At 41.7% G+C, this 144,179-nt stretch overlaps 2 protein-coding genes, 2 long non-coding RNA genes and 2 pseudogenes across 9 annotated transcripts; 3 read left to right on the plus strand and 3 right to left on the minus strand.

Moving 5' to 3' along the window:
• The first annotated feature begins 16,409 nt into the window (after positions 1–16,409).
• On the plus strand, positions 16,410–77,618 carry RHOBTB3 (Rho related BTB domain containing 3). The gene is made up of 12 exons (XM_023212184.3): positions 16,410–17,038; positions 17,213–17,438; positions 22,265–22,451; positions 33,147–33,301; positions 37,030–37,141; positions 39,392–39,757; positions 47,548–47,660; positions 50,251–50,371; positions 62,735–62,908; positions 66,217–66,383; positions 71,236–71,332; positions 75,578–77,618. Coding segments are annotated over exons 1-12 (1,836 nt in total). The 5' UTR covers positions 16,410–17,036; the 3' UTR covers positions 75,694–77,618.
• On the minus strand, positions 61,146–72,831 carry LOC111542644. The gene is made up of 3 exons (XR_002731621.2): positions 70,540–72,831; positions 66,214–66,365; positions 61,146–63,781 (listed from the first exon to the last, which is right to left on the minus strand). It is a non-coding gene; the product is annotated as an uncharacterized LOC111542644 (long non-coding RNA).
• Positions 77,619–85,596: 7,978 nt separating the features above from the next.
• GLRX (glutaredoxin) lies at positions 85,597–101,796 on the minus strand. Of its 5 annotated transcripts, none has more exons than XM_031935436.1 (3): positions 101,252–101,664; positions 95,478–95,597; positions 85,597–85,659 (listed from the first exon to the last, which is right to left on the minus strand). In XM_031935436.1, the coding sequence occupies exons 1-2, from the start codon at positions 101,456–101,458 to the stop codon at positions 95,484–95,486; spliced, it is 321 nt and encodes a 106-aa protein (XP_031791296.1). In that variant the 5' UTR covers positions 101,459–101,664; the 3' UTR covers positions 85,597–85,659; positions 95,478–95,483. The 5 variants fall into 5 exon arrangements, with proteins under 5 accessions (XP_031791296.1, XP_023067956.1, XP_023067955.1 ...); XM_023212188.1 differs by lacking the exon at positions 85,597–85,659 and adding an exon at positions 92,807–93,763; XM_023212187.1 differs by lacking the exon at positions 85,597–85,659 and adding an exon at positions 92,807–93,916.
• Positions 101,797–111,803: 10,007 nt separating this feature from the next.
• Positions 111,804–112,950, minus strand: LOC111542630 (annotated as a pseudogene).
• A 9,208-nt stretch (positions 112,951–122,158) lies between these two features.
• On the plus strand, positions 122,159–134,964 carry LOC111542646. Its single transcript, XR_002731623.1, has 4 exons — positions 122,159–122,413; positions 126,747–126,849; positions 128,957–129,136; positions 132,796–134,964. It is a non-coding gene; the product is annotated as an uncharacterized LOC111542646 (long non-coding RNA).
• A 206-nt stretch (positions 134,965–135,170) lies between these two features.
• On the plus strand, positions 135,171–139,752 carry LOC111542645 (annotated as a pseudogene). The gene is made up of 2 exons (XR_002731622.1): positions 135,171–136,111; positions 137,924–139,752. The product of XR_002731622.1 is annotated as a putative uncharacterized protein encoded by LINC01554 (transcript).
• Positions 139,753–144,179: the final 4,427 nt, after the last annotated feature.

A 144,179-nucleotide genomic window follows, 5' to 3' on the forward strand; every position in this document is an offset into this window, starting at 1 on the left:
AGGCTGAGGCAGGAGAATTGGATGAACCCGGGAGGTAGAGGTTGCAGAGAGCTGAGATCGCACCACTGCACTCCAGCCTGGGCAACAGAGCAAGGCTCCATCTCAAAAAAATAGAAATGTGGCCTTTGTTTGGTGTGACAGTTAATTTTATGTGTCAGCTTGGCTGGTGATATGGTTTGGCTGTGTCCCCACCCAAATCTCACCTTGAATTGTAGCTCCCATAATCCCCATGTGTCACGGGAGGGACCTGGTGGAAGGTAATTGACTCATGGGGGCAGGTTTTTCCTGGGCTGTTCTCATGATAGTGAATGAGTCTCATGAGATCTGATGGTTTTATAAAGGGCAGTTCCCCTGCATATGTTCTCTTGTCTGCTGTCATGTAAGACGTGCCTTTGCTCCTCCTTGCCTTCTGCCATGATTGTGAGCCTCCCCAGCCATGTGAAACTGTGAGTCCATTAAACATCTTTTTCTTTATACATTACATAGTCTCAGGTATGTCTTTATTAGCAGTCTAAGAACAGACTAATACAATAAATTGGTACTAGTAGAGCAGGGTGCTGCTGTAAAGATACATGAAAATGTGGAAGCGACTTTGGAACTGGGTAACAAGCAGAGGTTGAAACAGTTTGGAGGGCTCAGAAGAAGACAGGAAGATGTGGGGAAGTTTAGCACTTCCAAGAAACTTGTTGAATGGCTTTGACCAAAATGCTGATAATGATATGGACAATAAAGTTCAGGCTGAGGTGGTCTCAGATGGAGATGAGGAACTTGTTGGGAACTGGAGTAAAGGTCACTCTTGCTATGCAGAGACTGACAGCATTTTGCCTCTGCCCTAGAGATCTGTGGAACTTTGAACTTGAGAGAGATGATTTAGGGTATCTGGCAAAAGAAATGTCTAAGCAGCAAAGTGTTCAAGAGGAAGCAGAGCATAAGAGTTTGAAAAATTTGCAGTCTAACAATGCGACAGAAAAGAAAAACCCATTTTCTGGGGAGAAATTCAAGCCAGCTGCAGAAAATTGCATAAGTAAGGAGGAGTCAAATGTTAATCTGGTGATTAACAAAGACAACAGGCAAAATGTCTCCAGGGCATGTCAGAGACCTTGCAGCATCCCCTCCCATCACAGGCGCAAGGACTAGAAGAGAAAAATGGTTTCCCGGGCCAGGCCCAGGGCCCCGCTGCTGTGTGCAGCCTAGGGACTTGGTGCCCTGCATCCCAGCTGCTCCAGCTGTGGCTAAAAGGGGCCAAAGCTCAGGCTGTGGCTTAGAGTGTGCAAGCCCCAACCCCTGGCAGCTTCCATGTGCTGTTGAGCCTTCAGGTGCACAGAAGACAAGAATTGAGGTTTGGGAACCTCTACCTAGATTTCAGAGGATGTATGGAAATGCCTAGATGTCCAGACAAAAGTTTACTGCAGGGGCAGAGTACTCATGGAGAACCTCTGCTAGGGCAGTGCAGAGGGAAATGTGGGGTGGGAGCCCCCACACAGAGTCCCCACTGGAGCACTGCCTAGTGGAGGTGTGAGAAGAGGGCTGCCATCCTCCAAACCCCAGAATGGTAGATTCACCGACAGCTTGCACTGTGCACCTGGAAAAGCCACAGACACTCAATACCAGCCCATGAAAGCAGCCAGGAGGGGAGGTTATACCCTGCAAAGCCACATGGGCAGAGCCATGGGGGCCCACCTCTTGCATCAGTGTGACCTGCATGTGAGACATGGAGTCAAAAGAGATGATTTTAGAGGTTTAAGATTTGACTGCCCCATGGGATTTAGGACTTGCATGGAGTCGGTAGCCCCTTCATTTTGGCCAATTTCTCCCATTTGGAATAGTATATTTACCCAATGTCTGTACCCCCATTGTATCTAGGAAGCAACTAACTTGCTTTTGATTTTACAGACTGCTAGGTGGAAGGTACTTGCCTTATCTCAGATGAGACTTTGGACTGGTGGACTTTTGAGTTAATGCTAAAATGAGTGAAGACTTTGGGGAACTGTTGGGAAGGCATGATTGGTGCTGAAATGCGAGGACATGAGATTTGGGAGGTGCCAGGGGTGGAATGATATGATTTGGCTGTGTCCCCGCGAAAATTTCATCTTGAATTGCAGCTCCCATAATCCCTACGTGTCATGAGAGGGACCCAGTGGGAGGTAATTGAATCATGGGGGTGAGTTTTTCCCATGCTGTTCTCATGATAGTGAATAAGTCTCATGAGATCTGATGGTTTTATAAAGGGCAATTCTCCTGCACACGTTCTCTTGCCTGCCACCATGTAAGACGTGCCTTTGCTCCTCCTTCACCTTCTGCCATGATCGTGAGTCCATTAAACCTCTTTCCTTTATAAATTATGCAGTCTCAGGTATGTCTTTATTAGCAGTGTGAGAACAGACTAATATGGCTGGGTCATGGGGTCCATATACTTGGTTGCTTCTGTGAAGGTATTTTTTGGATGAGATTGACATTTAAATTGCTGGACTTTGAATAAAGCAGATTACCCTCTGTAATGTGGATGGGACTTATCAAATCACTTGAAGGCCTTAATAGAAAAAAGATTGTCCTCCCTCAACCAAGAAGGATTTCAGCCGGCAGACTGCCTTTGAACTCAAACTGCAACTTTTCCCTAGGTCTCCAGCCTGCCAGCCTACCCTGTAGATTGTGGATTTATTTGAGTCTCCACAATTGCATGAGCCAATTCCTTAAAATAAATATCTCTCTCTCTCTCTCTCAATATATAGATATGTGTGTGTATATGTGTGCACATGTGTGTGGGTACACACATTATATACATATATGTATATGTTTGTATATACAAACACACACAACACACACATATATATACAAACATCATGTTGGTTCTATTACTCCAGATAACTAATACAGTTGGTGACAAAGGAGACTCTGCAGGGGAGGAGCCAGGGGAAGGAAATATCCTGTCTCATTCTGCTCCCTCTGATCTCTGCATTGACTAAACCTAACTAGAAGCCAGAGGCCAAAGGAATCTGTTGATATACAAGCTAGCTTCCCAGTGGATGGAGCAGGATGGAGAAGGGGAGGAATGGGCCTAGAGGGACAAAGAAAGGGTTAAACCCATAAAGAAAAGGTGAGGAATCACTATAATAAAATTCAGGATGGTGGTTATCTCTAGAAGGGTGAGAAGATCAATTTAGAAGGGACATATAGGATGGGGTTATTTCCTTGATCTAAATGACAGTTAACCGGGTATTTGTTTTATAGTTATTCATTAAACTATACATTTATGTTTTATACCTTTTGTATATTTTGTAACTTAAAAGTTTAAAGAAGAAAACAATACTGAGCAATTAAGAACTTATAAAATATTTGAATTCTAAGTGGTAAATAATTTTCCAGGTGAGCAATTTTGTAGCATTTAAAACCAGTTTGCTTTAAACACTAGAAAATATGTTATAGACCATTATACAAGTCATAACAAGTGAAAAAGTTAAATAACCCTGAACTAAAAGATACTTCCTCTCTTTTTTTTTCTTTAAAAAAAATGTTGCTTCTAGCCATATGGGGAAGAAAGAATAATAGCTAGAGACTTGCGTATGTTTAAACCCTAACAGCGAAGAGCAGTAGAGAGATAAAAGTTGAAGACGGGGAGAAGAAAAGGGAAATAGATGCCATGCAGTCCCTCCAAGTTAAAAGGTCTACACACAGCACTATCAGAGGGATCAGCCTGAGATCAGATAACGCATTCTTATTGCATTTTGACTGGAGGAAAAAGTAAAGGATGGATGTGGCTACATGCACATTTGTTAGCTAATTGTGGGAAGCTGAGGGAAGTTCCCCAGTTGATGCCTCCATTTTCTCTGTGACAGAAAACATGAGACTGAGGGAAGAGATATCAAAGTTACAGACAGGGGAAAGTGAGAAGACTTGAATCACTTTGGAGAGCCAGGCAATACCAAATGCTCAATTGAAGTTGGAGGCCATGAATTTATAGTGCCATCAATATGCACTATTTTGAGATTTTCTACAGCAATATTTTACAACCCAGATATGGGTATTGAAAAATCACACACTAAGGTTGATCCAGGGTTGGGGTTTTAGACTGAAAAACAATAGAAAGGAGCTATGAGAACAGAGACAAGAGATGCAGCATGAAATCTCAGTTGGATAGGGAAGAAAACGAAGACAGAAGAGGACTAGCAGAGAGGAAGAAAGCAGGAGGATCAAGAGTTAGCAGGTCCCAGGAGAGCAAAAGCAGGGAGCAACTGGATGATGGAAACAGGGTAGAAGGCTGCTTGTCCAAGTTGTTGGATAACTGAATGTGTTGTTTTAGATGTGGAGCTGTTGCAGGCAGTGATATTATCTAGGGTCTGGCCATGGTAAGGAGGTATAAAGTGGAAGGGAGGTGAAGGTCATCATGGAAAAAGAGGCTGAGATGTTGAAAAGGAGTTCATGAGGCCATTGAGATCATAAAGGACCATGAACATATCTGGGGTCGAGAGAAAGACAGAGGCTAGATACTGAGCATTAAATGAACAATGTGTGTGTTGAGGGGAATGAGGTTAGGTGGTTGACTGGGAGGTTGCCAAATGACAGCAACAGGAGAGAAAGATGGGAGTATAGTAAATGTCTTCCTTGAATCTCAGAACAGAAGTGCTTCAGGAGGATGAAAGAGTAATTAATTGGCTCTTCCTCTCTACCCAGATTGGAATTCCAGAAGGTGAACTAGAAAGACTCGACAGGAAGTAAAGCATGGGTAAACCTAGATGGGTAAACCTAGATGGCCAAGATAAGTTACAGCTGGGCCTGTAATAAGGCTATCAGGGAATAGGGCAAGTTAGGTTAAACTGGCTATAAAATTTTCAAGAATTCACTTTAGTAATACCCTGATATTGGGTAGTGAGCAGTATTGGTCTAGCTCTGGAGATTCCAAGTTTATACATCACTACTTGATATGAGAATCTAATAGTAAAACACATATATGCATTACATGCAATTATTTGCATACCTGTTCAGTTATAAGATTTCTTTGAAGAACCATATTCAGAGACTGGCTTTGTGACTGTGGCTCTTGGATGATCTTTGTAGTTAATGCCATCATGCAGAAAGGTCACCAGTCTTTCCTAAATGGCTAAACCTGCCAATCAGAAGAGAAAATTTTAGAAAATTGGTGAAGGCGTAAATTGGCTTAACGCAGTTTGCTCTGGAAATGGTATCTCTCTGTGATAACTCGGTGTTGGTATAGTTCTAATAGAAGTGTTTATAGACACAAAACATCCTTGGGATAAAATGTACAGGTCATTTTGATCCAGGTGCTTAAAAAATGTCTGTTGAACTGAAAAGATAATGATAATGATGGGCTTCCCATGTAGACTTTCCTATAAGGGAAGACAGTATTTGCTACCTATTATAAGTTTCTACCCCTTTAAGAATCGAGAGTCCCGTTACAAATGAGCAAATAAGTATTCTAGTTTACACATTGGCCTCTTGTGCTTTGGATTGGGACAAACCTAGTCCCCTGAGTGTGATCAACCCTGGGCACCTTGACAAAATAAAGTTTGTGGACTTGCAAAACTGAAGAATGAGCCTTGGACAATGTGACTTAACATGCAATGTCATCCTGAGGCCAGCCTGAGCAGCCCAGCTGGCCTCTCCCCATGACATTTCTAGCTCAGTTGTTTAGAATAGTGACTCTATTTAGATCAATTTCACTTCCTGCAATAAAAATCTTTGAGATCATGATGGGGATCATTAGCAAAACATTGTTGTAATCATAGTTAATGCAAAAGGACTGAGGAATTTATATTAGATCATAGTGAGTTAATAAAATGCACTGGCTAAAAATGTCTCCTAATTCTAGAGTCTAGCATGGAGAGTTACTAATAGTGTACAATTTGTGGCTGTTTGTGGGTGGTGGCCTAGTAACAGACTGTTCCATTTCAAGGCTACAGCTAGTGAGTACTAAAATGCTTGTGCTGAAACAAAACAAAGCAAACTCAACTCTGCTTTTTTTTTTTTGCCTGTTTTGTTTTGTTTGTATTACATTATACTTCACTGCTGCTTATATTATACCAGGGCTGCACATTTCTGAGTGTCTCATTCTTTTTATTCATAGATAGACTCATAGACTTTTCCTATGATTCTGAAGAGTTAGACATAATGATCAGTAAAAACAGATTTTGCCAATATGACAAACATTCTAGTAACAATGACTGATTATTCTTCTGTTTCTGTTCACCTACAAAAAGAATTGTGCACTAATTTGTTCAACAAAATGTCATTTGTTGCCATGTTTTACTGAAGAAAAGGATTTTCTGGCTCCTTAGAATTGAAGAGGTTCTTCTTATGATTTGTCAATTTCTATGGTGGTAAACCAAAGTATATAAAAGAAAAGTCAGTCTAAACATGGCACATCCCTTAATTTTACCCGGTGGTTAAGTAATCCTTATTTTTATATTAAATCAATAGGGATACAATATGACTTAAAGGCAAAAAAACTCTGGGAAGACTTTGAAGAAATCAGGGCCTGCACTGCACTATTTACGTTGCAGCCTGAATGAGAGTTTAGGGATGGGAATAGTGGAGGCTTTGCTCAGGTATCTCTAACTTAGTGGAGAAGTTTGAAGAGATCTGCTTGCCACTGAGATTAGTCCAGAAGGACCTTTGCTTGGCTATCCATACTTATCACATCACTGAGAAAGGTCTAAATGCCTTTTAATGCAGTTGGAGAGTGCCCTTGTCCTACCCAGGTCCTAGAACTGGAGGGAGCTGGTAACACAAGAACATGTTGAAGATGAACATTGAAAACACTCCTTCATTAGCAGAAACAGAATGGGCCTTGTCGGAGTTGTGACAGTTACTGATGGGGCAAGGGATTTGGATCTGGCTAAATATAGCCAGGGGAAAGAAACTAGTAGTGTAACGGGAAAGATGGTAATGATTACACGAGTGCATATGTTTTAATTTGAAGGTAAAAGAGGAGAGAATATCAATCAGAGATATTACTGAAGTCCCAGCTTAATATTTTAAGGAGCTCTAAAGAGGAATATCTGATTCTACCTGAGAGACAGCATTTAAAAAAAAAAAGGAACATGAAGATCAAAATAAGTAAGAATGTGTCCAAGGGAATCTCAGGAAAGGGTAAATGAGCAGGAAAATAAAAAAGTGAAAAAATGTCTGTAAGATAAGCCAAAATTGTTAAATGTTTCAGCTAGGTGATCTATTAGAATGCCAAAAGGACTATTCATGAGGGGTAGAACTGCCAACCTAATATATAATGGCATTAGCAGGACTTTTCTCAAACAAAGAAAAATCTCTAAGAAAATTTTAATTACTATTAACTGTAAAATCAAATTTTTAACTGCAGACAGGATTATAGAGTGAGAACTGAAAAGTTATAAACAAGTTGAGAAAAATGAGGACCAAATGTATTGTGTGAGGGCAGACGAAGTCAGGGGAAATGATCTCTGACAGCTTCTGAATAAAAAAGGAGAACATTTCAAAGCATTTCAAAGCCAGCTGGGATAGTACCCAATGGATGGCCATAGCAGAGATGCATGTAAACAACACAGCAAGCAAAGGGAGTGCAGGAGATGGGGAAGGCTTTTAGTACAGTTAAAACATGAGCCAAATTATAGCAATACTGAACAAAATCTATTTTTTAACATATTAGAGTTCATTGAAAAGAAGACATACCAGCAAAGTATTATATCACTTAACTCTAACATACTGTATTTCTGTATGACTACAAATGGAAAACTTCAAAAAAATTATGCATAACTACATAATACACAATCAATGGTGCTTGATAATACTTGTATTTATTTATATACATCCCTGGGGGTGGTATTTTATAATTTAAAAGAGTTTTTTTTTTTTTTTTTTGAGATGGAGTCTTGCTCTGTCACCCAGGCTGCAGTTCAGTGGCACGATCTCAGCTCACTGCAACCTCTACCTCCCGGGTTCAAGCGATTCTCCTGCCTCAGCCTCCCAAGCAAGTGGGACTACAGACTCCCGCCACCACGCCCGGCTAATTTTTGTATTTTCAGTAGAGGTGGGGTTTCACCTTGTTGGCCAGGCTGGTCTTGAACTCCTGTTGATCTTCCCGCCTCGGCTTCCCAAAGTGCTGGGATTATAGGAGTGAGCCAATGTGCCCGGCCTAAAAGAGTCTTATCACTTTTCAAGAGCTAAATAACAGAGCAGGAATATTAAAGGCCAGATTACCAGATTTCTTTGGAGTTCAACCCTTTGAAAAATGCTAGTAGAAACAGGGAGTTCTGATTCAAAGAAACGTATGTTCTGCTATTTTTAAGTAATATTTTAACTATAAAACCAAACAGTTGTTTTAAAAACATCACTGAGCACAATGATAGAGGTGGGCAGATAACCGAAGTTCAAACAAAGAAGAGTTTAGGATAGCTGGATTTCACACGTACATAACATTCTAGATCAGGGCTTTCCTGGTCCATACTGGAAGAAGAAGAATTGTCTTGGGCCACACATAAAATACACTAACACGAATGATAGCTGATGAACTTAAAAAAAAAAAAAAAAAAAAAAAAGATAGCCAAAAAAAAAAAAAACTCATACTGTTTTAAGAAAGTTTAAAAATTTGTGTTGGGCCACATTCAAAGCCATCCTGGGCCACATGTGGCCCTTAGGCCGCAGGTTGGACAAGCTTGTTCTAGATTCTCACTTTGACTTCTCCAAACACAACTGAGATTACAGCCTCGCAATTTAAAAGAAATCGACAATTTAGAAGAAGACTGTAGGCTCCTTCTCTGGGAAGAATGACCCAGGGAATAAAATAAGTAAAGTCAACTTTGCTGAAGACTGACTAAATGGTCATTGGTCTTGGTGAATTACTTTGCTTAGGTTACTCTCATGAAGTACATGCAAACTCTTGTTGTTGTTGTTGTTGTTTAAAAAAAGCTAATCTTGAATTTTATAAATGTTGTGTAAATTTGCACACTTTATCTCTCATTAGATTAGTTAAACAATACAAATACATTTTTCACGGAGCTGATTTCTAGGCAAACGGGTCTGCAGTTTATCTGTGTTGCTTTTCCCTATCTCTCCTTTACTTCCTGTCTTGCAGCCTCCCTTACCACAGTAGCCAGCCCCAGTGCTGTGTTCTGCATCCTGGCAGGCCCAGCTTCACTGTGGTGTCTCTAAGCTTGTCCTCCAGAGCACAGCTCAAAGCACCAGCCAAGAGTCTCCGAACTTTTTTGACCGAGCACCCCATCAGAAAAAAATGTGAGCACACTCCCAAGGGCTATAAATTACGTGCATATATTACTATGAATACAATAAAACACAAACAGAAAATTTTTAATAGATGAGATAAAGATCAAATCAATCGTAGTTTAGTGTATTAATTGTCATACATTATTTGATAATGATACATACATTATGAAATTTTCCTCTCAAAAGTTATTGTGAATAAAGCTTTACAGGGAGAAGGACAACTGAATATGTCTCATTTTAAAATCTTGGTTTACATTTTATGACACAGCAATACAGTTATCTGGTTTTATGTTCAGTTTATTTAAAGGCTCTCTGAAAAGAACTTAAAAAGATCTGTGGAATTTATCAGTGAAGAACTGCTTCATGATTCTCATTTTTCAGTCCCATTATGCAAAGGTTTTAGTTGATATTTGATGAATATATTTCCTGCTTGCAAAACGTTACTCATCTGTTTCTGAAACTAATCAGAAGTGTAATACATTTTTACATGTTTAACACATAGTTTCAGAACTGATTGAAATTATATTTGGAAAACGTTTAGGGAGTTAGAAAATTCTATAATATGGAAGAGTTTTTATAGGTTACATGCCTCGTTTTCAATCACAAGCATTACATAACGAAGGCAGTAGTTTCAAACACTGGGTAAGGGCACAGACCCTGGGGCCAATTGTCTGAATTGGAATCCCAGCTCCTCTGCTCCCTACTTGGGTAGCTGGGATTACTTGCCTCAGCCTCCCAAGTAGCTGGGACTACAGGCCCCCGCCACCATGCCCAACTAATTTTTGTAATTTTAGTAGAGATGGGATTTCAACATGTTGGCCAGGCTGGTTTCAATCACCTGACCACAGGTGATCCACAAGTTTCTTGCCTCTTTTTTCATGTGGTCACGTTTCTTAACCTCTTTGTGCCCGATTTTCTCTCCAGTAAATTAGGATAATAATAGAACCTACTCCATAAGGTGGCTGTGAGAATTAAATGGGTCAATATTTGCAAAGCACTTAATGTAATGCCTGGTACATGATAAGTATACTTAAGTGTATAAAGAATTATGGAGCTGGGCATGGTGGCATGCACCTGTAGTCCCAGCTACTTGGGAGGCTGAGATGGGAGAATCAATTGAGTCTAGCCTGGTCAACAAAGTGAAACCCCATGTCTTAAAAAACAAAATTATGTGTAGAACCCTGGACATACACATGCCATGTGACCTAGCATACCCACAAATATACTACATTTTGAAGCAAAAGTGATCCTAGCAGCTTTGTTTATAATAGGCAGAAACTGGAAATAGCCCACGAGTCTATCTACAATGGGATGGATAAATAAATGGTGGCATGTATTTGTATTGGATGCTATTCAGCAATGAAAAGGAGAAAAACAAACCACAGCTACATCAACACCATTGAATCTTACAAATGATGATGAATAAAAGAATCAAGGCACAAATACATATAGTGTGATCCCACTTAGAAAGAGCTCAAAAGGAAGCCAAACCAAAATATCTGTTTAGGAATGCACATAGAGGTAGTAAAAGTCTAATGAAAAATGAATAATCATTACAAAAGCCAGGCTTATTATAATCTCTGAGGGAAAGAAGAAGAGGGCTGTAGCTGAAGAGGGGCGCCATGCGTGCACACACACACAAGCACACGCCTTTGCGTGAGCACTGAGACTGGTCTCATTTTTGACCTGAGAGATTTTAGGAATGTTTATTTTATAATTATTCATTAAATCATGTGCATAGCTTTTCTGCATTTTTCTTTATGTGTGTTGTATTGCACAACAAAAACTTTTTCAAGCTGCTATAAAATTCTTGTTTCTACAAAATTAACTACTTGTATAACCTCTTACAGTGTTGTGTATTCTGGCTCCAGCTTCTTTGTTAGAATGAATTGCATAGGAGATATTCTGTGAATGAATTTTATGTGGTTGCTCTCATTGTAATGTTAGCTTGGAATTCTTCTTTTCTATTCTTTTTTTTTTTTTTTTTTAATGTTTAGTCAAAACAACTAATCCATCAGTGGTTACATGTAAAGAAGTTTTGCATAAAACACAGTTTTTATTTTTAAACAGTCAATTATTATTTACAATATTGTCAAAAGATGTAGAAGAGAAAATATGTCTTCTCTACTACAGCTTTTCTTTAGTAGATCACAAAAAAAGTTATTTCAAAATGTATTTCATTTATTGGAACATAATGTAGTAAATACTAAACTGAAACAGAATTTCTCAAATACCATAAAGTGGAACATATTAAAAACATCTGTGCTTTCAGTTTAACCTTATAGTAAACTTCCCACATTGTTTAACTTGTTCAGATACTTATGACTGGATGTTTAGCAAAACTTCATGTGAATATTCTCAAGGTATTTGCTAACAAAGGAATGCAGTTGTTTTTTTCCATTTGTGTTCTATGTATTATTTTAGATATTTTTCTCTTGGCAAGAAGAAAACTATTTCCCCAAGAGTGTGCTGCTTTTTGACTTTCATTTTTAAGAAAGCTCAGAAGAAACTTTGTAGCATTTATTCTTGGTGACTTTTCTTGAAAGTATTGACTTGTACATAGTACACTACTTAAACATGCTAGAAACTTTATTGAGTTTGCCTTCAATACTTTGATGTTTAGTTTTTAAGTTGCTAGCTAATTGTAATCAGTTTAGAATATCATTATCTATTAACTATAATATGCACTTAGGGTGAAATCAATGTTACCAAGAATGGCTGTAAATACATACTTAAAACAGTGTGTTTTATAATCCATTATTATGGTCAACTTCTTGGCAAATCTGATTAGTCATTGGTTTTTTACCTTGCAATGTGGCTCCCAAAGAGTGTCAGAAACATCAGCTTGGTTGGGTGTTTTTTGTTTCTTCTTGCATTTTTCACACTGTCTCCCTTGGTTCCTGTTGTAACAGTAGTTTACTTAAATATCATTCATAAGTCTCCTTAGAAACAGAAACTGCAACATGTGGCAGTATGTTGAAAGTGAACATACAGCCCTCCCGCTACCCCTCACTGTGCATCCTATTGCTGCCATGCCCCCAACACTCCTTGTGTCTGACCACTTACTGGTCAGCCTGGGGTACCAGCAACAATCCTGACATTAACTAGTAGTAAAGCTTAATTTTTTTCTCCCCCCCCCCCTTTTTTTTTTCGGTAGAAAAACAACGGGTGTGATTAGAAGTTTATTCTGGAATTTCAGGGATCGTCTTCTGTACCCCACCTTGAAGACTCTGGCTCTAGATAAGTAGTCTTAAAAAATTGTGTTGGTTTTTAACCTTAGAAAACCCATCTTTTTAATGAAAATGAATATGAAACTTTTTTTAAAAAAGATAGCAATAAGACCGCCCTGATTGACTTTAAGATGAAGTGTCAGAGTTCAGATCTCACTGCTTACTCTTTTTCTGCCACCTCCTCAAGCTGATTTGAAGATTCTTCTATGGAAACCTAGTTTTCCTTGAAACATAGTTGGAAAAAATCTTCTGCCAAGCCTAGATCTCTAGGCCTGCCCTCACCAATGCTTACTTCCTCTCCAGCTGTTAAGGAACCAACACGTTTTTCAAAAACCGGTATATGAATATTCACAAATTGGGGACTAGTAATAGCCCACCCAATTACTTTACATGTCCTCACTGTACCTTATGCTACATCTTATTTAGGGATAAGAACATCTAATATAGTAAATATGAAATGGTGGCATTTCAGCCACTAAAATAGGAAAAAAATATTGTTTGGGTTGGAAGCCCTTCCTGTGTGTTCCCCAGTGACCTTGAGGTTGGAGGGCATGTGATATCTGTTCTGTTAACACTGGTAAAATAAAATTTTTTTAAATGTGCTAATGAGAGAAACTACAAATACATAAAACAAATAAAAATTTGAAATAAAAGGGAAATAACTTTAAAGAAGTGGTCATAAGAAAATTATGAAAAGATCTTTAAGATACCAGGAAACGGACCATCTGTGATATTCCTTTAGCCAAGATAAATAACACTTGCTGCTGTAATAATTGACCTCAAAATGTCTGGCTCAACTCACTGAAGATCTATTTATCACTCAAATCACAGTACAATGCATGCTGTGAGGAGGCTCTGCTCTAACTAGTCATTCAAGGACTGGTTCCACACTGCAGTCCCAATAGCTTCAAACACCTGGCTTCAAGGTTGACCTGACTTCATGTGGTTGAGACAGGAAAATAAAAGAGAATGGAGAGACACAATTCTCTACTGCTCAGCAGGGATCATATTCCGTTGATGAGAACTAATCATGTGGCCCTACCTATATGCACAAAATTTGAGAAATGTCATTTAGCTGTCTTAGAAGAGAAAACAGGTTTGGTGAGTATGTAGCCAGGCTTTGTACTAGATACTCAATTTGTAGCTTGAGTATCACCAGGTATGACTCCAGAAATCTCTTGGGAAGCCTCCACCACTCTTTTTTCTGCCTGCTTTAATATAGAACTCTTCATGCTAGCACTAACTTCATCTCTTGCTATTCCTAGGACGAGCCATGATCTTCCATTTCTTTATACATTTGCATGTGATATCTGTCCAGTTCTTTCAAATACTCCTTCCCTTCTAACCTCCTCTTCCTCCAAAGCTAACAAACTCTTTATCTTTTAAGACCTAAGACAATGTTTACTTCCTTTATGAACTTCTATCTGACACAGAAAGCACAGATCTCTTCCTAACATTCACTGAACTTATCTTTTACTTTGTACCTATCTCTTTTACTGACTGCTTAGGCCTGTGTCATAATCACTTAAGGAACTAGAATGTTTTCAAAAGGATTGAGTGTGCTAATATTCACAAACTAATTAATATGTCAGAGGCGTTTGAACCAGAGCGACTCCATCTTGAGTAGGGGCTGGGTACACCAAGGCTGAAACCTACTGGGCTGCATTCCTAGGAGGTTAGGCATTCTTAGCCACAGGATGAGTAAGAAGGTCAGCACAAGATACAGGTCACAAAGACCTTGCTGATAAAACAGAATGTGGTAAAGAAGCCGGCCAAAACCCACCAAAATCAAGATGGTGGTGACAGGGACCTCTGGTCAACCTCACTGCTCATTATATGCTAATTATAATGCGCTAGCATGCTAAAAGACACTCCACCAGCACAATGACAGTTTACAAATGTCATGGCAACGTCAGGAAGTTACCCTATATGGTCTAAAAAGTGGAGGAACTCTCAGTTCTGGGAATTGCCCACCCTTTCCAGAAAAACTCATGAATAATCCACCCCTTGTTTAGCATATAATCAAGAAATAACTATAAGTATACTCAGCTGAGCAGCCCATGACACTGCTCTGCCTACGGAGTAGCCATTATTTTATTCCTTTATTTTCTTAATCAACTTGCTTTCACTTTATGGACTCCCTGAATTCTTCACTGGAGGTCCAAGAACTCTCTTTTGGAGTCGGGATTGGGACCCCTTTCTGGTAACAAATTGCCTTAGCTTCTTAAGGTCAATGACCAAGTCTTATGTATCCTGGGATCTCCCATGCCTACCCAGCACAGGCTTGGCTCACATATTCAGTAACTAAGGAAAAAATGAATACTTTCTCCCTTTCTGACACTTACCAGTTGTCAGCAACTTTGGTGTCTTTTTTTGTTTCATTTTTGTATTAATATTTTTATATTGTCATAAAATATAACAATATTTACCACATTAATCATGTTCTAGTGTTTAGTGAATCATGTTCTAGTGTTCAGTCCTATAGTTCAGTATAGTATGAACTATAGATGCACCTCATGCAACAGATATCTATAACTTTTTCTTCCTGCAAACCTGAAACACTATACCTGTTGAACAACGACCCCTTTTCCCCTCTCCCCAGCCCCTGGTAACCATTATTCTACTTTCTGTTTCTAAGAGTTTGACTACTTTAGATGCCTCCTATAAATGGAATCACTTTTTGTGATTTGCAACTGGCTGATTCCACTTAGCACAAGGTTCTCAAGGTTCATCCATGTTGTAGTTTATGAAGGAATTTTCTGCTTTTTTAAAGAAAGGCTAATCGTCCATTACATGTGTATACCACATTTTCTTTATCCATTCATCCATTCTAGTGTCTTTGTTTTTGACTTATGGGTTTCTGGAAGAGACTGATGAGAAAATATATTTTCCATTAACCCAAAAGAAAAAGTGATCCTGCATGCTGGAATTTTTAAGGATGGTTTAGGTTCTGGAGACTAAAAGAGAAATCATAGAAAATGCAAAGGGAAATTAGATTTAAAAAAATTAGTGACCACATAAAGAATGTCTCCTATTATATCTTCTCTGAGCACGAGAAACTACTAAACTACTTTCAACTGAGCAATAAGGGCCCATAATAAAAAGCTGTTACCCTAGTTTTTTTACTACCGTACTCAATACCCCCTCTTTTATACCCTCAAAATAGCTCAGTTGAGAAAATAAACAGTCCAATTTTACAGAAGGGAAAAATAAATAGATAAAAGGATAAGCAAGAACTCTTTTCAACACGGAGTAAGGTACTGGTTAGAATTTTAATACTGTATGGAGGAGTCTAACCCCAGAGTAATCCCTGGCCCATTTTGGTGTTAGTAAGTGGATCCCAGTGTTCGTTTGTACTGAGGTAGTTTGAAGCACGTTAGGGATATTCATAGCCTTTACTTCAGTGCATTATTATGAAAGAATCTAAAGTATCTTTGCATTTACATGATTATGTTTTCAGTTGGTCTGCGGAGCTATTATTAAATATGTGTCCATAATGTGTACAGAAAAATCTCCAAGTAAACTGGCATTTAACTCACCAACACATTAAACCCCCATACATAACTTCCTTTGAAAACGATCACACTAAAAATCCCAGCATTTAAAATCCTGAAGTTTTCGCTAAAATACGCTAAATATAGCTCGAAATAGTAAATAATCCCCCCAAGGCGATATTAGCAAATTAATTGGTGTGTGAACAAAGAACCCTTTCTGCAGCGGCATGAATGTTGCCTTTATTTTTTCTCACAAGTATGATTTTAGAAAACAGCTGTAGTGCATGTTGACAAATGACAAAGCGGCAGTCGTGGTAAAGCACTTTCGGTCAAAGCCAAGAGGGGGGGAAATCCGGTTGCTGGGGCGGCACTCGTGCTGGAATCCCTAGCTTCCCTAACCTCCTTTTTCCAGTCCGGAGTGAGCGGGGGCCCCATCGCCCCACCCCCCTTTCCTGGCTCTGGTTACGGCCTTGCGAGTTGAACAAACTTGCTGCAGGCGGATTGGCGGTTGGGAGCTCTCGGGCTGGGGCGTTGTATTTATTAATTTATATTCCGCGGCGCCCCGCGCGGGCCACTCCTTTGTGTCCGGCCGCCGCCACGGGAGCTCCGGGGCCTCGGCGGGGAGCGCGTTCCCCGTGTCCGCCTGACTCCCGGGGCCAGCACGTGCTGAGCCCGGTCCGCCGAGGGGGCGGAGGCCCCGATCTCCCCGACCCCCCTTCTCTGCCTAGGGGAGGAGGAGGAGCAGCGGCAGCAGCAGCAGGAGGCGATAGCTGCCAGCCGAGGAGGCGCGGCGGAGAGGGGACTGCGGTCAGCTGCGTCCACTCGGAGCTGCGCTGCGGTCCCGCGCCCGGCGATGTTCCCGGGCAGTCCCTGAGTAGCAGCAGTTTGCCCCCCGCCCGCTAGCCCGCCCTGGTGTCCGGCTCGCTCGCTGGCTGGCGCGGCCCCGGCCCCGCTCTGCGTCGGCCCCGCCGCGGTGGAGGCGCAAGAGAGGGACGCGGCCGGGGATGAGCGGATTGCGGGTGAACTCGCCGCCCGGGGGCCCCGCGAGGCCGTAAGCCGCTGCTTTTCTCCGAGTCACCGCCCTGCCCTTGGATTTGAGATCATGTACGTACCGCCGCCGTCCTGCCATTGTCTCTCTCCAGCGCGTGCCGTGCTCCCCAGGGACGGGGGCTGGTGCCCATCCTCGCCGCGCGCTGTCCCCCGCACTTCCTGTTCCGAGGAGAGACCCGCGCGCTGACCGTGCTTCCCTTCTCCCCTCGCCCCTCTCTGTCCGTGCAGGTCCATCCACATCGTGGCGCTGGGGAACGAGGGGGACGCGTTCCACCAGGACAACCGGCCGTCGGGGCTCATCCGCACTTACCTGGGGAGAAGCCCTCTGGTCTCGGGGGACGAGAGCAGCTTGTTGCTGAATGCGGCCAGCACGGTCGCGCGTCCGGTGTTCACCGAGTATCAGGCCAGTGCGTTTGGGAATGTCAAGCTGGTGGTCCACGACTGTCCCGTCTGGGTAAGGAACAGCAGCTGCTCCACGCCGAGGCTGAAGAAGCTTTTCTTTCCTTTTTTTCCCCCTCCCCCTTCTGCCCACTTCCGTGAGTGTGGAGTGTCCGCGTTACATGGGTCAAATTTTTAAACATTTTTGAGAAAATCTTTGGTCCTTTGTTTCACTGGGCAGGGGACAGCCCCGTCAGAGAACACTCTTAGGAAGATAGAAGGCCCCAGTGGGAATGTGGAGCACTTACTGGTACACTTCACAACTGTGGGTTGTCCCTTGGTAGGCAGCTGACAGTTGAATGTGCCAACTCCAAGGGACGGGGTCACTAAGTTTCACCAGCAGAAAGCAGTGTTTTTTTATGCCTACCCTATTGGTGATAGTGTAATATTGGTGTTCTAAAAATACAGCCTTCTCAAAGCTCAGCACAGGCAAAAATACTTTTCACTGGGACAGTTCAGAAATAGTTCCTCTGGAAAGCGGAGGAAAAGACAGGGACTGGGAGTTAATTTTAAATGACTCATTTATAGCACTATTGATCTCTGAAAACTTTTAATTTTAATAATGCAAATACTCTTTATGTATTAGCCATTTGTCTTAGTGACTCATAAATCAGAGATAATATTACTAATGTTGCTTGGAAAACTTTTTAAAAATTAAAATTTGTAATAATGGAACAAAATTGTAGTGAAGTGGATAAATTGTAGCCCGATTCTTGAGTGTTTGATTAAGGGAGAAAGGAATTTACTTTCTGACACATACAAGTATTTTCAGTATACAATAACATTATGTTTGAATGTTTTCCTTTAGTCTTATTTGAAAATCTCTGATTCTTTACTGATATTGGAGTTACGTATGTTTCAGCTAAGTTTACATTTAGTAACAGAAGAAAGTTTAGTGCCTGAAAAAATACGAATTGTCATTGTGTGAGATTTCACATTTAAACAGCAATATTAAAAAACTGAATCAGGGCTATAGGAAACTATCATGCCTTTCTAAAAAATGTGTAGAGTGTACTTGGAAAAATTTTTTATGCAAAATTCCATGTAACAGAAAGAAAAGATCACTTGCTTGTGTAAGTTTTCAGTTAAAGAAGAAAGTTATGTTAATTTGGTAAAATAAAAAACAGGCCTTTTCAATTAAGAGATGCTATTAAAACCCTAGTTATGATAGTGATGACGCTGTTCATAAGAAGTATTGATGGAGAGCTTACTGACCAGAGTCTATGCAGGCAAATGAAACACTTCTTTTACTTGGACTCTTTCGTGGTGAAAGATCTTACAGCCTAAAAACATAACGGTTCAACATGCAGTTGAACAAATGTTTGGTGAATAGAGTAAACGTAGGAAAAATAAAATTAGCTGCATTAGGATGTTAGGATTGCTTTCCCTGTATTTAATTTGAGCTGTTAACACTTTCCTGTTTATATTGTTAATTTCACAAACAGCAATGCTTGTGATCCCATACACTTTGTCTAGTAAAATGAAATCTTCCAAATGGAGAAAATAAGCCTCTATAGTACGGATTTTTCCCATATGCTGGTTGTTATGGTTTATTTTGCTAATCACTTTTTGTTTGGTTAGACTCTGGCCCTATTTAAGGCCCCAAGTTTGTAACCCGGTACAATTTGCTGGGTTATAATGATCTTCAGATATGAGATTCCATTTCTAGAGTTGCTCTTTATAAGGTGCTTTTCTTCACTTGGTGGTAAGTAAAGCCCATCAGAGATACTAAAGCTGATTGCATTAATCAACTGTTACTTGACATATTACGGAATCAGAATATTACATATGGCAGAGCAGGTAAAGCATGGCCTTTGATATCAAAAGGATCTGATTTCAGATTCTCACATTGCCATTTCAGCTCTGCGTGTCCTTGTTAAATCACTTACCTTCTCAGCTTTATTTCCCTATCTATAAAATAATCTGCCTCCTAGAGCTGTGCTGAGAAGTGAATGAGAAACTAGCACGCATCAAGTTCTAAGTATAGAGGCTGACATTTAGTAGCTGCTCTATAAGTGGTAGCTAATATAAGAATAAAGTGTTTGTTATAACTTTAGTATAGTTATGTATCACTTGTATTAATACTAAGCAAAAGTAAGATTTTCACAGGTCATTCAAGATGTGTACACCTACAGTACCAGTACACTGGGGCAGCGATGTTCATTCTTCATACATGCAGCCCCACATTCAAGTAAAATAAAATAGTTTCACTGTAGAAATTTGGATTTTTTTTTTAAAGATGAGTTCAATTCTCCAAATATGGCTCCAAGCCTTGTGTTGCATAACCCACTAGAGGAAATCCTGGAACTGATTTACAAGGGGTGGGAGAATTTGATTTCCTTCATAATTCTAGAAATCTTTGGAGTATTTTCTCTTTGACATAGTTTGAGAAGAGATGTGTTGTTGCCTTGAAGTTTAAATGAGATATCTGTGTTTCTCTTCCCTAATTCTCGTCTATAGATCCTTAGCCTTGCCCTGGATCCTTGCCTTAAATACTTGGAACTTTTAAAACAAATGTGCTGCAGATTCATTAGACGTAGCACATTATTTAGTGTGTCTTTCTCTCTTTCCCATCCATTTTTTTGGTGTGGTACATTATTTCATTTCATGTTTCTATATCTTTTACTATTTGTTAAAAATATTCCACAAAAAGCAGTGAGGTAGTTCAATAGATTTACAGTTTTCTTTGCAGGGTTTGAAGCTCTGCTTTGGATTACAAATAAAAGTATTTATAGTCTTCACATCCTCAATCCCACAGAGTTAAAGGTGCCCGGACCCATTTTTTCATAACGTTTTCCCTTAAAGATCCTCCTCTTCCCCGGATACTTCTCCAGTAACTCTGGAATTCTGAACTATTTGGAATTCGAAAAGCAGCTACTTTTGATTTATTCTCTCAGAGTTAAATGGCTGCTTAATATTGGCCCCACTTTTGTTTAGCTTTTTTTCTCGTTTGTCTTCGTTGTTATACTTACGCACTCTGTTATACTTGTATACGTTGAACTTCAACGCTATAACAGAGGCATTTGGAACTGAATAGGCTGTGTGGTTTGGGATTTGGCAGTTTGAGAGTTCTGCTGGGAAGCTTTCCCATTTTCTTGCACTGTGTCCCACTTCCCTTCTCCCCCCTTACACCCTCTACCAAGTTCAAGCCTTGCCTTTGTTGTTTATAGTCCATAGTTTGCCTTTTTTTTTTTTTTTGGTTCTTTTACCTTCCTTCAAAAATACTGTACGCATCCCAGTTTTGATAGGGTATTCATGACAAAAAATTCTGCAGTTCTTGTTACTCTGAGTGTACTTGTGGGAAATGAGTGGCTGGGAGGGTATGGGGAACTGGGGGAGGCACTGATGAGAAGAAGCTTTCTCTGCAGAAGGGCATTGCTGTGTGATACTCCTCCAGAATGTTCCATTGTAGGATAAAAGCTCTGTCATGTAGACCTTGGTTGGCTGATTCAAACACTGTTAACCCTGTTTTAGATTCATTATTTCAAAGTTTGAACTTTCTGAGCTCAACAGATTTTGGACCTGTTAGTCACACCTAGCTATTTTCTTAATCTAGCTTTATTACATCCTAGAAGTATGTACCAAAGGCCACATAAAAGGACAAATGATTAATAGTTAACTAGAATGTGAGAAGAAAACTACTTGTACTTATTTGGTAGTGGAATTAAGATACCTAAAGATATTTTCCTTACATCACTATTCATACAAAAACTTTGAAAAATTATATTTAAAATACCAACCCAGGCCAGGCGTGGTGGCTCATGCCTGTAATCCTACCACTTTGGGAGATCAAAGTGGGCAGATTGCCTGAGCTCAGAAGTTCGAGACCAGCCTGAGCATCATGGTTGAAACCCCATCTCTGCTAAAGTACAAAAAATTAGCTGGAATAGTGGTGCACACCTGTAGTCCCAGCTACTCGGGAGGCTGAGGCACAGGAATTGCTTGAACCTGGGAGGCGGAGGCTGCAGTGAGCCAAGATCACGTCATTGAACTCCATCCTGGGCAACAGAGTGTAAGACCCTGTCTCAAAAAAAAAAAAGAAAAAAAAAATCAAAACATTACATTTTTAAGGAATAGTGTTTGTAGTAAATTACTTATGGCCCCAGTTCTAAATAAATATAAATGTTATTAGCTGTAGCACAAAAGTAAATATTTCAGAACTAGAAGGGTTTATCCTGAATTTTTAATTTATGTAAGCAAAATACATGAATTGAAAATATATTCCTTAGCATGTGAACACCTTGTAATACACAGTATTTCTTTTTTATAAAGGAATTTCTCTCTCACCGGACATTCATACTCTATGTATACAGTACTGTCCAAAGGATGGATGAAGTTGAAAAGTATAGATGAATTTTGAAAATACGAATAAAGTATACAGAACTTCACAGAATTTAAAATGTATTGCAGTTCAAAATACTGAAAATCCTGCCTTGTCTAACTGGGTCACAGGAAAACCTTTGAGGCTTCGTTACTCATACTGTTGCTCTTCCATCTAATGCCATAATGTTATACTTTTGAATTTATGAGGTGATAAAAATGTAGTGTAATTTTAAAACAAAGGGCTTATTTTTAAGTGCAAATAGTAAAAGAGGTTGCTTATTTCATCTGACTCTCAAGAATTCTCAGGTTCTCCTGTTTAACCATTACATAAGTGTGCAGGCTACACGAGTAAGTAAACATTTTTAAAAAGAAGGTTGGCAGACTGCAACACTTTTAATTTTATGTAGTTACTTATTTTAAAATAATTTTTTATGAATTCCAAAAATTAATGTCATAAATTATTTCAGCATTGATTGGAAGATAAGTAGACTAAAGATTGCTATTTGCATTTTGGTTTAGGACATATTTGACAGTGATTGGTACACTTCTCGAAATCTGATTGGGGGCGCTGACATCATTGTGATCAAATACAACGTTAATGACAAGTTTTCATTCCATGAAGTAAAGGATAATTATATTCCAGTGATAAAAAGAGCATTAAATTCAGTTCCAGTAATTATTGCTGCTGTTGGTACCAGACAAAATGGTAAGTATTTAATATTCTCTTTTATAGTGAGCATGCAGATATTGTATATTTTAAATAGTGCTAACTTTATTAATGAATAATAGGGTTTGTTTTTGAAAACCAAAGTGACTTTGGTTCAATGCCAGCTGCTATCACTTCATCATTTGATACGATAAAAAGGCAACAAAGGAGAGGATTATGAACTGCTGTGATTCCACTGGGTGCAAATCCGTCTTCTAAATGGCTCTTCTACAGTAGTGATGGAAGTCAGCAATTGTGTTATTTTGACATATGAGAGGTATTAGGCTGATGCTGAGCCCTAGAAAACTCTTTTTGATGGTCTGAAGGTCTACCCAATTGGGAAGGATAGATTGTTCACATGAAAATGTGGACTTGGGAGCAGGATTTTTAGGTAGATAATAATGAGTGAGCTGGAAACACTGACAGTGCTGCCTAAGAGAAAGGATTGCTTATTCCATGACTGGTAGATTCACTGGGTTTGGGCTACTTCAGCCATTACTGCTGTGCATATTATTGTCAGATACCTTCGGGCCAACTCAGGATTCAGTTTGATTTGGTGGTATTTTACAGATCTTCTTAGTGGAATTTCCTTAGTGAAGCTATTTTAAAATTTTTACTTTTACACATTATTCTAAAAACTTTTAAATTGAGAAATTGCAAAGTAAAGGACATAAAATTTGGTCATCTTAGAGTGCAGCTAAATGCATTTTTACCTATGTATACAGCCGCGCAACCCACACAGATCAAGGCATGGAACATTTGCAGCACTTGAGAACGCTCCCTCATGCCCTTCTCAGTTAATAACTCTCTTCCTCAGAGGTAACTGCTATTCTGACTTCTAACAACATAGATTAGTTTTACCTATTTCTGAACTTGATACCAATGAAATTATACCGTATGTGGTGGTGTCTTAGGTCAGGCTAATTTCAGTTGGCATAATACTTTTGAGATTTGTCCATGTTGTGTTTATCTGTAGTTCGTTCTTTTTATTACTGTATATTATTCCATTGTATGAATATGCCATAATGTATTTATCTATTCTTTTGAGGATGCTTAGGTGGTTACCCAGGAGTGGGATTGTTGGGTCAGAGGGCGGGTATATATTTAGCATGAGTAGATACAAATAAGGCAGGCATGACCCACCCATGACCTCATATCCTCTCTATTTCCTTATCTTTCTTTTTATTTCTGGTCATGATTCATAAAAGAGGTATCCACACTTCCCGAGTCCATTTCCTATTCATTCTTCAGTCCACTACAGTCTGACTTTGACTTTCACAAGTGCACCAAGTTTGTTCTCACTCAGGGTCTCCAGTTGCTGTGGTCTGAATGTGTTCCCCCAAGTTCATGTGATGGACACAGTGTTGGGCAGTGGGACTTTAGGAGGTAATTAGGGCAAGAGATCTCTGCCCTCGTAAATGGATTGATGCTATTATCTCTAGAGTGGGTTCATTATCACGGGAGTGGGCTCCTGATAAAAGGATGAGTTTGGCCCCCTTCTGCCCTCTGTCTTGTGAGCTCTCTTGTACTTCTGCCTTCCACCATGGGACGATGCTGCAGGAAGGCCTCACCAGATGCTGGCACCTTGATGTTGGACATCTCAGCCTCCAGAACTGTGAGAAATAAATTTTTTTTTTTTAGAAATTACCCAGTCTGTGGTGTTCCATTTTAGCAGCACAAAATGAACTAAGACACCATTTATATCCTTGTTAGCCAAATTTAATACACTTTAATAACAATTATCTCTTATTGAAGAGATAAGAGATAATAATAGTTATCTCTTATTGAAATTATTGAAACATACTTCTCCCTCCATTTAATAAAGCTACTGTTTCTTTCCTGGTTCTTCTAACTCTCTGTCTCCTTTACCTTTCTCCCATCTCCCACACACACAGCGGCACCAACATATCGTGGAATTGCTTCTCAGGGTTCCATCCTTTGACTTCACCTGTTCTTACTCTTCAACCAAACCATTAACCTGCTAATCTGTTACCCTGGCTTCTCCTATATAAACACTGATGACTGTTCAGTCTGTCTCTCTGGCTTTAGTCTCACGCCTGACACGTATCTCCATAGACATCATTTTCCTCTGGCCAAATTCCCTGTCTTGGAGAATGGTGCCAATCCTATCCATTCACCCAAACAAGAATCATCCTAGACCCAGCCCAATTCCCCATATCCAGTTGATTAAGAACCCCTTTTGCTTTTATATTTTAAATAAATCTCAAACTCATTACTTTCTTTTCATCTCCGTTGGATTTCACATTCTAGTCATTTAATTATTTGTCATGGTGGCCTTCTTTTTGGTCTCTTTAAGGGATGGTTTCAGATTTTGTAGGGCCTCAAACTTATACAATTTGGGAGGTCCTTTGTAAGGAAAAAACCCCACAAAATAACAGATACATATATGTACAAAAGTAAATATTTAGAATGATAAGTGAAAGCACAGCAAATTACAACTAAAAAAGCTGTTAAATACGATAAACATTTTTAAATACATGTATATATTTTTGAGATAGGGTCTCGCTCTGTTGCCCAGGCTGGAGTACAGTGGCATGATCGTAGCTCACTGCAGCCTCGGCCTCCTGAGCTCGAATGATCCCCTCACCTCAGCCTCCTGAGTAGCAGGGACTATAGGCACATGCCACCATACCTGGCCGATTTTTTTGTAGTGACAGATTTCTGCCATGTTGCTCAGGCTAGTCTCCGTCTCCTAGGCTCAAGCCATCTGCCCCCCTCAGCCTCCCAAAGTGCTGGGGTTACAGGCATGAGCCATCACATCTGGCAACACAACTTTTTAACAGCCTGATACTTCTTCAACTTTTCTTATATTTTTTGGGTGACCATAGTCTTTGGTCATCTCTTCATATGATAACCACTGATAGGTTATGGCTGTGTCCCCACACAAATCTCACACTGAATTGTCATAATCCCTATGTGTCATGGGAGGGACCTGGTGGGAGGTAGTTGAATCATGGGAGCAGGTTTTTCCCGTGCTGTTCTTGTGATAGTTAATAAGTCTTGTGAGATCTGATGGTTTTATAAAAGGGCAGTTCTGCTCATGCTCTTTTGCCTGCTGCCATGTAAGATGTGACTTTGCTCCTCCTTCACCTTCCACCATGATCGTGAGACCTCCCTAGCCATGTGGAACTATGAGTCCGTTAAACCTCCTTTTCTTTATAAATTACCCAGTCTCCAGTATGTCTTTACTAGCAGCATGAGAACGGACTAATACAACCACTTTGTGATATTTTCTATGTAGAGAAGAGAATGATAATCAGTTTTTCTTTCTGCATATTTCTTCTCTTTCCACATCTTTCTGGTCCTGGGCACCAGAGTTTGTGTTGTATTCCTATTTCAGCTCAGGATTCTTGTCATAATACCAAGTAAGTGTGCCCTGTGGGTGGCAGAAACATTTCTGAAAGTCATACATGTATTAGGATAGTTATCACTCAACTATACATGGACGTGACTATAAATCACAAATAGCTAACTAAGCCTAAAGTTAAATTCCCCTTAGCAGCATCCCCAAAATGCCCATAGTTATTCCAGAGCTGCCTGATACAAGATGAAGTGATCTGGAGTGGAAAGAGACAGTAGTCTTGACTAAATATCTTATTTTGCAAATTTTACAAAAGAATATGACCATGTGAAGATATATTGCTTAGGTTCTTCCTGGGGCTTGGAAAGGATCCATAAGAAAAGAGCCTTGAAGCTTGAGCTTCATCAGCTTCATGGTAAATTGGCCTCTGGTGTGCTATTCCTGGTTTGTCTCTTTCTGAAATAAATTCTCTCAGAATAGTCATCCTAGAATACAAGTGAGATCATGGCGCTCAATGCTTGGGATTCTTTAGGAACTTTCTTCTTTGCCTCTTATTTTGCAAAATTTCAAACCTAAGAAAGTTGACAAGAATGAGACATTGAACCCTAGATTTTATAAGCAAGCGCACGCACACTCAAACACACACACACACACACAATTTTTGGCTGAACTATTTGAGAGTAAATTGTAAACGTTATGAGATTTCTTTATTCGTATTTACTTTAGCATATATTATCTCATCATCAATCAAGAAATCTAACATACTATTATATTTTTACTATTATTTAAGATATAATCCATATTTACATTTCCCCAGTTGTTTCTTTATAATGTGCGTTAGAGCTAGGGTTTATTGTTGTTGTTGTTTAACCAATCCAGGATGCAGTTAAAAATTACACATTGCATTTAGTTGTTACATGTCTCTATTCTCTTTTTTTTCTTTCTTTCTTTCTTTTTTTTTTTAGAGACAAGATCTTGCTATGTTGCCTAGGCTGGTCTGGAACTCCGGCTTAAGCAATTCCCCTGCCGCAGACTCCCAAGTAGCTAGGATTATCGGCATGCATTACCACATCTGCCTTCTAATCTCTTTTAATTTGGAGCAGTACTCCCAATGGATTTTGGCGGGGAGGGACCGTGTCTTTTGTAACGTTAACATTTTTAATGAACCCAGGCCCTTTAGTTTCATAATTCCTTTATTTATGATAAATGTGCTTGGAAAATAGTGATGTTTCTATCATTCCTCCTACACTGATACTCTTCTGTAAATGGAGCTTTCCTTTTTCTGTGCTCCCAAATTTTTCTCTTAGAATTACCATGATTCACAGATTTGTATTTTAAATTCAGTATTTTATAATCTGTTCTGATTATTCTTTCAGATGCTCGCATTGTTCCATATTTGCCTAGAGGTAGTCATTTCAAGCTACCTCTAACCAGTTTTTAGCCCCTTCCTTATTTTCTGGCACAAGATATTCAACTCTCAGACTTCGCCTCTCCCAGTCCTAGAATCAGCCATTTCTTTAGGGAATTCTGGTTCCTTCTAGGGGGCAATGATATTTAGAAACCAAGGTCTGGACTCTTAGATGCTCATGACTTTAGGTGTCTTTACTTCTAAGCCCTTTAATTGGCTAGAGCCAGGGATTATACCTTTTCTTTAAATTATGGGCACCGATACCCTTATTTCAGTTCAGTATTTGTATCTCATTTCAATAACTTTTGCTTATAAAATTGTTACCTGAAATACAAGATCCTTCATGATGTAGCCTCTGACTGTTTCTAGAATCTTGCAAGGCACAATTCCCTGTCTTTTGTAACAGTCACACTGAACTGCTTGAAAAACTTTATGTTTTTATTTAGGTCTAGGAAAGTCTTTGTGACTTCAGATATTACCATCCCTCCATTTTCTCTATTCTCTTCTTTTGGGACTCTTGTTAGACTGATGTTGAAATTTCTGGATCTCTTCTCTGTTTCTTTTATCTTTCTTTTATATTTCTTATTGCTTTATTTCTTTGTGTTGCATTATGGTAGATTTCCTTGGCCTTTTCTTCTGGTTCACACGTTAGTTCTGCTGGGTCTGTTCTGCTATTCTGCCTTATTACATTTTTTGTTTCAAAAGCTTTCCATACAAGATCTGTAATGGCTCTTTCATAATTTCTTGTTCCAGTCTTAAGGATGCAAACTTTTGCTTAAAAAAACTCTCAGGGTAATTAATGATACTTAATAATTTGATTTTGATTTGTCTATTAAGTTTGGTTTTAAGACAGCATTGTAAGTCATTCTGCTTGATGAGATTTTATTTTATGGTATGGATGCTTCTTAAACATTGGGTAATTCTTAATTTGCCTACCTTTGCAGTTGACTTTCCTTGTTGGATTGATGCCTTCCTCTTTCTCTGCCCAAGTGCTGTCTGGGGATGGGGGTGTAAGTAGGAAAACACCCAGGATCAACAGGCTTGGCTGCTTCCATGGGGGTTCTCCCACTCATCCCCAGTCATTTGCCTTTGGGCCTCCTCCTCCGTCTTGCTCCCTGCATTGTTGAGCAGAGAGCCCTATGGATGTGACTGCAGTGTGAACCTGTACTCGGAGCTTCAGGAGGCCTCTTTTGTCCTGTGCTGCCTGCCTTCATTCTCTCAGGCACTGCTAGTTTCTGAGCTGATGAGGTTTCCCCTCTAGTTTTTGAATGTTGCTGTCTATTCAGTCCTTCCTGCTTCCCTCTCTCTCTTTCTCCTTCCCTCCCTTCCTTCTTTCCTCCCCTCTTCCCTCCTTCCCTCTGTTCTTCCCCTCCCCCCCATTTTCTTTTTTTTTTTTTGAGACAGAGTGTCACTCTGTCGCCCAAACTGGAGTGCGGTGGCATGATCTTAGCTCACTGCAACCTCCACCTCTCAGGTTCAAGTGATTCTCCTGCCTCAGCCTCCTAAGTAACTGCAATTATAGGTATGAACCACCATGCCTGGGTAATTTCTGTATTTTTAGTAGAGATGGAGTTTCATCATATTGGCCAGGCTGGTCTCAAACTCCTGACCTCAAGTTATCCACCTACCTCAGCCTCCCAAAGTGCTGGGATTACAGGCATGAGACAATGCATCTATCCTCTCTCCCCCTTCTTTCTTTCCTTTCTTCCTCCCTTATTCCTTTCCCCCCTCCCTCTCTCCTTCTTTCTTCTCTCCCTCCTCCCCCCTTTATTTCATCATCTCTGTGATTTGGCAGGGAGGGGAGATCACAGTGTGAGCTTAGCTTTCCATCTTGAAACTGAAAATGAATGTTTTCCTTTCTTCTCACACCCCGTCCTCTGTATATGCTGTATTCTTAACTGTAGTGCCCCTCTACACAGCCCCTGTCATATCAGCATAGCGAATTCACACTTACCTTTTAAATCATTACACTTTCTGTGAAGCCTTCCCTAATCCCCCCCAGACAGTTAACTTTCTCTCCTCTGTTCTGTGGTGGCTTTGGACACCTTTATTTCAGTGCTTATTATGCTATATTATAACTGTTTGCAGTCATGTCTATCTTGTCTCAGTTGACTGTGAGTTTTTTTATCATTTCATTTTTATATCCTTGGTACTTGATGTGTGGTAGGTGCTCACTAAACGTTTATTCAGTGAGTGAATGGTTTTATGGATGATCTAAGTAAGCGAAAAAATCAGTTTCACTAACAAGATGAAATTAATTTGCCATACAAGATGTAATTATAAAGTAATTACAAAGCTAAATCTAGCTATTCAACTCAAGGACCTTTATTGGCTTCCCCCTATCCGTCCCTTGGAATACATGAAGCTGTGCTGGGTACTCTCCTTATAATTCCCTTGCAATTCTTTTTACCTTTTTGTTTGTTTGTTTTTTGTTTTAAATAGAGATGGGGCTGGCCATGGTGACTCATACCTGCAGTCCCAGCACTTTGGGAGGCTGAGGTGGGAGGATCACTTGCGATCAAGAGTTCAAGACCAGCCTGGGCAACATGGTGAAACCCCATCTCTAGTAAAAATATGAAAATTAGCCAAGTGTGGTGATGCACACCAGTAGTTCCAGCTGCTAGGTAGACTGAGGTGGGAGGATCACTTGAGCCAGAGATCATACCACTGCACTCCAGCCTGGGGACAGAGTGAGACCCTGTCTCAAAATAAATAAATAAATACATAAAAATTTAAAAAAATAAAAAAATGGAGATGGGATTTCACAATGTCGACCAAGCTGGCCCCCAACTCCTGAGCTCAAGGGATCCTTCTACCTCAGCCTCCCAAGTAACTGGAATTAAGCACATGCCATCATGCTCAGCTTCTTGAAATTCTTTTTAAAATTAAAAAGAATTCAGCAAATATAGTCCAGTCTCATTTCTTTCGTTTGTTACCCATGTTTTTGACAACCTTGACCCTATGGATATCTTCATCATATTTGGCTCAGAATAAATTTTCAGCTTGTACGAAATATTGTGTCTATCTTGAGAAGAGATTTTTTTTTTTCAGAATGTGCTTAGAATGTATGCATTGCTTTAAGCTCTCAAAGACAGTCATCCTTTCAGTTATTTTTGAAACTCCAGTAGAGCCTGGTCCTTTACTAGGCTAGAATTTTTAAAAAGAATTTCTAAAACTTCTAAGCAGTGGCAGTGTTATAAGAATTAACTTACAGGTTCTCAAAGCCACTACTGTTCAAAGAGATGTTACCCATTTGGATGTCAGAGTTACATTGTGCTTGCTTTAAAAAAAAATAGCATTTTATGATAACATCTTAAGCATGTAAGGGAAAAAAAAACTATAATGTTAGCTAGAAGTGTAGCACTGATTAAGTCACATGACCATGCGGCACCACAGTTTAAAATTAGTTTGGTTCCTCTGCTTGTTTCTGATTAAATGGTTAATGTAAATTAATTTAATTCAGAATTGGTTCTCCTGCTATAACCAATACAAGTCAGACTTCTACTTGGAATCTTAGATCGTATAGCTGCTTGATATTGAAGAATATAGGAATGGTTCAAAAGAGAACCACAAAGTAACTATTTAGAAACAAAAGCCTCTCTAGAAGGTTTTAAGAAGTAAGATTTTAGAATCCAGATAAAGGGTAAGTAGCTAAGTTTCAACACAGTTACAGCATAATATGGTGTAGAATGACTAGACATTTTTTTCCTTTCTGGTGAGTGAACGAAAACAAATGTCTTCAGTGACGTAGAAGAGTTACAGGGCACTTTCTAGGAACCTGTGTAGGTAAGTTGCTTACCACCATGCACAGTGGAAAACCTACCCCACTAGCATAAACCTAAAATTAGTTGTATTTTCTCCCTCAAATCAAGATTGTTAAAAATTATTTTACGTTGTGTTCACTTCATTTTTCCACTTGAAACACTCCTGTCTCTGCTTGATTTCTGTCCAGAAATAAAGTTTAATAAGATGATCTGCCTACCCACTCCATTCCATCAACATAAGGAGACCTTTGTAGATATAAGAAGGCCTCTGTTTTCAGAAAACCAAAGGCACTGTTTACAAAGGCTTTGTAAAGAATGTTAAACACCAACATACTATTTTTCAAGATAGGCTAAATTCTGTATGAAAACTTTATTTGCTCCAAACTTAAAATGATCTTAGAAAAAGTAAAAGTAAAATCTCAAATTAGAATTTATGGCATAATTTAGAGAACTCAAGTTTAACATTTAAATCACTGTATCTTTGGAATCAGTAATTCTTTACTAAAAGTATATCTTTATTTTTTCTTTTGGTGTCACTTTTATTTTCAGGTGAAGCAAGTAGCAGTGTTATGATTGTTTATCTCTAACCCACAAAGAGACTTGGAAAAGTCACATAACCTCTCTGAGCCTCAGTTTCTTCCTCTGCAAAATGAGAATATGAATATATGGCTTCTGAGCTCCAAAATGCTTTCAATGAAGCTAAAATTATCTAAGTCATGTGTGTCTGTATGCATGTGTGTGTGCATGTTTATGTGCATTCTTACATACACGGTATGCATATACACTAAATATAATTCGCATATACCCAATATTTACATATATCTGCTCCATCTGTGTGCAGTTCATTCATAGGGAAGTTGCTGCATATGTGATGGGGAGTTGCTCAAATGTCCTTTCAGGGCCAATGTACTTACTGCCTCAGTTATTGGGGCTTGTTGGCTGCTGGTGGTGCACACGTGAGCCCCTTTCCATGCATTAGTCTGTGCCGATGGGAGCTGCCATGCCCAAGTTATGCCTGCTTCAGGGGTTTAGTCCTTGTCTGATTACTGGTCGATTTAGGGATAGGGTACAGCTCAGCTACCTCCTTTCCCCAAATGAGGAACAACTCCAAAAGACCATCTAAGCTCCAGAGCCTCCTGTAGGATCAGCTTTGGTCCCTGTTCCAACAGGACTGCAATTCCAATTTTCCCTCTACCCAGTCTTGCATTCCTCACCCCCGAGAAGGGTTATTCCCAGGATCACTTGCCAATTAACCTTCTCCACACCACTCTTCATCTTAGAGTCTTCCTCCCCACGGGAAGCCAATCTACTACAACATGCATTTCTGGAAATGAATTTACTCGCTTTTGATCTGGCAGCCATTTTGAATGGTGACACATCTGATGTTGTGGTCACGATACATAACAAATCTGGCTGGCAAATATGGAGTTAAACACATATTTTTAGCCTTACTAGGAATGTTCTTAATAGATAGATTGTTCTCCCACCTTCCTAGCCATAGATGTATACATGATGCAACTGTGAATCTTGGGACATTTCATTTTTTGAGTTAATACTTTTTATTCCTTCAGTTTTTAATCTTAAAGGAAAAGATAAAGAATGATTGAAGTTGAATGCTTTAGAGTTTAATGATGAAAATGTCTGAATTAATAGGAATGTACTTCATATGAAGTTTACAAAGAGAGTGACAATTTTGTTGCCTGGAAAATCAGGTCAGATTGAAGGTTCTGTTACAATAGAAGTATAAGGTTTACTCAAACTTCGTAAATAGATTTAAAGTTTATTATATTAAAAAAGCAAATCCACTGTTTCCCAGGTCTCCATGGCAATCAAGTTGTTACATTTATCTTCTTTTCTACTGGCCTAGAAATATTGATATTCAGGATGTCAAGGTTGTGTAAAAAGAAGCAGGCCCACGAGTACTGGTTATTTGTTAATATCCATTCACCTGCTTTTAAATTCTTCTATTTTCTAAAATGCTATTTATTATTCTTGCAGTGAATGCTTGTTTATTTAGGGACCTTCCTATGGTCATTGACACTTTTTATTCAGGGTTTAGTGGGTAGTGGATATACTGAAGGCTTTTGAACTGTGGCTGTGGTGTGAGCTCTTAGTTTGTTGTTTAATGTTCAGATTGTCTGTGTACCATTTTTTTTCCTGTTTAATTCCAAAACTCTTGGTTTCAAAATTCGTTTTCTCAGAAGAATTACCTTGTACATGCCCACTGTGTACCTCAGACAGAGGGAGCTGTGTTAGTACAACTGAAGGGATCCAACTTGCGAAAGAACTAGGAGCGACCTATCTTGAACTCCACAGCCTTGATGACTTCTACATAGGAAAGTATTTTGGAGGAGTGGTAAGTGGAAATTCCTATTAAGTATAAAGTTATTTGTCAGGTTGGCTCATTAGGTATTTTCTAGAACATCAGTTAGAACTTCAGATTTAAAAGCATGGTTTGTCTTACTTAACCTGGAGAAATAAAATGAGAGTGAGTGGCAGAGGTTTTATCAGAATAAAATTATAATTTTATTTTTCTCTCCAAATGAAACCTTTTCTATTATCTAATATGGTATTTTGGAATTTTTCATTTGGTGATCTTTAGTAATCTTTGTTGTATGTATCAAAAGCGTGTTTACTTACCCAAACCTGTGATGCCAGTTTTAATAGTCATCTTTATACAGCTGAATGAGCCTGGCCGCCAAAGCCAGCAGGCCCTGAAAGTTCTCTTTCATTTCCATCTACTAGTTGAAAAAAATAATTTTTCTTCCTCTGTGTGTGCTTTGGCAAAATTTTATATACTCCTAATTTTGTTGTAGCTCAAACAGATTCAGAGGAGCTACTTACACAAATAGCTACTTGTTGGATATGTGAGAGCAAGTCTGCTTGCTTGGTTGCAGTGACGCATATTGGGTTCTGCAGTCATTTTGATACTGATCTTAACACACAGCACTTCCCATATAGTATTAGGACTGTAACGTCCTTGGAGAATACTGTGGAGCTGTATCATTTAAGAATTTGCTGACATAGAAACTACATTTCCAAACCTCTAAGAAGCAACTCCTCTCAACAGACAAATCTGACATACATGGATGAGAAGTTAAAAGCAAAGAAAACCTACTTTACGCAGGAGCACTTTGGCATCCCTCATCGGTTGCCTAGCTCTTCACCATGTACTCTTTCCAATATGCCCCAGTAGTCATTATGTAAATTCATGTTGAAATGTTGAGGTTCCACAGATGACTACAGAAGTGTCATTTGTGTAAATGGGTAAAATAAAGACCAAATATAAATGCTGCTAATTTCCATCAAATATAAATGGCTTTTATTTACCCAATAATATAAAGAAACATTAATATTACAATGTTAAGGAAGATATACTCACAATATTGATATTATCGATGACTGTGAGAAACTTTTGTTGCATTCATTTATAGTGATGAGCAGTGAGTAGAAAGGTGGATAAGAGAGATTTAATCTTCCTGTCAAGCAGATTATATTCTAGTGGCTTTTAAAAAATCTTAATTTGGCGAAGAATGGTACATTTCCTAAAATACCTGGGGAGCTGGAGAGCAAAACGATGGTTTGGTTTTGCTTGTTGTGAAGGTTCATTTGTCAGATAGTTTCATGCATTAGATTTGGTTTATTTGTTGAGGGGAGGCCGTTCCCATGGAAGCCACAGGACTCCTTGCTCCCTGTTCCAGGATCCTGAACCTGAAATTCCCAGGATCACTCTTTCCACCTTCCCACTCCCATTTTCTCTCCTCTCTTTCTCTTCCTCTGGCTCCTTTTTTCTCTTTCTTCCTAATATCTAATGTTGCAATTAGGGTTAGAGGTATGATGAGGATTGATGTGGCCAAGGTTGGGAGAAAGACATGGCAGTTTCGTTTTTCCTTAACTTAAGACCTGATGAGAATATGGAAACAAGATCAGAATGATCTCTCTTTATATGCTTTACTTTCTAGTAAAGTACAACTGGGATCTCAAGTGTAAAATAGAATGGCATTGGCAAGCATATGGATGGAGATGATAATGTTAGAATAAAAGGAGCATTGAAAATCTGCATTTAAGGGTCAAGATTGAAGAGCTCTGCAGTACTACCCTTAGACCTAGGCCAGAGAGAAAGCCGCCTGCCTTCCAGCTTTAGAGAGCTCCATCTGTCCGTCCTCCAGTTGCACCCTTGCCCACAGGGTACAAGTCAGTGGAGCCAAGGGTTGTGCCCACCTGGAGCTGGTGGACTTCATTCCTTTCTAGACCTGTGCTGTCCAGTATGGCAGCCACTGGCTACATGTGGCTATTTATATTTAAGTGAATTGAAATAAAATACAACCAAGTAAAATTCAGTTCTTCAAGCATATGAACCATATTTTAGGTACTCTATGGCTACATGTGGCTAGTGGCTACTGTATTATATAATGCATATATTACAGAACATTTCCATCCACACAGAAGGGTCTGTGGAGTAGTGCTAGGACTATGCTCCCAAACCCAGTACCCCAGAATTCTCTGGCCACTGGTCTTAGGCCTGTTTCGACCTGTGCAGGCCATTTTCCTGGGACAGTCCTCCTGATGGTGGACCACATGGCTGGTATATGCACCCCTAGGCCTGGCCGGTGACCCAGTGGTGAGTCTTTATAGGGAATGGGGGAGGGGGCGGTAGACAGAGCTTGGATGTCCACTTCTGTGCACAGAGCTCTTTAAAGCATGAGTTAGAGCAGGAGGTGAGAAGAGAATGGGTGGTCTTAGGGCTCAGGAATTAGGGACCAGTTCTCCCTTTGCTGTATGAACCTCTGAAGAATCTGAGAATTTAAATATAAATCTTGTCTGCAAGGCTTTTGTGATGATGTATTTGTCAAAGCAGAAGTATAGAATATCTTATATATATTACGGTTTGTTTTCTTTATTTACAGCATTTAAATATTTAGGTATGTGGTGGGTGGGCCTCCTTTTGGACTTTTGTCCCAGGCCTTGCAAACTAGGGCACAGGCCTGAAGCTATGTAAATGCACCTGAGTGAGATTTTTAATTTGTAAAGGACAGATTTTAAAGAAATTTGTTCAAGAGAAGAAAGTGAGGTTTCCTGCTCATGGGAACGTCTGTAGACACAGAGGCAGATCTGTTCCTGCTTTGAATTTCACTAATATTAACTGTGGTGGTTGCCCACTGAGAAAATTATTAGTAGCGTCACAATTGTAGAGATTGACTTTCTTGAGTATTCCAAAGAGTAGCTGCGTGGGATGGCATGCGCTTATAATCCCAGTGACTTGGAAGGCTGAGGCGGAAGGATCCCTTGAGTCCAGGAATTTGAGTCTAGCTTGAGCAACATAGCGATACTCCATTTCTAAAATTAAAATATATATATAACTTAAAAAAGAGAACCAACCAATTCCTTCTTTTAAGAAAAAAAGAACTTAGATTCAGGGGCATATGTTTGTTATATAGGTAAATTGTGTGTCACATGGGTTTGGTGTTCAGATTATTCCACCAACTAGGTAATAAGCATAGTACATGGTAGGTAGTTTTCTGATCCTAACCCTCCTCCCACCACCCTCTCAAGTAGGCTCTGGTGTCTGCTCGTCACTTCTTTGTATCCATAGGTACTCAATGTTTAGCTGCCACTTACAAGTGAGAACATGTGGTATTTGGTTTCTTGTTCCTGTTAGTTCGTTTAGGATAATGGCCTCTGGCTCCATCCATTTTGCTGCAAAGGACATCGTTTCATTCTTTTTATGTCTGCGTAGTATTCCATCGTGTGTATGCACCATGTTTTCTTTATCCAGTCTATCGTTGATGGACATTTAGGTTGATTCTTTGTCTTTGCTGCTGTGAATAGTGCATGTGTCTTTGTGGCAGAATGATTAATAACTCCTTCTTGAGTGGATAGTTTATTTATGTTCAGAGAAGGCACAATCTGCTCCACTAGATTCATTTTTTTAAATAAAAAAATTGTTTATGTGTGTTTGCTAATGCATACATATACATGGTACTGACATTTAAAACGTTTGACAGTTGTGACTTCGGATACAAATTTTCATGTTGGATATATAGTTTTGTTGGATCTTCAATTAAAATTTGATTCCTGTTTTAGTTGGAGTATTTTATGATTCAAGCCTTAAATCAGAAGACAAGTGAAAAAATGAAGAAAAGAAAAATGAGCAACTCGTTTCATGGAATTAGACCACCTCAACTTGAACAACCAGGTGCATTTCTTAGCCAATGTGTAGACATTCATTGGACATTCATTACAGATCCTTTCTCACAGGTCTTAGAGCAATTGTTCTCAAACTTGAGCATGCTCAGAGCTTACCTGACATTCTGATTCAGTCAACCTTGGATAGGGCCTAGAATCTACATTAATCAACTTCCCAGATGATGCAGAAGCAGATTGGTACTTGAATCACATTTTGAGAAATACTGCTTTAAAAAATGAGCCTATAGATTCTAAAAATAATATGTGTCGTGGGTGGAGAGCTGTTCTAGATTAAGGTCTAATGCTAAATAACTACTAAATGCAATGCATGAACCTTGATTGGATACTGGTTCAATAAAAATATCTAGAAGATGCTCCTGCAACATGGGTTAATTTTAATACAGACTGGAAATTAGATTATATCATGTAATTACTGTTAGTTTTCTTATGTATCATAATGGTATTGTGATGAATAGGAGAATGTTCCCATTACCAGGAGATGAAGGTGAAAGTATTTTAGAGCCGAAGCATCCTGATGACTGCAACTTTTAAATATTTCAGCTGTATAGCTGTGTGTGTGTGTTTGCATGTGTGTGTCTTTCTGTCTTTCTAGAGATAAGGGGAAAATAAAATGTTAATAATTGCAAAATCCAGGTGATGGATATATGTGAGGGGTATATGTGTGTTCATTGCATCATTCTTTCAACTTTTTTGAATGTTTGAAAGTATTTTTAATACAAAGTTCAGGGCAAGTAAACTTAAAAATAAATTATATCAACTGTTATCAGAATTTTCTGCATGATTTTGTAATAGAAATAGTAACGTAGCACTTTATTGGATCAATATCCTTTGGAATTTAAGAGACCCCATCTCTTTAAAAAAGTGCAGATGTATAGACCACATATAAATCTAAATGATACACATTTGGCTTTGAATTTCCTGGTGTGCAAAGGGAAAGGGGAGACATGGTCTATTAGGTTGCAAACCCTTGGGCATTAAATCCTTTCTGGATTAGAAAATGAGTGGGAAATGACCAGATAAATAATGTAGATAGTTCTTAGTTCTCATTAATCAAGAAGACAAAACATATTACATCCTGGGAGAAAGCAAAACATTACATGTCATTTAGCTCTAAAAGAAATATCTGGGCCCAGGCGTGGTGGCTCATGCCTATAATCCCAGCACTTTGGGAGGCCAAAGTGGGCAGATCAGCAGGGGTCAGGAGTTCCAGACCAACCTGGCCAACATGGTGAAACCCTGTTTCTACTAAAAATACAAAAATTAGCCGGGCGTGATGGTGACGCCTGTAGTCCCAGCTACTCGGGAGGCTGAGGCAGGAGAACTGCGTGAACTGGGGAGGCAGAGGTTACAGTGAGCCGAGATCATACCACTGCACTCCAGTGAGACTCTGTCTCAAAAAAAAAACAAAAAAGAAATCTCTTGTGTGGGTCTTCATGTGGGGGCACTAAGTGATATAGGCAGATATTTTACAGTTAGGGTCGGTGGAGAGGGCCTGGAGTGTAGGTATTCTGAGTTGATTGAGGGCTCATCTCTCTTTGTTGGTGATCAAACTAGTAGACTGAAGGTTATCCTCTATTAGAAATTAGGGAGCTGGGTCAGCACTTTTGCTGAAGCATTTTACTAGAAGGAAAAGTACTAGTTTTGGAATCCAAATAAAGGGGTCAAAATGTTTTCCAACAATAGCGTTCAAGACAGTGAGCCTTGACTTTGAGAAGTTGCAGAATTTTAACAGCTCAGCCCTCTACCTCTGCTTCTGGTCCCAAGAGGAAAAGGACTTCAGATGTGAGGTTGGGTTCTTTGGAACTTATTCAGTACTCTGAACTTTTAAAGTCAGGTAGAAGTAAAGAGTGATGACTATGAGATACTCAAGTTCGGTATTTGGTGGTTTGTTTTATTTTGGGACACACAAGTAAGAAGAAATGTTATTTTATTGCTCCGTATGTCATTAGTAGGTTTTTCATTTGCTCTATAAAATGTAAATAAACATAGTATTTGTGTGTCTGTGTTATAAAATTCTGTAGTTCCTGAATAATTAGTTTATATGTGTTTATGAATTAGGTTAAGCTGTACAAATTTGCTGTTTTTGTGCATCAAAGAATGGTTAAATATTGGCTATTTCTTATGGTTTAACCTAATAATCTTTTAAAATATTATACAATTGTATTTAAAGTAAACATGAGATTATTGGGTCTGTAAACCTGAAAGGAGTTTATTATTTTTATTTTCTTTTTCAAAACAGAAAAAATGCCTGTCTTAAAGGCTGAAGCGTCACATTATAACTCTGACTTAAATAACTTGCTGTTCTGCTGCCAGTGTGTGGATGTGGTATTTTACAACCCCGATTTAAAGGAAGTTGTAGAGGCCCACAAGATCGTTCTCTGCGCTGTAAGCCATGTTTTCATGCTGCTTTTCAATGTGAAGAGTCCCACTGACATTCAAGATTCCAGTATCATCCGAACTACCCAGGATCTCTTTGCTATAAACAGAGATACTGCATTTCCAGGTGCTAGCCAGGAATCTTCAGGCAACCCACCATTACGAGTCATTGTTAAAGACGCCCTCTTCTGTTCTTGTTTATCCGACATCCTTCGCTTCATTTATTCAGGTATCTTGTCAAGTGGTTCTGGTTACTTACAATCTCATAAGCTTTGGAAATGACAGGTGCCTGTGGTGCTCAAGGATACTGGTTAGTTTTACAGTGATCTTTTCCTACCATCTGGGATGAAGATTATACATGAAATATTATTTGCTTTATATATAGGAATTGGTCCAAGCTTTCTGTTTTCCTTACAAATGTACTTGCCTCATCTTTTTCCTATCAATTTCATAAGATTTTATTGTGGTAAAATACGTAGAACATAAATTTTGCTATCTTAACCATTTTTAAGCACACAGTTCAGTGGAATTAAACACATTCATAATGTTGTGTAACTATCGGCACCATCCGTGTCCCTAGTTCTTTTCATCCTATAAAACTAAACTCTCTACCCATGAAACAGTGATTCCCCATTCCACCCTCTTTCCTGCCACTGACAGCCACCATTCTACTTTCTGTCTCTGTGATTTTAACTCTCCTAAGTGCCTCATGTAAGTGGAATCATACGGTATTTGTCATTTTGTGATTGACTTATTTTACTTAGCATAATGTCTTAAAGGTTAATCCAAGTTGTGGTGTGTATCAGGATTTTCTTCCTTTTGAGGTCGATAATACTCTGTGGTACATATAGACCACATTTTGTTTGCCCATTCATTCATCCATGGACACGTGGATTGCTTCAGCTGTTGCTGTGATTGTGAATAATGCTACTGTGAACATAGTGTACAAATATCTCTTTTGAGACTGCTTTTATTTTTTGTTTGCATATATACGCAGAAGTGGAGTTGCTGGATCCCATGGTAATTCTGTTTTTGATTTTTTACAGAACTGTCACACTGTTTTCCACTGTAGCTATACCACTTCACATGCCTACAAACTGTGCACAAGGGTTCCAGTTTCTCCACATCCTTGCCAACACTTGCTATTTATTTTTTTTAATGGTAGCCATCTTAATGGGTATGACATGGTATCTAATTTTGGTATTGATTTGCATTTCCCTAATGATTAGTGATACCAAGCATCTTTTCATATGTTTTTGTATTTGCCTTGGTTTTAAATCTACTTGTAAAAACAATAATCTACCAAACAGTTATGTTAATATTTTATTTCCTTAAAAAACATCCAAAATATGAAATCTGAGAATTTATTGTCCAATTTAGTTTTAAAGACATAAAATATTCCAAGAGTGAATGAAATCAAATGTCTATACCTTAAAACCTAGCTATTCACTCTTTGGTTTGACTCTTAAGATTTTGTAGGGCGTCAAAGAGAGAGTTGCATTCAGCTTAGGAACTGGAAATCAATATCCAGTGTTAGTTGAGGTCTGATTAACTTTGGCCATGACTATCATAGACGTTACTTTTTTTTTTTTTCTTTTCTGTGCCCTTTCTTTTTAAGATTTAACTTATCAAGTATTTTTCTCTTTGCCCTTTTAACAACTCAGCAGCAACTATATTTTAAAGATAGAAGTTCTATCTGAGTCATTTTAGCAAATGAATTGAAGGTCTTACATCTAAGTGTCCCGTGTAAGAATGGAAAAGAACAGATGTAAAATGAATTTTAATGTAAGCATCTAAGTATAAGTTTTCTGAGAACTCCTGTCTTTAATTTTCTTTACCCACTTCAAATCATGTACCGATGACCTGTTAGGCTAAATCACTCCTGCTCTGCAATGTGTCTGGAGAAACATTTATAATTAATTTGTTTTTAGGCTTCCAATAAAGCGTAATTGGGAACAGATAAAAAGTTTAAGGTTTGCAAAACAAGTATCATTTCCTACAGGTAGGGAAATTTGGGGCAGCCTTTATTTAAGTAATTGATATTTAAAATAAGATATTACTTTGTTCATGTGGGTTGTGGTCATGTAATTTTATAAGTTAAAACTTAAATTATGATTTTGAAAAGTACAGTTGCAGCACGCAGATTTATGTGGATAAAAATGTGGTGTAGAATGTGGTGCTAGGTTAGTGAAATATTGGCTTGGAAAAGGCATAAATTAAGCACCTGTACAACATACACCCAGCACATTGCCTTCAATGGGTTCTCTATAAGTTTTAGTTGAATTAAAGAGTAGGCTCCAGTAGCCGGGCATCATCATACCAGTAAGCCAAACTACTTAAAGACTTCATTTAGTACTATAGATTTTAACATTTAAACTTAGAATGTCACAGTTCAGAGTTTAAGATTTTGAAAAACTAACATGTTTACATGTTAAGAGAAAAAAATGTTTTTAATCATATGTTTAAGGAACTGTGAGGGACGTAACATTTTTATGATAATTTTCTGTTGAAATTACGTGAATTATTCAGCAGGTTTCCAAAATTATGATTGACTACTTTCAAAGACACATGAGCACTCTGAAGTCTTATATTCTTTTTAATATAGTAGCAGTAAAATAGCTAGATGTATCTCCAATGGTTGATCCTGCGTAGCTTTCTCCTAAGGGGAGTGCTTTATTTAATTGCAAAATTAATACAGGCAGATGGAAAAAAAGGGAAAGAAAAGAAAAAAGTTATCCTTTTACTCCAGACCCTTTCCCCAGAGTCATTTACCTGTTGTAAATTTTTTGTGCATTCATTCTGATACTGTTTGAACTCTTTCAAACAGTATATATACTGTTTGAACTCTTTCAAACAGTATATATACTGTTAATATACTGGGGACATTTGCATTAGTACAAATGTAATCCTAGGTAGCTGCTGCTTTCCAGGGATCACAGGCCATTTCTCATGGCTGGAGCATAGAGTGAAAGGTGATGGCTGGTGGTTGATGAGGTGGGCAAGGTCTGTGGAAGCTGTTCCTGCTGCTCTTAGACTTGTGTTAGAGTTTTAAGCATGATCAGTCTGGGCTTTAGAAAGCTCATCTCTGATGATGATTGGAGGGTGGAACAGTGCAGCCAAGACAGGCATTCAATCAGGAGGTCCCATTACCCTGGCGATCAGCCTCAGGAAGGACAACATTCAGACAATGGATGGCCCTGCGCTTGGCACTTCATCGTCTATACCAGTGCTTTTCAAACCTTAAAGTGTGTGCAGATCATCTGAGGATCTTGTTCCTGTGGAGATTCTGATTCAGTTGCCTGGAGTGGGGCATGAGATTCTGTGTTTCCAGTAGTCAGTCTCCCAGGTGGTGCTGGATCTCTGGACTACCAGAAGCAGCTGGAATACCTGGTTTTGGAAGAACTGGGAACCAGCCAAAGCCAGCAAACTGGGGCCTAGAATTCAGTGCAGAGGCCTAGGAAGGCTACCAAGTTATCAGCTTAGGATTCAAAGTAAAAATGGGGTGAGCTGCAAGGCTGACTGAGGCAGGGCTCTTTGGAACTGGGGCTCTCAGTGCCCTGTGTGTCCCCTGCCTGACATGAGGAAAAGTGGATGCCTAGTGATTGGGTGGAAATTAAGTAAGCCTGGAATAGGGATCGGAGAGCAGGCAGGAATGATGGTGTGGAGAGCCTGCTGAGCTACAGGTCTTCAACCAGTTCAGAGTCCTGGCCTCTTAACCTGACAATGACCCGTTCCATTTCGGCTGTGATCTCTCCTTGTATGTCACGGCCAAAGCCGGAGATGCTGTCTGCTCTGAGCAGGGGCACAGGCCGTTGACCTGGGGCTGCAGAGACCCAGATGCTGGTTAAGGAAAAGTGAAAATAACTGGTTCTGCAGGTATCTATTTATTATTCTTTAATTATTTACAGATTACAACCTCTGGCTCAAGGAAAGGTTTCATTTACATTATGTTAAAAAGAGATATCAAAGCTATATTTGCACAGAAAAGACAATTTTGAAAAATGCTGAAAATTAAGAGAAAAAAATTTACCCAGATTCTACTATCAACAGAAAATGTCTAAACATTTATTGTTTTGTTTGATCCTCTGGTCGTTTGTGTATGAATAAGTGATAATACTGGTTTTGAAACCATATATTTTGTAATCAAATCAAACAAAAATTGTAAACATACATTTTTCTCAAAGACTTCAATAAATGGGCCAGGCTTTTTTTTTTTTTAAACAGTTTTAAACCTGTGAGTAGAATACAAGTGTTAAGGCACAGTTTTGCAGTGGTTTTCCCACAGAAGTGCTGTGGTCTGCCCTTGGATTATGCTAGAGAACCATTGAAGACAGGAGTTGTTTGTCTGTCTTCCCATCAGATGAGTTGTTAAAGCAGAGGTTGAACTCCATCGTGGGTTCAGGAATATTTGCCTTGAGCAAACATGGGCTAGAAAATTGTAATAAGCCTATCTCCTGTCCTTTTTTTTTTTTTTTTTTTTTAAAGAACCAAATTACAAAGAATATCTTAATTCTTTTTAAATAACATGCTTTTTTTAACCTTTAGGAATTTGAAATTTGGTGTGTATTGTGTCACCACGAACATTTGGGTCGTTATTTAGGAGGGACCTGTTTAACAACAGTCCAGTTAACATTTTACACCTATATATTCCTATTCAAATTTTTGATTCAATAGACACAGTCAAGGTGTGTCTGTTTTGCATATGTTAGTTTTATATTGAATAACAACAAACACTGCGTAACATGTAAGTGCTTAACTATTAATCCTAAGGAACAAGGAGTAATGTGATAAGTGAAGCCAGCCCTTTCCTGGTCTTCAGGGAGTAATTCTTACATGGCATACAATTCTAACATTCTTATAATACTTGATACAGTCTTATGCTTGCACATTCTTGAGTCACATGATCTCAGATGGTTAGGAAGTGAAGTCATTGTAAGAACCTCAAGAATTTAGCTTTGAGCTCTTCCTGCCACAGATGGCCCTTAGAGTTTCACATCACTTATTGAAATACCATCAGAGTAAACAAATATGTAGAAGCAAGCTTTCATCTTCAGATTGCATAGCATTCTCCAGTTCTTAGAATTATTCCATGGCATGCCCTTTTCTGTATTGCATAAAAACACAGTGTAGTATACATGAGTATACCATGCGCTCTAAAAGTCTAAGTGAATTCAGTGCTTTAAGAAGTTAACTAAAGAAAATCCCAGTCAGTGATGCAAGATGTCATCCTGCCCTTGTCTGCAGTCAGTCGATCAATAAAATTATGCAAGATGAGTAAGTTCTGGAGACCTGCTGTATGACATTTTGCCTATTGTTAATGATACTGTATTATATACTTAAAAGTTTGCTAAGAGGGTAAATGTGATGTTAAATGTTTTTACCTCTGGAAAAATAAAAGGAAAGTACTATTGGCTTATTAGGACCTGAAAGTTTCAAAGATGACTTGATTAATGTTTCTAATTATGAAAACAGCCCAATCATCAGTGTGCTCTTGAGAATTAGTCTTACTTTCATTTTCAATGATTGATTCTTCCTGTGTGTGTTCTCAGACAGTTCAGTGGCCTGTGGGGATTTACCTGCTACTAATTCCATCCACTTAGATTATTTGATGCTTGCTTGCTTGCTTGCTTTTAGATAATCTTCTGAATGGAGATATTTTATAGGTGTTTTTTAGTTAATATGCTTTTACTTAAATAACAATGTAACTTTTACATATGTAAGTATGTAAGAGAACACAGAGACAGTACTTGTGTTCTTCTTTAGACTGGGTGAGTATAGACAATAAAAAATACCTACATGTTCCCTTTTCTCGTTTCTGCATACCACTAACACTGGGTTTTGGTAATGGCTGAAATTTCTTTCCTTTTTCCTCTTTTTTTTGAGACGGGGTCTCACTCTGTTGCTCCCGCTGGAGTGCAGTGGCATGATCACAGCTCACTGAAATCTCTGCCTCCTGGGTTCAAGCAATTCTCCTGCCTCAGCCTCCCGAGTAGCTGGGATTACAGGCACATACCACCATGCCCAGCTAATTTTTGTATTTTTAGTAGAGACAGGGCTTCCCCGTGTTAGCCAGGCTGGTCTCGAACTCAGTGGCTGAAATTTCTAAAGGGAAAACAGTGGCCATCAGCAGCATACAGTGCACATTAGGGTCACCAGGGAGGATTTTAAAACACTGATGCCAGGGGCTTCAGGCCCAGAAATTCTAATTTACTTGATCTGGAGATGGGACCTCCTCTGATGGTATTTTATAAAAGATCCCAGGTATTTATAATACACAGGTGTGGTTGATAGTCACTGGCATAGAGTAATTTTCTTGATCTGGGATCTATTGGCTTCTAAGCGGTTTTTATGCTCTGAGATTGTTATACTGACTTTAATGTTTGTGTGCACATTAAATTTTCTGGTGATACAATCCAAAGAATCTATGAGATGGGAAAAGAGGATGTGGCCGCAGAGTTAAAAAGCATTCGTGCAGAAAAAGAGAAACAGAAATCATAGAGCTCTTCTACACTACACAGCTTTGGGAATTTGAGGAGGAAGGGGAGCAATCAGTGAAGGCATAAAAAGCTCTAGCAAAGGCTGAAAGAAGCAGTGGTGTGCTGGAGCTGGCACCAGCTTGTGAGAGCCCAGTTGTGTTTATCATCACCATTTCCTTGTTCTGTGATGTCATGTTGGTAGCATCACAGAAATGGCAAATGCTACATATCATTTGACTCCCTCTCCCAGGACACACTGTAAGTATTAGGATGGCCAGGTGGGGAGAAGTTGAAAGGATGCGCAGTAGTGCTCAGTGCTGCCGGGCTCAGCTGTAAAGAGCCTGAGAGCTTCTGGACTTGCAGTCTGCCTCTTCCGATTGGATTTGGTTCCAGACTGGCTGCAATTGCCTGATCTCATTGGTTTAATAAGTGTTTATGTGCCTGCCTCATACCCCAGTATCCATGAATGCATCTGGTGAGTGCTGAATACAGGAAGGAAAATAGCAGAAGAAATAAACTGAGAGCAGATTGAAAAGGATCTCGAATTACCCAGAGAGGCGAAGTGACTTGTCACACTAGTAGTCAATAGCTGAGGTAGAACTGGATCCTAGGTCTCCTAACTATACTGCCCACACGAGGCTTCCTGAATTCTATTTTTATGAGATAGGACCTTCCATAAATCATAGGATGGATGCGGGTAATCTCTTGGAATATCATGATCAGATTCATGCTTTTGAAAACTCACCAGCTTTGAGTAATAGGATGGGTTTGATGGGGAAAAGGCTGTTAGGGAGCAGAGAGGTTGGAAAGGAGGTTGCTGCAGGCCAAGTGAGAGAAGTCCTTGGGGAAAAGGTCAGCTTTTGCTGACCATAACATAAGAATTTTGTAAGACATAGAGGAAAAGGGGCTGACAGAGTAGGAGAAATGAGCTTGGGGAGAGTTTTGAAGTGGACTGGGGAAAGGCAAGGGACGGTGGGGTGATTTTGCTCCAATGACATGAGCTACATGGATGATGTAGCTCCCTTCCTCAGGCTGGTTTTGTAGAGTTGACTCTCAAACATCCCAGTCTGCCCCTGACAATACATGAGACCTTCTGAATGCATTCTATGGCTGCTGCGTGTTCCTCTACCTGATGATAGTCACTGCTGCCCATGACTAGTAAGATTTAATTCACCCTTGGGAAAGACCACATCTGCCTTCTTACTCAGGACAAGTAAATAATTTGGGCGCTGGACCACTTGGCATGGTAATTCATATTCAGACCATTGCTGTTATCACTAGCTGGCCACCTATTGCAGAGAGGTAGCAGCAGTCCGGGGAGGAAGACTTCAGATTTTGAGAAATAATTTAGGGGAAATTAAACTGATTTTTTTGAAATGTGAGTACTGTTTAAACGTTTTAGTATAGTTATAAGGATATATACATAGTAAAGAAAAATTAAAAGAAAGCACTAAAAAAAGGGAATGCTGTATTTAATAAGAGATTTACTTTAGTTACTTCCTCATTTAACAGAAAAATCCAGCATGTACTAATTTGTTTACAGGTGCTTTTCAGTGGGAAGAATTGGAAGAAGATATCAGGAAGAAGTTGAAAGATTCTGGGGATGTTTCAGATGTAATCGAGAAAGTTAAATGCATTTTAAAAACACCAGGAAAGGTAAATTAATTTGTTGTAAGTTAGTTTACTTTGACTCTCTGAATTATAACTCACATCCTCTGACGAATATAAACTTGAGTCGTTACAAGAGTCAAATACTATATAAATGTAAATGTTTCCCTTAAGTATATTTTGCCGTTTAAATATTTAAAACATAAACATGGGTTATTTGTATCTTAGATTTTGTGTGTGTGTGTAACAGGGTCTCACTGTGTTGCCCAGGTGGGAGTGTGGTGGCATGATCTTGGCTCACTGCAGCCTCCACCTCCTGGGCTCAAGTGACATCTCCCACCTCAGCCTCCCAAGGAGCTGGGACTACAGATATATGTCACCACACCTGGCTAATTTTTATATTTTTTGTAGAGACGTGGTTTTTCCATGTTGCCCAGGCTAGTCTCAAACTCCTGGGCTCAAGCGATCTGCCCACCGTAGCCTCCCAAGGTCCTGGGATTATAGGCATGAGCCACCACACTCGGCCCTTTCTTAGACTTTATGTAAGAATTAAAATATGTGTGAGTCATGTCTTTAAAATGCTCATTTGCAAATTCTGCCTTCTGAAACATTCCCCTGGAGCTCTGGGAATACACCATCTATATCAAGAATAAAAGGCTGTTTAATTTGTCCAGGTACGGTTAAGGTTATTAGAGAGGCTGCCTTCTCACTCCTCACAGTTTAAGTTTCAAATAGTTTCTGAGAGGAAGGCAGTTGTGTATGTCCCTTTTTCAAGTGTTCTGAGAAATCTATTCAATGAGGTGGACAGTTAAGGATTATCTCATCAATTATAGGTTCAAAATTATAAATTAGATTCAAGTTTATAAAAACAGACTTTGTATATTGCCATAGACTGGTACACATTAAAACTCTAGTAACTTGGGATTGTATAGTCTGTAAGGGCTTTAAAAAACATTTCAAAACTTTAAGACATTGCACAATTTAGCCGGTGTATTCTTTATTCTGATTTTGTGATAAACAAATTGGCTGCAGTAGATAAATAAGGTAAGTTATATGCAATGCTTAGCGGACTAAAGGTATATATTAACTATAAGACAAATTACTATCCCTTTAATTTTTTAATACAGATGACTTTTCTGTTTTCTAAAACCTGTTAACATTTTAAAGTTAATGTTTTACAAATGTAAAACTGTACTAGCTTTTAGTGAAGATTCTTGATTGTTCTTTAGTTGAGGAAGTCGTCTTTTTTGTAAACAAAATAACATGGAATTAAGGAGTAAGATTTTTTTTTTTTCCAGCAACACATTGAAGGAGGTATACAGAAGCTGTCCAGTTTTACAAGTATATGGCAGGATGGTAGCTCTTGCAGTCTAATGCAACTGAATAGTCCTTTGTAAAAATGTGCACATATGCCTGTATTCTCATTTTCAAAACAGTTCATCTAGTTGTCTTGATTAACTTTATAGGTTCTAGTGGGCTCTACTGTGAGTAGGAAGGACAATTAGGATTATAAGATTGGATGTGAAGATGGAGGTGAACCACCTGGGCCTGGTGGCTCACACCTGTAATCCTAGCATTTTGGGAGGCTGTGGCAGGCAGATTGCCTGAGGTTAGGAGTTTGAGACCAACCTGGGAAACATGGAAAAACCCTATCTCTACAAAAAATTAGCTGGGCATGGTGGTGCATGCCTGTAGTCCCAGCTTCTTGGGAGGCTGAGGCATGAGAAACTCTTGAGTCTGGGAGGTGGAGGTTGCAGTGAGCCAAGATCGCGCCATTGCACTCTAGCCTGGGCCACAGAGCAAGACTCCATCTCAAAAAAGATGGAGATGAACCAATTCATCACTCTTGGTTATTTTTTAAATGTTCACTGCTTTAAGAGAAAGTGTTAAGCTAGTAAGTAGAAGAAGGATATGGTGTGATAAGGGAAAGATGTATTTTTCTTTTTTTTTTTTCCAGAGACAGGGTCTCAGGCTGGAGTGCAGTGGCATAATCTCAGCTCACTACAGCCTCCACCTCCTGGGTTCAAGTGATTCTACTACCTCAGCCTCCCGAGTAGCTGTTATTACAGGCACATGCCACCACGTCCAGCTAATTTTGTATTTTCAGTAGAAATGGGGTTTAACTATATTGGCCAGGCTCGTCTGAAACTCCAGACCTCAAGTGCCCTCCTTGGCCTCCAAAGTGCTGGGATTATAGGCGTGAGCCACTGCGCCTGGCCAAAGAATGTATTTTTCTTAATTACAAATCAAGTACTATCTTAATGAACAAATTAGGTTGTACATGTAAACATATTTTAGTAGTAGGCATTTGTGTGGGGTTGGACTACTGTTGTCTGTTTCCGAACAAAGACTCATAGGGGTTTTAGGACCTTGCAGCTTCTCAGCCATGGAGCTGAGTTTTCACTTAGACAATTCGTTTACTGCTATGAATGCCAAAGAGAGCTGTGTTGTTCACTGACAGGCAGCCCATACCGTTCTTGAAGGTAAGTTCTTTTGAAACCTATGATCAGAGATGCCATAGAGTATAGAATCATATTTCTTTTGAGATTTAGCATAATTTTCCAAATTCTCAGCCTAGCCGGTGTGTTATCAAAGCATATTAAATACCTTTCCCCTATATTTTTGTTTTCCCTTATAGATTAATTGCCTAAGGAATTGCAAAACCTATCAAGCCAGAAAACCTCTGTGGTTTTATAACACTTCACTCAAGTTTTTCCTTAATAAGCCAATGCTTGCCGATGTTGTCTTTGAAATTCAAGGTATGGATGAACTTTTACAAAGTTTATGATTCATTTTTATTTCTTGTGTTCTTTCCTTGCTTTTTACTTCAGATTGGAATGTTTGTTGTGAAGGAATGATTATTCCCTATTGAGGGATGTAGATTAATGCTACCTTAATGTCAACAAAATCTTCCAGGTAAATAGGAAGTATTTTATTAAAATGAGAAAAGAAATTTATATTTCCCTTAGTATTTTTTTCCTTTGCCATATGCTTCATCAACTTTTAGGGCCTAGCAAAGGATGGGATGATCTGTAATATTTTATTATATATTTTTGTGTGTATTTCTTTAAAATCCTAGTGTTTGCTGCATCTGGAGCTAACCCTCTTAAATTATATTCTCTGTAGCTTATTTCATCCAGCTCTCTTCCTTTTTATTTGAGCAAAAGGAATTGACTATTATTTTATTCAACTGTCTTCTGTTTCTTTTGAGAAAAAAGATTGAGGGTTCTGCCTGGCCCACCTCAGGCACCCATAGATATTGCTACATTTATTCCTCACAGCACTTTGAGAATTTTATCACCAGAGCAACTGAGAGCTGCTGCTTATCTCACTAAGAAAGTAAGACTACCGAATTTTAATGAAGATGAGCTGTTTGAGTGCCCGTTGTTGATTACTTGCTTGGATAATTTTGTCACTTTAGTAGATTAAGATCTAAAGAATATGGTGGGAGCTGCCAGCACACGAGGTGCCACCAGGCAGGGGAGAGGCGGAGGGAGGGGACGTGGGCTCATGGCCATGTACGTCTTGCATTCTGACCCTCACTGGCCGCTGACCTGCCTGACTGCACAAGCTCTGCCGCTGCCCCGCAGAAATACTTGGATTACCCAAGTCTTTCCGCACATGAGACCAGTGTCAGAATACTGGGCTCTTCATCTCATTTGGGCTTATGCCAAAGATGTAAAATTTGGTGCAGGTGCCTGAGCCTTAGTGCTTCAAGGTGTTGACCTTTTAGTCAATGCCATAGCTGCTACAGTGGGGCCGAAGGGAAGAACTGTGATTACTGAACGAAGCTAGGGAAGTCCCAGAGTAACAAAAGATGGTGTGACTGTTGCAAAGTCAATTGGCTTAAAGGATAAATATAAAAATATTGGAGCTAAGCTTGTTGCCAGTAACACTAAGATGTTGCCAATAACACAAATGAAGAGGCTGGGGGTGGCACCACCACTGCTACTGTACTCACACACCCTATGGTCAAGAAAGATTTTGAGAAGATTAGCAGAGGTGCTAATCCAGTGAAAATCAGAAAAGGTATGATGTTAGCTATTGATGCTGTAATTGCTGAACTTAAGAAACAGCCTAACTCCAGCCTGAGCGACAGAGGGAGACTCCCTCTCAAAAAAATAAAAAGCAGTCTAAACCTGTGACAACCCTTGAAGAAATTACTCAGGTTGCTACAATTTCTGCAAATAGAGACAAAAAGGTCAGCAACATCATTTCTGAAGCAATGAAAGGGGTTGCAAGAAAGGCTGTCATTACAGTAAAGGATGGAAAAACACTGAATGGTGCATTAGAATCACCATATCTAATTTTTGCATACCTATTAATACATCAAAATTTTTGCATACCTTATTAATACATCGAACAATTAGGCTAAATTTTCGCATAACTTATTAATACATCGAAAGGTCAGAAATGTGAATTCAAGGATGCCTATGTTCTGTTGAGTGAAACAGAAATGTCTAGTACCCAGTCTGTTGCACCTACTCTTGAAATTGCCAATGCTCACTATAAGCCTTTGGCTGTCATTGCTGAAGATGTTGATGGAGAAGCTATACAAACTTTCCTTTTGAATAGGCTGAAAGTTGGTCTTCAGGTTATAACAGTGAAAGTTCCAGGTTTGTTGACAATAGAAAGAACCAGCTTAAAGATACGGCTCTTGCTGTTGGTGGTGCAGTGTTTGCAAAAGAGGGGTTGGCCTCGTAACACAGGAAAAGTTGGAGAGGTCATTGTGACCAAAGGTGATGCTGTGCTCTTTAAAGGAAAGGGTGACAAGTCTTGAATTGAAAATTATATTCAAGAAATCATTGAGCAGTTAGATATCACAGCTAGTGAATATGAAAAGGGAAAATTGAATGAATGGCAAAACTTTAAAATGGAGTAGCTGTGCTGAAGGTTGGTGTGGCAAGTGATGTCAAAATGAATGAAAAGAAAGAGTTTTAGATGCCCTTAATGCTATAAGAGCTGCTATTGAAGAAAACATCATTCTGGGATGGGGTTGTGCCTTGCTTCAGTGCATTCCAGCCTTGGACTCATTAACTCCAACTAATAAAAATAAAAAATTGGTATAGAAATTATTAAAAGAATACTCAACATTCTGGCAGTGACCACTGCTAAGAATGCAGGTGTTGAAGGATCTTTGGTAGTTGAGGCAATTGTGCAGCGTTCCTCAGAAGCTGGTTATGGAGCTATGGTTGGGGATTTTGTGAATATGGTGGAATTCGATCTTTCTTGCATAACTGAAGGTATCTAACAATTCATTCTTTTTTAACTTTAAACAAATTTGTATTACATAAAGGTTGTCACACAATTGGGTATTCCTCTACTTTGTACACAATTATTCTTACTCTCCACAGCAAAGCTGCTTCTTAACTTCTCATCTGCTGTTAGCAAGCACTAAAATCCTGATTTTAACAGCATAGTAGTAATAATGTCTCAGTGGTTTAAGCTGAAAGCAATACATGGGTACGCGGCTCTTTCACCCAGTATCAGGAATGTAAAATGTGTTTTTATCCAAAAGTACAAAATAATTATTTGTAGGCATGGAAAATGACAGCAGTAAACTGCTATTTATTGTCAGTTGAAATCAGTAACTGATGGTTACGGTGATTTAAAACATAAACCAGTAACCGAGGGTTATAGTGACTTTTTTAAAACATCACCTAGACTTTTCTTTAGTTACTGGTGAGAAATCCTGCCTTGAGCTTCCTATCACAAGTTCATGAATAAAGGTCAAGCTCTATTCTAGGAATCAGAAATGCCACCTCCCATCCCACCTACAGCACCCATTCCAGGGTCCTTCTCTTCTTTAGGAATTTCTGTGACTATAACTTCTGCTGTAATTAATGGAGAAGGCACTCAAGCAGCATCTAATAAAGCAGTTCTCGCATCCTTCATTGGGTCAATGATTTCTTTTCCACCATATTCACAAAATCCCCAACCATAGCTCTATAACCAGCTTCTGAGGAACGCTGCACAATTGCCTCAACTACCAAAGATCCTTCAACACCTGCATTCTTAGCAGTGGTCACTGCCAGAATGTTGAGTATTCTTTTAATAATTTCTATACCAATTTTTTATTTTTATTGGTTGGAGTTAATGAGTCCAAGGCTGGAATGCACTACTGTTTTCCAATGAAAATCTAAGTAGAACTTTAGATGGGCAATTACTAAAAGGAAGATATAATCCAATTTAATGGTAGAATTGTGTAGCAGCTAACAATAGTCATTTACTTTTAAAAATATTTCCTCAGAAAGATGCACATTACTTTTAACTTTGGTCATCTGCCAAGACAGGGAAATGGAAACTTTCCAATGTACCTTCCGACAAGCCACGGGCAGCCTCGTGTGCAGTATGAGCCTGGGACCCTGAAAGTAGGGCAGCGAGAGTGACCTTGAGATACAGAAAAACGACTGGGAAAAAAGCTAACAAGAGGACACAGACTTGATATCATGCTTTCGTCATTTTAGACCTAAAACTGGCTCTAAGCCCCTCATGTGATCACACCTTCATTTATTTGTTGCCTAAATAAAGATCCAAACTGTCTGTCTAGAGACAGCTTTCATAAATTACTCATTATAGGTAGGGCACTCCTAGTCAGGGATAAAGCTCCTGGTGATTACAGAATTCTCTCATTAGCTTCTAGGAGAAAACCCTCTGTTGATGAAGACGTTTACTAAAAGTGCTTGGTATGCTCTATCCATACCAGAGAAACACAGGAATAGATAATTTTGTGCAAATCATCTAAGAAGCTTCTCAACAGAAAAGACTACATCCATTGTTAAGAAGAAATATGATTAGTAAATTAAAAAGTATTTCCATCTTTCTAAAATTAGCTTTTTAAAAAAGTCTAGTTTTTGGAGATTGAATCAGTTTCTGCATTCTGAAAGAAGGAGAATGATGCCACTGGAGATGGCTGAATATTGTCTTCCAGATGACTTCCTGGGGGGCAGTGGGGTCACCCGTGATTTAGGGTTGCTTGTGAGCAGACTCCGCAAGATGGAGATAAAGTGGGGGCAAACCGTTCCAGTGACCATTTTAACACCTAGGGCACTGCTTTTCATAACCAGAAAAAGAATTAGTAATCTGAAGGTTGTATGGTGAACATATGAGAGTAGTGTCTAGTGGTGTTTGATCCAGGGCATGGTGAGTTCTGGTAGATGTCTTCTGTCCTATAACATAGTGTTTGTATTAATCAGACCAAGCATCTCTGATCTTCCTGGATGTTCTAGCTACTGGTTCTATGGCCAGGGCTGACCAATCTCTTAGCATTTGCACAATACTTGATACAAATTAGGTACAGCATACTCGATTAGGTATTTACTTCCTAAGTCATGAGTATGTTTTAGTCCTCTGTCTGCTCTTTTTTTTTTTTTTTTTTTTAAACCTGGGTCCTTCCTCTTGATTGGCGTTTCAAATGTTCCCAAACCCCTCAGTCATCCCCTAAGACTCTGGAATTTTGGGTTATTCTCTAAATGACTAATCTCATTCTTTGTGTGTGTGCTTTAGAAGTTTAACTGTGAGGAGGAAGCCATAATTCCTGGTCGCAGGAGGAAACTTAAAATTTCCACTAATAAAGGATCTATGTTATTATGTTGCTGTGTCTCCTACAGTCCCTAGAACTGTGACTTGCCTTTAATAAATGGCTATTGATAGTAAGATTAATGGTCCTGAACTTGGAAATCCACCACCGAAGCATAAATGCGCTTGAAGAAGACTTTGTGTTGTAATAAACTTGTGAAAGGAAAGAGGGTCCATCTCTTTGCCAGGGACATTCATTTTGCAGCACAGTTTGAGAGCAATCTTTTTCAAGTAAATTGAATATGAATGCCTGTCCCCATCATACATTAATGAATTAGGGATTGTCTCCCATCCCCACCTTTTCTCTTTTGCTGTGTTATAAAATAGCTACCAAATTTGCTTATAATTTGCATAGAAGGCATTGGCATCAAACATGATGTCAGCATAACTCACTGAAAAGATTTTCAAAAGGAATATGGAACACATGAAAATATATGTCATATTAAAAACGAGAGATAAGCAGTAATGTGGTGAACCCTTGCTCCTCCTAATCTTGTGCTTTTTCTTCCATGAGTCTACCTACTGCAGGCACCTGCTCCCCTTTCACCCTTTATGCAGGGGCTGGGGTCAGGAGGGCTGGCTGGATGATGATGTGCAGCGACTGCTGTGGTGCTCTTTATTGCTTCCCTAGCTATGAAACCAAGTCGTCTTAGGAGTCGGAAGCAGGGAACAGCAGGAATGGTAGAGGCAGGATCTGGCAGCAGCTTCTCTAAAGTCAGCTGTAGGCGAGCACACCAGCTCCTGAGAACTGGGGTGGGGAGGGGAGCTGTAGACAGCAGCATCAGTGTCATTTCCTCAGGATGGGCCCCAATTCCAGCCTTGGCTTTGCGTCCTGACCAGTGTGTCTGTGGGCAAGTCACCTGACATTTCTTGTCTTCAAGTCTCATTTGTGAAATGAAGAGGGTGACGAACTATACAGATTCTAAAAGGTTCTTTTTAGTTGTGTAACTAATAGCCATCCTTCTTTGATTCTCCTTGCACTACTTGCAGGGTAGCAGTGAGAAAACTAAGAAGAAATTTTGAGTTAGAAGTTGAGTGAATTCTTGCTCCTTTCATGGTTAAAATATGTGACCACCAGCCCATTGAATGGAATGGAGCATGTTTGAATTTGCCTCCCTGTGGTCACTCTGGCAGCAGGCTCAGCTTACTAGGGCCATTTCTCTAATGTACCTTTGGAATTCTTCCAAAATGTATAGGGAGAAGTAGAAAAACCAGAGGCGTTCTGAGTGAGGAAAGAAGCAGATGACTCAGCAAATCACCAATCTCCTTCATCTCCTTGAATAGCAAATAGTTGAATTTCATGAAGAAACTTTAATTTTTTCTGATTATGAAAGTCTTATATGATGGTTGTAGCCAAGTGTGCAGAGAATAATCACACTTATAGACAATGTCTGTTTTGTTCATAAGTGAATTAAAAAGGTCAGGAAAGATATATTCCATATTGTGCACAGTGGTCATGTTCAGAAACTGAAATGGGCATGGTGATTAGAAAAATGTTATAAGTGCTTGTTGTAGGACAGTCAGATAATATATAAAGATGCAAAAAGTAAAAAATAAAAATCACCCATAATCCTGTGCCTCAATAACAATCCCAGTTTGATTCTGGCAAAATTCCCTCAAGTCAGTTTTCCTCTGCTTAGAAAAAGGGGCTGGGAAAATAGATACTATCTACCCAATTGTGTGTCTTTTATTTTTAAACTTACGTCTTAAGCATTTTACACTGGATTAAAAACCGCTTGTTAACATTTTTAATATAGGTGTAAATTTTAACTATTTTAACTATAGGTATAAATTTAGGTATCTCCTTTATTTTCCCTATTAGAAATAACAGCTGCATTGAAGATTTAATGTAAATATCTCACTCTGAAATTGGGATTATGTCCTTAGAATAGATTCGTTGTCAAAGAATAGGAACATCTGTAAGACATCATAAATGCTATGAAATTGTATATGTCCAGAATGATTGTACTAATTTACATTCCCATTGGCAGTGTATGAAAGCGCTTGTTTTCATACAAACAAATCCTTGTCAGCATGAAGTATGCTTACATCTTAATTTTTCTTGCAAATTTGGTACAACTGTGTGTTTTTAATATTCTAATCTAGAATCAAGAATTTCAGACTGTGCAAATCAAAATCCAAATCTCCTCTGATTCATTGAATCTTTTAGTATTGAGACATTTGTATTACATATATATATGATAGCATTGACTCTGGCAGCAACTCTACTAGAGATTATATATGTAAATCTCAAGTCTTGAAACAGTGTTGTATTTTGGTATTGGTGTTCACAACCCTACTTGCCACGTGATGGTGGAGCAGAGATTTGCACCTTAACTCAAAGGTGAGCGTGAGAGTGCTTAAAACACCTGGTTAGTGCACCTAGAAAAATTAGATTGATTTCAGAATGGCACAGTCATAACTGTTGCTCTATTTAAAGTCAAATTGCATTCTCTCATGTATCCTATTTTACATTCTTGTCATTATCTGAAAATTTATAAAGGTTGTAAAACCGTAATATACAAAATATCCTAAAATCCAAGATTTTTTGAGTGCTGATGTGTGCTCAAAGAAAATGCTTACTGGAGCATTTTGGATTTTGGGTTTTTGGATTAGAGATGCTAAACTATTAAGGAGATTAGAAATGCTAAACTATTAAGAATGTGTGTGTATATATATGTACTATTAAACATTCTTAATAATATATATACACACACACACATATATATATCCACATATATATATATATTTATCAAATTTTCCAAAATCTAAAATAAAATGGAAGCATTGAAACATCTCTGGTCCCAAGCATTTCAGATAAGGGATACTCAACCTATGCCAGGCATGAAGGTTTGCTTTTTAGATCATGTTAATGCCTCTCAGTGTGACAGCCTTTGGGCTCTATGGTTTTGAGTTGTAGTTAAATTATTAACAGACAGCTAAATTTTAATGTCACTCTGAAAAATGAGTGTCTAATTTTGGGGGCTATAAATAGGAATAGCAATTGGAAGTGTGAAAGTACTTCTAACTTTATCAGTGATGTGTAATTCAAATGTTTTACACCAAACCAAAAAAAAAAAAAAATTGGAAAGGAAAATATTTTTATATTTTAAATTTATTTATGTCGAACTTAAGACAGACCCTGAAAGTAAGGATTGGGTAACCAGTCTCAAATCTTAATTATAAACTTTTTTTTAAGTTACAGTGCAGTCTTCAGATAAATTTACAATTTTTTTTTGCTATACACTTTAAATATTTATGATGCAAAATACATACTTCAAAAGATTCATAGTTGTGAAATAATTCACACTGGAAGGTAACTTTGATATCAATACAAATTTATGTGAAGTAATTGGAATAATAATTTAAAAATTATATGAGTATCCATTTAAATGTAATGTTTTGGCTGGGCATGGTGACTCATGGCTGTAATCCCAGAGCTTTTGGAGGCCAAGGTGGGTGGATCACCTGAGGTTGGGAGTTCAAGACCAGCCTGGCCAACGTGGTGAAACCCCATCTCTACTAAAAATACAAAAATCAGCCGGGCAAGGCGGCCATTCCTATAATCCCAGCTACCCGGAAGGCTGAGGCACAAGAATCGCTTGAACCCGGGAAGCAGAGGAAGCTGTGAGCTAAGGTCACACCACTGTACTCTAGCCAGAAGACAGTGAGACTGTCTCAAAAAGTAAAATTTTTTAAAAATGTAATTTATTTTATAATTATATTTTGTAATTATTTCACACAATAATACTAAATCTGAAGTTACACGTACTAAGTCTTTGGCTTCTTTACTCCAGTTTTGAGCATGAATATTAACCTCATGAAAGGTTTAAGGAAAACTAAATGAGAGTGGAATCTATGGAACAATTTAGACCAGAACTGACATACTGAGGCACCTTGATGAGGTGGTGGTAGTGCCATGGGTCAGAAACACCTGGTTAAGATCTTTGCTTGGATGCATATTTACTATGTAGGTTTGACTATGTTACTTTACATTTCTGCTTTTTTTTTTTTTGCCTATAAAATAGGGATACTAATTTCTACCTTGTGGCGTGGTCATGGGGGTTGAGATAGTGCATACAAAGGACAAGCAGAGGCTTCACCTGCAGACTCCACTCCCCTTCACCTGCAATGGCCGCTAGTTTAGTACTTACTGGTGGATCGCTGTACTTTTTCCTGCTGAACCCACGTTCCGCAGCCAGTCTTTCTTTTAAAGTGTCCCAGGCCTTCACCGAAAACTGGCTGAAATTAGCCTACGATAGAAAATGGGATACCATCCCTCTAATAGGTGATCATCAAACATATATATATATGTTTTCTTTACCACTCCCAATTTGTTGTTTTGGCGTGTGAAAAAAAAAAAAAAAAAAAAAACAGTTACTCTAACAGTTCTAAAGTCAGTATTGGTAAATATTTAGAGGTACGGATGTCCTTTTGACATGAGTCTGTCACATGAAGAGTTCTTTAGAAATTTACATTCCTTCCCCATTTACTCAGCTAGTATATATTCTGAATCTCCCTTGAGCTAGATAGGTATCCTTTTTTAGCAATGAAACCAAAAACAGTTCTAAAAATTTCACTTTTGAAACCTGGAAAGTAGTATGAAGAAAGTGTGACAAATGTAGTATTTTATTTTAGGAAACAGTGGAAACAAAGATTCTTGATAATCTCTGTAAAGTGACTAGAAAACTTGGGCTTTTCATTTTTATTTCACTCTTTTAGTTCTTTTCCTTAGAAAAAAATTCTTAAAACCGTAACATCAAATGAATACTACAAAGAGAAGATAGTTTGGCCTTGACAGGTTAAAGGAACATGATTATCTTTGAACTAGAAAATGCTGTCTTCCATTTCCTTAAGTAATTTCTTTACCTGTATCATATTGCCAATTAGTACGTAAACTGCATTATGTTCCTTCAGCATATTTTTACATACAGTGTTGAAAGATCTAACCATACTAAGGTAGTGTATTACAGTTTCACAACAGAACAATTTATAACATCAAAACAGTTGTTTGAAGAGGTGAAAAACTGAAGTTGATGTTTTCTTAACAGGAAGTGTAATCGTTTTCCAAACTAAATTCCAATATTGAAATAGGCTTAAAAATGCTTTAAGGTACAGTTGTCAGCCAGGTGCAAGGGCTCACGCAGGTAATGCCAGCACTTTGAGAGGCTGAAGTGGGCGCATCACTTGAAGCCAGGAGTTCAAGACCAGCCTGGCCACCACAGCAAAACCCTGTCTCTAGTGAAAATACAAAAAAAAAATTAGCCAGGCATAGTAATGCAGGCCTGTAATCTCAGCTACTCGGGAGGCTGAGGCATGAGAATCATTTGAACCAGGGAGGCGGAGGTTGTGGTGAGAGATTGTGCTACTGTACTCTAGCCTGGACAACAAAGCAAGACTCTGTCTCAAAAAAAAAAAAAAAAAAAAAAAGGTACAGTTGTTCCTTAATGTCCATGGGGGATTGGTTGCAAGGACCTCCTGCAGACACCCAGATCTGCTGTGCTCAAATTCGTGATATTAAATGGCTTAGTATTTACATGTAACCTATGTATATCCTCTTGCATACTTAAAATCATCTCTAGATTACTTATAATATCTAACACAATGTAAATATTATATAAATGGTTGTTATAGTGTATTGTTTAGGGAATAATGATAATTTTTTAAAAATTTTGTGTATGTTCAATACAGTTGCAGGGTTTTTTCCTGAATATTTTTTCACTCTCTGTTGGTTCAGTCTGTGGATGTGGAACCCATGGATTCGGAGAGCTAACTGTACTGAGTGTTTTGTTGCTGGGTTTTGCAACTGTGTTATAACCACATTATCAACAGAAAATTTCTGTTAAAATTTCAAGGTTACTTATCAAATTCTACCCCCATCAACTATCTACTTGGTATTTTTTGGTAGATCTTAAATCCCTGTGCTTACCCCAAGTTATAGATCATCCAGTTTATTGAAGTCATGCTTCTAATTATTAAAAAAATAGTGCCCTATTTATCTTTAACATTTTAAAACCTTACAATTACAAGTCAAATGGCATTACCTGTTTGTATTCTTTATTAACTGCTGCATACAGATATAGCCAACATGCTTTAATTATGGAAACTGGTCCTTCCTGGTGGAGGGACACTGTCACAGTGAGGAGAGGAAGGGAGTGTGCCTGCCGGGAGGTGAGTGTTGACTGGGTGGGAGGGCTACACAAGTTCCTTCCCTGCTCCTCGGGTAGTTGTAGCTGTGCAAATCGCAGTGCCAAGCAGTAGACTCAAAGCTGGCAGTGCCAGGTGTTGCTTGTAGATCCTGAGTGATTATTGGCTTTGGAAAAAGCCACTGGGCTTAGATGTAACTCTTTTTCTTCTTTCGTGAGTCAGGAGATGGTTTGCTTGGATTTAAAAGGGTTGAAGAACCCAATAATTGTAAATGCTTTAGAGAAGACTATATAACCCTGATAAGTACTAGGTTTTAGAGATATGTAGATAAATTCTTGGGCAGGGCTGAGTGGTTTAGTTTGGTTGGAGAGTTACTTTCTGGAATGCGACAGCTTTGTCACCCACACTGGCTGTGGTGTCTTCCACGAAAGTAAAAACTGCTCCAAAGCGGAGGTAGCTTTGTCTTCCTCCTCTTTGTATGTTCAGTTCCAAATGCAATGATTGGCACATGCTGATGCTCAGTAATAATCTGTTGAAGTGATCCAGGCTGAACTGAAGACTGGCAGTGTGTACTCGTGGTTTCCTAAGGTGGTGGAAGTGGAGAGCCCCGGCCACCTGTGGCCCTATCCAGCGCTGCCTTTGTGTGGTGCAGCAGTAGCTAGAAAGCCTAGCAAGCTTTTCCTAGAGAGTCAGTTCAGTTCAGTGTGTTCAGTGAGCAATATGGGCTGAGAGGGCCCTCAAAATTCAACATAGCGCTGGCTCTCCCAGCAGCAGGCATTGATCCTGTGAGACAGAATGGTTGCCTGGGGAAGTAGTGTGCTGGGGAGACTGCAGGGATTAAAGTCATCCTCTTCCAGATTTTCATTAAGTCTGGAATGCTGTCCTCGGCTCCACGAGAGATCCTCTTGCTATTCCTACTGTGGTGTGTGGACTGCTTATGGTTTGCTTCTTACAGTTTCCCTTTTCAGATAAGGGGAAGCGTGGCCAAGACGGTTCTGTGAGTCAGGCCCAGAAGGGTAATGGGGTTGTTTTCTTGGGAAGCACATGGGCATGGGTAGTATTATTAGTATTTCAAGCCAATTGGAAAGGATTGATGTTTCATTATAAAAATATGAAGCAAAATAGTTCAGTGTTTCTATTTCTGGAAATACAAACCAAGTGACAAATAGTTGTCTGACTTGCAAATTGTTGGTTTCAAGGTCAACATCTGAACTTTCTTTATTGCTCCCTTTAAAATTAAGAAGTTTCTGGATTAATGGTAGTTATCACTCCCAAATTTAGATTCAGCATATCAGCCTGGCTGTCCCTAATGTAGTAGTCTAATTAGAAGGAAAATTGCTGGAATAACCCTGCGGGTTTATCTCACTTGTTTCTTGTTCCCCTTTTGAACCTTTCAGGTACGACAGTGCCAGCCCACAGGGCCATCCTGGTGGCCCGTTGTGAAGTGATGGCAGCCATGTTTAATGGTAATTACATGGAAGCAAAGAGTGTCCTGATTCCCGTTTATGGTGTTTCCAAAGAGACTTTCTTGTCGTTTTTAGAATACCTGTACACAGACTCCTGCTGCCCAGGTTAGCAATACAAATGTTGATAGTATCTTATAATTGTTTCTTTCCTTGCCACCCATTTTGTTAAATTGCATTCTGTGGAATCTATTTTCATTTAAGATTTATTAGTTGACATCATGGAATGTACTAAGCAGTTAGAGGTGGTGCTGGAACAACAATGAATTTTCATTCAGTTCAAGTGGAGGTGCAGTAATTGGGTGCCTTTTATGGATCTCCAATGCCGGCACAAGTTCACATGCCCCAGCCAGCACCTACAGCGTGGGGATCACTGTAGGCACCCAGAAATGAAGGTGTCTTGTGGTACCCATGGCTACTCTAATTCTAGAGATTGGGGCAGATTGTTACTTGAAGCACTGTCTCGTCCACAAGAAGAGGAGGGTTGTGCAACTGCTATGATGGCTGTGACTTCTGATTGGGTCACTTTTAAGGACTTTCAATATTCCTAGACTTTTTTGGTCTTCTTTTTGGCCCAGAGGATGTAGGATTTGTAAAGGCCTCCTTCTGACTTCTGCTAAAGTCAGAAACTCCTCAAACTGACTTCTCTGAAAACTTGTCTTGAGATGTTTAGAATGCCCAGTGGATTCATTTCCAAATTCACTGACCAAGGACTATCTTTGACCAGGAACCAAACATCTGTGGCAGCTCTAGGTTGGAACAGATCCAGCAGGGTTCTTCTAGCTGGAGGCACTTGAAGAAATAGTAAAATTTTTTCTACAGGCCTGGAGCCTTGCTTGGGATGCTGGCAGGGAAGTCCTCTGTGAGTAGTCTTCAGCCTTTGGCCACCAGATGGCTCCCATCACAAGCACAGCTAGATTCAGCTCCATGGAGCTCAGTTCTGGAGACTGAGACCTTGATTAGAGAATCTGGTCAAGCACCCTAATAAAAGTAAAAAGCAAACACACATTTCAGGCCAGACTTCTCTTCAGATTCACTGCTTTAATTTTTAGAATGGAAAGGTTTCTTACATTAGGTAATGAAATAAGTTTTAAACAAGTCATGAGCCCTCTAGTGAAAGATTTTAGAAGTTCAAAAAGAAGCGAATTTATTTGTTTTGGTTAAATTAATTCTGGTCTTGCAGCTTGCTGTATTTTGGAGCCAGTTGCAGTTGTTTCTGTCAGTGTTAAAGACTGACTTATCGCCAGGTGCAGTGGCTCATGCCTGTAATCCCAGCACTTTGGAAGGCTGAGACGAGCAGATCACCTGAAGTCAGGAGTTCAAGAACAGCCTGACCAACATGGTGAAACTCCGACTCTACTAAAAATACAAAAATTAGCTGGGTGTCGCGACGTGCGCCTGTAATCCCAGCTACATGGGAGGCAGAGGCAGGAGAATCGCCTGAACCTGCGAGGCAGTGGTTGCAGTGAGCCAAGATGGTGCCACCACACTCCAGCCAGGGTGACAGAGTGAGACTCCGTCTCAAAAAAAGACTGACTTATTATTTTTGCCTAATAAAAGTGAAAGCATTAGTTCTTTTTGGAAATAAAGCTTATTGTTTATGATTTCATTGTTGGCAAATTTGTATATTAAATTTAAAAACTGACCAGATTTGAAATAATAGGAAAATCTGATTTTCAGTCATCCTCTCACTCAAGTAATTGAAACTGCTAATATTAAGTTTTACCTTTTGCTAATTAGAAAAAATTACAGAGGAAAGCAGTAATAATGATAGGATTTTTTTAAATTGGCAAAAGTGTGTTAGGGAAAAATGAGTCAAAATGAATAATTGAAAAGTTAAACCAGATACTGGAATCTATGCATTGGGAAGATCACAGAAGACAGGTAATGTTATTATGTTAAATATTCACCATACACAGTGTTCTTGGTTCCATAGCTACAAAAGAATGTAAGAAATGTAAGAATGTAAGGAGGGATAAGAATGAGAATTACATGAAAAACCAGATTTCTAGGGAAGTATTGAATTGGGTGGTTGCCAGGGCCTGGGGAAAGGGGAAAACAGGGAGTTAGTGTTTAATGGGTACAGAGTTTCAGTTTGGGAAGAAGAAACATGTTCTGGAGATAGTGGTGGTGATGACTGCACAGCAGTGTGAATGTGCTTCATGCCAATGAATCATATACTTAAAAGTGGTTAAAATGGGCTGGGTGTGGTGGCTCACGCCTGTAATCCCAGCACTTTGGGAGGCCGAGGCGGGTGGATCACAAAGTCAGGAGATCGAGACCATCTAGCTAACACGGTGAAACCCTGTCTTTACTAAGAATACAAAAAAATTAGCTGGGCGTGGTGGCTGGCGCCTACAGTCCCGGCTACCCGGGAGGCTGAAGCAGGAGAGTGGTGTGAACCCAGGAGGCGGAGCTTGCCGTGAGCCAAGATCACGCCGCTGTACTCCAGCCTGGGCAACAGAGCAAGACTCCATCTCAAAAAAAAAAAAAGGCTAAAATGGTAAATTTCATGTTATGTTTATTTTATCACAATAAAAACAAAACAACAAACCAACCAACCAACCTGAAGACTAAAGTCAAGAAAAAGAAAATGGCAAAGATCTAGTCCTGGAATTAATTTTTAAGGGCCATTATAGAGTCACCTTTTCTGAAGAATTAAAAAAAAAAAAAAAAGAAGAAGAATGGCTTCCCTTCTGAGTATGAAGGCTTAAATGGATTCCTTTTATTATTTTATTTTATTTTATTTTTATTTTTATTTTTATTTTTATTTTTATTTTCTTGAGATGGAGTATCGCTCTGTCACCCAGGCTGCAGTGCAGTGGCACAATGTCTGCTCACTGCAACCTTCGCCTCCCAGGTTCTAGTGATTCTCCTGCCTCAGCCTCCCTAGTAGCTGGGACTACAGGAACCCGCCACCACACCTGGCTAATTTTTTTGCATTTTTAGTAGAGATGGAGTTTCACCATGTTGGCCAGAATGGTCTTGATCTCGACCTCATGATCTGTCCACCTCGGCCTCCCAAAGTGCTGGGATTACAGGCGTGAGCCACTGAGCCCGGCCTTCTTTTTAAAATGGAATAATAGGCTAGGTGTGATGGCTCACATATGTAATCCCAGCACTTTGGGAGGCCAAGGTGGGAGGATCAGTTGAGCTCAGGAGTTCAAGACCAGCCTGGGCAACATAGTGAGACCTGTCTCTACAAAAAAAAAAAAAAAAGAAAAAAAGATAAAATGGAGTAAAAGTGCAGAATGCTGACTCCCTTGAGGCTTTTCCTAAGTATTCTATTCTATGGCGGATGATACGGCCAGCATGTTTTTTTAAGTGTTGTTTTTTGGGGGGGGTGTGTGTGGTATTTAGGTCATTAAAGAAACGGTTTTATCATCCACTTTCTCTCATGTCCCTTTTCTCACCAGCTGGCATATTCCAGGCCATGTGTCTCCTGATCTGTGCCGAGATGTACCAGGTGTCCAGACTGCAGCACATCTGTGAGCTGTTCATCATTACGCAGCTGCAGAGCATGCCAAGCAGGGAACTGGCATCCATGAACCTTGATATAGTTGACCTGCTCAAAAAGGCCAAGGTAATTGACTCTGTGTATCTGACAGCCTAATTTTTTATAAAATATTTTTAAAATTATACTATTTTAAAATTTCTCCTTTTTAAGCATACATTAATACTAGTCTTAGTTTGGAAGTTTGGCTAATGAGGCTAAAGCGCCTTCCCAACAGTTTATCTGGCTAGATAATCTTGAAGCATTAGGGTTTGTGCGCAGTCCCTTTATAAGGAGGCAAAATGTCCAGACATGGAATTTTTTTAACTAAATAGTGGCCCTTAGCAAAGTCATTTGAATGTGGTGCTATACTGTGTCACATAGGCATTATAGGAAATATAATTTACATTGAATTTCCCCAAACAATCATATCTTCAGGTTCCTAAAAGGAAAATGACAGAATTGGCCCATATATACTGACAGCAATGGTTCAGTTAAACTCATTTACTTCTTCATTTTTTCATCATATAATGAACATGTTTTGAAGTTTCAGTTGTGTGTAGGAGATACTGGTGTGCCTCATTTATCCTTGCAGAATGCCTTTTGTTTTCATGTCTCACTGTATTAGCAATCACTGCTGTATACATACATGCTTCTTCTGGGCCTCTTGTAAGCTCAGAGTCTTTTGTTTTCAATAATTGTATCATTACTGATTTTAGAGAACAGGGTCGGGGGGTTACATAATTAAGTTAATTTTAAGTAACTGCAGTTACAGAGACTCTAAATTATGAATTGGAGCCAGGTCTGTAAATAAACTAGGACTACTGTGTTGAAATCTACTTCCCAAACCCCCAGATGTGCTCACAGTCAAAAACCTGCCAAATCCTCATTCCCACTTTCTTTCATCCTGGAAGCAGAAAGCTTATTCAGATGGGCTATCCTGCCATTGGCCATTCTGCCATTCCATCCACTGCCCCAGACAGTTTCAGGACTTGCAGTGGTTATGGCATACTTTTGTGTACTCAACTTGTGGTAAGCTGAGCCCTCTCGGTTTTTTTCACAGGAATATATTTGTTCAATCACTACAGAGTGTCAGTAATTCTTGAAATATTATCTGGCATCCAACATATCTATACCTATCAACTTTGACATCCAGGGTTACAAAAGCATGACAACTTTTGTCTCCATCTACATTGCTAAAATGGAGCCACATGATGGGGCAAATTCCAGATCTGTGACAGCTGAATGCTTGCCTCCAAGCTGAGACGAATTCATTCATTAACACTTCTGTTTATAGAAGGGAATTTATTTAAAGCATTTAGGTCTTCTCCTACTATCTCCTTAACCATTTTGGACTTCATTTCTCTCATAATCAAGTCTTAAGATCACCTGTACTTAATATTAGGGCTAAAAACAAATTTAAAAATTGAGTAACACTGATCTTTGTAATATATTTACATTCATCTCATGATAAATAAATAGCTCCCCTCCAAATTTAGTTTACAATTTTTAAATTCTTTCTAGTAGTTCCACAATCTCAGTTCATTTTTGATGTATCATTTTCATACTATTCTAACAAGTTGTTCATACTTTTTAAAAAATAGGACGCAAGCTTATTTTTCCTTATCTTTTAGTATCCTCTTAAATCGTTTATGTATAAGAGAACTTCCCGTGTGGTCCCATTGATTTCTTGAGGTGCCTCTCCTCTCTGCCCCCCTACATTTGGTTCCTCATCAGAATCATTTCTGATTGCACTGTCAGAAATTCTTGTTTTCCCTGATTCTGTGGTTTCTGACTCTGTGATTGTCTTTATCTTTTCCCCTTGACTTTAAAACAATCTAAGAAACCAGCTCATTTTGAATTTTGTTTCTGAAGACTTTTTATTTTCTAAGATTAAGCCTAAATTTACCAGTTTTCCTTTAGTCTTTTCCTAGTGGTTCCTAATAGTGGTTCCTAATAGGGCAGTTGTGAATTCCAGATAACAGAAGTTTTCTTCCCAAGTTTTCTTTGAAGTTCTTAGTTTGAGGTTTCACTTCACCAGCCAGTTCACCCTGTTGGTCAGAATTTGGTTAACCTTTCCCTTCCCATTTCTCTGACTTTTAGGAGTGAAATTGTCTTTTAGCAGAATTAGACTCCCAGTAGCTCTCCAAATAATCAAAATTTCTGATCACTCTGCCAGTTTTGTACTGTGTGTCAGGAAACATCTGTCATACTTTCTTAGATAGCCGAGCAGTGTGGGTATTCTCTCACTTCTCTGTCCTTTTTCCCCTAACCTCTCTCAGATCTCTACCATGATTTACCTTCAGGTTTCCATCAAGGAGGACTCTTAAAATACAGAGTTGAGATGCAGATTCCTTATCTCTACTCCTGTTTAAACCCTATCTGTTTAAACTTTGGTGATTCCTATGAAGTTGTATTTATTCTCGTATTAAAAATTTTAATGCATCTTCTTATTTATAATCTATATATTAATATTTGGCTAGCTGAAGCTACAAGTTGTATTTCTGAGAGTTTCTGGGTACTTTCTTTTGAGTTTATGGGTATTTTCTCCACATTCTTCTTGTAGCTGTTACATTCTATTGCATTTGGCTTATGGCTTTTTAATGCCTTTTTAACAATTCTGTTGCTTATTTCAGTTTGACCCATTTTCTTACATCAACACATATCCTTCTAAAACCTAGTTTTTACAGTGAGACATATTCCATTCCTGTTACAGAGGCCCTAGATTATGAATCTGGGCCAGGTCTATACATTAGCTAGGACTGCTGTGTTGAAATCTACTTCCCAAACCTCTACATATGCTACCAATTCCTCATTCTTCAATTCTTTCATTCCTGGAAGCAGAAAGCTTACTCAGTTGTGTCATCCATCCTACTGTATTTAAGATATTTTGGATAATATAATAAGATTTAAGATATTATAATTGTGGACTCTTTGCAAAAGAGTTACAAAAGAATGACAACTTTTATCTTCCATCCACATTGCTACAATGGAGCCACTTGATGGGGCAGATTCCAGATCTGTGACAGCTGAATACTTGCCTCCAAGCTGAGACGAATTCATTCATCAACACTTCTGTTTATAGAAGGGAATTTATTTAAAGCCTCTAGGTCTTCTCCTACTATCTCCTTAACCATTTTGGACTTCATTTCTCTCATAATCAAGTCTTACGATCACCTGTATTTAATATTAGGGATAAAAACAAATTTAAAAATTGAGTGTGGACTGTTTGCAAAAGAGTCCACAATTATAATATCTTAAAAGTATCTTAAATCTTGGTCAAAAATAAAATTCTTCATTTTTAAGCATGCTTTTGTGGCCAGCTGTTTATTTCTGTGACCTCCCTTTTCCTTCTCAATCACAGCCCTTAAGGCAATGTCCTAACTTCCTGGTGTTTTGTTATCTGCTCTGGGTTACTCATCTAATAGTAGTGGTGGCTTCTTTAAAAAGCTGAAGGGTCTTACTCTGTTCCCTTGAGATTGCACACATTCATCTGGGAGAAAAAACTGTTAAAATGTTATGTGGGAGTAGATAAACTATAAAGTTATTTCCAGTTCAAAAATTCTGATTTTATGTAATGACAATAACAGGGACCTGTGAATATATGTGTTTAAATACTCTCACACTATACAGCTTTTTTTAAAAAAAAAAAAAGCAAATCCTTGAGTTTTTTTCATTAAGGTTTGAGATTACTAATCACTCTTCAATGTAGCATTACTTGTTGCTTCCTTAATATTTTTGCATCTCCTTAGAAGAGCTATACTTAGCCAAAAGGTGGAAGCAACCCGAACATCCATTGACAGGTGAAGAGATAAACAAAGTGTGGTATATATGTACAATGGGATATTATTCAGTCTTAAGAAGGAATGAAATTTTGATATCTGCTACAACATGGATGAAACTTGGAAAATATTACCCTAAATGAGCCAATCATAAAAGAACAAATATTTTACAATTTCACTTATATGAGGTACCTAGAACAGTGAAATTCACAGAGACAGAAAGTAATACAGTGGGTGCTGGGACCTGGTAGGGATAGGGAGAAAACTGTTTAATAGTACAGAGTTTCATTTTGGGGTGATAGAAGTGGTCTGGAAATGGATAGTGGTGTTGGGTTGCCCCACCATGTGTATGTACTTATTAATGACACTTAACTGTGCACTTAAGGATTATTAAAATGGTAAGTTTTGTGTTATACATATTGTACCACAATAATAATAAAAAAAAGAGTTCTATACTTACGTACCAAAGTTGCCTGCCAGCAAGTCATCTGCGTTGGTGGTTGGATGGATCAGTGAGTGTCACTACATGGACACCAAGGTGATGATGTCGGTGGCCTGCTTGCTTGGAGTTTTCCCTCCATTAGCAACTGTTGGAACTCAGAATGAGGAGAATGGAGCTGGAAATCCTGCTCAGTTTACTGTACATATCATTAAAAGCAAATATTTAGACACAGCTTTCTCTTAGAAACATTTACACATTGAAACCCATGCCTTCGACCGATGGTGTTTCCTTCCCAAAATATGTTTTGACTTGCTCCTCAGGTGAACTTGTTTCAACATTGCTCACCATCATCTGCTACACAGATACAGGTGCAGTTAGTGACGTCCGTGGCTTTAGATTAAAAGCTTAAATTAAATCTTTAAGAACCTCAAACAGATGCAGCCATGCATTGCTTAAAGATGTTTGGCCACTCCGGCAGCCATAGATTGTTATTCGCTGTTGGTTTGGCTTCTTCCGAGAATGTACTTTTAACGTTATCTGTTAATAGTGCTCCCTCATCCTGTCTACTGTCATAGTAGACTGAAAGCTGCATCAGGTAAAGGCACATTAAACATGAATATGGGCTCTCCGTGATTGCTCCCAGGCCGTTCTCTTGATCTAATCATCATACTGGTGGCCATTATGTGCAATGTTGTTTCACTTTTCATTTTTCTTGCAGTTTCACCACTCTGATTGCCTTTCAACCTGGCTACTTCATTTCATTGCTACTAACTACCTCATCTTCAGTCAAAAGCCTGAATTTCAGGATCTTTCAGGTAGATTGCCAATTTCTGTTTTGAAAAGAAAACTTTATGTTCTTTGTTCTTAGATTTGAGACATAAGTTGTAGAAGTAGTGCTTTTAGCAAAATAAGAATAGTCAATGTAATAAATTTGTTGTAAATTATGCAGTGTGGTAATTATGGAAACAATTTATAGTCACCTGTGTTACATAAGCGGCTTAACCTGTGTTACACAAGAAGTTTTCTAATGATTATTTTATAGCTCCCATCCATTTTTAAACACATTTTCTTTCCCTGAAATAGATAAGGTGACAAAATGTGTCCTCAGGTGGCATTTGCTTGTGAAAAAGGATATCTTAGTTGTAACTACCTAAGTTAGTAGCAAAGTTTAGACAGTACAGATTTAAAAATTTAACTCTTGTAAACTGTATGATATATAGCTTTATTGTACTGGATATCTGGATTTACTGAGTATATCTATATGGGAGTCCATTATATTTGCAATAACAGTTTTTCATATATAAAAGAATGTTGTGAAACTTACTGAGAGTACATGTAATATGCTTTCTAAGGTAAATTATAAAGATTAAAACCAAAGTGTGAACTACTGAGTACTGTATAAAAAGAAAAAAATGAAAATACAATAGTTGTCAGAATAGACAGTTTAGATGCAATGGTTTGCTTGTGTTATTTTCTAGCATAGACTCAAGGAAAATTTGAGCTAAAAAGAAAAGGAAGTGAAAGATTACCTTTTCAAGGAGTTTCACACTCTGGACAAACAAATCTCCGTGGAGATAACTGAAGTGACTTCTAGGGTGGGGGGCAGAAGGTAGGGAGTGGGTGAGGAGAAGAAGAGAGCGAGGGAGTAAGGGAAAGGGAAAGAGAACGCTAAAATGTACAGCTCTTGGACTCTTCCCTCCCTTCTTCAGTCAGAGTACTTCCACTTTATCTGTTTCATATCTTGAGTTCTACCTAAAATTATACATCCTGAAAAAGACTTTGCTGGTAAAAGATATAAAAATCATATGGTCAAGATGGTGATTTAACCTTGATGTAATCCCAGCCAATTTGGGAGGCTGAGGCTGAAGGATCACTTGAACCCAGGAGTCTGAGTCCAGCCTGAGCAACATAATGAGACCCCTGTCTCTAAAAGAAAAAAAAAAGTAAAAATCTCTTGTTTTTATTCAGCCACTTGTTGTACAGTTAAAGGAAACCCAGGAACACACGAGCAGTTTTTAGGAGATGTATTCAGCCAGTCAGCAAACATTATATGTCTATTGGGAGCCTCCTTACATAAGTCAACTATTAGTACGGTAGAGAAGCATAATCACATCAAAACAAAACAACAGGTATTAATTAGCTAGGTACTTTGTGCAAGGAAAAAACAAAGTCGGTTCATAAAAAGATAAGGCTTGTGTATACTTGCTGTCAGAAGGAACATTCTACAGTTATTTTTTATTTTATTTTTATTATTTTTTTTTTTTGAGACGGAGTCTTGCTCTGTTGCCCAGGCTGGAGTGCACTGGTGCCATCTCGGCTCACTGCAAGCTCTGCCTCCTGGGCTCACGCGATTCTCCTGCCTCAGCCTCCCGAGTAGCTGGGACTACAGGCGCCTACCACCATGCCCGGCTAATTTTTTTTTTGTATTTTTCGTAGAGATGGGGTTTCACCGTGTTAGCCAGGATGGTCTCGATCTCCTGACCTTGTGATCCGCCCACCTCAGCCTCCCAAAGTGCTGGGATTACAGGCGTGAGCCACCACACCCTGTCTAGTTATTCTTTAAGTAGCTGCTTCTATAGTTATTTAAGAAGCTAGCTGAAAGTTAAATGAATTGCACTTTGGTCCTGGATCCACTTTCATTATGCTACCTTAGGTCACTCTTATTTGTAAAAGAAGAATAAGATTATTTTCTACTTACTATCTTGTATAGATATGTGGTATATATGGAGTACTATTACATCCTTGGGAGAAAGATGCTCTATAAATCCTTTTAGTTATGAATTTTCATTATATGGTATTATTCAATTGCCTATAAAGTATGTTATGACATCTGGCATGGTGCAAAGCAGGGCTTCCAGTGCGATGTGAGGTGGCAGGCTAAGGAGGAGAGGCTGTGTCGATGTTGCCTTCTGTACCTTTGATGGGAATTAAAAGGGAATCATGAGAACTCTCATTCTGCAGTGCCTCTTCCTGTCCAGGGACCTGCTATGAGGTGTCATCCTCTTGGGCAGAGGAAAAAAGCGCCTTTTGGATAAGGGAGAATTTAATTGTCTAAATCAATAGTTACTCACTGGCTGTCTATGGTTTAGGTGTAGCCTGCCAACGTGTTTTATTTGGACCCCACAGTTAAAAATATATAGTGCTGATATTTAAAAATACCATATTTATGGCTTCTTTTGAAAAATTGGAAGATCTGGCTACCCCAGGCCCATCTTCCTAGTGGCAACATGTAGCTTGGCACTGGCGGCCCACCTAAAGGAGTATGCCCTCTCCAGAGGGTCACAGTCCCTTCTCTCCAGTGCTTTACACCTGGCCTGCTGCACACGGGGACTTGAAGTTGGGAAAAGTTCTTGTCACAGTCACTCTACGGCTTCCTTATAGAACTGCCCATCTTCAGTTTCAAAAGTTCTCAAATTATTATTGGAATTCTGTTGACTGAGAATTTTTCATTTTTAGACGTGTTTAGAAATCAAAAAGTGAGACTGGAAAAGATGTCATGTCAGTACAGGCACAGAGACATCAGAACCCAGTTAAAACGTCATTAAGTATTAGGTTTTTATATACTGGACTCATGAACACAAACAGCAGTGCACAGGAATATGTTACCCTTGGCATTTATGGATTCATTATTCTCACAGTTTAATTTAGCTCAATATTATGTGTTATGTGTTATGGGGTTGTTTGTTTTGTTTTGTTTTGCTGGCTGCCAGAGCTCATCTGTAATAACTTTTCTCTGGTTTTTGATATTTACTGAGGGAATAGCCTCATGTCACCTTTGCTTCCTATTGAAACTTAGAGCTAAGCAGCTAGTTTGTATGGTTCTGCAGCTTGAATCAAGACCTTATTAATCTGAGTTACAATAGATGAGGTTAAACAGTAGATGGAGAATCAAGCGATTCTCCTGCCTCATCCTCCTCAGTAGCTGGGATTATAGGCGTGCACCACCACACCCAGCTGATTTTGTTTTTTGGTAGAGACGGGGTTTTGCCACGTTGGCCAGGCTGGTCTCGAACTCCTGACCTCAAATAGTCTGCCCACCTCGGCCTCCCAAAGTGGTGGGATTACAGACATGAGCCATCGTGCCTGATCTCCAGCAAGGTCTTTATGATCTGTATCTTGTGTCGATCTCTTATCTCATTCTGTAACCTAGAATGCCTAACTGTCTGGGAATGCAGCCCAGTAGGTTTCAGCCTCATTGTCCCCAGCCCCTATTCAAGATGCAGTTGCTCTGGTTCAAATGCCTCTGACAGTTGTGCTTCACCAAAACTAGAGAATGAACAAAGCGAAGGACCCTCCATTCAAGAATGGAGGGATCCAATCCCCAGGCAGGAAGCGGGTCCAGAAAGCAGGCAGGGCAGCAGCAACAGGAAAGAACAGCTTATCTGATGACTGGCTGGGTGGGAAGCACAACTGAGAGGAGTTGAAGGATTTTGGAAGACTAAGTTAGCTCCAAAGAAAACTAAGTATTATAAATTGAAAAAAAAAAAAATCTATCATATCCAGGAAAAACAAACATTTTATTGAAAAAGAAAAGGAAGCCAGGCATATGGTGGCTTACGCCTGTAATCCCAGCACTTTGGGAGGCTGAGGCGGGCAGATCACGAGGTCAGGAGATCTACCATCCTGGCCAACAAGGTGAAACCCCATCTCTACAAAAAATAAAAAAAATTAGCTGGGCGTGGTGACACACACCTGTAGTCCCAGCTACTCGGGAGGCTGAGGTGGGATAATTGCTTGAAACATGAAGGCAGAGGTTGCAGTGAGCTGAGATTGTGCCGTTGCACTCCAGCCTGGATGACAGAGGGAGACTCCATCTCAAAAAAAAAAAAAAGGCACGCTGAAAAGGAAAATAATCAAATACTACTCAAAGTAGTGGACAAAATGTTTATAATTGTAAGTCACATCATAACTTAAATCCTGATACTAATTTAACCAAAATGGTAGTAAATTGTTTGGGAAACCTTGCGAGAATGGTAGATGTATCACAGAGCTTGAATCTCATCTATTAAAGAGGAAATCAATAGCTGATTCAGTTAACATTCTTTTTCTTAACACTTCAGTGGAAGAACGCAGTTTTGTTGAAAAGCACAGATGGCCGTCGAATATGTACTTGAAGCAGCTTGCGGAATACAGGAAGTATATTCACTCCCGGAAATGTCGTTGCTTAGTAATGTAACCTGGAGCTTTTATATACTACATTTCTTTTTTATTATTATGAAGACTGGGATACTTCCAGGTTCCAGTAAAATTCTTCTGACTAAAACCAATGTGGGTGTTAGAAAAATTACCACATAGCTTAATATGTTTATCAGTTCTCTTTGAAAAAAAACTACCATTGTGGTCTTAAAAAGGGAACAAAATATACCATAGGCTAAAACTAAGGCTTTCACTCTAGAATGCAAAGCTGTTTTGCAGCTATGTTTTCCCTTAAAGATGTCCTGTTGCTTTAATGATATTTAGACCCCTCTCAGTTAAGAAGTGCTTAAATTAAAAAAAAAAAAAATTATATAGGATTAATACAGAAATTTTATCATGTCTGATTAATTGCTCTATTAAAATAAGGGGCATTTAAAGACCCAGCATAACTATTTGTATGATGAGAAATCTGAAGGAAAACCCATCAGTCCAACATGAGATTTTAGGAATAGTAATTTACCTGCCCCTTGGAAAGTGAAATGCCACTTGGTTCCCAATTGGTGACAGTGTTTGAATCATCATAAAAAAATTTCTACTTTTCACCTGGACAACCCAATTGAGCCACTTTGTCTCCTTTTGGCAATCTGAGTAGGCAGGGAACCTAGGCAGAGCTGGCTTTCTTAGCATGTAACTTGTATAGCAGCACAGGGCCCACACTTAGAAGGACCCCGCACTTGGTTCAAGGCTCTGCTATAGCGGAAATTCTTAATGATGTTTGAAGAAGGGCCCCATGATTTCATTTTGTGCTGAGCCCTCAAAATTATGTCTATTTCCTGGCAGGAAATATCCTATGTTTTCTTGCTCAAACAGCTTTCTCTGCTTGAGCAGAAAAGAGGCACTGCTATAAAGGGAAGAGAAGGAGGCTCACCGGAGGGAAGAGAACATAGCGAAAATTCCTACCTTTGGGGAGGTCTGAACCACCCAGGGCCTCCACTGCCACCTTGACTGGCAAGGGAGAAATGTGTTGTGTTGTCTTAGCTTTAAAACAGTCACAGTTCTTGCTCTATCATAGATGAACAAATACTTTCTTGATCATTCTGTAAGACTAGGAGGTTGGTAAGAGTGACTAACCAGCCTAACTTTAATACACATGTATAAAGATGCTCTCAGAGAAAGATGCTCTGTAGAGAATTTGCTACCGAAGTTGGCTCAAGAATTTTTTTTAGTGTTATTTACCAAGATTAGGACATCAGTGGCTTAAATTCTTTGAATTATTCTCAAGGACTGCAAGATTATTTGATAAAGAGTAGCATGAATGTTGTCCTCTAAGATTACACAGTAAGTTCAAAGAAAGGATATAAGTCAAAGGCTTGTCACATAGAGGGAGAATGGACTGGGATAGAGGACAGAATGATAGTTTCTTTCTTTCATATCACATGTATAGAGAAACAATTATATCAGAAACTCACAAACCTAGAGATGGAAAAACAGATTACTGTCTATTGTCAGCATCATTTTAATCTGTAAGTCAGTACTGGAATATGTTTTTCTTTTAATTTCCAGTGACTTTAGAATACACACAGTTTTTCCAACTTTTAAAAATTTTGACTAAATGGTTTTATAGTATATTATTGGGACCCCATACCGTTAGCCCTTGTGTGTATACCAACACTGCCAAAGTGAAACATTAGGCCAGGCATGGTGGCTCAGGCCTGTAATAACAGCATTTTGGGAGTCTGAGGCAGGTGGATAACTTGAGGTCAGTTCAAAACCGGCCTGGCCAACACAGTGAAACCCTGTCTCTACTAAAAATACAAAATTAGCCAGGTGTGGTGGCACACACCTGTAATCCCAGCTACTCAGGAAGCTGAGGCAGGAAAATTGCTTGAATCCGGGAGGTGGATGTTGTAGTGAGCTGAGATCATACCACTGCACTCCAACCTGGATGATGAGCGAAACTCCATCTCAAAAAAAAAAAAAAAAAAAAAAAAATACCAAAGTGAAATATTAAAAATTCCCTATAGATATATTCCAGGAAACATTTTAATTGGGCAGATTTTAATGAGGGTGTATCAATGAAGATTACTGAAATTGATTTTATGTCTTTTGTATTTTAATCACTTGAGTTAATCAACCACCGGCGAATCCCATTTGACAAGGATTAGCATTGTAAAAAATAGATACTGTGGTAGATTTCTCGAAATTCATTCACATTTAAGACTTTTAAAATGCAATAATAGCCTTTTGTTTTTCATGAGCATATTCTCACCTATATAAATTACGGCATTTAAAGTTCAAACTCAGTAACTTTTAATCTAGGAAATTGAAAAATATAAGTTGCAAAGCAAAAAAAGGCATTTTGAAAATACTATTTAACATTTAACTAGACTATAGGTAGTTCCTTAAGGTTGTTTGACCTGAAGTGGAGTTGGGTTTGGAAACTGGTGCCCAGTTGGTGCAGAGCGTGTAGTTTTGTTATGAAAGTTCTTTACCACCTGTGTAAGTGACACCAGCACCCAGATGTCGTGGCTCTCCAGAGCTAGTCAGAAGAGAAATCAAATTAGTGTTCAAACCTATTTGCATATAGACTCATCAGTACATTTAACTCAATATAACAAGAAATTGTAAAATACTTATATCTTAGAGAAATGAGTGCTGGTTTTGAGAGTTGTTTTTTAACTGAAAGATTATTTCTAGATGGGTATGTGCTTTGTGCTGGTTTCTGCTTCCATATATTTCCCAGGCATTTTAATTAGAGAAGACACTCTGTGGTAGAACTTTCCTTTCCTTTCTTGGCCAGAGTCTTTACCCTATGTAACCCTTTGTGTATTTCTGACTGCTCACTGTTCATATTATAGGAGACTAGATTTGTAATATAAAACTCTCTGTAACACGAATGAAATTAATCCCGTCCAAGCCAGCATAGTGGCTTCATATTGAGTAGTAACAGAAGTCTGAACAATTGGATAAATTTGACTTCCAAGACAGCTAAACTTTTCAACTGCAATTTTAAAAACTACACTACACTGTTATAGTTAATCTGACAAAAATGTCCTCAAAGAGTACTTTATTTTATTTAAAGCATCTGTTTAATTCAACCTTTAATAATTTTGCAAAGAAGGGTATGTGTGTATTTTAATATAGCCTGACCTGAATTTATATGTTTTTAGCTTTAGTATTTAACATTTTGTAACAAATAAACCTTTTTTAAAACAAGTTTAATGAAGCGTCCTGTGGTTATTTTACCTTGGATGTTGAAATACTGAAATGATTTGGAGAATGCTGCCTTGTTTTTCTCAAGCATAATTATGCTTCACAGATAATTTTCATTATGTATAAAATATTTAGAATGTGGCTGATACTGTAGATGACTCATATGTGTCGTGAGATAAAGAAATTTATATCATCTTTAACAGTCAAGACCAGAATTTATCTCAGCAAAATAACTGCCTTTATTTAGAAAAGTGCTTTGATAATTAAACCTAGAAGTGAGCCCCTTATAGGCTTGAGTGTTGTCTGGGACCAAGGCTTGGGAAGTGGAGAAGCTGCTCTGCATAATAGATGGAAAAGAATCTGGAATTTCCCAGGGCTGAGGAGCCCAGGTAGGGAGGGGAAAGAGATGAGACAGCCATACCATGAGAATGGATGGTGCATGGAATGATGCAGCTCCTCCCCAGCAGGTTCCCAAATTTTCAGTAAAGCCTACTAAACTCACAAAGGGCTCCACAGTTTGGAATTATGTTCCTCACACAGATCTTATCTGGACACACATCTTCATAGAAGAACCCTATTGCCTTTAGTTACCTCCACAGTCCTCTTTGCCATGAGGCCTTTTATAACTTAGCCCTGTCTTTTCTGCCTGAGCACTCTTCCCACAGGCAGAAAAGGTGCTGCCATCTTGACACACTGGACTGTCCATTAAGATTGGGTACTGGCAGACTTTAAACTCTTCCTGTGGCTTGAGGTGGGCTGCCATTCCCTGTCTACTTTGCAAACCCCTGCGTATCCTGAAAGGCCCATCTTAAATATCATTTCTCTTTTGTGTTCTGTCACTTTCCCAGGAAGAATTTGTTGCTTTTGTGTGTGTCTTTCCTTAGTTCTTTATTCATACCTTTGTTATGGTGCTTATGGCATTTCTAGGTATTTGTGTATTGGTGGTCTCTACTGGGTTATTACTTGAGGGGCAGGGACTGTGTCTTGAATTTTCTTCATGACCTGCTTCCCAACCCTCCATCTAGCATAGGGCCTGGCATAACCTGTGTAATACATGGGACTGAAAAAGCCAGATTGCTTCAGTTGGAACAATAATTGGAAACTTGCAAATGAAAATGAAAAGCATGCTAACACTTGAAACTGTTTACTCAATGTCAGGAGTAGCCAGTATCAGCCAGCATGTGGGACCAGGGTGATCAGCGAGGCCAAGTGTATGAGGAGTTGATGAACATAGAATGGAAAAGTGATAAGTGATGGACCACTGAGGAGATGCAGAACATGAACAAAATAGTCCTTGGAGACATCTTTGCCTGGGAGTCTTCACTGGAGTTTGGGCAGTAAGATGAGATGGGGAGACAGAGAGTTTTTGTTGGGCATAACGAAGTTGGAAATGCTCTTGGTGCTATACACAGTGTTTGACTGTATGCAGATGTTCCTTTAACTGCACGTACTTAATTTTCCATGTCCTGAGGCAGGCTGTGTCTCAAAATCTCAGTTGTCCTCTACTGTTATAGCTTAATGTTCAACAGCAAACTAATGATCAGCATTAGCGTAAAAGTGTCTGGCATTCTCTCACATGTTCAGAGCAAAGAGCTCTCTTATTTATAATTATTTAAGAAAATAGCATGCAATTTATGTCACAGCCTGACAAGTTCTTCCTGCCTGCTACCTCCCAAAAAAGCAATGCATTGAGAGCAGCAAGTGTTGTAGCAAAGAAACACTTGCAGGGCCAGCCAGGTGAGGAGAATGGGAGACTTTTCTTAATCCACCTCCCTAACAATTCAGCTACTAGGGTTTTCAAGGGTACTTTGGTGGGTAGGGAGCTGGGGAACTGAAATAATTGATTGGCTGGGGATGGAATTACAGGGATGTGTGTCTAAACTGCCTTCATGCATCTGAGTCAGTTTTGAGGAGGGGATCTCAGGACCAGGTGCTATCTCTTGGTCTACCAAAATGCTAAATCTGAAAAATACCTGAAAAACCAGTTCTCTAGGTTTCAAAATAGTGATATTATCCATAGGAGTAGTTGGGGAAATTACAAATTTTGCAGCCTTCGGTTGTATAACTCTGGGGCAGTAAGCAACTTACAGAAAAACAAGTTAAGCAAACAATGGATGGTTATTGTTCACCCATGCCTATTCTTTAGCAAAGTTCAGGCCCCTAACATAATTCTAACCTTGTTACCTCGTGTTGGTATTTGCAAATACGGTTTCAATTTTTGAACAAGGAGATCAGTTCAAGGAGGGAAAGGACTGTTACGATTTCCACACAAGAGTGAGCAAAAGCGCTTTAGCCTGTTAGAAGCAAGATGGAGTCAGTTATGTTAAACTTCCCTTACTACTATAATTTTTGCAAAGGCAGTTTCATTTAATGGACAGGATATATTATTATTTTTTAATTAAGGAGGAAGGAATGGGGATCTCAACCCCTCTTCCTTTGCTGGGCACTTGGAAGATCTGAAGAACTTTTTAACTCAAAAACATATGAACAAAATCCAAAACATTAACTTGCCTTGAAGGTCAAGCCCAGTCCCTCATCTTTGACTTAGTGCCTGTCCTGTTTTGTTCATGCCCAAGCAAGATTCTGTTTCTTCCCCAACTACCTACATCACCACTAAAATGCTTTTGCTTTCAAAACTTGTAACCTCTCGGACTCCAAAGGTCCCAGTGGTTTCATCTCTGATATGTCATATTCAAACTGAATGGTTCAACACTCAGAAATTACTGAAAGGGGTCTCATTCTCTTTATTTTTTGATGGTTAACATTGTGTAAAAGGTAATATATTTGCCTGGTTCAAAGCTCAAAATAATATAAAAAGTCAGCTTTGAGAAGAAAGTGCTAGCTCCCATTCCTTCCCCTCGTGCCCTGCATCCTTCACAGGTACTCAGATTTATTAGTGTCTTGTGCATGAAAACTGTTTATTTATGTGAATACAAGCAAATGAAAGTGCACATTTCTCATCTTCCTCCCTATAGGAAACAGAATAATAGCCTCCTCCAAAATGTCCATATTCCTAATCCCCAGAACCTGTGAATGATTTGCCTTTCATGGCAAAAGGGATTTTGCTGATTTGATTCAGTTAAGGATCTTGAGATACAGAGATTGTTCCGAGAGGGTTCATTGTAATCATGAGGGCCTTTATAGGAGGGTGGCAGTAGAATGAGCATTAGAGGAGAAGGCAGTGTGATGGCAAGAGATTTTAAATGGCTGCCCTTTGCCCTCAGGGGCCCTGAGCTAAGGAATAAAGATGGGTTCTAGAAGCTGGAAATGCCAAGGGGATGGAGTCTTTCCTCAGTGCCCCCAGAAGGAACCAACCTTGCTGAGACCTGGACTTCAGCCCAGTCATTCTGATTTTGGACTTCTGACCTCCAAAGCTGTAAAGAGAGTAAGTCCGTATTGTTTTAAGCCACTGTGTTTGGAATAATTTGTTACAGCCGCTCAGTCAGTCCAGTAAACAGCTGGTTTAATGAATTGTTTTGTGAGGTCTTAATACCTGAAACACAGCATTTTGTTAAACAAGTTGTTCTCAAACTGTGGCGGTCATCAGAATCCCCTGACGGGCTGATTAAAACAGGGGCTGGGTGTGGTGGAATGTGCCTGTAGACCCAGTTACTTTGTAGGCTGAGGTGAAGGATTGCTTGAGCCTGGGAGTTGGAGTACAGCCTGAGGAACACAGCGATAGCTTGTCTCCTAAAAAAGTCTCATTCCATTGCCCAGGTGATCTCCGTTCACTTCAGCCTCTGCCTCCCGGGTTCAAGTGATTCTTTTGCCTCAACCTCCCGAGTAGCTGGGGTTACAGGCACCCGCCATCGCGCCCTGCTAATTTTTGTATTTTTAGTAGAGACAGGGTTTCGCCATGTTGACCAGACTGGTCTCGAACTCCTGGCCTCAAGTGATCCACCTGCCTTGGCTTCCCAAAGTGCTAGGATTCCAGGTGTGAGCCACAGCTCCCAGCCTGACCCTCACGACTTTTAATGAATGTGATAAGAAAGACTGATTTTGTATAGCACCTTAGTAGGCATTGGGTGGCCCTACGCTGCTAGAGGGTGTCCTTATAAACATATTTGTTGCTTGTAACTTACTTTTTTTGTTGTTGTTCTCAAATGTCATTTGCTCAGACATCCAAGGAAGATGGGCTACCATTAGCTCTTACTTTTGTGTGTCTTCTAACACTCTCTCCAAAATATAATAGTTTCTTAGGAAATGTCTGTTGAATGTAACAGAACGCAGCGGGGAGCACAATGTCACTGGTCTCCAAGTGGATGGTATTGACTGTTTCGGTCTAGATACCCATTTGTGCTTGGGGCCCAGGGAACTTGGCCAGAGGGCTCAGGGGAGAGGCATAGGGGACATTGACGTCAGTGGAAGGGTGGGCACCACCTCAAGGGACTTCACAGGCAGGACCTCAGGGAGGGGCAAGTGTGGAAGGACAGGAGGTCCATGGGAGGCACCCCAGGAATAACTTCAGGAGACATTGGGGCCTAGTTTTGGAGCAGGCGAGAGGTGTTTGCATGAATTCCATAAGCTGCTGAGGCCTGAGGAAATAAATGGAAGTATTAGTTATTATTTCAATATCACCATTTATTGTGCTCTTACTGAGGGCCAGACATTCTGCGTACGTGATTTCCTTCAGAAGAGCTGATATGGCACAGGAAAGTGGTCTGGTGGGGTGGCTGAGCATGTGATGAAGCCAGACTGCGCAGGCAAATTCACATCCCAGCTCCAACCCTTACTGTGTGACCTCAGACAGGTAAAGTGACCTCTCTCTGGAGTTTATCTGCTCATTATAACATGCAGCTAATGGACTACTAACCCCATAGTGTCACTGGGAGGAGTAAATGAGGTCATACGCATTAAGTGCTAAAACCAGTGCCTTGCACAGAGTTAGCACTCTGCAAGTATAACCACTCCCATTATCTCTATACCATTTTATTGTCCCAGCAATCCAGTGGCCAGGGGCTGTCAGTATCTCTATTCTAAAATGAGCACAGTGAGTCACAGCCTAAGGCCATGTGGTTAATAAGTCACAGAGCTGGGAAGAACTGGGACCTGACTCCAAAGCTCACATACTTCACCGACGAGCAAACAGCCTCCATAAGCATTCTAAGAAAAATGTACAATAATCTAGCAAACACGGGCGTCAGTGTCCTCCTTTGGGGATGCTGTTGCATTGCCGTCTTTGGGCAATGTGAGGGAGGCTGGGCATGTTGCTGGGAGACACATTCTTTTAGTTGACTTGCAAGGCTGACTCCAAGGTCAAGGAGTTATTAAGGTCATCCTCCCTCCCCGCTTTCCTTCCCACCCACCTCTGAGGAAACTATTCCAAAGTCTGACCTGATTAGGATTCTTCAAATGTTGTGACTTGTTAACACGCCAACCTTGTGGTTAATATTTGACTTAACCCAAAACGGATAATAGGAAAAAACAGCACGCTTGGTAGGAAGTGTTTGGGGAGAATGGAGAGCTGGTTGCAGGGCTTATTCAGCCGCGGGGACGCCAGAGAGAGGTTTCTCTGTTAATCACCTTTAATTTTTATTTAATTGGTTAATTTAATGTTCATTATCCTTAATTCTTATAATAAGAAGCCAAACTGGAGAGATTTGCTAACCTATAGTCACACAGTTGGGAAATCGCCTAACCAGGATTTGAATTCAGTTCACGTGGCTTCTAAAGGAGCAGGAATTTTAGATTCTAGGGCCAGTTCCTGTTAGGAGCTGAGCAGCTTAAACATTCTCTCATTGAAGAAAATATACTTCAATAATGTTATAGAAAAAGGAAGAAAGAGAGAAGAGAGGAAAGAAAGGAGGAAGGGAGGGCAGGAGAGAAGGAAGGGAGGAAGAAAAGTATAGGTAGCTAGAAAAATGTGTTCTGACTGGTTCTGTAACTACCGTAGACCAGTGATGTGTTCAAAGCAAGACCAGCAAAACTGGATAAAAATGGAAAAATTTTGTTTCTGGGCAAATGCTTCTCACACCTCCTTGCGATCTTCTTCTGAATTTATTACTTACCATGACATCCACAATACAGCCTTGTGACCATGGAATTCTACAGTCCATGAAGAGGAAGTACACCTTTTTGTGTTTGCTTTTGCTAACTGCTTGCTGCAGTTAACAGAGTCCTAGAATTTATGATTTTCCAGGAGAGTTCAGTCTTAACGATGCCATTTATACACTTGTTGATGCTTGGGACTGTATTGATAAATCAGCTCTAACAGCTCTTGGCACAGACTTTGGTCTATAATGATGCTTGAATTGAACCAGGAGATGAAGACTTTGATGGACTTTGTGTCATTATTGAGAAACTTGGGAATTACGCCAGGTTATCAGCTGAAAGTATAAATAAGTTACAGAATGCTGACATAGAAGAAATGCCAAACATTGACATGATGCACCCATTCAGCATCTGTCTCAGGCTGTCAGAGCTGCTATCACAAAATACCATAGACTGGGTAGCTTATAAACAACAAATATATTTCTCATAGTCCTGAAGGCTGGGAAATCCAAGACCAAGCTCCTGGCTGCTTCAGTGTCTGAAGAGAACACATTTCCTGGCTTGTAGATGGTGCCTTCTCACTGTGTCCTCACGTGGTGGAAAGGACAAGCTAGCCCTCTGGATCCTCTTTAAAAGGGCACTAATCCCATTCATGAGGGCTCCACCATTATGACCTAATCACCTCCCACAAGGTCCCACTTCCTAATACCATGACCTTAGGGTTTAGGATTTCAACATATGAATTTAGGAGAGGCAGAAACATTCAGACCATAAGAGCATTCCTTGCATGAAATGGTGTTAACTGTGGAAAAACAAGTGAAAGCAGCAAAGGGAAGAGAAGTGAAAGGGCAAAATATTAGCATTTCCAGTGCTTGTGACCCATAAAATGAATTCTGAGGGAGGTGCTTCTTGAAAAAAGGGCAGGTAAAAACTTTGAAATATAATGGGTACTTAGTTACTACTTTGGAAATTTACAATGCATGTAACATATCAAAGGCTCTGGCAAGTCCCAAGGTCAAGCTTCCAGCCCGTCTGTCTTCACAAGCCTGTGTGAATGTTTGCTAAGTAAATTTACCAAGTTTGGGGTCTTTCCAGTGCTACCCCCTCGCTCTGCTGCTAGTGTCCTGGACAAATGAAACATCTACTTCTTTCTTTCGTTCTTTTTTTTTTTTTTTTTTTTTTTTTTTTTTGTCTGAAATGAAGTCTTACTCTGCTGGCCAGGCTGGAGTGCAGTGGCACAATCTCTGCTTTCGCTCACCTCCCAGGTTCAAGCGATTCTCCTGCCTCAGCCTCCCAAGGAGCTGGGACTACAGGCACACACCACCATGCCCGGCTTTTTTTTTTTTTTTTGAGATGGAGTCTCACCCTGTTACCCAGGCTGGAGTGCAAGGGCGTGATCTCGGCTCACTGCAACCTACACCTCCCAGGTTCAAGTGATTCTCCTGCCTCTGCCTCCTGAGTAGCTGGGATTACAGGTGCCCACCACCACACCCAGCTAATTTTTGTATTTTTAGTAGAGATGGGGTTTTGCCATTTCAGCCAGGCTGGTTTCAAACTCGTGACTTTAGGTGATCCACCCACATCGGCCTCCCAAAGTGCTGGGATTACAGGCATGAGCCACCGCGCTTGGCCTAATTTTTGTATTTTTAGTAGAGACAGGGTCTCACCATGTCAATCAGCATAGTCTAGAACTCCTGACCTCAAGTGATCCACTTGTCTCGGCCTCCCAATGTGCTGGGATTACAGGCATGAGCCACCGTGCCCAGCCAAAACATCTAACATGTTGCAGATACTAATTCCACAGTACTTTCAGAGTGTCTCAAGGGTAAGAGTGGATCAGGCGCCCTGACTGAGCTCACCTGCTGTATGTCTCCACATGACTCATCCCCTCATCATCCCTCTAAGCTGGAGGTGCCTCTCAGGGAGGCTGTTTTCCATCCATCCTCTGTTGCCCTTTCCTATATCTCAGCAAAGGGAAAGAGGTAAATATTTTATATGCTTGTGGGGTTTAATGAGGCTAAGAGTATCTGTTTTTAAAGTTTATCAGATAAAAGGCATAGACTCTCAAAATGAGCGCAAGTCCTGCAGGCCAGCACTGTATAGCCCAGCATTTCCAAACTCATGAAACCCATTTTTTCATGTAACAGTTGCTGATGTGCCATGGAACCAGTGTTCTGAGACAGCTGCTCTGGAGACTCTGAGCTCAAGTAGTTGGGATTACAGGCATGTGCCACCATGCCAGCTAATTTTTGTATTTTTAGTAGAGATGGGTTTTCACCATGTTAGCCAGGCTGGTCTTGAATTCCTGACGTAAAGCGACCTCAAGCGATAACACCTGCCTTAGCCTCCCAAAGTGCTGTATACAGCCTCTTTGAATGCCTGGGAAACACTGCTGAAGATTCCGTATACCCTGACCTTGGTAAGAGTAGACCATTATTTGGTACTACCCTTACATGGCAGCAATTTGCTAGATTCTCTGTAAGTAGGAAATTTCCAAACTACCAGTGTCAGCCTCCTCTTTGGTTCAGAGCAGTAATTTTCAACATTTCCAAGCTTGTAGGCCCCCCCTTTTTTTTTTTTTTTTTTTTGCCATAGTAAAAGATGGGGCAGACCACAGCCTCTCCACATATACTGGTGAGCTTTTGCCATCAACTGAGAAAGCTGAATTGGTCAAAAGCTACTATGAATGCTGGGATTTTTTTTTTTAAAGTAAATTAAATATTTTGAATAGATAATTATATGTACATGGCAGTTATCCTTGAACTGAGTTTGTATTTTATTCCTTGCTGCTTCCACCATACAGAAAATAAACCAGGAAAAACTTCTAACTGGGTAAATCAGCTGTTGACCTTTACTGAAATATTGGAAAAGGGCCAGGCATGGTGGCTCATGCCTGTAATTCCAACACTTTGGAAGGCAGAGGCAGGCAGAGCTCATGCGCCTTAGTGGGGATCACTTATACCTCACTTATCAAATTCTTATAAAGGAGGAGGGATTTTTCTTCTTCCAGCTCAGGGAGTGTTGAAGGAGCGCTTTGCATCCTTTGCTCCTTTTCTCACTCGGAGGAGGAGGAGTCCTCTGGTTAGATTAAGGACAGTCTATCTGCCATTGGGCCACACCTTCACACAGGGGTGGGGAAACTGACTCAAAAATAACCTAAGGTGTGGCCGCCCCTCCCTTGTGCTGCCAGCTAAAGGCTTCCTGGATGGGGAGGAGACCTAGGGCTCCTTGGTTTTCCTGTGGTTTACCTGTCTGGAGATGTCCACACTGTCCCCTTTCTGGGGGCAACCGTCCCTGCCACCCCCTGCATTTTTTAATCATACAGTGACTGCTTTGGTGAGGCTAAAGGAGATCTTCTATGCAGGGGGCTGGATAAAGGCACCCAGAGTCAGCTCTACACAAGGGTCGCATTCTAGATGTCGGGGGACAGCCCCCATGGCCACAGGTTCCAGCTGAGCTCTTTAATTCTGTCTTCCCAGGAGTTGCTGGTCCTCCATTCCCAGAGTGGGTCCTTTGGTCCCCATTTAACACATCTGGTTAGAACCCTGGGCAGACTGTGTTAAAGATCATCCACAGTCAGTTCTCAAGGATGACTTAATAATGGGAGGAAGTGCAAAATCTCCACCCCATAAACAGCTGTAATTTTACATATGAAGTGTCTTAAGTTTCACAAGGCACACAAGAGAATAGGAAGGAAGCATCTCTGCTTGCTTCTGAGAAAGCTCAGCTGCAGGTCCCCAGAGGCTTGAGCCCAGTCAAGTAGGAGGGAGGAGTTGAGCGCACAGGAAGAGCCCATAAAAAACCCCAGAGCCTCGGGTTCTGTGCCGTCATTGACTCTCCTAGTTACCCCTCTCTCTCCCACCTTCAGCTCCGCACAGCTCAGCACAGCTCAGCAGAAAAGTCGCCTGGGGACAGGAAGTATAAACTTGTGCATAAATATAGACCCATTTTAAACATCACTTGTGCTTAAAGGGACCAGAGCAGAATTCTCTTCCCCTAATGAGCAAGATTAAATTCTGCCCCTTCAAACATTCGGTGTATTTAATAAGAAGACCCCTATTAAGGCCGGGTGTGGTGGCTCACACCTGTAATCCCAGCACTTTGGGAGGCTGAGTGGGTGGATCTCTTGAGGTCAGGAGTTTGAGACTAGCCTGGCCAACATGGTGAAATCCTGTCTCTACTAAAAATACAAAATAGCCAGGTGTGGTGGTGTGCACCTGTAATTCCAGCTACTCAGGAGGCTGAGGCAGGATAATCACTTGAACCCAGGAGGCGGAGGTTGTAGTGAGCCAAGATCACGCCACTGCATTCCAGCCTGGGTGACAGAGTAAGACTCTGTCTCAAAAAAAAAAAAAAAAAAAAAATGACCCCTATTAATATAAGAAAGGAATTCTAAGTAAAATATCTCAGGAGCCCAGTTCTTTACAATATTATGGTATAGTCAATTAGGGAGCATGGCTTTCTCTGGCAACCAAATGTCAAGATAATGACCTAACAATACTCACGGGGGATATAAATACTGTGGTCTGGGCCACATAGATCCATTTATCACCAGTTTAAGAATTTACCATCGGTTTAAGAATTTACCAGTTCTTTCTCCCTCCTTAAGGGGCATCTTTGGACAGCCTTGAATTGGAAGAAATGGCTGGCTGGAGTCCAGCCCAAAGAGCCAGGCTGGAGGAAGCAGAGAAGGTGGTTATTAAAATCAACAACATTCGCAGGAGATTGGATCACTTACTTTCTCCAATAAACAGAAAGAGTAGAGCTTTGGCTGTTAATTTTTTGGTTGGTAATTTTTGGTTTTTGTTTTGTGTTGTTTTGTTTTGCCAGCCCCTAGTGCCAGTCTCTCCATACTCTTTGAAAGATCATTCTTTCTGTCCTTGCATATCACACAGAATTACTCAGCAAGGAGCAGGGCAGAAAACAGGAAGTTACATGAGAGTCCACACACCGGCCAGGGAGCTGCCAAGTCCCTTTTCCCTGCTTGGCAGCCAGAACCCTGACGATGAGGCGCAACCCCCAGCTGTGAAGCTGGAGAGACTGAATGGCTCAAAAGAAAAGGTGTCCAGGAACCAATAATTGGGCGATCTCCCAATGAGACAGCCGACCCACACCTGTTCATTTATTCTTTAATTTGTTCACTCAAGAAAGAGCCTATCTGACAAACAGTCTTGATGCTGCAGATACAGCAGTAAATAGACACCAATCCCTGACTTCAAGGCACTTATCTTCTAGTAGGGAAGAGACAGTAAACTAAATAAATCATACCATATATTAAAAGATAGACTGGGTGTGGTGGCTCACACCTGTAATCTCAGCACTTTGGGAGGCCAAGGCAGGTGGATCACTTGAGCTCAGGAGTTTGAGATCAGCCTGGGCAATAAGATGAAACCCTGTCTCTACCAAAAATACAAAAATTAGGTGAGCTTCCATGGAGGTATGTGTCTGTGGTCCCATCTACTCAGGAGGCTGAGGTGGGAGAATCACTTGAGCGTCGGAGGATTGCTTGAGCCCGGGAGGCAGAGGTTGCAGTGAGCTAAGATCATGCCACTGCACTCCAGCCTGGATGACAGAGTAAGACCACATCTCAAAAAAAATAAAATAAAATAAAATAAAAAAATAAATGCTATAGAAAAAAATAAATTGATAAAGAGGGATAGGGAATGCTAAGTGAAAAAATGAAAGGGAGAGTGTTAGATAGGGGGATGGGGGAGCCCTTGCTGAGAAGGTGAGATTTGAACAAAGACTTCATCTATGATGAAGCTATCAGTAGGCAAGCCTAACCTATGCACACAAGTCTTCCAATCAGTTTTTTAGTGCCTCATTCTTTAAATATTTACAGAGAGTCACATCTCCAGACATTTAAGGAAGGCTTTCAGATGTAAAAGAGAAAGAAAATTGGGGCTCAGAGGAAAAATAATAAAAAAGAGAAAGATGCAGTTTGCTAATTTTCTTTCCATAGCCCTTCTCCGCTTCTTCTTGTATAGATCTCCTCTTTTTGTATAGTTTCAGTGAGTTTTAGTTGGAGCAAATGCCACCTGCCTGCCTCTGGACTTTTTTGATAACGAAGCTTCTATCAGGCATTATATCCTTGTTATAGCAGCCTAGCATGTAATCTGACTCATACACATGGGTCAAAGGAAAGAGGAGATCCAACATAGGAGAGAAAAAGGGAATCCCCAGAATGACAGTGAAGGGAGATCCCAGATAGAGAACCCTGTCTGCCTCAGGACAGAGGGCAGCAGTCCAGATTGGAGCAGTGTAATTTTCCATGTTGAGGGTTCTCTGTAGTTGTACAGTTTTTAACTTGAGGACAGAAAGCTGAAATGGGCCTGAAGCAGATCCTTGTCTGTACTTAGCTTGCCTGGTGGTGATGACATTTCTGTTCTCCCTGCTACACAGCTGGCCAGCTGAAGAGGTGTGGGTGTGCTTTGAGCTCCTCCTGAAAGCTGAGGGCAGGGACATGCTGAGCTTAGAAGCAGAAAATGCAGAGCAGCCCTCTGCCATTACCACATTTCTGGGGGACACTCCATGCTTGGTTCACACAATAGCCTCCCTGATCGTGGCGTGCTGTGTTTCCAGGGACTCACTCAGCACCACTTCTGCTTCCCCAGAAGAGGCTCTGGAAAACTTGCAAGGGATGCTGAAGCCAGTCTATAACTCAGTCAGTGTTCAGTTTACCTGTTCTTGGGATTGTTTGTCTAATTGTGATATCACCTTTTTCTTACACAGCTAGGTCAGTGTTACTGGTTTTCGAAAGTAAAATGTATTGCTTAGAGATATTATAAGGAGTAAAACTATAAAGTATCAGAATGATTACAACAAAAATGAACTAGTGGTTACCTCTATGGAGGGATGGAGAGAGGGAATACCCTTGGGGAAGGGCGCACGGCCCTGTAAGGTACTTTATCAGGACCTGAGTTTGAGGCAGTTAGAGCAGAAAAGACTTTTAATACTATTGGTTTTTTAAACCATATGCATTCATTGCTTTGATAAAATAGCTCTTCTATGCTGGGAACTGGGTTTCCATAGTTAAGTCTAGGGTCTTGCCACTGGGTACTTCTTTTTTTTTTTTTTTTTTTTTTTGAGACAGAGTCTCGCTCTGTTACCCAGGCTGGAGTGCAATGGCATGATCTCAGCTCACTGCAACCTCCGCCTCCCAGGTTCTAGCAATTCTTCTGCCTCAGCCTCCTGAGTGGCTAGGACTACAGGCACGTGCCACCACACCCAGGTAATTTTTGTATTTTTAGTAGAGATGGGGTTTCACCATATTGGCTAGGCTGGTCTCGAACTCCCAACCTCGTGATCCACCTGCCTGGGCCTCTCAAAGTGCTGGGATTACAGGCATGAGCCACTGTGCCCAATTGCCTTCGGGTACTTCTGAATTTGGCAGGAAACCAATACAGATGATTAACTACACCGTAGCCTGATAACAGCTGTACGGTATCTATATGCAGTGTTTTTGAATTCCAGAAGAGGAAACGATGATTTTCAGTCAAAAGGCCATGAGAGGAGAGAGAAAATATAGGGGAACAGTCTGTAAATCAGGTCTTGAACAAGGAGGAGTTTCAAAGTAAAACTAAGGAGAAGAAAAGCATCTCAGGAGAAAGAAACACAATGAGCATGGACAAAGAAGTGTGAAAGTGCAGGGAAGTGGTCCAGAGTGGATCAGGCACTGTAACCTCTGGCGGGGGAGGGGAGGGGCGGCATTCATATTGTGCAGTGTGTAACCTGAACAATCATCCGTAGCGATCCTGGTTGAAGGGAGTGGTTAGGGCCCATAAAAGAAAGAAGCGAGAAGTGCAAGGGCCTTAAGTGGGAAATGGCAAAAAGGAATATGAAATGAAAAAAGACTGTTATTAAACCTTAAGCATTATTCAGTAAGCTGGAGCTGGCATTTATTTCAATATGAAATTTCAAAATTATATCAACCATTTGTACCCAATGAGTGACAGCAGCACATGTCTTTATTTATATTGGCATGGCCAAACATAAACACAGTGTTAAGTTAGTATATTTCGCCTAACATTCCTTAATGTCTTGAGAACGTGGAAACGAATTGGACAAAAATCACTGAATCATCTACAGGTATTTTTTTATTAGAAAAGAAATTAAGTGTTGTCACTAGAGACTGAAGAAGGAAATTAACAATCTTACAATTCTAGAACAGGCAAACTTCATAAGGGATTCTTAAGTTTTCAAAATGTGGGGGCTCTTTCACATACACTCTTGGTGTAGGGGGCTGTAGTTTTCTCAGATGTTTTACATTTTGTGCTTTAATCTTTGCTGGTATTCTAAATCAAATAAATACACAGTGTTCAGGATTATCTGGATAGCCATCTTAAATAACAGAGTGTTCTGCATGACCACAGTCTCTGCACTTGTGCCTCTGATTCATGTGACACCAAGACCAACTATGCTTTTTATATGATTTCTCCAATTGGGTCCTGTGACCTTTCACAGAATTGCTGAACATTTCCTTTGAGATCTATGGAGGACAAGATGGAGAACACTGGTTAGGAGCAGTGATTTTCAAGGTGGGATGGGATGGGGTGGGGTTGAGTGGAGAGATGCATGTAGTTTGAAAGAACACATTCAAAATACCCACTGATTTTGTAATACAAACTCCATAAAGTCAAGCAGCAAAATGATTTCAGCTAATGGACAGCAGCAGATAACCAACTATGGATTCATCATTGTGGAGAAGGAGTCTGGATAAACATAGTTGAAAAACACTGGCTTAGAGGTAGAGACATGCCGACACGTGGAGAACAGTAAGAAACGTGTGCCAAAGAGAACAGTTGAGGGTCAGTGAGCAAATCCTGGGCCAGAACTTGTCACAGTCTTCTGAAAACCAAAGAGCGCATCCAGAAGAAAACCAAGATGGCCTGTCAACCTTCTTGGCCCTGTGGTTAAGAGCAAGTTGATTCACTTTTAAATACGTAGCCAAAAGAGGAAAAAAGCTGTTTGTGCCCCCAAATTCATCCACCAGGAAGTGCTGTCATCATTTGCAATTTCATCCAGCTCTTGAGGACAGATGTCAGCATGGGGGGCCTGCTCTGCCAGGAAAGAAAGAATGGGATCTCCTTGTAAGGCAAAATCCTTCCTTTCTCTCATTACCAGAACACTTACACCTGCCATTTCAACACACTCTGTTGCAGATGGCCTTGAGATGCAGCTGCTGGTAAAATACTGACAGCATAGAACACTGAAGGAAAAGTCCAAATGCAAGTAAGGAGACTTTCTGAATACGGGGGACTCTAATGCCCACAACAAAATAGAAGCAGTTTGAGAAATGACATTTCCCATCTTCTCCCATTCTTAATCTAAGCCTAAATTGCTAAACATGTCCCAGAATAGGAAACATTTGGTACCACCATTAATTGGGTTTGAGTGCTTTTAGTATCAGTGGTAGGGCTAGGAAGTGAACTCAGACAGACATAGGGTGCACCTGCTGTGATGATAGTGTAGAATTACGTTTAGAAGATTTACAGCATTGACTATTTCATTTCAGGGAAACCAGTTGTATTTTTTCAGACCTTTTTCCCCCTTCTGTTGCTATGTGGAGTAACCATCACAAATTATATATACTCATTGCCCAAGAGATGAGTTATTAATTAGCAGGCAATAGATACCCCTCTAAGAACATTTTGGTTAAAGAACCATTCATTTCTCCCTCAACTAAAGCAGCGCTTACGTCTCTCTGTGTACAGGTCTCTGAATCGGCCTGTTTGGGAGCTGGCTCGCGCTAGCCGTGCTGGGGAACTGGGGGAGGGAGGAGCTCGGACTACAGAACCACCATGGTTTCTTTCTAAAATGTTCATCGCCCTGTGGTTTTCCACAGAGCCAAAGATCTCCTTTAGGTTACTGATTTTAGAAAACTTTGTTTTGGCTTTTGGGAGGCCAATTAAATAGAGTTGATCTGCCAGATGAACACAGGTAAAGCCAAAGTGACCTCAGTTTCACCTCGCATTTTGAATAAATTCAAATTGTTTACCACGGCCTGAGTGCTCTGGCCCCTGCTCACCTTTCTCGCTATTCTTCCTTCTTACTGCACTTCATTTACTCTATTCATGCTTTCTTTCTGTTCCATGAACATCCCTTCCCTGTTGCCACCTCAGAGTCTTTGTACTTGCTATTCCCTCTGCCTGAAAAGCTCTTCTGCTTCATCTCTGCTTAGCAGTCTCCTTGTCAATCAGGTCTCAGCTCAACCCTTCCTGAGAAAGGCCCTCCCTTACCATGTTAGCTCAATTTTCTCCCCACCCCCTGACATATTCTATCACATTATTCTATTCTATTTCAGGATTTGCTTGTTTTTGATCTGTCTACCTCTCTGGAATATAAGTTCCAGGTTATCATTTTATGCATCATTATATTCTCATGCATCTGGCACATGCTCAATAAATATTTGTTAAATGAAGGTGGGGTGAAAGAATTTCTCCCATTGACACAATCTCTTTGTAAAGTGTGAAATTCATTAAGTAATTGACATCACCATTCCTCAACTCACCCCAAATCATTTTTCCCCAGCCAGAATGCTGTCCTACAGTATAACAAACCATGACAGAAGAATTCCACGGTGTCCCATGTTCCTGGCCTAGCACCTCACCTGCCACTCACCTGTGGTTACTGCAGAGCTCCAATCTGCTTTAGCCGCGTCAGCAGTTCCCCACTCTGTTGCATAGAGACTAGATCACTGCATCCGCCTATACAATCTTTACCGATAAAGACTCGAGGAACCTAAAAAAGCACACAACCCAGGACATTACTACATTACTAGACTAGAAAGAACATATCCTACCACTAAAAATTTCCCATGATTCCAAATTTTTAAAATCACTTTACAGCCTCCTCATGTATATGCTTATAGGACAGGACTTCCTTACTGTTATAAGGGGTAACATTATAAACCCAAGAATGTTTTTAAGCCAGAAGAGTTTTCAAGTTGAGTGTGCTATGCATGAGCTTGTCCAACTTGTCAAAGGGATTTTAAAATTTCACTCTACGGAAACATGTTTCAGGAGAATTCTGATTGGCTGCAGTCAGACTACCTAGATTGAACTCTATTTGCTCTGCATCAGGGACCACACCTAAGATTGTAAACTGGGTCACAACAATCAGGAAGGAAGGAATTCATTTCTAAATACAGCTGGAAAAGTATTTGCATTAGGTCTCTGATTTTTCAGGTCTACGGTTTATTAAATACAATCATCTCTCTGTGTTGTTAAAACACAGGTGAGGGCCAGGTACAGTGGCTCTTGACTGTAATCCTACTACTTTTGTGAGGCTGAGGTGGGAGGGTCACTTGAGCCCAAGAGTTCAAGACCAGCCTAGGTAACATAGTGAGACCCCCGTCTCTACAAAAAATACAAAAATTAGCCAGGCATGGCGGTGCATGCCTATAGTCCCAGCTACTCAGGAAGCTGAAGTGGGAGGATTGCTTTGGCCCGGGAGGTCAAGGCTGCAGTAAGCTGTGACGGTGCCATTGCACTTACACCTGTGTGACAGAGCAAAACAAACAAAACAACACAACACAGGTAAGCTCTGTCCTCAACCAGGAGGGTGTACCAGGGGTGGTATTTGAGTGTCCTTTAATCACTGGTCCACCATAAGATGGTTAAGTCACCCCAGACGTGGGTGCGTCACCCATGCCAAGCCACAGTCATGACACCTGCTGAATAGGCTTCTCTCTAGTTCCATGCTTCCTCCCTGCTGCTAGGAGCAGACACATTACAGGATTCCAGAGGGCTTTTAGAATCGCGAGGGAGGAGGAAACACCCTCAACGTGGCTGAATTTCCAGGCCAAGGGTGTTCCATCAAGGCTGCCTGGCAGTGAAGAAACAAGCCCCATGGAGGTCACCATGTCATCAGAGCCAGCAGGCCTTTCCCGGAGTACCAGGAACGCACTGGAGGGGAGGGAGAGGTGGAGGCAGAAAGCAGTGAGACTATTTTTCAAAGCTTTGGGCTTTCCTCAGAAAGCACAGCAATTGGAGCAAATTGTCCAAAAAGTGAGAAAGATGAGAAAAGGGGCTTAATTATTATGGGTAAGTTCTTACAGCACTTTTATTTAAAAAGGGGATCTGGGTGAAGGTAGGCATTAAAAATAAAATCTAAAAATTAAAAACAAATCTTGCACATTTCCATGGCTATTTCCTGTGCTCTCACAGGATAACTGAGGCTTTGAAAACCCACAGCCCTGGAGCTGCCCCCCAGCCTCCTGAGACGACCCTGAAATGTGACCAGGCTGCCCCCAGCATGGAGTTTTGCGCTTAGAGTCTGGCAAAGAAGCGAAAGGCTCCTTTAACCCTCACACCCATCCTCTAGTCTGGACAACTGCAAAACTGCCTTAAATCGTATCAGTGAATGGTACCCCTAATGGGAGATGAACGGCAGGCTGTACAGGATGGCATGGGGGGCTGTGGCAGTGAAACTGAAGCAAGTACTGTTGACAAAGCTGAGCAAATAAGAGGAACTAGCCTGTGCTGCCTCCCCTCCCGTCCTGTCCCATCCTGTCCCAGCCTCCTCCTTAGAGGAACTTAAGAGTCCACTACTGTCAAGGAGAGGAAAGAACTGCCGCCCCAGAATGAGTTTAGTAATCCTGTGGTTCTTACTGTCCTGGAGTAGGTTCCCCCAGCCTCAGCCAGGAAGCATCTCCTGCACACTAGCTAGGGTTACACAAATGCAACTACTCAAAAGCAATTTCTCAACACTCCTCAGCTTCCTCCCTGGTACAAACCACCTTCATTTGTCACCTGAATAACTGCTATAGCCTCCCAATGTCTCCCAGCTTCAACCTTCACTCTTGCCCTACTGTCTCTTTTCCCCACAGCTGCCAGAGTGGCCCTTTCTTTCTTTCTTTTTTTTTTTTTTTGAGGCGGAGTCTCGCTCTGTTGCCCAGGCTGGAGTGCAGTGGTGAGATCTTGGCTCACTGCAAGCTCCGCCTCCTGGGTTCACACCATTCTCCTGCCTCAACCTCCCGAGTAGCTGGGACTACAGGCACCTGCCACCACACCCAGCTAATTTTTTGTATTTTTATAGAGACAGGGTTTCACCGTGTTAGCCAGGATGGTCTCGATCTCCTGATTTCATGATCCGCCCGCCTTGGCCTCCCGAAGTGCTGGGATTACAGGTGTGAGCCACCACACCTGGCCCAGAGTGGCCCTTTCAAAATGGGGTCAGATCAAGTGACTCATCTGCTCAGCACCCACCAAGGGCATCTCATCTCACACCGAGTACCAGTTACAGTTCTTCCAAGCTCCCATTAGCTCTCAGACCTCACCTCCACTAACTCTCCTACTGGCTCACAGTGCTGCAACCATACCGGCCTCCTTACTATTCCACAAACCTGCCAGGCAAACATCTACCCCGGGACCTTTGCATTCACGCTTCCTGTAAATTGTGTATGCCCATCTCCCTCAGCTCCTATAGATATCTGCTCAAATGTTCCCTTCTCAGTGAGATGCAATGGCTCCATTTAAAACTGGATCCTGCTGCTTCTTCCCTGCCTTTTCTACTTTTCCTCATAGCACGTGCCACTTACCACCTCTCAACATACTGTTTTATTATTGTATTTGTTTGTCTCCCCCACTAAAATATAGGTTCAACAAAGGCAGAAGGTTTTTTTTCATGACAGAAAAGGCAGAATTTTTCCCCCACTGTCCATGAAAGTGCCTGGTACATAGTAAGTGCTTAAAAATATTTGTTGCATGCGGTAAAATCATCATTCAAATGTGAAGGAGAAATACTTTCTAAAATAAACAAAACTCGAGGGAATGTGTTACCAATGGAATCACCTTGCAAGAAATGCCCAAAGAAGTTCTTCAGAGAGAAGGGAAATGACATAGGTCAGACACTCAGATCTATGTAAAGAAAAGTGCATTAGAGGAGAAATAAATGAAGGCACTAATTTAGGAGCTGTGACTATAGCAAAACAAAAACAGGTTTTACCAAGTACATGGCTTGATTGAAGGCACTAACTTTCCATAATCATGTCCTGCTGATTACCTACTAGATACAGCTACTTTACAGAATAATTAAGACCGCAGGTTCAGGCCGGGTGCTGTGGCTCACGCCTGTAATCCCAGCACTTTGGGAGGCTGAGGTGGGTGGATCACAAGGTCAGGAAATCGAGACTATCCTGGCTAACACGGTGAAACCCCGTCTCTACTACACATACAAAAAATTAGCTGAGTGTGGTGGTGGGCGCCTGTATTCCCAGCTACTCAGGAGGCTGAGGCAAGAGAATGACGTGAACCCAGGACACGGAGCTTGCAGTGAGCCGAGATCTCGCCACTGCACTCCAGCCTGGGGGACAGAGCGAGACTCTGTCTCAAAAAAACAAACAAACAAGCAAAAAACCCACAGAAGCTTTCAGACCCTTTGAATACAAACACTTACATGTTGGGGATCAAACATGCAGCTTTAACAGATTTGTTCTTCCCCCAGGAGGAATGCATTCAGAATTCAAGAATCTGTGAAAAACATTTTTCTAAAAATGAAAAACAGGCTTGTTGAGGTGGATCACGTCTGTAATCCCAGCAGTTTGGGAGGCCAGGGTGGGAGGATAACTGGAGGCCAGGAGTTCAAGACCAGCCTGGGCAACATAACAAGACCCTCATCTGTACAAAAACCTTAAAAAATTAGCTGGGTACGATGGCTCACGCCTGTAGTCCCAGCCACAGGAGACTGAGGTGGGAGGGTCACTTTAGCCCAGGAGTTCGAGGCTGCAGTCAGCTATCATTGCACCCCTGTACTCCAGCCTGGGTGGCAGAGCAAGACTCTGTCTCTTAAAAAAAAAACCTTAAAAGATCACTGCAAGAAATATTGTTGTTCTACAAAGAAATGAAAAAGCAATTGTTGGCCAGGTGTGGTGGCTCACGCTTGCACTTTGGAAGGCTGAGGTGGGTGGATCACCTGAGATCAGGAGTTCGAGACCATCCTGGCCAACATGGTGAAACCCCATCTCTACTAAAAATACAAACATTAGCTGGGCGTGGTGGCATGCGGTTGTAATCCTAGCTACTTGGGAGGCAGAGGGAGGAGAACCCAGGAGGCAGAGGGAGGAGAACCCAGGAGGCTTGGCTCCCACCTCTGACATTGTGATTTAGTTACTGAGGGGCATAATTTGGGCATAAGGATTGTTTTACAAGCTCTCTAGGTGATCCTAATGTGCAGCAAATTTGGGAACAAATGGCTAAATGGTCCTCAGGGTGGCAGCCACAGTGGGGCCCGTAGTAGTGTTTGCACTGCCCTTTACACCTCTCAGGGCCTGGGCATCCTATGCAGCTGGTGGTCCCAGTAGGCAGCAGTAGCCTCTCTCGTCATTGTGTATACTCCAGGACCTCAGCACACAGCAGTAGGGTAACACACTAAGCCCCCTCTGTACCAAAATGCTGACTTCTTATTAGAGAGAAGGCGAGAAACAACCTCCAATGTTTTACACTCAGAACCCAGTAACAACCTTGTAAGTCAAACTAAAACTAAAATAGCAAATGTGCTTGGCCCAACACTGTGCTGTAGAATGTGCATCCCAAAAGGGAACTTAGCTGAGCTGGTGGGACATTTCTCATCCCACCTCGCAGCAGAACTGATACAGGTGATGTGGTTGGCATCCCTCCTGAAGCCCAGGACGCAAAGCCAAGGATGCTAAAGACAGGGAAGTCTTTCAGATGGAGGAGAGCAATTTTCAGAGGGTCCCACAGCCTATTCATAGCAAATGAGACTTTGAGGTCACCTAATCTGGTCTTGCAGCTGGGATCTTTGAGGACTACAGGAGTGGTGACTTGCCCAGGATCACACAGCCAGCCATTATGAGAGCCAGGCTAGAACTCCAGGCTATGATTCCCTACAATGTGGGGCCTGGAAACATCCATAATTAATTTAGAACAAGGGGCAGATAATGGTACATTAGATTTTTCCAGTGAGAGGAATTAAATAAGGAAGAATGAGCAAATTAGAAAAAGAAAGCCTGGAGAAGAGAATGAAGAACATGACTCTCATGTTAAATAACCAACACATCACACCCGGCCCTCCACCCCAGCTTCCACCTCCAGCCCTGCCCGCTGAAAACTGTCATTTTGGCAGTGCTTAAAACAAAGACTCTAGATAATTCCCCGGGGACTCCCCGGCAAGCTGCTGGGCCCACTTACCCTGTCGCACAGCAGACATCAGCTGTACTCTCTCTTCGGCTGTGAGAGGACCTTTGACTGCAGTGCCGCCGCTCATTGAAGTGACCGAGATCCTCTCTAAGGCGCCCTCCCCCACACCCCCCGCCCCGCACAGCCCTCTGGACGCCTTGAAGGACAGAGCCGCAGCCTTATCCTAAAGAAAGGCACAGCTCTGACAAGAAAAGGCAATCCGGGAGCCTTTCCCTAGCCGTTTAAAATGAAACTCACCGTTCTTGCTCCCGTGAGCTGTTGCAAATAATCTTGAATCTCGTTAGTGTGGTTGGTGGCTGTGATATCGACAAATTCCAGAAGCCCTTGTTTGATAGGCAATTGACTGAGGATCTCTTGGGCCCTCCTGCAGTATGGGCAGGTGGGCTTGATGAACACAACCACCTTCCCAGGCTGGATTTTGCCGTTCACAAACTCTTGAGCCATGCCGATGGGCTGCGGTCTCCCCGGGAAGAATCTTCAGTTGCAGATATTGCTTGGGGTATTGAGCCCCGACCCAGCCAGTTGGCTCCTATTTAATAAGGAACCTCCCTGGAGGCGGAGTTTGCCTGGTAGCTTGCTCGAGTTTTAAAGGGACAGCTTCAAAGACATTTCTATCTGGTATACTTCACTAGTTAGCAATGCCTAGGAATGCAATACTTGCTATTTAATCGTTGGTAGCTATGAAAGACACTCTGGGTATCTTTGTTGTCCCTGGTCATTTGGGGAGTGCCTGCCCATCGGCAATGATCAGAATTTAGTCACCTCTGGGGAAGCATACATTGCTTACTCACAAAGGGGCTGAGGAGGCAGTGACTTCTTAGAGCAAATTCTTGTTTTACCTCTCGGAGATACAGTTGTATTTTAAAATGCAAACAGAATCACTTAAGAAACAGAACACTTTGAAATCTCTTTAGAGGAAGTGAAATTGAAACTGTGACTTTGCACTCCTTATGAAGGTCGCTGTCAGAGCGTTTTGCTTGGACTGTATGGTGGGTGTTTGTTGTTGTGATCTTTTTAATGGAATTCATTCTCAGTATTTAAAAATCTGGACGTCTCACAAAACAATGTGGACTTACAACTTCTCTCTGAAAAGTCAGATCGGGCAATACAGAGCTTGCATCTTTTAGTGCAAGCTGCTGGGGCTGACAGCTGATGTCCCCTTTGTATAGGGCAAGTAGTGGCTTTGGTTTGCCACAGGTAACAACGACAGGCCCATGCCTGAGACACCGGCTTCACCCCATAACCATTTGAATTGGTAACCCTTGAATAGCAGTTTAATATGGAGTCAAATTCCAACACAATCCCTGATACAAAACTATAGATGAAATGAGAATTTTTTTTTTCTGGTTGACCTTCTGTTTGTGACTCTGCTTTTACTGTTTGTGAGGGGAAGTAGTGTTGTCACTCAGACACCACATTCACTTCAAGTGTTATTAAGACACGAGTTGCACCAGTAGGAAATCTTTCGCTCTTCGCCAGGGTGCCCGTTCTCCTTAGCCCGCGGAGCACAGTCTTCTACTCTTGGGTCTAGTTCCGGCCCCCTCTAGCGTATGGTAGCTTAAATAAACAAATCATGGAAAAACCATGCCCTTTAAACGTGAATCATCCTTTCCCCAGGAAGCTAGCTTTACGGTGAAACCGGAGTATCTTCAAAGAGGCAGGGCCAAGGCCACAGCTGGACACCGCCACTGCCACGTGCAAGGAATCCCAAGCAAACTGTGATCAAGGGAAGGGAAGAAAATCCACTCCCGGAAGCAGCTTTTTACTGTGACTCTCATCGTTAATAAAATTAAAATAGCAAAATGAAAGTCAGATTCTGAGTCACGGAGGGGGAGCTAAGTGACAGCTCTGTCCAGAGAAAAGGATGGGGCTGGCAGGCCCCTCTGCGCGGTCAGGGCCCCGGACTTCCCACTTCCCTCCAGAGGAGGCTCCGCCACAGAGTCTGACTCTCCTCTCTTTTTTTAGTCTTTTACCTCTGAACCCTGTGGCCAGGCTCCTTCCAGAGACCCCCGCCAGGAGGTCTAGGGTCTCTTTCAGGGTCCTCAGGGCTGCTGCCTTAGATTCCCTCAGCCTGAGGTTTTTCCGCACGACTTGCACCTGCTACTCACTCAGAGCCTTTCTCTTCTCCCATCTGTGGTTGGCTCTTCCCTTCCTGCTGCCTCCTCCTCAGTCTGCCACTGTGTTCAAGTTAAAAGCCACCACCACCACCACCACCACCACCACTCTCCATTTCCTGCTTTCCTGCCTCTGCTCTTTCATGAAATTTACTGTCTGTACCTTTCTCACCTCCATTCTCTCATTTTGTTGCAATCTGACCTTGTCAACCATTCTGCTGAATTGTTGGGCGACACCAATCATGGCCTCTATGTTGCCAAATAACCACTTAGCTAGGTATCCTGACCTTTTGCAATTAGTCACCTGCCCCAAAACTGGGGTAGAGGCTGGGGTCCAGGGAGACTATTGTCTGCCTCTCACTCAGTCCCAGGGACTGCCTGGTGTCTGAAGCCTTAGGACATAAGGCACAAACTAAAGAAGGCATTTTTTTTTTTTTTTTTTTGAGGCATCATGTGGAACATGGGTGACAAAGAGATGGCAAAGAGGGTGTGTCGTCTCCATTTCTCAGAAAATGCTGTGGCTTCAACTCAGTGAAAAATGACGAGCGTAGAAGCCTCTGCTGCATTGTATAGCAGGAGCTGAAACCCAGCATGGACCTCAGGGCATCTCAATGGGAAGCCGCCATGGGGGCTGCAGATGCCTCAAGTGCTGTAGATGGAAAGGGGGTGTGTGCGTGGGCTAATACATGTGGACTCTCTTTCGGCCTGTGTGAGACACCCCCAGGCACTCCCAGAAAATACACCTTGGAGGGCGGGAAGTGAGGGCATTTTTTAGGGGAAAATCAGTCCTGCTGTGCAGATGGTTGGCAACAAGCTAGTGAAATACGTGTGGTTACTCTTAATGTGACTTCATTTGTACTCACAGGCTGATGAGGACTGCAAAAAAAGTGACCACAAATGAACATTCTTTAGGTTTTTTCCTTACTTATTCACTGTGCAGGGTTTGACCTTGGAGATCCCTGCAGGCCCCTGGAAGTTCTCCTCTTCCCAATGCCCATTGCAGCATGATCTGTTTGCTATATCTTGATATTTTCTCAGTCTCTTTGTTAAGAATTTTGCCTACACATATGGTCTATCTTGGGGCTTGATCTTCCTGCTGTGTACACACCCATTCTTTGAGAGGCTGTAGCTCCACACGTGGCTCCAGCTGTCAGTTTTTACTTATGAGCATCACATAGTTTTCTTTATCTGGACCTGTCTTCTAAGCTTCAGGGATGGCTATCTCATTGCCTACTGAAAAGACCCACCTGGGGATTCCTTAAGCCTCTCAGCCTCTAGGGAACCAAAACTGAATCTCCCCTGAAGCCACCCTCTTTCCTCCATAACTGCTCAGCGAGCCTGTATGCACCTTCATGTACCTTTTTGGCCAGGGCGGAAACCTGGCAGGCATCTGTGCTACTCTCTGCTTTTACTTATGCACAGTAGTCAAACGCTACCAAGTCTGCCCCATGAGTGCCTCCCTGGTCTGAACACCTGACTGCTCCCATTGATCCAGCCCTCATTTGTTCTTCACTCCCTCTTGTGGCACTTCCACCCTCGCCTCGCTGCCTACTCCACACTGCTGCTGGGGCAATTTTTAAAAATATAGACCCTATCTTGTTCCATCTTAAAACTAGTCCATGGGCTGGGAGCGGTGGCTCATGCCTGTAATCCCAACACTTTGGGAGGCCAAGGTGGGTGGATCACGAGGTCAGGAGTTTGAGACCAGCCTGGCCAATATGGTGAAACCCCATCTGTACTAAAAGTACAAAAGTTAGCTGGGTGTGGTGGTGTGCGCCTGTAGTCCCAGCTCTTCGGGAGGCTGAGGCAGAAGAATCTCTTGAACCCGGGAGGCAGAGGTTGCAGTGAGCCGAGATCGTGCCACCACACTGGGCGACAGAGCAAGACTCCATCTCAAAAAACAAACAAACAAACAAACAAAAAACTAGTCCATGTTTCCCCAGGACAAAATCCAGATTTCCTTGTGGGGATATGGCCTTATGTGATGGGTCCTCGCTGCCCTGTTCACCATATCCCAGCCTCCCCCCAACATTTTAGAGACAGGAGGCAGCCAATGGTCCCTGGTAAAACCCTGCCTCCAAGTCTAAAACAACCTGAGGCTGAAAAACTGGATTGCTGTCCTAGCACTTTGGGTGGCTGAGGCAGGTGGATCACCTGAGGTCAGGAGTTAAAGACCAGCCTGGCCAACATGGTGAAACCCCATCTCTACTAAAAATACAAAAAAATTACCTGGGCGTGGTGGCGGGTGCCTGTAATTGTCCAGAGCCATGAGGCCCGGAATTAGCCGACCTCTGTTGCCTGATCTCTGCAAAGCGGAGACAAGATGGCACATTTCCGGGTTCTTCATTAACAACTTTTCCCGCGCACACCTAAACTGTTCCCGCGCACGCCAACCTTTCCCGCACCCGCGCAAACTTTTTCGCGCCCAGGAAGGGATGCAGCCTACAGCGCAGGCGCAATTCCGTGCCCGGGAAAAATACCAATTAACGGCGCATGCGCGATTGTAATTTGAGCACACCAGGCCCGCCGTCACCGCCCTGGTCCAACCTCTTCCCCTGCCAGCCTATATAAGGCATTGCACCGCCACCATTAAACGAGACTTGATCAGGCTATTTGTCTTGTCTCCATTTCTCGTGTTTTCTTGTCTCCTCCATTCCCACTCCCCCTTCCAGGGTCCGTGTCGACTGTCCTGCAGGTCGGGACATGTAATCCCAGCTACTTGGGAGGCTGAGGCAGGAGAATTGCTTCAACCCGGGAGGCAGAGGTTGCAGTGAGCCGAGATCTTGCCATTGCACTCCTGCCTGGGCTATAAGAGCAAAAGTCTATCTCAAAAAATACCGGAAACAAAGACAAAACACTGGACAGCTGGTCCCAGATGAGGCCTGCCCTTTCCCGACTGATTCTGAATAATGTCCACCTGTGCACTGGGAAGATGGAGTGGAACCTTGGGAAGTTTGTACCGTTTGCAGCGAGGAGGAGCCTGGCCTCTCCTGTTCCTGTGTGCTGACCTGGAACTCAATCTGTGACCTGGGAAACCTGCTATCAGGACTCTCTCTTGCTTTGCTGAGAGTTATTTTTCCTTTTTCCTTTTCTGCCCCCTGAGTTTATTTATCCAATAAACTCCATTTTCCTCAACCTTCTATGTGTCCGCAAGCCCAATCTTTCCTGGTCGTGTGACAAGAGCCCAGTTTTACCTGAACTGGGGGATGTTCTGCAACAATTTCTCCTTTGCTCCAACTGTGTGGACTCTGAGCCATTTCCTCACTGCTGCCACTCACACTTGGGACCTGTTGCTCCCTGTGCCCAGGGTGCCTTTCCTCTTGTTTCTGTGTGGCTGACTCCTGCCGGCCCAAAGGGATCCAGATCAGGATGGTGTGTTAGCACCTCTAAGAAGTACCCCAAAACACACACCTCTTTCCCCCATGGGATGGGTGCCCCTCCATGGAGCTCACGTGTCATACTGCGCCGTGACAAATCACATGTCATTGTTCCTTTGCATTAATTTTCTGTGACCTATAGTGAGTTCCTTGAGGGCAGGGAAAGGACTTTTATCTCTGCATTACCACAGCCCACACTGGTTCTTATCCATCCATCCATCCCATCCATCCAACAGACATTTATTAATCAACTACTCTCAGCCAAACACAAACATCCATGATACAGCCCCAGGTCTTAGGAGTTTACAGTTTAGTGGGCGATATAAACATGGAAAATGGACTGTTCGAAAGTATTCTAGTTAACAGAAATGTATATGGGCATTAGGTTAACCAAAGCGAGTAGTCATTCCCATCTGGAGGTTGGCTGGGGAAAGGGCCCATATCAAAGGAGAGCCAGGCTGAATCTTGAGGGATAAGAAGAAGCTTGTGAGTGTACAAAGAAGGGAAGGGCATTTCAGGCAGAGGGAGTAGGAAGAAGAAGAACAACATAAACAGTGCTGAACATTGAACATGAATAGAGCATTGGGGTTTGAGTGGGGAGAGGAGAGAGAGACAACTCTGGAGAGCAGGCAGAGAACAGGGGAACTTTACCACATTACAGAGGGAGGACTTCACACACAGGCACCGAGGAGCTGGAACAGGTATACTTTACACATGGATAGATTTGTAGTCAAATGGTTGATATATTAGTGACGGTGTCGCATCTTCCAAGTCACACAGTGAGTACCTAAATGCAGTTAGATCACAGAAAGGCTGTAATGAGTGACAGGAATGCTTTGGAGCTGGCAAAACTTTCAGGGTCCCTCTGTGTTCACCCTGGGACCAGTCTTGGCTTCCACAAGGCTTGAAGTGGTACAAACGGGTGGTTCAGGGGGTGGTGGGCTGCCATTGCTCCAGCTGCCCTCAAGGCTGCTACACTAAGCATGGCTGCCTGCATGGTCCTCTAGGCATGCTGCTGTGGAGGCTCAGGTGAGAGAGCCTTAGTACCAGCCGCCCTTTTCAACCTCAATGAAGGTTCTGGTTTGGGGCCGTGCCTTGTTTTCAGAGTCTAATTCTTTAGGAAGCTCTCTCTGGCCCTCTCCAGATTTGACTGCGGGGGTCACTGACTCTGGCTCTAACTGCAGTCTCTCTGGCCAGATGTTTCCTTGCCTTCTACCTCTGTGTGGGGCTGTGTGATACTGAACTCAGTAACACTGACAGCTACCATTTACTATGTACCTACTGTGTGCTGGGCTCAGTGTTAAGAGCTTTATATGCATGATCTCTAATCATCACAGCAACTTTGAAAAGTTGATATTTTGGATCCCAAACTGACTGGAAGAATAAGGAAAGTCTTCCTAACTTGAGGGACTTGAAGTTCAACCAAGGTCAGGACTACAGGCTGCCTCGCTACAGGCTCTGCCATACATTTGGAAAGTCTCTCTTGTTGCCCTGTCTCTGCAAACAACCATGTCCAGAGGAAATGGGAAAGTGTTATTCTAAAGGTTTCCCACAGGAAACCTCACCTTGTGTTATTGGTTAAATTGCATCACAGGCTAATTCCTGACCCAGAGACTAGCAAAAGGACTGGAGTGACCACCACTTTTGGAGAAAATGAGGCCCATTGCTGGATTGGAAATGGTTTGACTTCTAAAGGGAGAGCTCTGATGGGGAGAAGTAGATTCCTTAACAAACAGGAATTCCCTAGGAAGGAAGAAGAGAAAAATGGTTGTGGGGTAGGCAACCAACTGCGTTCATTGCCAACTCCTAGCATAAACTTCTTAGAACCAGTGAGCCACCAATGGGAACTTTATCTTGCTTAGACAGACAAAACTGAAAACGCTGAAATAAAAGGTGGGGCTTGTGCTGTTGAGAAGGAGGTTTTATCTACTCCAGGCCTAAATGTTTTTCAATGAGGTTATCGAAATGCTATTTATTTAACAAATAAATATCCCATTACCGTAGGTATCAGTACCTGCCATTTGCAGGTAAAAAAACAGACAGAGGAAGGTTAGGAGACTTTGTCCCGGGCTTCCCAGCAAGGAAGAGGCAGATGTGGGATTCAAGCTCAGGTGTTGGGTCCAAAGCAGATGCTCTCTCTGCTGCTCTACAGAGCAAATTCCAAGGTCTTAAAGGAAGGATAACACAAGCCTGAAAGGAGTCCCGAAGACCATCTACTCTAACCCCCTCATGAGCTTGCCTCCATGCCATGGCATTTTTCCCACTGGGCACTTGTCCAGCCTCCCCTTGAACCCCTCCATGGAACAGGCAGGTATTCACATCTATGAAAAGAATGCTGAGCGGGAGCCCACTCCTCAGGGAAACTGTGTGCCTGCACCCAAGGCACACACAACTTTCAAGTAAGAGGGAACATGTCATAGTGTCATTCAGGATCTCAGATCCAGAATCAGGGAGAGGCAGCACCTTTGTGCAAGACATCATATGAGATAGAATCACAGCCTTGCTTGTGAGAAAGAAAAAGAGTGGTTCCAAACAGAAGTGAATTGAAATTCACATTGCAAGGCTTTTCTGAAAACACACCTGAGCGCATTTCTGTTTGAAATCTATTTGTGATGTTTCTACCAGCTGGTGGCCTGTCTGAGCACCAGCTCCTTCCTAAGCTAGGCTTACTCCACACAGCTGATAGAGGCTCGGCAGTGCTTAACTAGGCCTGTCCTAAACTCACCCCACAACTAAAATGAGACATTCCTGTTATCATGTTATTCCTAGTCTAACTTTTATCTGGATAATTCTTTTTGTCTATACACATTCAACCCCCAAACAATCTATGAACTGGATATCTTTTTGTTGTAAATAAAAAAATAAAACATTGACAAGTGTTCAACTTAAATACTCCTTGAAGGGGCATTAATTAGAAATATATCAATATAATGAAATACTTTAAAATGTTTTTTAAGAGGCAGAATTAAGTTGGTTGATATGAAATAACATATCTCTAAGATGTTATTAAGATATTGATTAAGATGTTATTAAGATATGTTATTAAGATGCAGCACAGTGACATCAGTATGCTAGCTACCATTTATGTTAAAAAAAAATGGTATATCGAGTGGGACTTTCTTGTTCATTAGAGTAGAATTGGAAGGGCAAAGCTGAGGACTATGAAGGATAAATAATGCACCTTGTATAGAAAACCAACAACAACAGGCCAGAATTCCTTTCCAGGGCTTTCTTAAAGATGAAACAACTGACCTTGCAGCTATCAGCACACACTCCCCATCTTCCCACCCTAGTTGGCCTAGTAACCAGTGTTGGAGTTTTTCCTTTCCCACCACGCCCTGCTGCAAGTCACATGAAATGGGCCCCAAGAGAAACATTATTAAAGATTGGAGTTTACTTGCAAGAAAAGGAGGCTGGTGTCTCATTTACCAGTTGGTCAGCTGCTTAGGTATAGTTGATGCATTGATCTGCCCTGTTCCTGCTAAGCAGGGGCAAAGAGCCTTGGGAAGAATGGCAGAGTCTGGCTTGAAAGGGACATGTGAGTCTCCCATGAGCAAGTGGACACCATGGAAGGTGACACTCTTGAGTTGTCTTGTTTCCTGTCACTGGGCAAGGAGACCCAAGCATAAGAGGCTGTGGGGTGTACACAGAGGCAGAGGTTGAAGGGGCTGGAAGAGGTCAACCTGCAGCTGGATCCGCCACATTGGGGAAGCCATGTGTGTGAGAGAGCTTCTCTGAAGAACTTACCTGCTAGCCTCAAAGAGCCTGTTTTAGGGTGCCAGATATTCAGATGGTTAGTGTTGGTCAGTGAGGCCATGAGCATTCACAGAGAAAGAACCATAACGCAGGAAGTTCAGTAAGGAGACAGTTACCCTTCCTCCCCATTGCCTCTCCCAGTCCCCAACTTTGATAAAGGATGGGCAGAAGCTGTCATTGAACCTGATCATGACTCATCCCTCTCTACTCCAAGAGGAAAAGTGAGGGGACAGGAGTAAGAGACAGATATGCCGCTTGCCCACTGCAGGTGCCCCCAGGTCATGATGGGGGTGGGTGGTTTGAGTAGGTATGATCATAATTTTAGACTAGATTAGACTAGAATTTTTAACAGCTAAAAGCGAGAAGAAAGCTATGGGACCCCTTCATTTTCTGCCTCCCTCATAGGGATGGGAGATTGGACAGAGCACTGTTGTAAGTTGTGATCAGTTAAAACCCCCCTCCCACATTTTAGGTTAGTTTCCCACAGCTCCATATATGTGGATATGGGCGGACTATCTCTGGAAGGATAGAGAAGAAATGAGGATATGCCTCTTGAAGAATGACTTGCAGACTGACCGCAGGCCAGATATACTTCCTGCATATCTTTTGTGCTGGTTTTTGTTTGCTTGTTATCACATCTAAATATTACAAAATAGGCAGAAGGCATGCCAAAGCAGTGAGAGGGAACAGGGAGGATGAAAAAAATGGAGACAGGACCCTTATAGCTCAGAAAAAAACAACCAAATTTATCCCTTTAAGGCAACACGTTCACACTGAGGTGCAAAACTCAAATCTATTATTTGTCCCAGAAGGAGTGGGTACAGGGGTGATGGGAGCTACTCTGCACTCGGTTTGGTCCTGAGGGGCAGAGGAAGTGAGGATAAATGAGGATACTTCCAGACAAGTTGCATGCTACAATTGGCCTATCCGGTTGGCAGGAGACAGAAGAGACACTGGGATGCACACAGCCTTCCACCTGCCTGCCCTCTGCCTAAAGGAGTCTCTTACCTACATCCTGGGTCATGAGAGCATTCCAGAAAGTGGAACCTGACCCTGGCCTTCCCCACCAGACCACCTGCAAAGGAAAACTCGCCAGATTCAAGTATGAGTAGTCAGAAAGTGCCATCACTAGATCTGCGTACAGCTAACAACAGAGGAAAGGGGTGTGGGACAGGGATAGAAGAAACATCACCATGGTATTACAGATGCATGTACAGGATTCTCCCTGTGACGCTGTTTGTAATAATGATAATAATAATAACTTTAAAACTTGAGAATGGCCTAAATATCCATGAATAGGGAACTAATTATACAAATCATGGTACATCTATATAACTAGTTCTTTTGAAGCCTGTTTTGTGTAATATTTGTACGTGATAACAAGCAACCAAAAACCAGCACGAAAGGTATGCAGGAAGTATACCTGACCTGGGGTCAGTCTGCAAGGCATTCCTCAGGAGGCTTTTCCTCATTCCTTCTGTATCTTTCCAGAGATAGTCTGCCCATATCCACAAAATCATGAGTTCTGTCTGTACATGCTAATATGGAAAGATATTCAAGATATATAAATCACTTTAAGTGACTTATTAAATAGGCAACATAAAAACATAGTATAAAATCCTAATAATACAAAAGAGTATACAGTGCAAAGCAAGTTGCTCTTTTTTAAAAAACCACAAACATATTTATTCCTCTAAAAACAGTATACCATCTTTCCAGTTTTCAAAATGTTATTATCAATTATCTGCAGATTACTCTCATTAATCTGATTTTTACAAATCTCAGACAGAGCAGAGCAATTCACCAGCACCATCATCAAGCGAGCTACATATCTATTCTTTACCAAAGCAAGGAGACACTTAAGATCAAGTCAAGAGAAGAGCTTTCAGTGTTTACAGAAGGGTAACTCACATTCATTTGTCATACATTTCAGGGTCCCATATCCCCCTTTTAAATTGTCTAACTCCTAACCCAGTTTATTTTTATAGTCTGAAAACAAGGAGTCACCCAAGTGAGATATTCCTTCAGAACACTGTTGAAAATGAATCAAACATGGAGATCCCCCAGATCTCTGTTCTCAAGTGTTAAAAATATTTTATATTAGCACACAGAATATCCTTAGATATATTCCTTTATGTTCTAAAGAGTTTGTGTTTCCCCCTTTTTGATGATGTTTTCAATTTCTTCCGAGACCTTTCCTGTATAGTCATTTGGTTCTATTGCTTTTAACTTCTCTTGATACTCCAGTGGCAAACCATTTTTTTTGCACTCATGCAAATAATCTTTTTATACTGTGAAGACAGAGGAGCACCTTCATAATTTGTCATCAGATAACTTTGACAGGTTAGTTCTCTTTCTTCTTGAGTTGAAACTTTAACTGCCATGGCGCAATCTCGGCTCACTGCAACCTCTGCCTTCCAAATTCAAGCCGTTCTCCTGCCTCAGCCTCCTGGGTAACTGGGATTACAGGTGTGCGCCACCTCGCCCAGCTAAGTTTTGTATTTGTAGTAGAGACGGAGTTTCACCATGTTGGCCTGGATGGTCTCGATCTGCCGGCGGGCCACACAAAAGAACGCCGCTGAGGGGTTTCGGAGGTGGATACTCTCGTCAGCAGGTTGCTGCCGTAGGCGAAGTACAGAAAACTGTCCTCATCCGGGCCCGGGACGTCCCTGCAGCCCGAGTTCGCCATGTCCCACTGCTGCCTGCACGGGAACCTGGAGCAGAGCTGTGAGGAGCTGTCAGAGAGCGCAGCGCGGCGGCCCAGGACCCTGGCCCAGTGACTGCCTCGCCGCCGCCTCCAGCAAGTTGCTCTTTTACCTCATTCCTCATCAGTTCAGATCCTTTCACTAGGGGCAACCCCTATTTTTTGATTCTTGTACCAGGATATGTTATTAAATTTTTTTAAAAAGGTCAGACCAGCGTATGATTCCATATGTGTAAAATTTAGAAGATTACATATATATTTGCAGGTGTGGGTATATGTACAATATATATAATATGTTATACATATACACAATACAATATATAAAATCAATATATATTATTTTTTCTAAAAAGGGACTGATGACTCTATTAATTAATTAATAATTTCCCCATCAGTCAGATGAGGAAGGGGTTTTTATTTTCCATCTTTCTTCATTGACGATTTACCATATGCACTTTCACTTGTATGTTTAATCTTTTTATTTATTTAAAGTAGGTACTGGGATGTAGGGAGGTGGAGAAACCAGTTTGGACTAGACTTTAAAGAACGGTGGCAGAAGGGTATGAGATACAATAATAACCTGAGGGAATAGCAGTGTTGAGAAAAAGCATCTTTCATTTAAGGGAACTTTGACTAGATTTGTTTTATTTTTTGCTTTTGTAGAGGAAGCAACTAGTTGACGGGGGAAAATATGAGAGAGAGAGAGACAGAGAGAGAAAAAGAGGATGCTTGATGGAGCAAAGTCGCCAACAGCACTGGAGGAGGGGACAGAGGGCCAGGCAGTGGGGCTGACCTCAGAGAAGACAGGTGCACCTTTGGAGGGTGCCCCGGATGGGGGCGGGGAGGGGACAGACAAGGAGGGTGCTGAGGCTGAGGATGGGCAAGCTAACTGGCCACAGCGCATGCCCAAGGGGACGAGGGATTCCAGACTCTGCACACATGGCCGAAATAGCCAACTGTGGGTTCCTGGCTACAGAGGAAGTGAGTGGAGCCAGGAGAAGAAGATGAGAGAGCAGAGTGGGGAGGCATTAAGTCAAAATGAAGATGAAAAACTGGTTCAGTGCCAGGGTTTAAAAAAACAATAATATTTTTAAAAGGTTATGCTCAATGACAGGAAATTCAGGCTCTGCGTGACAGGAAATTCAGTAGGCACTCGGTGGGCTGCATGACTGAATTTGTGTAGCAATGTCAGAAATGCTGAAACAAAACAATAAAAGATTTTAAAAAATGCTTTCAAGCTTTTGGGAAACATAATTTTGGTGAACAAGACCCCATAATTAAATGTAGTCTATTTAATTAGGGAGGCAGTACTTCTGGAGGAAAACAAATTGCCTAGGCTGTCAATTTAGCAATGCAACAAACATGAAATCAATAGTTTATTAATATCAGGTGTATGGGTATATACTTGCCTTATACAGAAGAGTTACATTCACACACCTGTTTGCAAAGAAATTAAACATGAGCTGAGATGCTCAAAGGAAATGAATCACTTAGGGATAGAGCATCTTCAATTAGAAAGGACAGTTTGTCCCACCCAGAAACAATCTCTGGGCTCATGTGTAGCTGGAACTGTCACTTGGAATGACTTGTCAAAAGAGCTTGAGGTAAAACTAAAGCTGAAACTGAAAGGTAAAACTCTGAGCTAATAATAACCATTGACCTACATCACCAGAAAGTTTAGGAAAGGAATCAAGAGGAAACAACAGCCACTTAGCCCTTCCTCATCCAAGAATCCTTTCTGCCATTCCTTTCCATCCAGCACTTTTTCCCTGTGTAGTAACTTTCGGCTTTCACATTTCATTACTCCTCCGCAGAATATGAGGTTCAATTACAGGACTCTCACACAGATAGATGAGAAGTGTACTTGTGACAAAATGTTCTCCAGTGGGCTTCTGGCTAATATATTTTTGGCACATCCAAATTATGAAAGAGGATGCAATTGTTGATAAAACCAAGGAAGGAATGTATGTGCTGAGTATTCTGTGTCTAAAATCAAAGTGGGCTGGGTGCAGTGGCTCATGCCTGTAATCTCAACACTTTGGGGGACCGAGGTGGGTGGATCATTTGAGGTCAGGAGTTCGAGATCAGCCTGGCCAACATGGTGAAACCCCATCTCTACCAAAAACACAAAACTTAGCTGGGTATGGTGGCATGTGCCTGTAATCCCAGCTGCTTGGGAGGCTGAGGCAAGAGAATCACTTGAATCTGGGAGGTGGAAGTTGCAGTGAACTGAGATCGCAGCACTGCACTCCAGCCTGGGTGATAGAGTGAGACTCCATCTCAAAACAAAACAAAACCAGAAGAAAACAAACAATAACAACAACAAAAAAAACCACTCACAAAAAAACAAAAACAAAGTGCAGAACCATGTGTGTAGGACAATCTCTTTTTTATGAATATAACAATCTAGGGTATGAAAGCATTATATACATGTGTGTATGGTTATATATGAATGAGATAGAGCTGTATATCCTAACATGAAACATTTCCAAGCGAAAAACATACTAAGTTTGTTACTTTGCAAAGTAATATCTACATCTAAAAAATGAAAAATAAAAAATTACACATGCATAGACGCGTGTTCTGTGCAGTGTGGGTGCCTAGACATGGGACTGGGAGGAGGCACAGCCAGCCATGGGCAGTGCGACCTTGAGCAGGCATGAACTGGAGGAGGATGGTGCAGGTTTTCAGCTTTTCTCTGTAGGCTTCTATATTATTTGAAACTTATACAGTCAGGATATATTCCTATATGACTTATGTAAGAAAATAAAGAGAAACAGTAAGCAACAAAAATGAAAAGTACATAATCAACTCTTTGAGGCCTTCATGGGAAACTGGAGAACCAGACAGGAGTTAATACGAACATGAAACACATCCAGGTCTACTAATCATGACCACTCTGGGAAAGAGGGGAGAGAGGGTTTGGTAGTCGTGGCAGACCCAAGTATCTTACTTCTGCAGATTTGAGGAATACCAGAGAAATGTGGAGAGACTGAGCTTGCAAGTCCATCTCAAAAGGTCTTTGCCCTTCAGCAGTGACATGGCAGTGGGGAGGAAGGAAGAAAATAGGCTGTCTCTGTGTGACTGGTGATGCCTAAGGGCTGGAGCATGAGATGGTCCCCAGGCCCTGTGCCATAACTGACATGCAGGAATAGGCGTTGGCACTGGCGAGAGCCAGTCTGCGTGTGACAGAAGCAGCAGATGATCAGAAATGGAGGGGGCTTTCTGACAATGACACCATCATCCCATGGGGAAGGAACATCTGACTCTTGGCTCACACTAAGATGCTGCCAGAGCGGCTGGTCTCAGCCCCAGATAGAAAGTCTTCACGACGCAGCCTCTGAGGTCCTTCTGCTCAAGGTAAGATCCCTACTTGCCTGGCTCTATCTGGATTGCTGAAAATACTCAAGCACAGGGCAAGCTGAGGAAGGGGCGTGTGGAGGGAGGTGGGTGGTGGCAACAAGTCAGTCTTCTGAATCCCCTATCAAAAATCTGGGAAAGGTAACTTTTTACAACGAGGGTTGGAAACACTGACGCAGAGGATACTGACTGGGGAGGTTTGGAGCCAACCATGGGACCAGGTCTGTCCATTACAGTAGAACCAACACGGCAACCTAGAGTCACATAGGCTAATCTAAACCAGCCTGATGGATCCCCATGTCCTTCCCAGGCCTTCACTGCTCCAAGAGTAACCAGTCACATGTCTCGGTAGCAGGAAGGAAGTCATTGACCTCACAGCAAGTGAAGCTGGTGAAGGAACAGAAGAGAGGTGAGAATCTCCACAACGAGGGGAGGGCAGCATGGAAGAGGGAGTCCAGGCCCTGCCAGCTGAGGAGATGGGGACATAAGGCATAGCTGTGGAAACCCTGGGCCACCACTCTGCAGCGTCCCCAAAGCCTGCTGTGGTACTCTGTGGCTGCCCTCTGCATCCCGTCTGGCTACCAAGGCAAAAGGGTCTCAGCTGTTTAGGCTAGTACTAGCCATGCTCCCTCTAACGCCTAAGTGAGGGTTCCTGAGACCTCCATTCAGCATCTGGGATACCACAAGGGGGTGCCAGGAGGGGAAGAGGCTCTAAACATTAGCAGGCGATTTTGGCATCCAATGTGTTGGCCTGGAGACTGTGAGGAACATAGAAACTTGGAGAACACACAGCAGGTGTTGGTGTGAGGCTGGGCGATGCGAAAATGGAGACTGGGGTTGGGAAACCAACTCATGGTACAGAGGAAACACAATACTGTAGGCCTTTACATAACCAGCTTTCAACCTGTCTGTACAGGAGAGTCTCCTGGGAAGCTTTAAAAATACCTGTCTGGGCCCCAACCCGGAACAATTAAATTGGAACCCCAGGAGTCCCCTTGGACCTACGCTCCTTCCAGAGACCTTTCTTCCTCAGAGGAAAACCCACTCAAAGGTGTCTTTTCCGTCTTTACTGGGAGGCAGAAAATTCACTTGGCACACAGGCTTCTCTGCCGTGTCTTGGGAAGTTTACCTGCTCTGTGAGGTGCTGTTTCACTATGAAATTTACTCCCCTGTGACTTTCAATCCAGGAAACTGAGTCTCAGGGACCCTGGCTAGCGACAGCCCTCACGTCCCTTTGGGTGTATCCCCATTTATTTATGGAAAGTATTTTCTGCCACTCGAAGCACAAAGATTTACTGAGGGGAGGGTGTAGCAGAGTGGTGGGTTAATCCTGAGTGGAGTTGCTTTGCTGTGCAGGTAACTTCCTCTTCCCCCTTATGGCATGAACAGACACAGGCCTTTGTGTTCTGAGTTCTGGATTCCCTTGTCCTGGGTGTGGAATGGACAAATGTAAGCTCTTTTGCTTTTTAGAATGGAGATGTTTTGAAATATAAGCTGGAGAGAGGTAGGGGATGGCAATCAGGCTTTGAGAAGAAGGGAGTGGCCTGGCTCTGATAGCACAGAGAGGGTGGCCAGTCTTGAGTGGTGGGGACTTCTGTGGCATTCACCATCCAGCACCCAAGTTGAGATATACATCTCAGGTGAACTGAGTGAACTGAGGCCCTAGATACCTGGGGATGAGACCCAGAGTCTTAGGAACTGGGGGCCAAGTGAAAGGGCCAAGGATCTTGCCTGACCTGGAGATGGTGGGGGCCACCAGAGGAGCCTGCAGATGGGGGCATTGTCCTGGGGGCCTGGACAATGAGCAGCTCACTGGCTACCATGCTGCACTAAAGGCCCCTGCTCAATGTTCCTGAATGGTGGAAACTCTAGGACTCTAGACTTCTTTGATCTTCCCAAGGGAGGGATGAAGGCAAGGTGATTGGGGACTGGGCCAGATTTAATTTTCTTTAGAGGAATTAAGAAACGTGGCAATTCTTTTTTTTTTTTTTTTTTTTTTTTTTTTGAGATGGAGTCTCGCTGTGTTACCAGGCTGGAGTGCAGTAGCTCAATCTCAGCTCACTGCAATCTCCGCCTCCTGGGTTCACGCCATTCTCTTGCCTCAGCCTCCTGAGTAGCTGGGACTATAGGCACCTGCCACCACACCCAGCTAATTTTTGTATTTTTAGTAGAGACAGGGTTTTACCACGTTGCCCAGGGTGTCGATCTCTTGACCTCGTGATCCACCCGCCTCAGCCTCCCAAAGTGCTGGGATTACAGGCTGAGCCACCGCGCCCAGCTGAAATGTGGCAATTCTTATGCTCTAGGGTAGTGGAGTGATTCACACGACCTATATAGATTTGTTGGTTTAAGCAGATCATTGAGAGAGGGCGTTTCCATCCAGTGACTTTGAAGAAGAGGGTAGAATTAAAGTCTGGTTTATGGCATGAAAAAACCCAACAGAGCCAAAGGGGTGATGCAGGAAAGCCAGGGGAGGAGATCCTGGTAGCAGGTGTTCTAAAAGGAAATTTTTCCTCCTCTAGGGCATCTTTGGTGAAGTTGAAACTGGTTCCCCAACTTTTACATGTGATGGTTTCTCTTACCTCAATTCCTTCTTGGAAATGTTTTAAAGTAACTCTGATTTATTGTTACAAAAACTCCTATAAAAATGTGTAGTTCCTCTCATTCCTGACCCCTAGCTTCAGTTCCTCTCGCCAAAAGCAACTGCTGTTACCAGTTTCTCGTGTCTTCTTCTGGGGATTTTTTTCTTCACGTATTTTTTCTTAAAACAGTATCATTTCTGCTGCTGTTCCACCCCAGGCCTGGTCACTTTGCAATTGACCTTGAGCAGATGTACCCCTAACTCATTTTTAGAATGCTATTCACGATTCCATTTTGTGAACGTACCCTCATACATTCAACCAGTCTCCTGTTATTGGAGTTTCTAGCATGACTTTCCCTTCTGTGTGAGTGTTTTCTTTTGGAGAACTCAGAGGTACCTGTGGTGGGGCGGCGGGGGACGCAGGAACTTGAGGTCAGAGGACCCAGAGAGTTGGAATCCTGGGGAATTGTTAATATTGGGGAACTTTGGGGTTTCCCCAGCCAAGGCATTGGAGATTTGAGGTGATACTAAAAATATCTCAAGGGTTGATATTTCAGTTTTTTCCCTCCTCTGAATCCCAGAAATTTCTGGACTAAGCTCCCCTTCTGTGCATTAGTGCAGGGCTAAAGAGAATGCACCTTTCCATGCCCTGCAGTCCCACCCAGAGGGTCTCCATAAAATTGGATTGAATTGAATATACCTTATCTTTTGTGAACAAAAATACAGCATTTGTTGCACAGTTGTTTTTTTCCTCCTCTGAATCTTCCAGTAGAGAATGGCAGTCCTTGCAAAGACCTTCCTATTAGTTTTGGGAATCAGCAGATGGTGTCTGACATGCACTTGATTTGTTTTTTCCTTCCCCACCAACTCTGTCCCCATCCCTTTTAGGCCCTGCTGTTTTGCTGGGCTGAGCAGTGTCCCTGCCTTTCAACATCACCCTGAAGGCCCTGACCCGTGAGTACTGATTCACAGGCAGTGTCGCAGGCACTTTAAGATTCCTGCCATGTCATCCTGTTCCTCTTCTGACACAGGTAAGAGCAGTAATGTTCCAGTTGGGCGTTGGCTTCTTCCAGGCCTGGGTCAACATTCAGGAATTATGAAACTAGGTGCCTCATTTCCTCATGATCTGAAAAACCAATGGAAATACCCTCAGGAGGAACAAGTGGGTGGCTGCCGTATAGACTCCAGCTGGGTATCCTCATAGCTGGAGTTTGAGATGAGGAAAGGGTGATGCCCCTTGATAGTAACTTAATGCACATGGGGCATTATTCGGACACATAGTGACACAGCTGGCTGTTGTTACTCCTCTTGGATTATTCCATCCCTTGTACTGAGAGCAAGGTCAGCCCCACCAGGCTGAAATAATTGGTTGGGAGGAAGGTTTACATAATAGAAAGGAGAAAGAGAATGAGGCAATCTGCATTTTTGTTTCTTCCTCACCTAGTTGAATTCTATGGCAACATTCGCAGAAACACTAGGTCCTAGCTCAGGATTCCCAGTTGTGGTGGTGGGAGAGGTGCCTCCAGGAAGTATTGCAGGACTTCTGGAAGTATACACAGGGCCAATGCTAGGCTGCGGTTCACCAGCATGCAGCAAGGACCAGCAGCAGTTCTGATTGGTTGGGGCCAACGCCATCTGGGGCGTTAATATTTTAAATATGTCTGGGTGTATTCTGATATTTAATATTACATGAACATTTTATATGTGGAACATAAAGGAGGGGATTTCATTTGTAATTCAAACTACGGGAATTGGTAGGTGAGATGGAGAAATTTTCCAATGGCAAAATCCATGGCGGTTGAGATGGAGAAATGCAAAAATCACAGTGGGAGGAAAGAAATCCCTGGGGACCATCCCAGCATTTGGGATGGTAGTAGTAAAAATTTTGCACTTATCAGAAAGGCACATGAGTAAAATATGGTTGAGAAACACTACATAAAATAGAGGTGGTTCTGGTTTGATACCAGCAGGGGCGACACACGAGGAAAACCCCCATTATAAATCTGTGCATGCCGTTGGGGGGTGGTGCATTGACAGACATAGAGATTGAAATCATTCAGCCTTGTGGTCATGAGGCATGCCAATGGCCTTCCCGAGCCTTTGGGGGGGAACCCTCGTTTGTTCTTACCATTCTGTGATTTCAGGCGAACGTGCTGGAAAAGGGCTTCCTGAAGTAGAGGCCCACAGAGGGCATTATAGTGTGGTGGTCAAGAGCGTGGTTTCAGTCCCAGGCAGACCCAGTCCCAGTTCCTCGGCTGCCACTCACCAGCCACAGAATGCAGGCGAGTGACTTAATCACTCCAGCCCCCAGTTTCCTCTTTGGTGAGGGTCATAGGACTTACTGCAGAGGAGAGGGGAGGAGCATTTGAGATGCTATACTGATAATGTGTTTTCCACAGGGCCTGGCCTAGAGTAGGTGCTTAGTAAGTAGTAGCTGGCACTGCCAGTGCACAGGAGCAAGAGGGCCTGTGAGTTCCACTTCAGCCACAGAAGAGGAGGCAGAAATGCCAGGAAGGTTGAGAACTGGAAAAGGGCGATGATCAGGAATAATGACCCTAAGGAAGCAGGAAGACTTCCGAATCCTCGAACATATCCCAGTCCCCAGTAAATCTCCAGTCCTGATGAAGAGAAAAAATCTTGTTTCTTGTTTTTGTGAGTGTCAGAAGTAGCTGGAAAGATGTGTCCTGTGCCTAGCCAAAGTTAGGAGAAGAGAAAACATCTAGGAACCAGAGGAAAAAAAAAAAAAAAAAAAAAAAAAAGCTGGAACCTGGGGCTTGGGGTTTGTAGAAAGGCAAAAAAAGAAAAAAAAAAAAAGTAGCTGACAGTCAGCCAAGACTCCAAGTGTGTGGCCCCAGGGGCTTGGCCAAAAAGAAGCCTGTGGTAATTCCTGACACAGTAGTTCTGTGAAGTTGATTTACCCAATAACCCTCCCTGCGTGGGCTCAGTTTAGTTTGTGGCTTACTATAAATAAACATTTGTTCAACAAACACAACTGAATGGGCAGGCTAGCTTGGCTAATAGTATCTACGATTTAGCTACTCTAGAGCCCTCCAAAGATATCAGGTGTGCCTTATCCATTAGCACAGCGAGGCACAGGGCTGAACAGGTGAAGGGAGTACACAGCTGTGGTCTGACCTGCTCAATATCCCTTCTTCCTGAAACAGAACCTATCTTTTCTTCTTGGGGAGCCACCCCTCCCCTACTCTTAGCCCTTGGCTTAGGTTCCTCTTTTAAGACTCAGTTCTACCAGGAGGTAACTTCTGGTAAATTCTCAAACCCCGGGACACAATTTGAACCAATGAGATGCAATTCAATACCTGGAGCCTCTGGGCCAGAGCTGCTCTCTTGCTAGAGAACTTTGAGTTTGTATACCAGCAATTATTGGGGTTTTGTCTTCTCTCCAAGAAAGCCTCAGTGAGGATGAAGACAACAGGATAAAGCAGAACCAAGAGAGGGAGAGACACCATTTGAGCTCTCCTGACACCATTCGAGCTCCTCCTTCTCCAGGTGAGCATGAGCCAGCCCTGCATTTTCCCATTGCTTGGGCTTGTAAATTCTCTTTGTGCTTAAGTGGGAGTGAGGTGGGCATCTTTCACCTAAACACGTTGGGACACTGAGAGGATACCTTCTGTTTTCTCTTCACCAGCAGAGTGGAAAAGCAACAGAGTCCTCCTTGTGACCTGAATTACAGATTTCGTAGCACTTTTCAAGGGTTAGCCTCTGTGTTGACTTTTGGTCTTCCCAACTCAGGTGCTTGACTCAAGCTCTAGTCTGAAATTAATTCCACATTTTGTAAAATAAGGAGGAAACAGGAGTTGGTGAGGAAGCGTCAATATTTTACAATAAGATTGATTTATATAAAATTTGCTAAAAATCTGCCAGTGTATCAACTGCTGAGCCTGGATTATCATCTCCAGCATGGAGTACTGTCTTTTTCTTAATTGCGTGGGAGCCATTCTGAAAAACAGTAGTAAATAACTTTGTCAAAAGATGGAGAAGAGTCATCTGTACAATGGAAATTAGTATTCTATTACCTTTCAAATTTGATGAGTATGGGCTTGGGGTTTAGTAAGTAGTAAATATGGTTTGCATGACCGTGTCTCTGGCAAGAGGATATATATCTCTGAATAGAACCTGGGCAGCAAATATAAACTTCCTTTAGGTTCATGTAGTTTGACAACTATATGCTTTTCTAACCTGTGGGTTAGATGCAGATATGGTTCTTTCTTGTTCCCTGCAGACACCCTGGTCTCCCTTTGTATTAGTCCATTTTCACACTGCTATAAAGAATATCTGAGACCGGGTAATTTATTAAAAACAAAGAGGTTTAATTGACTCACAGTTCAGCATGGCTGGCAAGGTTGCAGGAAACTTACAATCATGGTGGAAGGCAAAGGGGGAAGCAAGGCATGTCTTACATGGTGGGAGGAGAGAGAGACAGCAAGTGAAGAGGACGTGCTACACTTTTAAACCATCAGATCTCCTGAGAACTCACTCACTATCACAAGAACAGCATGGGGGAAACCACCCCCATGATCCAATCACCTCCCACTAGTTCCTCCCTCAACACTTAGGGATTACAATTCAAGATGAGATTTGGGTGGGGACAGAAAGCCAAACCATATCACCCTTCTTCAACATATCCAAAATGTTCCTTACCTTTGCAGTTCAAGCCATGTGTGAGCTTGGGAAAGTTCTCAATGTGTTTCAGTGATGTTATCTGTAAAATGAGCAGCTTGGACTAGATCAGTGGTTCCAACTTTTTAAAAAAGGAGTAGAATTCTTTGTTCAAACAGAGCTTACACCAAACACCCATAAAGTAAACAGATAAAACTGGAGCTGTTGAAATGTGGGTGGAACCTGGAAGCCTCCTTGGTTGGCCTCAAGGATGGCTCTTGAGGTATCTTTATAAGCCTTTAAGACTCAGATGAATGGCCAGGCCTGGTGGTTCATGACTGTAATCCCAGCACTTTGGGAGGCCAAGGAGGGCAGATGACCTGAGATCAGGAGTTTGCGACTAGCCTGGCCCAGTTGGTGAAACCCAGTCTTTACTAAAAATACAAAAATTAGCCAGGTGCGGTGGCAGGTGCCTGTAGTCCCAGCTACTTGGGAGGCTGAGGCAGGAGAATCTCTTGAACTCGGGAGGCAGAGGTTGCAGTGAGCTGAGATTGCACCACTGCCCTCCAGCCTGGCAACAGAGTCTCCATTTCAAAAAAAAAAAAAAAAAAAAAAAAAGATTCAGATGAACATTTCAGACCAGATGTTCTCCAAGATCTTTTCCAGTTCCAAACATTGCAGTCCTGTTTTTAAATGCCATATCTTCTGTGAAGTCTTTTTAATACCCTGGCTCATGCAGATTGCTTCTTTTTCTGTGCCACTTAGCATTTGTGACTATGCACACACACTGCCCGTGTTTGTACACTGAACCACGTATGGAGATTGTCTTTCTTTGAAGCTTGTACCTCTGTGTGATTCTTTTGGGAACTGACTCAAAACTGACTAGTAAGTTATAGAATGTAACTGGCAGAATTCCAGGAAATGGGAAGATAAATTTTGTTTACAGCCCAGGGAATGGTCTGTCCTCCTGGGGCAAGTCGCCTGTGCTGACAAATGGTGAGCTGCTAGCCCAGAGCAAATCAAATCTGGATAGATATGAAGCATGGTTACCAGGCACAGCTGGGCAGGCACAGACCAAAGGTCTGCATAATTGGTCTTTCTCCCAGATCTTTTTTTCCTGGTGCTCGTGTTGGCCAAGCTGTGGTAGTTGGAAGGCCATGGAAGATGTTTGCATAGCCTCACCTTGCAGCACCACTGGGCCAGCCACTGCAGTAGATGGTCAGGTTACTACTAAAGACACCATCAAGGGGAAAAGCCTGGGCTTGTCTCTACTACTCCACCTGCCTTAGTTATTTTCCTTCCACTGTGAATCGAGCTCTCGTTCCTGAATAGCGGACTTTTTTACTGTCATCCTCACTCTGGAGTTCTGTGTAAACTTTAGGGAGCTTAGAAACATACCTCACACTGGATGTGAGTTTTGGAAGACCAGCCATGTTCAGTGGGACCTACCCTAGGACAGTATGTAGTGAACAGGTTCCGGAGGCTCAGGAAACGACATTATGGCTGGAGCACCACCTAGTGGCAGTGAAGAACAGTGCGTGTGGGGAAGGAATGCTCTTCCCAATGAAGTGTAAATGGGTAAATATTAAGTTAAATCGCTTTCAGGGATTCCCTTTCTCCAAAAACAATCCCATTTAAAATATGCTTTAAAGCAAAAACTATACTGGACATAATTTTTAGTCTTTTTACTAATTATTCCAAAGATATCAGTGTCACCATAATGAAGACTAATTATTCTAGAGTTCTAAGTGATAAGATGCTTAATACTAGCCTATAAATGATTGCTATCATTTACAAGAGGAATTAGGAGAAAAAATGTGGCAAATTCAGTGGAAACTCACTTCTGAAAATTATTCAGTTTGCCACAGAACTTTTGGAATATTGAATTTTAGAATCCTTGTGTTGCGAAAAGTCTCAAGGATACACTAGTCCTGTGCTGAACATTTTCTTAGCCATGGAACTCTTTCTTCTAATAAAATCTTATTCTGCCACCTGTATTACCTTCAAACCCTTAGAGCTGTCAACAAGGGAAGCTATGCAGTTGTCGATATGTTCAAATTTGATGTACATATGAGGTACAGCTTATGCTGTGGTCATACTGAGCTTTTCCACAAACCTACTAAAACATATAATATATATATATAAAGGAGTCATCTTCAGAGGCAGTACTTTTATGCCAATAGAACCACCACTGATTGAGACAATTTGGGGACTTCTCTTTTAAAATTGCCTTTGTATTGGTTTATACTGGTGACATGAAAATCATATTACATTACTTTGGGTCCTACTTGTTTGGAACAAAAAACTGCATTACACAGCTCAGTCAATGTTCTTAATTATCAAATTTATCAGATATCCTCTGTTTCTCAAAACTAAATCTCTCCAAAATGTAAGAGTGTGATAGTCACGGATTTTGCAGTACATCTCTGTGCTTCTCAAACTCTGGGAGATGATTTATCCTTGAAAGAGCCCAAGGTAATGGCCTTTAAATGGGTTGCAGATACAAGGAGAGGGATAGATGGGCAAAGAAGTGCAATTCATTTTCTATTAGAAAATATGCCTCTAATTTCTAATTAGAAAAGTTTTAAAGTGATGTAGAAGGTAAGACTAGGGTCAGTGGGGGTAATGAGAATGAGAAAGTCTTTAACAGGGGGACTATTAAAAGACTCACTCCTTCAGGATGGCTTTGGTATAATGTGTATGATTGTAGAGACAGACTTTGTTCCTATGACAACAGATGTAAAAAAAAAAGAGGCAAATATTCCTATTTTTTTTCCATAAAATATCCAGCATTTACAAAGCAGTTTGCAAAGGTTAAAGTCAGATCTCAAGTTAAACCTGGTGTGTAGTCATAGTACTAATCATGCACAATACTCTTTGATCATTTAATTTAGTTGAAATGAAAAACAACTTGATAAGTATAATTTTAATAATGAATTATTTTAAATAGGCAACATATACATCAACAATTGGTTTCAAATCTGTGCTTGCTGGCTGAGAAGAGGGGTTAAAAGTATGGGCTCTGACATCCCAGGATTGAATTCTAGCTTGACTTTCGGCAAATTACATAATATTTCAGTGCCTTAGTCTCCAGCTCTGGAAAATGAGGATGATAATAATTGCACGCCCTTAAAAATTTGTTGTGAGGAGTGTAAAATAACATTTTCTCCTTATGGGAGCATTTCTCAAGGATGGATCATAACTGACTACTGTGTTTCTCAAGGTTGGCTCCAAACCAGCAGAAGCTGAATAAAGGACTGTGAACTTGGAATGACTATGGGACGCTAGGCTCTTACTGGTCCTAACTGAAGACTTGTTCCCAAACAGTGAGCAATGGGGTTTCTTTTAACCAACACTATTTAGAACTTTAGATTCATTCTGTTCTTTCCAAAGTACTGGATTTCAACCCTTAATTATCAATAACCACATGAACCTACCCTGGCAAGCCTTTAACAACTCTGAATTTTCCCTGTCAGTGAGCTATTGCTTAATTCAGTAAATTTCTCCCTAGCCTGTATTCCCGTGGCTAGCAAGTCAATCGACTCAGCTTTTATTTTATTTTGAGACAGAGTCTTGCGCTGTCGTTTAGGCTGGAGTACAGTAGCTTCATCTTGGCTCACTGCAACCTCCACCTCCCGGGTTCGAGTGATTCTCCTGTCTCAGCCTCCTGGGTAACTGGGACTACAAGCGTGTGCCACCACGCCCAGCTAATTTTTGCATTTTTAGTAGAGATGGGGTTTCACCATGTTGGCCAGGCTGGTCTTGAGCTCCTGACCTCAAGTGAGGTCCACCCGCCTCGGTCTCCCAAAGTGCTGGGATTACAGGCATGAGCCACTGCTCTGGCCTCAACTTTTAATTTTTATCTATTGATCTAGTCTATTATTACCTGCTGCTTACCTACCCATCCATCCATTCATCCATCCATCCATCCACCCATCCTTTTTTTGTTTATTAGCTCTGGTCTTTGTTTTATTTGTTGATAGGCCCAAGTAAATTAGTATGTGTAAAACTCATTTAAAATAGTGCTTAGCATCTGGTAAGCATAATATGTGATAGCCCTTATGATCTAGTAATTCATCAGTATCTTGTGTGTATTAGAAGAACAATGTGTCTCTGAAATATTTTAATTGTATCTCTATAAGAGCATATATAAGTGATAATATATTAATCTCAATAACAGAATGTTTCTAACCCAAGTTTTAAGTAATGATATGTGTTCAGGAATACTTCATCTGGCTGGCATCTAGGGGAATGGTTGGGAAGATTTTGAGTTTCTCCAGTGGGAAAAAGGCTGGCATATTCAGGCCTAAGTTTAGAGTCAAAATCTTTGAAGTTAATAAATAGTTTTTAATTTTGAATAAAATAAAAACTATTTTCTTTTAGTTTGAATAAAGACTACTTATTCTGAATCTCTCCAACTTATGAACTTTTTTTTTGAGACAGAGTCTTCCTCTGTCACCCAGGCTGGAGTGCAATGGTGCGATCTTGGCCCACTGTAACCTCCACCTCCCGGGTTCAAGCAATTCTCCTGCCTCCACCTCCCGAGTAGCTAGGATTACAGGCACCTGCCACCACGCCCAGCTAATTTTTGTATTTTTGTATAAATGGGGGTTTCACCATATTGGCCAGACTGGTCTTGAACTTGACCTCAGGTGACCCACCTGCCTTGGCCTCCCAAAATGCCGGGATTACAGGCATGAGTCACCATGTGCGGCTGAACTTACGAACTTTTGAAAATTATAACTCTGAGCTTTTTAAGGACACAGGGTTAAAAGGTGGTTTGTTGGCAAATGGGCGTCAGCAAAGCCTGTTTCGAAAGCTCAGCATGTGTGCACACATGTGCACACATGCACTCAGCCTTGGCCTTGCACTGTAAATTTTTAGCAAAGTACATGAGTATGGGCTTTTGTTGCCAAGGAAATGGCTTTGTTTCTCTGAGGAAGGAGATATTGAGGACACTTCTCTGTAAGTGATCACCAAGCAAGGCCATATTGCTTCCCAGACCTGCTGTTCTGTACAATGTGAAGCTCTTCGGTCCTTTCCGTGCCTATCTGGCCAGTCTTCGTTAGAGTGGCAGCAGGCAAGATAGGCTTTTGCTGACATCTACCTTCCCTTTCTACTTGCCTAGGCAATTGTGGCTTGTGTTTGAACTGAACAATGAAGAAAGATCTCAGGCAGTTTTGAGTCAGCCTTCAGGTTCCTCAGAAACTTTAAACACAGGAATGAATGCGGTCACTGAGGTCAGGAACTCCAGATGCTCCTGCGTCGTGCTTGTAGCATCAGCTTCTGGAGATCAAGGGTAGGACTATCAGGGGCTGCATGACGAAGATGATAGTGGGATCACTTAGAAAGAGCCAACAGTCCAGGCCATGACAAGCTGGTACCCAGCTCTGCTTCACATGTAAGTTATTACTCTTCTAATTGTCCCTCTAGGTGAAATTAATTAATCATTTATTCAGAATCTCCACTTCCTGCTAGTTGTCCAACTGGCATGGCAGCAGCTCCTTCCTGCAAAGCAATGTTGAAGAAGCTATGGAAGCAAGAAGGAAGCATGGATTCTAGAAACTGATGACAAACCACTTACCCCTATTGCTCTTCTTCCTAAAGCTAAAGGTAAATCCTGGCTGGAGTTGCAAATGAGAATGTTAGCAAATGGGAGTAGGAATGGTGGTTCTAATGCTTGGGGCTTCAGAACCACCTACCCTCCCTTATACTCCTTTCCTGATGCAGAGTGCCAGAGTAGCCAATACCCCCTTTCAATAGGAGCTCACAGGACAGAAGAAGTCAATACTTAAGTAGGAAAATTACATTAAAAGAAAGACCAAAACTACACAAGACAACAGTACATACCACCCAAAGCAAAAATATTAGAGCAGAAACACCAAGATTTTTTTTTTTTTTTTTTTTGGAGATGGAGTCTTGCTCTGTCATTTAGGCTGGAGTGTAGTGGTGTGATCTCGGCTCACTGTAACCTCTGCCTCCTGGGTTCAAGCAATTCTCATGCCTCAGCCTCCTGGGTAGCTGGGACTACAGACGACGTCCAGCTGATTTTTGTATTTTTAGTAGAGAGGGGGTTTCACCATGCTGGTCAGGCTGGTCTAGAACTCCTGAGCTCAGGTGATCCACCCGCCCTGGCCTCCCAAAGTGCTGGGATTACAGGCATGAGCCACCATGTCCAGCCAGACAGACCAAGGATTTAAAATAAACATGAGATATTATATATATACACCTGATAGCATGTGATCCATGGCAGTACCTCGCCTGTAGCCCCTCCAATAAGAGTCTGTGGATTCTTACACATTTCAAATCCAGAGAACATATTTCCCTGACATGGTGTCTTACACATTTCTCATCTTTTCCCTTGGTTTATTTTTTAACCAGTTGGAAGTGATCTCTCTTGCTCTAAGTCAGGGTTCTCAACCTCAGATTAGCATTCTGAGCCAGATAACTTTTTTTTTTTTTTTTTTTTTTGAGACGGAGTCTCGCTCTGTCGCCCAGGCCGGAGTGCAGTGGCCGGATCTCAGCTCACTGCAAGCTCCGCCTCCCGGGTTTACGCCATTCTCCTGCCTCAGCCTCCCGAGTAGCTGGGACTACAGGCGTCCGCCACCTCGTGGGGCTAGTTTTTTGTATTTTTTAGTAGAGACGGGGTTTCACCGTGTTAGCCAGGATGGCCTCGATCTCCTGACCTCGTGATCCGCCCGTCTCGGCCTCCCAAAGTGCTGGGATTACAGGCTTGAGCCACCGCGCCTGGCCCAGATAATTCTTTATTTTGGGGAACTGAGCTGTGCATCGTAGGGCTTAGCAGCACGCCTGACTTCTATCCACTGTATGTCAGTAAGACCCCTGCCTCCATTGTGACCACTGAAAATGTCTCCAGACATTGTCAAAATCACTCCCTGGTTAAGAACCACTGCTTTAAGTGTACATCGTTCATTGTCTGTGTCATCCTAAGGTTTCTTCCAACCCAAGGATAGTGTGTAGAACACATTTCCTGTCTCTCCAGCTTGGAGTACAAAGTAAAGCCAGGCTTTAAAACATATTCAAATAAAATAGCTGAGCTCTCATATTACTGTCAAGAGAATGTCCTTCTTGCCTCTGCCAGAATCTCCCCAACTCTAGTGCTGAGTCTAAGGAACCCCAAAGCCACCTGGTCCAGGGAGCCCCATCTGTGCTGCTCTGGGGCTTTCCCTGCCTTGCAGGGTGTGCTGTGGGTTGAAGGCAGACCCTGCTCCCTCCTGTGGTGGTTGAAGATTAGAGATGCTCCTAGTCCTGAGGCTCCGGCCAGTTGCCAGCAGCCTTTGCTTATGGCTGGGGGACAGGAAAAGATGACCCTTCTTACCAGCCTCAGCTGGGATCATTCTACACCACCACAGGTGGAAGTGCTGGTGTTACCGTTAGCATCTCTGTGTTTGCACAGGCACACCCGTGTGCATGTACACATACATGAACACACACAGAGCCATTGCCCCAGAGGGATTCCCCATCGTTCAAGGTGCCTGGGACAGGAGATTTTGTAGCCTGACACATGCTGGGACAAGCCCACCTTGAGAAGGACATGTCTTGGGGGTTGAGCCTGCATCATTGTCTAGATTTCATCATCCCTCGTGGGCCTTTCCCCTGGTGTGACTGCCAGTCTGCTGGTCGTGTAGGGCCCTGCTACTACCCACTGAGATGTTCAATAACATTAAACTTCAAAAGGAAAGTGCTAGAGGTTCCATTTCTACACCTTCTAAGTAACCATATCTAGATGTATATTGGCAAACAGTCTTTGTCATCGCCTCTCTCCGCAATATCCTGTTTTACTTTTCTATCAAAACCAACCTTAACTAGGAGGAACCCCTGGAGACACCTACTGTGAAACAAAGAACGTCTCTTTTTCTTTTTTTTCTTTTTTCTTTTTTTGAGATGGAGTCTTGCTCTGTCGCCCAGGCCGGAGTGCAGTGGTGCCATCTCGGCTAACTGCAACCTCCACCTCCCGGGTTCAAGCGATTCTCCTGCCTCAGCCTCTCGAGTAGCTGGGACTACCACTAGCCCACCACCACGCCTGGCTAACTTGTATTTTTAGTAGAGGTTTCACCATATTGGCCAGGCTGTTTTCAAACTCTTGACCTTGTGATTCACCGGCCTTGGCCTCCCCAAGTGCTGGGATTACAGACGTGAGCCACCGCACCCGGCCAAGAGCATCTCTTTTTTTTTGAGATGGAGTTTCACGCTTGTTGCCCAGGCTGGAATGCAATGGCACGATCTCGGCTCACTGCAACCTCCATCTCCTGGGTTCAAGCAATTCTCCTGCCTCAGTCTCCTGAGTAGCTGGGATTACAAGTACCCACCACTACTCCTGGTTAATTTTTTGTATTTTTAGTGGAGACAAGGTTTAGCTATGTTGGTCAGGCTGGTCTTGAACTCCTGACCTCAGGTGATCCACCCACCTCAGCCTCCCAAAGTGCTGGGATTACAGGTGTGAGCCACTGCGCCCGGCCCCAAAAGCATCTCTTTTAAGGGCTCACTGTGATGTTAATGTGACCATTTCTCTTGCTTAATTCTCTTTTCTTCACCAAACAATCCATTACATGGGTTATGGTTTTATATGTATAAGTGGTCATTTTCAACCTTGCTTTTTAGAAACAAAAGTATTCTTGGCCGGGCGCGGTGGCTCAAGCCTGTAATCCCAGCACTTTGGGAGGCCGAGACGGGCGGATCACGAGGTCAGGAGATCGAGACCCTCCTGGCTAACACGGTGAAAGAAAATTTTATAGAAGATCATAGTATTAAAACTATAAAGTATTAAAATATAAAGTATTAAATATAAAGTATTAAAAATATAATATATTTATAAAATATATTTATAAAAATAATTTAATATAAAAATATCAATAATTTAACATAAAGTATTAAAAATATAAAAGTGGCCGGGCAAGTGCCAGCATTCCTCGGCACTTTGGGAGGCCGAGGCGGGTGGATCACCTGAGGTCAGGAGTTCGAGACCAGCCTGGCCAACATGGTGAAGCCCTGTGTCTACTAAAAATACAAAAATTAACCAGATGTGGGGGCAGGTGCCTGTAATACCAGCTACTTGGGAGGTTGAGGCAGGAGAATCACTTCAACCCAGGAGGTAGAGGTTGCAGTGAGCCAAGATTGCGCCATTGCGCTCCAGCCTGAGCGACAGAGCGAGACTCTGTCTCCAAAAAAAAGGTAAAAGAGGGCTTGTTTGGAAGTGTGGGGGATGGGGGTCCTGAGTTCTGCTCTCTTGCCCCCTTGTTTTTCCTCTGCAGAACCCTAGGACCTTGAGGACACCATTTGAAAACTATTCATGGAGAACATGGCATCCTAGAATGAGAAATCTGCATCTGGTACTGTCAGCCAGGGTTCCTAGCTTTCAGCAGAGAGGAAACTTATTAAAAACAGATAGGATAGCATAGCTCACCCCACCCCTGAGAGGGAGAGATGACAAACTTGGAGGTAGGAAGAACGGCCTGGATTCACAATGCAGTGAAGATACTGCTGCTGCCGGGCACAGCAACCCTGGCTCGTATCACTAGACATGGGACCTGGCTGGGGGGCTTGTACCAGGGAGCCTGGACACGGGACCCTGCTGCTGGGGCTATGGTTGCAGGGCTTCTGGAGGGTCTGTGTTGCTGGGACTCCAATTGCTGCCCCACAGCCACTGGAATGGAGCCTGCCCCAGTTTCTGATTCACAGTTTGAGGCAGGAGTGTCTCACTGGAAGATCTTGCACCATGGGCTTGTACCTTAGCTTTAAGGAAGGCTGTGGAGGGGCATACATGGTATTTTCGTTTCTGTAATTTGAAGTAGCTCTACCTAATAAGACCAAAAATTCTCCAAAAGGAGAAGGAGGTTCAGATGCTAAGTGAGGAGGAAATAATGACAAATGCTTACTACAGGAACTCTGGCAAATTGCTTTATCTCTGAGCATTATTCCTCTAGGAAAAATAATGGCCCTTCTAAGTCATCCATCCATCCATCCATCCACCCATCCATTTATCCATCCATAGCAAACATCTAGTAAGAGCTGTTCTAGCTATCTATTGTTGCTTAAAAAATGACCCCAGCTTAGTGGCTGAAACAATCATTTCAAGGTATCTCATGACTTTTATTGGTAAGAAACTCATACAGGACTCAGCTGGCTGGTTCTGCTCCCTGTGGAGTCAGTTGGAGTCCTTTGAGATATTCAAATAGCAGCTGATCTGATCTGGACTGGTCAAAATGGCTTTGCTGACTTATCTGATCCCTTGACGAGGAAGACTGGAAGGCTGGACTCTGCTGGGCTCCACTCCCTCTCCATGTGGTCTTAGGCCTTTCCACAGGGACTCATCAGCAGGGTAGCTGGGCTTCTTACGTGAAAGCTCAGGGCTCCAAGAGACCAAGTTTGCCTTAAGGCTAGGCTCAGAGGTGTCATAATGTCACTTCCACTATACTCAGTTGGTCAAAGCAGTCCCAGGCCCAGAATCCAAAGGGGAAATAAAATACATAGACATCACCTCTGGATGGGAGGCATCAGTGAATTTGCAGTAAGAGCCTTTGATCCATTGTAAGAACCAACCATGTGCCAGACACAGTGTTAAGAGGGGGAGATACAAAACCAAGACATGGCCCTGTCTTCAAGGAGCTTGCAGTCATACAAGGTTACAAATGAAGGCAGTTAATGAGATCAATGTCAAGAAGCATTGTAAATTGTAAAACAATTTTTATACAAAGGATTGCTTTATGTCTGAGCTTTATTCCTAAATAATCCTAAAACTAGGATCTAACAAACCCCTCTAATGCTCTCAAGTATCAGTTACTATTTGTTGACTGTTCACCAAGAATCAGACACTTAGCTAAGAATTCTTTTGGTATAATTGTTTCCAATTCTCAAACCAATCCCACTGCAGCAATTTCTATGTGCCAAAGCCTTGCCCATGCTTCTTGTTTGATGACATGGTATCTTGAGTTTGGTCTTATATCAGCACCCACCACTCTACCCATGGATGCCACTTAATAGAGGCTTCTCGAGATGCTCACACAGGCCTCTTGCCACTTAAGGAGAGATTTTCAATTTACAGTGACCCAACCAACCACTCGTTAGATACTCTGATCTGTTCCTCTCACAATTATTACTTTAATTTGCTGCCCTCTCTCGGGCCATGAGGCGACCGACCAGCTTGTAGGCTGCAAGGCAGACAGAGTTAAAGACATATATAAATGTGCTTATGCTCTATTAACAAAACTTACTAAATTCCTGCTGTGTTTGGGGAACTAGACCACAGAGCACTGTGAGCCAACACAGTTCCTGCCTCAGAGAATAGTCATGCAGACAAGATTTTAAAACTTTTCATTAGTTTTACCTGATCGATAAAATTAAAATGCAGAAAATCAGAAAAGTACAAAATGAAAAAGCAGCTAGTCATAATCTCACTATCCAAAAACGATGCTATTCGTATTTTGATGTATTGCCTTCTGGTTATTTCTTTATGTATTTTTAGTTTTAAGAAAATGATAGACTTCATTTTTTAGAACAGTTTAAGGTTTATAGTAAAACTGAGCAGCTAGGACAGCTGTTTCCCGCTGCCCTGCTTCCCTGCACAGAGTTTCCCCTATTAACATCTTGTAACAAAGATCTTGTATTAGTGTCCTATGTTTGTTACGATTAGTGAACCAATATTCATTCATTATTATTAAATAAAGTCTATCATTTAGTTTAAGGTTTATTCTCTGTGTCATACAGTTCTGTGGGTTTTGACGCATGCAGGTCAGTATCCACCATTTCAGTATCCTACAGAAGAGTTTCAGCATTTATCTTGTGTGCTTGTCAGCCCCTACCATCGTATGCTCCTGCCTGCAGCTTTTTTTTCCTTGTTTCTTTATTTTTCATATGTGAGCCTAACACAAGCCTTCCTTTATGCTCTGTACCCCTCCTCCACATGTTTATAAACTCTCATAAACATCATGGGATACACCATCCTATACTTAACCATGCCCCTAATGTTGGACATTCATGTCTATGACAAGTGTTCACTTATCATATAGGATATTTTAAACTCATTTCATGGAAAAAGATTTCCAGGATCCAGATAGCATTCAGGGGAAAAAAATTATTTAGAAAGAAACAGCATTGTGTGGTGTCCCCCAGCACCTCCCAGACAAAGGGCTTTTGTCTGAAGGTTGGAGGCCTCTGCTGTCTTGGCCTAGTGAGTGCCAGTTTCCGCGTGGCTGCCCCGCACCCTTGGGAAGGCTGTAGGGGGACAGTGCTGGCCGGGGTCTTAGCTTCCCTGCTCCTGCAGGAGGACTGGGCTTCCTCATTCATTCCCTTCTTACTCTCATCCATCAGTGCCTTTAAACTGAAACCTGGAACTATGGTATTCTCTTTGGCTCTTAGAACGGGTTGGCTTAACGGGGGAAATATTAATAGCACTGGTGTCGGCGGAAGTGACCTTGAGCTACATAGGAAGATTTTGATAAAACGTGTCACTCCTGTTACCTATCAGGATCAAACTGCATCATGGAAGCTGCACACGATGACACCCTGTCCGGAAAGTTTTTGCCAGAGGGCAAAAGACTGCAAGCAGAATATCCCTTCACCATTTCTCATGTAAGTACATGCCAGAACTAATAAGAATAATATGAGAATAAGAGTGTTTTTTTTTTTTTTGCTGTGAAACTGATAACCATAAAATTCGATATCTAGAGTCCTGGAGTATAACAGCTCCTTCTCATACATTAGCTTCCATTCATTACCCCACAACAGTTCTGCATGCTGGCTGATGTTACTGCCATGTTAAAGTGAGGAGCCTTGGCGTCTTGGGTTCCTGAGAGATGACGTTGCCATATGTGGCTCTTCACAACTGTCCCACAGGCCCTCAGTTGGAATGTGGCAGAACTGGGAGATGAATCCAGGACAGTGGTTTCCTCATCTGCTCTAGCCAGGAACAGGCCAGGCCACCCTTCTGGACACAGTCTATCCCACGTGGGGACAGATTGGCCAGCCCCAGCCCATGGGTCTCAGTGCAGCCAGAGCTGCTGTGAGAAATCTTGTTTGTTTTAGCCTTTGGAGTCCTGTCTGTTCTCTGACCTCTGACCCAGAACTGTGTGTTCCAACCACTTCCCAGTCTGTTGCCCTGGCTCAAAACAAAGTGAACGAAAGCTCTTTCCTCAAGCCCTGCTCTCATACTCAAGGGCTCCATGAAAATGAGTGGTGTGGGCATGTGGCTGGTGAGTCACTGTGGCCCTAAAACAAGCAGGAAAATAGAGGGCAGGTCCGGGCCTCGCAGGGCTCTAATGGCAGGGAAGCAGGAGGGTCGGCATCAGGACCCTGGCCTTTGGCCCGCAGAGACCTGAGTCTTCCCCTTACTCCTGAGCTGTTTAACCTTAGGCAGGGAACTTACCCCTCCGGGCCTCAGTTTCCTCACCAGGAAAGCAGGGCTGATCATAGTGCATGGCTTATAGAGCAATTTTGAGGATTTCATGGACAAAAATACAAAGGTAAAGCAGTTAGCCTTCTGCCTGGCATGAGTAAGCCCTCAGGAAACTGTAGTTGTTGTTATTTAGTAGCCAGGAAAATATAGAACACTCAATCTGTTGGCTCCCTGGTGTTTCCAGAACTGTCAGCAAACAATTCCACATCACCAACCAGCAGGGCCATTCATCAGACACCTTTGCTTTTGTCTGTCAGGCCTCCCACTTCAAGAAGTGTCCCTGGGTTTAAGTCAGTAACGTCCTAGACAGGAAAAGTTGCCTCACACATGTGACATGCGAGCACGTCTCTAAAGGGGCAGAGGATCTGGCAAAAATGTAGACTCTCCACTTGTCTGTTTCCTGAGACACCCACAATTGGCCTCATGGAAATGGTTGACTTCTTCCCATAGCTGGCTGTGTCTTACTTCGTCGCCTCCTCCAAGCCCAGGGCCAGCCCTGCCTGGCTGGGGGATCGTGACAGTCTTTGTTCTCATATGGCAAAGTCTTTCGAAAAGAGTGAAAGATCATTAGTTAGCTGTCAGCCTCCAGCGTGATTAGGTCATGAGTAATTCTACTAGAAAGCCAGAGCACTGGCAATTCATTTGGTCGAGAACATTTTATCTACTTGTACGGCGTAGCGAGGAAATAAATGGAACAAGTTGTATAAAAATCTCTGTCAACTGAACAATTCCTTACCAATCCAACAAGAAGTATGACAACGATGCCACTTTTCCTACCTTTGAGAGGTCATGTACAGACACACGCACATGCACACACCACATTATACCCACCCACCACAAATGGGTGCACCCTCCCTCGCCCCCACATACACACTGGTGCATACATACACGCCACACCACATTCTGTAGTTAGGAAAGGATCACGTGCAGCCTTAAGGACTAGTTTGCGTAACGGGTGTATATTTCTGCTAGTGTTTTTGTTCTTGCAGTCAGGCCCGGCCGTTGTCTGAAAGCAAACCTCAAGGACAGGACTTTTTGGACTCCGCAGCCACTCCAGGCTGCTGCTCCACCACATGAAGTCCAGCAGGTGGCGGTGCACCCCGCGCGGACCCGGCTTGCCTGTCTTGGCCCAGGGAGTCGGTTTGATGCGCAGTCGGGAAGTGGGTCTGCACGCACCTCGCTGCAGCTGTGGCAAACGCAAGCGATGACACACAGGCTTGACGAGGGCCTTTGTCAGAAGCAATGGGGATTTGGCGTCACCGCACAATGGAAAACAAAGTGCTTCTGCCTGGCTGGCCAGAATGCACGTTTGCTCACTATTGATGCCGGGGCATTTACAGGCAGAATGAGTTCATGTGAAATTTCAGGGTCTGCCATGACTCAGATTCACTTTCTGTAAACCAGAGTCAACATTACATTTCCCTTTACTCTGAGCCATTCCTTGAATTTTTGGGTCACCAGTTGCTAACCGAAGGGATTTGAGTATTTCTTATGCACCTTATTTTTATTATTATTTTTAGGGCATTACCAATTTGGGACGGATCTGTAGTGTGAGAGATGGTTGTCACTCTTAGCTCCAAACATAGATTGGCTTTATATATTATTTACATGTTCAGAATTATATTGTGTAGAAATTCAAGTGAAACTTGCAAAATACTTTTCTGGCAGGAAGCCCTGGAGAGGATCGTTCATGGAAACAAGGATGACGAGTGTGGTAAGAAGTACAGGTGACTCGTGAGTGGGCAGGCAGTGGAAGAGAAGATGGCTGGAAGGTTTTAGCATTCAGAAAAAAATGGAGACAACTAGAGTTGATCTGAAGATTATGGCAGAATTCAATATTGGGGCAAAGAAACAAGATGGGGGTTAGAAATTAGAAACAGCAGAGCTCCGCAGGTTGGAAAGGATTTGAGCAAGAGAACAAAAAGGAGCCTGCTAATAGCACCCTGGGTTTACAGCAAGAGAAGCACCTGGAGAGAATTAACTCGGGAGGAGGTGGGGGCATGGGAAACCTTTTCATCTCCAAGAGTGGGCAGGAACAGCAGCTGGCCTGAACTTGAAGGTACACCAGGTAGCTTGCCTGGGCCAGGAGAAGGTGATTCTCTTCTATACCTCTCTCCAACGCCCCGCTTCTGATGCTGCTCCTCTACCCATATTGAGGGGAAGATATATCCCTAAGAAGTTCCCTGCACCCCATTTCTTGTTCTGGCTAACTGGTCCCCTAGGAATTTTTCTCCTAATTTTCATTTCCCCTTCTCACCTGGTGAAATCTTAAATCTTACTGTTCAATAAAAGTTCTTCTACCAAAATTTCTATACCACGTTGAATTCTTTGTGTTTCCTTTGTTTTTAAAACTTCCTGGGGAGTTTTACTTAGAAAAAAAAAAGCCTCTGGGGACTAGATAAGGAAGAAAACCTTCATGTGGACCCTCTTGAGCTCTGTTTTCTTTCCTGGCCTCACTGGTGTGGGCTCTCTGACTGCCCTACTGATCTCTTGCTTTACTGGATTTGGGTGAGGACTGAGGAGAGGGACAGGAGGGTATTCACTGGATACTATTCAGACTAAAGGATTAGATGTCCCAGGTGAGTAAGCAAGAAAGCAAACACATAAACAAACAAAACTTCTGAACGTTTTCAATCCAAGTGGAGCAGAATTTAGCTTTTTCAGCTAAACTGCCCCACCCCTGGCACCCAGGGAAAATGGTGCTCGTATTGTAATATGTTCTCACAGATGCATGCAACATTATGAGTAATTTTTGCCTTGTGATGTAAATTCTTTTTTCCTCACTCTGGAAAACATATTGTAGCTGGAAAAAAAAAAAGACCAAAGAATTCTGGCCAGGCGCAGTGGCTCATGCCTGTAATCCCAGCACTTTGGAAGGGTGAGACGGGTGAATCATCTGAGGTCAGGAATTCGAGACCAGCCTGGCCAACATGGCGAAAACCCATCTCTACTAAAAATACAAAAATTAGCCGGGCATGGTGGCAGGTGCTTGTAATCCCAGCTACTCAGGAGGCTGAGGCAGGAGAATTGCTTGAACCTGGGAGGCAAAAATTGCAGTGAGCCGAGATTGCACCATTGCACTCCAGCCTGGGTGACAGAGTGGACTCAGACTCAAAAAAAAAAAAAAAAAAAAAATTCTGATCCTTTTTGAGTGTGTGTATGTGTTTTATGTGTGTATGAGAGGACACAAATTTAAACTGAAACTTTGCTAAGTAATAGGTTATAACTGATCTGGATACATCAGGGTAGTGAGAACAGTAAGTCTGGAAAAGAAAACAGTTGTTACCAATACACATACACTCTACCACACATAGAACAATGCCTGGGTCTCCTGCATTTTCATATCCGCTGAATAGGTAGCATGAATTCACATTTCAGCGATGGGGAAATGGAAACTCACAGAGAGCTTAACTGAATTTCCTGAGACCATGGGATGTCAGAAGGGCCACTAAATCTTTCAACTTCCAACTCATACTTTAAACTCCTGCCTCTTATCCTTTTCAAAGTGACTGGGGAAGACCAGGTACAGATCTGTAAAGTGCCTCATTCCATTTTCAGAGAAGCTGAGGTCAGGTGCCTCCTACAGTCAAGGTCTCGCCAAGAAGACCGTGGCCACATTCCTCAGTTCCCTGGCGAGTGTTTTGACACCTGGGTGCTCCTGCCTGATGAGCCCAGCATTCATGAAGCACATGTGACAAGAGGATGGCTGGAATATTGCTCAATATTTTCAGGTCGACGGCACTGGCTGCACGTAATTCGAGAGGAGTGTAGAATGTCAGCCGGACTTTTATGACGCACCCCTCTCCTCTTCCTGAGAATTGTTTGCATGTGGAGATCTCCTGCCTATGTTTTTAGTGTCAAATTTTTTTGTGGTTGCTCAAATACCTTCGGCCATGTTTTACTGGCTTACGCAGAAGCCCTGATGCCCCTGATAAAACTGATGACCATCGAATGGAAATAAGTCAGTGTGGAAAGCCCAGGAATTGTCCCATAGCTGGCCCTGTGGGTTTGCACTGATTCCTCAGAATAAGTCTGCAGATAGCTTAACTTCCAGAATTCCTGAGTTTCAGTAGTCCCCCTTCTTTATGACGAATTGGAAAAAGGGTATATTCTGGGGTAAAGCAAAAGGGAATTGGGTGCAGCAAAGATCCCTAGACCGTTTTTCCCAGTGGCCCATTGCTCCTTCTGCTTTTTCTATGCCAGCTGAATCTCCCCAAGCCCCACGTCTGCGGCAAAGTCTTCGTGGTGAAACAGGTGAGTCACACTTTTCTGCTTCTCTGCAATTACAAATGTTATCACCTCATCTGACAGAGAGAGGGTGTTGGTTGGAAATACGCGTTAGGAATAAACTCTTTGGAAACAGCAAAACTGCTTTCATGAAATGAAGACTTTTTTTTAGAAAGTCTGGAGTTAAAGTTATAAAAATAAAGAGGAGTCATCTCCCTTTCCTTCTCCTACAATAATGGAAATGAAATATCAAAGTAAACAGCACCACATCCATGTCCTCAGTACATGTGACTCGCTAACCATGCCAGCCACCCCATCCCTTCTCTCCCATCTTCTTTTCTGTTCTCACTGTCTCTCAAGACCTGATTTAAAACCACCTTCACTAAGAAGTCTTCCTGTGCCCCTTCTGGTTCTTCACGGAATATTATTTAGCTTCTGAAACTTAATAAAACAATTTTGTTCTCAGGTCATTCTCTGTGTACATCCCATTTCATCCATCCTACAGATTAGATGTTCTTCCAGGGTAGAGGCGACCCCACCTCATGTCTTTTTATTCTCCCTCTGCTTTTTATTCCCACAGGCAGTCTTCAGTATGAGACGCATCAATCTCAGATCTTACTCATTTCCAACTTGTACCAATCAAAGGCCCTCCCAGCGAAGATAAAAGCAAAGTCTCCTTCCTCCAGAGCATGTGGGAATGGCCCCCCAATAGCTGGGGCATGCAAGCTGATGAAGTTTCATCTTCCACCTCTACCCAAATATGACCTTGCTGATACCATCTCCTATTAGATGACAAATCCGGATGTTTCTATTGCATGGTTGTTATTTGCCACATGCTTCCTGGACAAGTTTCTAGGTAACCTTAATGTCTGTGCTTCTGGGGAAGGAGGAGTAGAAAATAACTCACCTCTTCAGTAAGTGGTTTTAAAAATATAACAGTGTTTAAAAGCTTTTAGAGAGCAGCTCTCCTTCCGGCTGCTCCAGCTCTGTTTGCTTTGTGATAGGAGCCCCCGTAACGCTTCGTGCTTGGCAACATCTGATGAGGACAGAAGGCAGGTTTAAAGCTGAGAAGATTGATTTTCCCTTTGTAGGGCTTTCCATGAGGGGCGTGGGAGAGAAGTCACTTGGGGAAGCAGTGGTCAGTGAGGTTTACTTCTCCATATGCTCTGCATTCATGTGTAAGGCTAAACAAACGCGCTGTCTCCGCAAGCAAATCCCACACCACAGAGAGGAGCAGTTTGTCCTGGAGGTCCTAAGGAGGCGACCAGTGACGGGGGGGGCGGGGGGGTAAAAGGTTGGGGCTCTTGGGGCCTTTCCTCTCACTCTCATTTCCATCCTAAACTGGCAGGGGAAATATACTCAAATTACCTGTGTATTTCGATTTGATGTGGCCACACTGTGACCACTCAGGATGGCTCGGTGCTGCTGAACTCCACGGTTCACACTAGGCCCGACTGTCTAGTTTTAGAAAGTGGGAGAAGATTTCCCCTCTGCCAGGACTTGGGGTTTATGTTCCCCAGAGCATTGAGCAAGAGCCTCATGTTTACAGAAATCTCCCTCCCCATGATTTCTTCCTGTCGGGGTAGAAGGAGAAGGAGTAGGACAGAATGTGGAGTAGATCTTGCCACTTCAGTCCCTTTGTTCTTGCCCAGCATGAGGCTACCAAGGAAAGGATATGTGGGGCGCTGGGGGTGAGGGTATGTATTGGTTGTCTGAACTCTGAAAACACAATTTTAAAATTGGCATTGTAAATCAAATCATTAGGTCTTCTGCATATAGTTTTATTTTTTCTAAAACTTCATAAAGCTGTCAAAAATACTTACACTATATTTTAAATGCTGTGGGCAATGTAGTTTTTTAAATTTTATTTTAAAGTGCTGTTTAATTCCTTTAAGAGATGTACACTGTCTACCTGGTTTACTTTTTATGCAAATATGTATATATACACTATATATTTATATACACGTATATATACATGTATATATACACGTATATATTTCAAAGTTTTTTGAAATCTAGTGCTCATACAGTATTTGGTAGTAACTAACAGCTGCTAAGTCAACCCCTAATCTTCTCAACCTCATCTGACGTGACTTAGAGCAGAAATGGTCCAACCAGCGCAGCAAACATGTACCCACCCAAGTTGACTCCTAGGGGCATATTGTCCACAGGTGCTTCTACCTTGGTGTGTAAACTCCATCTTACAATTTAGGATAATTTGATTACATAGCACCTCCTACGTCTTAAAATAAAAACATCAATGCCCATTTTATATAGTGGGTCTATGTAGGATCTAGTGAAAATATGCACTTAGGTCTTTTAGAAGACATGAGAGATTGAGGTCATACAATTCTTTCTCCATATGTGAAGAGAGTAAATACTTAGTGTTCATCAACGCCACGAAAATGAAGATTCCAAACTACCCCAAAATTAAGGAATAAATCTTTATCATTTGGCTTTAAAGACTCTGAAAGTATTGGGTTCTATAATTGCCTTAATTGGGGTCATGCAAAGGTGGAACAATAGGAGCTGAATAGTTCATGTTAAGGCAGATCAAGGCTTAACAAGTTCCAGATTTCCAGCGGGATTTAACTCCTGAGTCACATCAGCTTGGGGTGCAAGACTCACTGGGAAGCAGGGAGTAGCAAAAATCAGTCTGTAGAACTCTAGAAAGCAGTACCTGATAAAGACCTTTAAAGTTTCCATGAATCAAAGATACTACGATTCATTTTCTGCTACCCCATCTTCAAACTAAAAGCTATTCAAAGCCAGAACATAAATAGAAAAATTTCTCCCATGGTAACCACCTGGTTGATTAAATATTTTTAATTTTTCCTTCTCTTCTGTGAATTGCTGCTGCCCTAAGCATGTGCATGGTCTGCCTGTTAGCTTCCTAAGCACATCTGGCAAGGTGGGGGAGATGAGGAAGGGCAGCTATGGAGGTGGGCATTTGGGAGAATGTAAATGCAAGGCTGGGGACAGCTCTCACTGGAGGGTAGCATGACTGCCCAGCCAACG

Source organism: Piliocolobus tephrosceles, chromosome 4 (assembly GCF_002776525.5).
Source record: "Piliocolobus tephrosceles isolate RC106 chromosome 4, ASM277652v3, whole genome shotgun sequence".
In the NCBI taxonomy this organism is placed as follows: Eukaryota; Metazoa; Chordata; class Mammalia; order Primates; family Cercopithecidae; genus Piliocolobus; species Piliocolobus tephrosceles.

Excerpts from the sequence above, each read along its gene's own strand:
- RHOBTB3 (XM_023212184.3), top strand. Across the intron at positions 33,302-37,029 it reads GAAAGTATTTTGGAGGAGTG|TTGGAGTATTTTATGATTCA; the intron begins GTAAGTGGAAAT and ends TTCCTGTTTTAG. Across the intron at positions 66,384-71,235 it reads ACCTGCTCAAAAAGGCCAAG|TTTCACCACTCTGATTGCCT; the intron begins GTAATTGACTCT and ends TTTTTCTTGCAG.
- GLRX (XM_031935436.1), bottom strand. The coding sequence starts at position 101,458 with ATGGCTCAAGAGTTTGTGAACGGCAAAATCCAGCCTGGGAAGGTGGTT. Across the intron at positions 95,598-101,251 it reads AGCTCACGGGAGCAAGAACG|GTTCCTCGAGTCTTTATCGG; the intron begins GTGAGTTTCATT and ends GTGCTTTTTTAG.